This window comes from Phaethon aethereus (assembly GCF_964289735.1).
Source record: "Phaethon aethereus genome assembly, chromosome: 4".
NCBI lineage: Eukaryota > Metazoa > Chordata > Aves > Phaethontiformes > Phaethontidae > Phaethon > Phaethon aethereus.
In genome coordinates this window covers 13,162,178-13,306,356 of record NC_138578.1, presented here as the reverse complement: position 1 = coordinate 13,306,356, position 144,179 = coordinate 13,162,178, and the positions used below count along the sequence as shown (strand labels likewise).

Sequence of the window (144,179 nt, the reverse complement as noted above, 5' to 3'; positions counted from 1 at the left end):
TAGATCTGATAGAGAAGGAAAAGAATAATGTTGGAGGAAAGAAGATGTAATCTTAAATATTTACCGCTCTGTTGTCGATGTCTCTGTACTGATTTAATATAGCATTATAAAAAAAAATAAAAGTAAATTGTGCCAGACACTTTCATTTTATATGAAAAAATAAATTTAGCTACAATCCAGTAAATGTTTAGGAAAGTAACAGATATTGTCTTGTATAAAGAACCTAAGATCAATATCACTAACTTTTTAAAAGGACCTAAAGTTGTGCTTTTATTATATGTTATAAATAATACTGTCCTTAGTATTGTGTCCTCAGGCAAATAGATCAGGAACCCTTTAAGGAGTAGAATTTGAGTTCAGTGTGCTCAGGTTTTTGCTGCCTGTGTCTGTTCCACTTACTTCCATATCCCTATTGTGTTCCATTTTTTTTCCCCTAAAAAAGTTTGCTTCCTGTTTTAGGGGATGGGTGTCTTTTCTAGGGTTACTTTGGCCCTGGTTCAGATAGATATAGCTAAAGAACAAAATATTGCCTTCAGAACGTTCCTTCTAGAGCTAAGCAGGGATACAGTGCAGGGATAGCTACAAAACAGTAATTTTTCAGTAATTTTGCTGGAAGAACAAAGTGTAAAGTAACTCTTGTAATTTTATGTGTGAATTATATTTGTGAGTGAAGGTACTTGGAAGCCAGGCTTTTTCCAGCTAAGCACACAGCTACTGAAATGAATGGGTGGGTTGTAGTTTCCGTACTGCTCATGTACAATTTGAAAGCACGTTTGTGTATCAGCACACTCTGTAGCTCAGTACAGGATTCATATTGAAGTAGAAGTGGGTCCTGAGTGGTTTTATAGCCACCATGACCAGTGTTTTATTTCTGGCCAGCAAGTGGTGAAGAGCTCACAGCTCTTACCACCTCCTTGGACCCGGGATCAGAAATTCCAGGCAAATGGTACCAAACTGCTGCTTAAGAGCGTGGGCAGTTTTTAGGCAGGACAGAAGTGAAGAAGCTGTTATTTGTTCCGACATAAAGCCCGTTTCAGGCATTGAAATGTTTCACCAGTGTCTCATTAGGTGCTTTCTATGCATTATTGTCTGTTGGGTATATTTTCACACTGATGTAAGGATTTGTTTGGGATTTATATGGACACCGTTAGATCCACATTTCCAAACCTTTTTGTTTTTAGTTTGTCAAGTAGAATTAAATATAAAGCACCCTGACTGCCAATTTAGTTAGATTACTGACTATTTTTCTGGCAATACCCTGTCTCTAACTGTCCAGGCTGGCTTCTGAAGGGACATAGAAACATAGCTCCAAGGGCAAGGATTAGCGAGTAAAGACTCTGAATGAAGGGTCTCTGCTGAAGGAGGAGATAGTGGTCAACATAAGCAGAGCAAAGGAGTATGTTTTTCCCTGACTTGTGTTTCCATTTTCTTCTAAGGCAAAATTTACCATGCAAAATTTGCCTAAGCTCTTACACATCTAAAGGTGACCTCCGATGTACATACATGCAAATACAAATTGAAAAAACCCAAACCCTAGTGAAGTGGTTATTTTAAATAGCCCAATAATAACTTAAATAAACTGTAAAGTTATAGTAGAAATGTTACACAAAAATATGCATTTCTAGAAGATGCTTATTGGGCCTCAACTGATGTGTGAATATAGATCAGCAAGCATTAAATTTATTATTTCTAGTTAGTTTTAGAAACCCACTGGAAGACTGAATTATAGCGTAAAAGGACACATGTTGAGGGTTGAGTTTGTGCTTAAAGCAAGGACTCGGCATCTGTGTAGGGCTTAAGTCACCCCACCCCGGTGAATTCTTCCCCAACTCGCTGTCTTTTTTGAAGCCTGGAGCAGATTTGCCAATAGGCACAAGTTGGTCCTTGGGTGGGGAGAGCCAAACCACCGCCCGCCGCTGGGGCTTGCTTCCAGGAGGGACCACCACCATCCTGGTCCTCAGGCATGGCTGGCTGCTCAGCGGGGCTGGCGGCGTTGTTGGCAACGCAGCAGCGAATTAGCATCAGACGGCTAAAGCTGTTACTGCCCGTAGCTGTCTGCTCCACCCCGCCGGTGGTAAACCAACTTTGATGTCAGGTTACCTTAAAACGCCGGGCTGAAAAGTGGGGTGAGTTAGGAGTTGATTCATGAGTGGATCAGACATCCCTGCCTTGGGGGCAGCACCATCTGTTAGGCAGGTGGGGAGGAAGGCAGGGAGTGGTAGCAGCTTCAGCTGTCCAATTTTCATCTGCTGCTGCATGTCTATCAGAGCCCTGCGGTCTCAGGTTGCCCTTGATTAAAATGTCCTTCCCAGGCTGAGAGTTGCTGCTCGTTGTTCTCGATGGGGTTGAGGTTTACAGGATGAAAGGTTCTGGCTTTGTTCAACATACAGCCACAGGCCTACTGCAAAAGGGAACTCTTCCGCATGAGCCTGATGTTACCAGATGTGCGATGCTTTCCCCAGCCCTCAGCACAGGGAGAGGGAGGACTGCAGTCTGAAACTCCAACAGCTGCCTTTCCTGCAGCTTTTTCTGCATCATCTCCACCTTACAGCTAGACTATATAAGGAAGAAATTTTTGACAATGAGGGTGGTGAAACCCTGGCACAGGTTGCCCAGAGAGGTGGTAGATGCCCCATCCCTGGAAACATTCCAGGTCAGGTTGGACGGGGCTCTGAGCAGCCTGGTCTAGTTGAAGATGTCCCTGCTCATTGCAGGAGGGTTGGACTACATGACATTTAAAGGTCTCTTCCAACCCAGAGATCCTATGATTCTATATGTTGGGGTCAGCTATGGTGTATCCAGGTGTCCTCTGCATTGAAGCTAGATTTCAGGAGTAAAAGATTGCTTGGAACACACACAGATGCAGAACTGGAAGAGGGTATGCACTCCTGCCTTGGAGAGGAGAGCATGCCAAGCCTGGTAATAAAGATGTAGCTCAAATCTCTTCTGTTTCTGCTTACGATGATAAAAATAGCATTTCTAAATAGTACTGCCTTTCTTCCTGGCATGAAATTAATTAAAAAGAAGAGATAGACATTTGTTCTTGTCTTTTGTGCTGAAGAAACCAGTTGCATTGGATATGGTGCTGAAAGAAGGAACCACGGTGCAGGATGCTCTGGCAGTACTTATTCAGCAGAATTGAATAAGGAGGGAGAACATCAGAAAGCAGAGGTAAGCAGGACAAACCATTTCATGAGAGGTTTCGTCAGAAACAGAAATGTTTCTCCTTGGTTCTCTCCATAATTTTTAAAAAAAATTGTTTTCCAGCCTTTGCCTCTTATTTATATATATTAGTTAGTGAGAAACACGGGAGTAGTACTGCTTGTGCTCAGCCCCTGCCAAAGTATAAAAGCTAGAGTGGAGCTCCTCTCAACTCCCATTCACACTGAGCAGTGGAAAAATAAAAATGCAGGTGCCTAGAACAGGCAAAAGAAAAAAAATAGTCCCAGTGAAACACATCTTTATATTCTCTGAAATTTTGTTCTGACAAAAGCCCCATGCTTTTCCTATAGCCAGTTCACATCCCGTTATTTTACAGTTACGAGATTTTTCTTCTTCTAAGATGCTGAATCAGATATATACCTCAGAATAGGAAAATAATAGGCCTGATATATATCTTCACTCATTTTTAGTCTGCCAATAATGAGCCAAGATTTACTTGGCTCTGTAGAAGTACAGGGCTCGATTCACCTTAGTTATACACTATATACACTTGCATGACAGTTAGGAAAAATCTGTTCAAAACACCCAAAACGTTGCTAGTTCTCTGAAATAAAACATTCCTCTTCTATATATTTTCATCTGCTCACTTTCTGTTCTTCCTTTTGCAGACCCGCTAAATGAATGAAGGATTGTTTTCAGTTAATTGGAACTGTTGAGATTATTTCATTATCCCAAGTTTATTGAATCACTTCTTCTAGAGTGACTAAGAAAGATTTGATCAGGTAAACATGTATAGCTCAGGAAAGCATTTGTTTAATGTGGGAGTTGGCATGGGTTTGTGCCAACAAAAGGCAAGATGTGAGTAAAGGTCATCAGGTATTTAATCTGTCTCTATCTCTCTGAAGTGAGTGCTAGCGTTGCATTAGTCGGGTGCGGTGTTGTGTGTGTTCTTACTCCTTCCATCGCTTTCCTTACTCCTTTTCCTTCCAAACAGGGCGTTTCTCTCTTGTTCTGCCTCACTTTAATGGATGAAGATAACTCAAAGAAGTGGTGTCTCCTGTGGGCTTCCATACAGTTTAGGGTGGAAGGGGCACCAGAGCCAGGGACAGACCTGCACTAGACCCCTAGCAGACTCCCCCAAACCTCTTTTCCACGGAGACCTTGCTACGCTGCGCGTCCCAGCATGTCTAATTTCGCTGTAACAAGGGATTAAAATCCACAGCTATGACCTGCCTTGGAAGGAGAGCAGGGAAGCGGGAAGGTGTTGCCAGTCCCAAGCCCCGAAGTGCCTAGCATTTCTGACTCGTTCCCTCCTAGCCCGTCTTCCCCCACTCCTGCGTTCATATGTTCAGCTTTATATTTTTTCAGCTTCCACCGTACTGCTACGGAGGGGATGTAAGTGAAGTTGTCAACCAAATGTTTTCGTTATCACCTTTGAAGCTTCGCTATTTCTTACACGCCATTGTTTTTCTCATTCAGATCCGTTATTCTGAGCACGTACCTCAGGGGAGCGTTAGACCAACGTGTTGAATTCTGCAGCTGCCACCTCCCTTCTTTCTCTAACAAGCGCAGAGGTGAGTTTGGGACCCAGGCAGGGTGCATGGAGCCATCACACCGATGGCTGTTGGGCTGGCTTCCCCTCTCTGACTTTTAAGCGTGTCTGCTAGAGCCTGCTGTCGGACTCTGCCTTGATGGCTGCCCGCACACCTCTTCCTCACCTCCAGTCTTGGGTGGCCTTTTCCATCACGTTCTGAGTTTCCTCCCTAATAATTCCTGGTTTCAAACATTTTCTCTACCTCGTGATGCGAAGCCAGCGTTTTCTGTAGTGACTTCATGACATCCCGGTTGTACTACCTCGTTTAGAGCCACAGCTGCGCACGTGTGCAGATTGCAGTTTCCACGTGTACCATGAGGCATTTGCAATGTAGCACTTATCGAGCGACAGGGTTATAATATGTTAACATGCATTTTTTGTTTTCCCCATTCTTGGTAGCCAGCTTACCTGAATTCACCTGAATGATTTGTGTCACGGACAGAGTTTGGCACTTGCTGTCTTCTGTCTTCTCAGGTTATTCGTTTATGCAGATGCTGGGGATGCAGGATGGGGTTTAGCACAGACCCTGCTCGTAGGTTCCCACTGCCGCAAAAACTAGCCCTCTCTTTTCATATCTTAACTGGCTATTAATCCAGAGAGGGATCTTTGCTTCTCTCCTGGGTGCTTTATTTTTTTTTAAAGTTAACTGGAAGTTCAGGTGTAATTGAGGACGGAATGTACACCTTTGGGTTGTTTATACCAGAAATTAATTAAGCAGGAGGAATCTTTTCTTCTTTGCCTTTTCTTCTTCAGGAAAGAAGTTGTGAGTGGGGTATAGCTTTCAAAAATCGTGAAGGAACAAGATGATATCCTGTGCAGGCAGAAAAGCATACCTCCTTCAGATGGTTCAGTCTTTGTTGTGGTGTCCTGGAAATACCATGGGTATTTCTGCTAAGCACTCTGCATCGTTAAATACTGTAAGCTCTTTGCGTTATTAATTGTTCTCACATTCTGTGAAGCAGGAAAACAGCCAAAGGTGCACAGTCTTAATTCCCAGTCCCCTTATATAATTTAACTGGTGTTCAGTGACCTTTAGCTGGAGAATGATTTTTGAAAAGCCTCTTCAAAAAATCTATTTTTTACATGACATCCATACTTCCAGCTATGTCTGAGATTTTGCCAAGCTTAGGGGAAGGTCAGGACATTATATAAAACAGATCATCTTGCTTCTAGCTGCACTCCAATAAAGAAATAAAATGGATTAATAAAGCATGTTGAATCCATTATAATCCAGATTTTGGAAATTCCTGTTAGCAGAGCACTTGCAGGTATTAACAGAAATTATGTTTTCTTTAAGGATAAGTGGCTGCAATAGCTGCTGTCACTCAGGGACTGAGAGCTTTGTCTGCATGCAGGTATCATGCCCAGCTCAAAAATATGTCGTTCAGGTGGCAGTCTTGATACGTGCCTTCTTTTGGTCGGATTGGTAAAATGAGAAGTATGTCAAAACTCTGATCACCCTTCAAACTAAGCTAACCCTTTTTTGGAAGCTTGGAAATTTTTCACCGAGATGTTTGTATCTATGTAGTCCTGATCAGGCAACCACCTTTTTCCCCCTGCTCTGTTAAGATAAAAGGTCAAATTATTTAACCTCTGTTTGCTTGAAGATATCGATGGACAAATAACAGGTACATAAATAACAACAAAATGATCAAATTTGGTAATATGTCATCAGTGACCAAACAGCAGAATTCATTGCTCTTTTTAAATAAAAGCAAACCAAAATCCTTTGTGTATTCCAGAGCAAGGCATTCCCCAGGGAAAAAGAAAATCCGGAAAGTGCTTAATGCTTGACTTGCTGTGGCATATTTCCTACTATAATAATGAAAAATTCCAACTGTCACCTGCTGCATTTTCTAGATATTCACCTTTTATATACATAAATCTTCAAGGGTAAGTTCAGAAAATTAAGATAGAAGCAACAAAAAGTGATCAATATTTTCTATATTTAAAAAAAAGAGTTTTACTTGGTTTGAATGGATCCTGCTGTAAAATGTGGTCCATAATGTTGCACATTTTGAACAACATCCTAGATGATCATCGTGTTTCAAAGAAATGGAGAAGAGCATAGAAATGTGGGCAAGAGTGATTGACTTATTAATTTTTAGGGAGACTATTCTATCATATGCTGTTCATGAAAGAAAGAAAACCCAAGTATGAAACAATTGCAATACAGTAAAATTTCTTAATCTAAACCAACCCCTGATTTTAAATGAGCTTAATTTTTCTATAGAAGATATTTTTCCAAATCCTCTCCTTGTGATGCTCATAGAAATGTAGGCAAAACTGAATCTCTCTTTCCTGAGAATCTTCTGGAAGAGCATGCGAGTCTGTAACTGTGGTCACCCCCAGCTTCTCTGTGAGAGCAAAAGAAACTCAGGAAAATGAAGAAGTCAACCAGCCCCCCTTAAGCACATGGGCCATGGGCAAGAAGTTTAATACATTTTCCTGTTCTCCATTTCATTCCATTATTCTCAGCCTCATTTCTCATTACTTCTTGAAATTTAATCCTTACATATGAGTAATCCTAATGGATGTCCAAAGGGTGAAGCATTATATGCCCATGTGCGGTGTCAGACCTTGAGAGTATAAAATGGGAGTATGATTCTGTCCTTCCTCAGGAGACAACGGGTACATGCAATCCTTTTTTGTGTTGTACTGGGAAGAAAATACATGACACTTATGTTTGAGTTCTAATGCCCAAGGCTAAATTTATAGGACTGACAGTTGCTATAGATGTAGTGCTGTTTGTGGAGTGATCAGACTTCTTCCAGAAACTGCTGACGTGGATCTCTAGCTCAACAGTTTCTGAAGTTAATTTTCTGAGTCAAGTCTCAACATAACTGTTAAAGCCATTAAGTAACTTCCAAAGAGATTTTAACTTGCAATGAATTTGTTACAGTTTGGAGACATTCCTGAAGTAAATGCCATCTAGATTTTACATGATGTCACATCCAAAACATATTCCCTGAAAATGGACACACTCTTAACTAGAGGAAACAGATACAGAGAATGAAATTCTTGTTCACCAATTATTAACAACTTTAACTTCAAAATTCAAGTACTTTTTAAAAAAGAAAAACGCATGCTGCTCCAATAAAGATCCTCGAGTAAGTCCTTCTTAATAACTATTGTTCTACCCCCATTAGCACCTGAAGTGGATAGAAATGAAGCTCATAAGTGCCCGTGAGAGAAGATCAGCAAAACCTTTCCTTGTTGAAGTCACCAGTTACAAAATGTTTCCCTTTTAAAGCACATCCAAGCATAACAGCAGTCCCTTTCTCAATAGGTGAAGTAATTTTTTTCATTTGAAAGACTTTATTTGATTGTGTACTCGTAGAAGGTGATTTACTGTTTTCCAATATTTGTTTACAAGGGCTTTTATTGCAGGAAAGTTTTTAGTCGTTGTTTTTTTGGGTAGGATTTTTATTTTATTTTTTTATCCACTTCCAGAAAACTTTAAATGTAAGGTCTTGTAAACTGACCTGTATTTTCATAAATTGATATGTAGGATTGCAGACCTCTATTTTAGAAGTGAGATATAATGATCTAGAGCTGTGAAATTAAGCTGTCAAGCATTAGGCATTTGAAAAAATGAAACAGTTGTTTACCCATAACTATCCAAAGCTACTGAAATACAGGCTTTGCACCAGTTGGTGCATTAGTGGGTCTCACTTGAAGCTGAATATTATCGGATTGTTTACATCCAATAAATAGGAATAAATACTATTGCCTGATGTAGAGGAGCACTCCTTGTGAAGGCGGCTTTGCAAGCAGAGCTGTCTAGGAAGCAGAACTTACTGTCCCGAGGGCAGCACTCTGCTGCTGCTGGGTCCCAGCCTAATTGTGCTGCGTGGCTGTCCGCCACTGCCTGTCCGTATACCAGCTCGGTCACCAGCGGCTCAGGGTTCTCCACTGAGATCTCCATTGGACGGCGTCAGTTTGCCCTTGGCCTCTTTGGTTGGGATTCATTTGCTTAAATGTAGACTTCTGTGGTGTGTTCTCCATCTGAGGAAACGGCTAGATTGTGTTTGCAATCAATGGAAAAAAGGATGAATGTCTGGGGCATGACTGATCTCATTCTGAAGGTAGATACGCGAAACAGTTCCGATATCCCTGGCCCTAAAAATGCCTTTTTCTCTTTTGTCTATTAACAGAGCCTACGGTGCAATCTACAGCTGAATATTATGAAGCCTACCTTATGTGACCTGTCAAAGCTTAGTCATCTAAACCTAAATGCTGGCATTTAAGTATATGTTTTGGGGAAATTCAGAATGGTCATAAACCCAGGAGAAAACTGTGAATATTAATATTCACCTACTTGAGGTCAAGGCTTGCTTAAAAATGTTGGCCTTTTCTCAGTTTACTGACTTGTAAAGTGTAATAATACTGCTTTTTAATTGCAAATGATTTTGTGCTGTCTGGAAGGTACACCAGGCCTACAGCTGTCATGTAAGACCATCAAAGTATGGCAAGTCTTACTCTCTTTGCACTGGCCATTAAAGATAGGATTAATACATTTTGTATCAAGTTGATTTTTCTTGTGTGTTACTCTCTATACTTACATGACAATAGGATATTAATTACTAAAATAGCTATTTCTGAATGTACCCTTATTCTGTAAAAAGAATATTCGGTACCTGTTTCCCTTCACTTTCTTTGAAAGTGTGTGTATGGAATGGGTCATAAATTGCCCCACCTAAAGAAAAAGGCTGAGGAGTACTCTGTTTCAGGATGTGTCTGTGGAATAAGATTTGAATCTGTGTGGTATCATTTATGTTATAATGCAGCTCTTATGTATTGACCTTTTTGGCTCTGGACAATGTTCAAAATGTTGAATTGCCTCTTAGATGCAAAACAGCAGCAATGTCTCAAATACGAACTAAACTAATGAATGATCAACTGTTCTCTGTTAACAGAAGCAGTCTGTGCCCTTCATCCAATTTAAGTGATACCTGTAATAGAAGTTCTCGGTTTGGCCATTGGAATCTAAATCACGTGGTATGAAAGCACATTAAAATGGTGAACTAAATATGGCTGCTTGGGACTGCGAAAAGGAAAAATTAATAAGAGACCATGGGATCAAGGTTGGCTAGCTGTGATTGAAAATTAGAAGTGTTGAGCACTGTGTGATTTCTGTGCTATAGATGGAATGAATGCAATTTTGAAATTTTAACAAGTCTGTCTCCCTGTTGCTCTTTGTAATTCTAAGCAAGTGTCTTTGCTGGTAATTTCTGCCAGAGTCTCCTGAAACCCCAATAGTTAGGGAGAATAATTCTATTTGTTTTCTGACTGCTAATCTTTCTTTTTTCTTACTCCTTCTGAACATGGGAGTCAGGGTTAATTTTAGACAGCAAATGCAATTTGAATGTTATAAGTAGTGGCATCTAGGTAACTTGCAGAGGAACTCCACAGCGTGCCCTGGAGCCATGGATCTGCTTTTGAGATGCCGGAGGGAATGTGCCACAGCTTCTGGCTAGTCCCAGCGCCTGGATTTCTTTTTTGGAGTTGGGATGCAGTTGGACCACGGGCATGGAAACTTCAGTTTGATTCTTTAAATTATGCCTTGTCCTGAAGCATCTTGCAATGCAATCTGTCCGTTTGGTACACAAATTTGAGAATTAAATATACTTGATCTCAACAGCAGTCTAACTTCTGTCTGCTTAAATGCTGCATGCCTTTTTTGAATATTGTATTATACAAGTTCAAGAAGAGGAAATCTGACCTTTTTCAGTGTTGAATGTTGAGTGTCCCAGTGCCAACGGAGGGTAATGGATGATGCAGCATCGGCAGTAGTACTGCTACGAGGAACGTTTTTACAAGTGTGCAGTTTGCAGGCAGTGGAAGACAGATAAAAGAGAAGTGATTCAGGTACGTAGCTGTACTAGACACTATACCTGCTGATATAACCTCTGTATGGTTGGCAGATATGATACAGGAGCTATGGGATACCTGTGCCCATCTGGAACATCAGCTGAGGCAGGAAGATACCCGAAAGCTTTGCAAGTGGACTAGGCAACAGCGTCTAGGCATGCGAATTCCTCTCAAAGTGGTGAGAACTTAGCAGTGACCCTCCTGGTTCTTCTTCTGCTTTATTAAGCTCCTTAGTGTGACAGGTTTTGATCCCCTCTTCCCGTACTGGCAGAGTAGTACTTTATGTCTGCTGGCACTTGTTTTAAAAAGTCAGCAAGGCCAAATTTAGGGTTACGTTTTGGCTATCACCATTATGAGGGAAGGATAGCTGCGTTGACACATTTTAACTGTAGCATCATTCAGACTGAGAACTCATAATTTCTGTAATAAATAGAAGATTTTCATATTGTATTGGTTTTCAGCTCACAAAGAGGGGCTATACCCTCTTTAAATAGTTCTGTGGCTTTCTTAAGATGACTGTAAGTGAATAAATAGGAAAACATTGCAGTAACATTTACAGAAGTTGTTTAAACAAGTGCCTCATTGGTTGCATGGTGTATCGAATCTGCCTTATAAAATGACAGCTGCTAGAGCTGATAAAAATGGAAAAGCTACGGTACAGAAAAAAGGTCATAAGTTACCTTAGTACCTATACAGTAGTTAATTACTGACCAAGAACTGCTGTCTGCCACAGAGGGGTGTTTTTTTAAGTGCATGGGCAACAAAATAATTTCTGCCTTTGTATAGTCAAAGCAAAAAATTCCATTTTATTTTCAGAGAAAACGTGTAATTTATGCCTATTTTCAAATTAATGAGTTGAAATTGAAATAAAACCAGCAAATCTATTGCTTCCCTAGATACATCATTTTCCCCTAAGGGCACAAAATGAATGTGCAGAATTGAATGGGAGCTGTGAGCTGCTAGTGCATCACTTCATCTCCAGCAGTGCTTTAAATGATAAGGATTTAGTCTTACAAGACTCTGTAAAGCTGGGTGAAATTTTTCAGTGAAAATGGGAGAAAGAGGGGAATCTGCAACACAAATAATTTCTGGTTTTGGACAAACTCTTATTGTAAGGATTCCTGTAAGGCATAATGTGGCCTAAAGTCATCACATAGGGAATTTAGATGTGTGAAGGCCTCATGAAAATAGTTAGAAACTCACTTCCAAACCTAGTAAGGAAAGGCAGAACTACTCAGGTAAGAGACTACTACTAGCAATAATACCTCAATAATTCTGCTTGCTAATTAGGTGTGCATTTATTGGCAATTGTTGTTGTTGTGTTGCTCCCCTCCCCATCTTTCTTGGTACTTCACAGTTTTTCTTTTTAATTAGTTCTCTTCTTTGGTCCTAACATGTAGGAGAATTAAACAGGGCTCTCCAGGCTGCTAGTAAGATCAAAATCTCTAAAATGGAATGGAATATGGAAACAAAACTTTGTTTGAACATTAAACAAAGAAAAATAATTATGATGAAGATCATAATAATATGAGTCCTCAATTACTGCAGCAGTCTGGCCATGGAACTATAAAAAGGAAAAAAAAAATCCACTTAGCATTTCTCATTTTAATTAAACTGTGTATGCGTCATTTTAAAGTGCTGCCATAAATTTTACCAGCAGGTTTATAAATCCTGACTTTGGATCTAAGTCTGATTTCAGATCAGGAGGTGCTATGTCCACACAGGTTTCCATGGATTTACATCAGAATAACTCTGATGTAGGAAAGGGCTTTTGCCTCTTGTGTAGACCAAAACAAATATAATACAAAGAAAGCAGCTGCAGAACAACAGAGTATTGGTGAGCCTGGATTTTAGGTGCCACAATTAAACTTTTTCACTTTGTGTACCTTTCTTTAGCGTGTCTATGCTGATGTTTAGTTGCTAAATAGGAGGGGTGTGTAGATGTGAATAATCTGTGAAGCCCACTGGAATTGGAATGCGCTAAGAGCTCGTAAGCTCTTCTGCCCGGAGCCAGGGAAAGGCTATTTGTAAAATAAGATAGGCAATATTAAGAAAAACATACAGCAAAATTTGATGCAAGTTATCCTATTGGGAATTTTTCTTCTCTTATTGAAAAGTTTTGAATTTAGAAGGAGAAAAGCTGTCCCTAGGACAGTCTAAAGATAATAAAGTGTTCCTTGAAATGTTTATGGTGTCTTCTGAGAGAAAAACCTTATATTGGTGTTCTCATTTTAACTTACTGAGTTTCCGCAGCATATGGAAAGACGGAGCTATACGAAGTTAACTTTGACCACCCCTGAAATGCAATAGTCTCTCAAGGGAGTGTGTGACTGCATTGACAAGTTTCATGGAGGAAACGGAGAAGGTAGGAAGGGAGGGGAGCAGGGGGGCCGCAGGAGCTGCCAGTCATTAAACCACAATTACCTGAGTAGAAATTTAATTAGGGCGCTGTCACTGCCACAGTTGATTTTATAAAGTTGCTACCCGATCTTTATTGGATCGTAACTGGACTCTGAATTTATTGTTCCTTTGAAACACCAACTGTTCTATGTAATGCCTGTGATGTGCTTTTTGGAATACTCTTCAGTATTGCTTTGGGATGGGGGAAGTGCTCCTGAAGCATATGATGGTCTTGGATCATTTTTGTAGACAAGAGACGGCTTCAGTTTTCTATCTTAATAATAAGACACTGTTCCTTCTCTTATTTTCATGGTAAAAAACTGCTTCGGTGATAGTGAAGAGATGTTGGTAACTCTACAACAGGTTGTTGGAATGAAGGAAGGTTATCTCTTGGCTCACCATCCTTCAGGTATGCAGGCAGTATTTTTTCGAAAATTGCTCCTGTGCTGCAATCAGCATCTTCATGACCTTGCAAAATGAAAGAAGGCGTACATACTTGTTCATCTTCAACAGGCTTTCATTTTTGCAGCAAGAACAGAAGTCTTGCTGGGCCCAAATTACCATCTCTGGGCATCATGAAAACTCTAGGGATTCACTTGTTAAATCAACCCTTCAATGAATATACATGGAGGTTGCTTTTTTCCTGCAGGTATGAGACTAGCACATCCATTTAGACCAGCGAGAGACCTTTGTTTTAGGAAAATCCTTATTCTCCACAGGGATTTTGTTATATTTATGTGGTAATTTGTACTCACATAAAGCTAAATTTAGTTTTATCCTTTTTTAAATTTTTGTCTTCTATTATGAGCCTGCTAATAGAAACTTCAGACCTGTACAGCCTCCTCTATTTTTGTGCGTTTGGGAATAATTGGAATTTTTCCATCTTTCTCTGTTGGATTTCAAAAGTGACACCATCTTTCCCTTGCATCAGTGCTGAAAAAGCATGTTATAACTGAGGTGCAACTGCAGAATTGAGTAATGACTTAATACGCATCATCATCTCCTGCTGTATTACCAGAAGGATAATGTAATTGAACTATAACATCATTTTGGAAACTTAGCAGTGGGATTTAAGGGAGACTAGACCTATTTTGGCTATTTTAGTGATATTTCACACATTGCAGAAAGTTATTAACAGGTTATAGAATCTATGGAATGTATTTTAAAGGAAAGCTAACTGTATAATCACTTGGCTTTGATGAAGCTGCTGCTGGTGTCAACTGTCTAGCACTAATGTCAACGCTATATTGAAGTAGAATGTAGATGACTTTACAGTCTTCTGTTGTCCTACAGCTAGAAGTACTGGTGTCAGTTTTGCCTGATATCACTGTAAATGTAAAAAATCACTGCCTGCCATAGTAAAAGTAATAATATCTATTCTGATATTATTTTCCTCCTCTTTTGGCATACTGCTGGGTTTGGGGAGACAATTTTAAGTACCAAAAGATCAAGAGCTGTGAATGTGAATGTGACAATTAAATGTTCTTAAGATTTCCCCCTGCTATGCTGTAAGTTAGCGAAGACATTTCTATGAAAAAGAAAACAATCTTAAAGAACATTAAGTGGATGTAAAACTAAAAAAAAAAAAAAAAAGTTCAGTATTGTTTCATTACCAATAAAGATTATAAATATTTATGTAACATTTTCATTTTTTTTTAAGTATGCTTAGGTGTGTGATGGACAAAGAACTGCTAACAGCAAAGTTGGAACCGGTAGAAATGCTTCCTTGTGGACTTCAAATATTTTTGACCTGACATTCATGACATGCAGCGATATGCAATTTCCAGAAGACCACCCGAGTATGAGGCAGCTGCCAGGGGAGAGTGAAGAATGTAGGCATGCATTGTGTTATGCTCCAACGTTATAAAATGCCTGTTTCCCACACTCATTCATACAGAGAGTTTTCATCAGAGGAGCAGGGCAGAAACTGTGCATTGAATTGTAGACTTTAAATGGAAAATGTTGTCTGCTGGCCTGTTTTATGTGTTGTTGTTAAAGTAGACTTTAAAGACAGGAAGAACCACGTTTTAAGCAGAGGATCTATTCTGCAAAATAATTCTGTAAAAATGTAAGGAATAAGGTGCTAGAGTCCCGGTTTCAGTTAGGTATTGAGAGTCATACATGCTGTCCTTAGGAGAAAATGAAATAGAAGTCCATTTTTAGCAGAAAATCCTGCTAGCCCTGCACAAGTGACACAACTCAGGAAGACGTGCTGTGTTGTATGGTCAAAACGGTCAACAAGTTTGTTTAACTAGGTGCTACTTGCTGTCCACATACCACTGTTGTCTCAGGTGCTATGTATACTCGTGTAAGTCCTCTGAAGTCAGTGATGTTTGCACGCTCCGAGGGCAACGGGCTGGCAAGAGCAGAACTGTTGAAACAAACAGAGCCAAGGACTCTTTGCAAAGCTGGGAGCTGGGCAATGTCTGACTGCATATACGAGATCAAAACATTAGAAGTAAGAGCTCCAAGTCTTCATAAATCTGTGAATGGTAATATAAAGTGTATTTCTGGAGATATTCAGGAAGGATATTCTAAAGCGTGTCATTCAGAGAGTCGTGGTGAATGGAGTTCAATCCAGCTGGTGGCTGATCACAAGTGGTGTTCCTCAGGGCCCAGTTTTGGGCCCGGTCTTGTTCAATATCTTTATTGATGACCTGGATGAGGGGATCGAGTGCTCCCTCAGTGAGTTTGCAGACAACACAGAGTTGGGCGGAAGTGCTGATCTGCTGGAGGGCAGGAAGGCTCTGCAGAGGGATCTGGACAGGCTGGATCAATGGGCTGAGGTCACCTGTATTGAGGCTTAATAAAGCCAAGTGCTGGGTCCTGCACTTGGGTCACAACAACCCCACGCAATGCCACAGGCTTGGGGAGGGGTGGCTGGAGAGCTGCCCGGCGGAAAGGGACCTGGGGGTGCTGGTTGACAGCCGGCTGCACATGAGCCAGCAGTGTGCCTGGATGGCCAAGAAGGCCAACAGCGTCCTGGCCTATATCAGAAATAGTGTGGCCAGCAGGAGTAGGGAAGTGATTGTGCCCCTGTACTCAGCACTGGTGAGGCCGCACCTCGAATCCTGTGTTCAGTTTTGGACCTCTTGCTACAAGAAGGATGTTGAGGTGCTGAAGCGTGTCCAGAGAAGGGCAACGAAGCTGGTGAAGGGTCTGGAGCACAGATCTTATGAGGAGCGGCTGAGGGAACTGGGGTTGTTTAGTCTGGAGAAGAGGAGGCTGAGGGGAGACCTTATCGCTTTCTACAACTACCTGAAAGGGAGTTGCGGTGAGGTGGGTGTTGGTCTCTTCTCCCAACTAACTAGTGGTAGGACGAGAGGAAATGGCCTCAAGTTGCGCCAGGGGAGGTTTAGACTGGATATTAAGAAAAATTTCTTTACAGACATAGTGATCAAACATTGGAACAGGCTGCCCAGGGAGGTGGTGGAGTCACCATCTCTGGAAGTATTTAAAAACCATGTGGACGTGGCACTTCAGGACATGGTTTAGTGGGCATGGTGGTGTTGGGTTGATGGTTGGACTTGATGATCTTAAAGGTCTTTTCCAACCTTAATGATTCTGTGAATGTTATACCTCTGACCTCTTTTATGCATTGAGTAGAAGTCCTCACTATTGCTCTTCCTCAGTAACCGTAATTTTTCTCATTTATTTTGTCCTGAGATGTTGCAGCTGTAGTAGTTTATAAGACATCTCTGCTCATAGGTGGCCTTTGCTTAGACTCAGTTTTGTCTGGCACCTTACTGCCCTATACTTTAGTAATACTTTGACTTTAGAATTTTTTTCTCATAATTCTTACTAGTTCTGTGCCATCAGCAATTTTCCCCTGTTTTACCCCATTTCCCACTTCGCCAATAAAACCAGCAAAAGAACATTGGTGTTATTGTGATTCCATTGAGTATATTGTAACTCAATTATCTTCTGCCTTAAAAGGCACTCTTTTTTGGTTTTTAATCGGTAACAGATCTTTCCTTTTATTTTTCTTAATTACTGAATTTACTTTATTACATTGAATGAGAAAAATCTGTTAAAATATTTTTGGAACTCTGAATCTACCAACTTCTGTTTCTGTTTTAGGAATTTCTTGCAGTTGTCTAGCGGAGGAGGAAAAATCTCTTGCTCAGAAATTTCTAGTGAAAATTCTTGTGTACGCGTTTTCATGCTGTCTACGGCTTAAATGGCTGTCATCCTACTAATCTTAAATAGAGTTTTGTGTTTATATATACATATATAACCTATATAAAGTACCAAGAATCGAATGTTTTGGTAGAATTTTGTGCACATGTTTGGCTTGTACTCTGGAAGGAAAACACAGAAGAGACTAACTGCAACAAATTTATTATCTGAGCATCTACCCACAGGGGGAAAACCCCTGCAGTTTTCTGATACATTACAACGTTTCTCACTGTCACTTCTTGTTTTTCTGAATGCGCCTATGCATTATCGTGAAACTCATTAGAAAGCCGAGCTGTTTTTCAAAGCTAGCTGCTCCCTTTCTTGACTGGGGTGGAGGCATGCAGCAATAAGTTGTTTCTTCTGTGATTCCTTTTGTGCCCAGGACCTGCTAGTCCCAAGCAAATTGTGCCTAGCCATGTTTATATGGGTAATGATATATTTTTTTGCCATCCAAGGGCAACTTCTTGCATTTTTCTGCCTTAAACAAGATTTTCTGCCAAATTTTGTACATCGCTATGTCATAATAATACATAATATTACTTTTGTGTAGCTAGAGAGAAGGTTGCCATAGATTTCATCTAGCATAATAATGTCTTGACATACACTAGAGTACACACAATTACTTCAACTGATAGTTAACATCCATGGGAAAAGCTTTTCCTAGAGAGATGGAGCTTAAAAATAACCAGTGACCTCTGACTCTTCCTCTGGCTGCACTAAGTGTAAAGCTGGGCTGTGTAACGCTAGATAAGCAGAGGAACTACACCACCTTTTGTTGTGAGAGCCTTTTATGGCCCAGAAGGTTTGTACGGATGTGTCTGAGAAGCAGAGTTGCTCAGGGACAGGTCAGAAGGACAAGCACAGGAGGGGGAAATGATGCAATTTTTTTTTTAGTTCCTCTTTTCCCTGTGTGGGTGTGCCCTCAAAACCCTCTTTTCCGCTTTTCCCAGCGTTGTTTCCTCAGTTATCAACATTTTCCCTGCCCGAAGACATGCCCGTGCCAGTATGTTGGGCAGACTACTGGCTTTACTTTAATGCTAGGTGTTGTTGCGTGGATGGGTGATCCTGTTTCTTGCTTTTGTTATGCTGCCATTATCTGACCCTGGAGCGTTGTAAAGAGGCCTCGTAGCAGATATACTCTGCTGTAAGTTTACCTCACTTAGGTGATTCCTTTTACGCTCCTTGAGCATTATGGGGTAGTTCATCTGGTAAAAACCTTATTCTGTCACCTCCTTTTCTGAAGGAGCTTGCAATTTATCCCTCTTGTTGATGCACATACACACACGTCTTAAATGGGCTGGTAGGTAATCATTATCTTGAAGTGGCAGGCGGTAATTGCTGTATTAAAATTCTATGTAGCTTATTTGCCGTACAGGGTTGCAGCAGAATTGTATGTACCTTGCCAGCAAGTTGATTAGAGATGCCTTAGGCATCATCTTTTCCGATTTTTAAAATATTAATCACGCATAGTTTTCATATTAACTTAGAAAATGAGGCAGTTCTTGCAGCACGCTCTGCATGTTCTGTGTCTTTTTTAGCCCAGTCTAATCTCTGCCTGCCTCTGACTCACACCTGAAAGAAAAAAATGAGAGGTATTATAAGGAATCCACCTTCTCCAGGCAGGGTTTCTATCCCCTGTGGAAAAGAAGCAAATGAGAAAAAAAAAAAAAAATAAAAAATATCAGAGTTGCTGAGCATTCATGCTGACCTTGCCAGCACCGGAATGGCTATGGTGACATACGTTAGCATATGTCATGATGTCAACATGGTGAGGGGGGAGACGCTGTCTGGCAGAGGTGCAGAGTATTTGCATAGTACAAAAAAATGCCAAATGACATAACCTAAGCCTGCAAAAGTACTCAGCTGTTAGTGTGCCTGGTTTTGGGATTTTGCTGTCTTTATTTGGGTTGACAAAGTGATTTGTTCTCCTCTTCACTGTCAATGGGTGTAGCTGTAAGGGCAAACCTTGTTGCATAGACAGTGTCCTCTCAAAAGAATAGGAAGTCCCCTTGAAAGTACAGGAATTACAGTAGTCTAAAGAGCTACCTTTGTACATCTAACAATATCTGAGGGAAGAGACAGAGGCTAACATGGGCTTTAGTAGTCACCTGTCTTTATATAGCTGATTGCAACAATTTTGGTGAAGCAGTGATGAACTTGCTCCGCTTACCCTGTTATGAGGAAGTCTTTGGTTCTGGTCCATCAGAGTAGAGCCAGACAAGGAAGTATGTTGTACCATGTGGCTTCATTTTCCATAGCATTGGGTCCGTCTGGGTTTCGAGAACTGACTGTGTCTTGTTGATGTGTTTATACTACAGATGGGAGAGATGCCTGACGTGTCAATGAACCGGTGTGGATGGACAGTGGCACCGGAGTAGCCACAGCAGCGTGAATACCTGGCGGGAGAAGATGCCCGTGTGTGCCTGCCTACAGAGTGGTCTGAGGAATTGCTGTTGTGCGGGTTAGTGTACATTTGTAAATTAAGCACCCAATCCCTGCAAAGCGTTTGCAGCCTAAGTCCTGCTGAAGTACATGGCACTACACAGCAGATGAAAGTTAAGCGTAGGGGTCACCGGGTAGGCAGTGGGGCTTGTGACGTCAGCTGTGAGTACAAGGAAGGGAAGTGGCAGGTGGTGAAAACAGAGGTCCCAGGATCCTCTCCTGGTCCGCAGTCATTTGGAGGCTATATATTGTTTTCCTCATTTTAAAAGCAGAGTGAAAAATTCCCTCTTGTTTGTTACTCACATGGGGGAAGTTTTGAGAAAATTACCAGAATTTTACATTAGAAAACCTGACATGCAGTCTAAAATCAACCCATTTCGCTGTTTATAATTCACTAATCTGTAATGATTTTCACAGCAAACAGTGACGCCATAAGCACAAGATTATGATGAAAGCTATGGAAAAAGCAATAGAAGCAAATTACATATTAATAATGGGTATACTGAACCCAAGAGACAAAGGAGGGTGGACTGCTTTCTATTTAAAACGAAACAAATTGCTTGATAGCTATGTAAATATAAAATGATCAGTACCATCAGCATGTCTGCAATTACATGCTGAGATTAGTCAGTGATTATTTCGTTGGATGAGATTCTGGAATAAGCATAGTTAAACCACATAAGCTCAGCCATCCATTTCTTTCTGCACAGCAGTGCAGAAAGTAAACGTAACAATTGCTTCCCTTTTCCTTGCATGCAGCTTGTGTGGTATGATAAATAAATTTACTGTGTTCCTGATTACTACTGCCAGCTGGTAGAGTTGCTTTTGCAGTGGAGGTGGTTTATATTATAAGGTTCAACATTTTCTTGATGGCTCATGACAGAGGTTGTCGAGCAGCCAATGCACATTTCTTCGAACAACTGGATGCAAGAAGCTGCTTGTGGACGTTCATCCCTGTCTCCTCCCTAGAGAACCTGAAGCTGAATTTTTCTTCTTTCTAATTTGGTTTCTGTTTTTCACATGTAACCTATGTACTGGGAATAACAGTAGAGTTTACCAATTTATATGTACAAACGTTAATTTGCTTCGGAATGTGGATCTGTCAAACTTACTTTGATCCATGAAATCTGTCTGCCTTTTTTAATAATTTGCTATTGGATATATATTGAAAAAGTTCATGGCTGATAATCTGCTGAAGTGCTGCTTTTTATGTCTAGAAAACTCTACCTGAATAAACAGGAGTTTAAACTTTGTGTGAGAATGGAATAGCATTCAAATAGTTAATGCTTTAAACACAGAAAACGGGTATCTCTTGAAGGGTTTTATGTGCTCATTAAGGTCTGAAACACAAATAGAATCCGGTGTAAGGTAATGGAATGAAGAATATATGAATTGAGAAATGAAACCACTATGGTGGAAAAATCCTGCTTATTTTATTCTGACATCCAAATGACCCCATTTTTGGAACCATATCTGAGAGCAGAGTTGACCTGAATCAAGTTCACTCGCAAAAGAACATGAGAGGAAGATATTGCACTAAAGCATTAGTCTGTTGGTTTATAAGCATAGTGAAATCAGTCTCTTGCCGTACTAACGTACCACTTCTTCCTATCGACAGCTCAGATTGGCTCGCCAACTTTGTACTTTGAGAGAGCTTTAATAAAAAAAGTGAAATACTACTTGTTTGTGGTTTTTCTGGGGAAGTTAGTTTGAAATATTTAAGCACTACAAAGATTTCTCCTTATCCCAAGGGTCTCCTTTAGCTTTGGCTTTTTTTCCACCCGGAGAAAACTTAATGTAAGAGATACAATGTGCTATAATCTCTCTCTGAGATCCCATTCAGAAATTTATCGTCCTCATCTTTGGCATTTAAATCTGACCACTACTTCCCGAGGACTTTAAAATGTTGAGGTGTTCATAGTTTAAGTGGGTACAGATGTCAAATCACTTTGTGAATGATATTCAACAATGTTAATGGGGAAAAAAAAAATCTTATGATAGAAATTAGTGAAAATCAAGATTTGTTGCATTTTTTTCTTTCTTTCATGTTTCTTTAAAGTTGTTGAAAAATACATCTTAGAAAACTTCCCTCTAAACTGAAAGCAAGGAATTTAAAGAGCAGCACAGTGTGGGGTTTTTTTACTATGAGTGGATGGTCTGAAAGAAAAGAAAAAGTTTCAAGCAAAAATAAATAAAACATGGGTTTTTTTCCTCCAGAGTTGAAGTATGTCTGAAAAGTGCTTATGCAAATTCATGGTGGAGATGTGTCCTGGCAATTAAAATAGTGCTAATTCAGATGCCACTTTTGTGTCAATAAATATGGGAACTGCAGCTGTAGTCAACTTTTCGTGGCCTGCAGGCAGATGGTGTTTGTTGAGGAACCCAGTTTGCCAGGCCCTGAAGAACTGCTGTGGTGGTGGCGTTGAGCTGGTATACAGCAGTTAATGAAGTAACTGGAAATGATGACTTTGTTGTGAAAAGAAATGTTGCTAGAAGAGAAAGGTGAATAATAGTGGGTCAGTATTAACCACAGACCTCAGGTCTCAGGTTTTTTCACTAGAATAAAAGCCTTTGTATTTTTACTTTCCCTTAACTTTTAGTTGAGAGTGCACCAAGGGAACATATCAGGTCATCATGGAAATGCTTCAACATGAAGAAGTCTACAACTAATTGAATAAACTACCTAAACCTGGAAAAATGGTGACATCTGTTAGTTACAATGTTTGTTTCTCCGATTTTCTTGCCATGCTCATCCAACCTACTGTGTGTGAATAGTAGTTCTATAGCTGGGCCAAACTGTGATGTCATTAATGTTTTGGAGATGTAGATGAAGGTGAAAGCTGGCCAGCTGATGGGACAAGTCCGCACAACGTCCAAAAGCAGTGGTGCTGCATTCTGCCTTGGCGGAGGTGTCACTCTGAAGGCTGCCTTTTAGTGTGAATCGCCCAAAGCATTTCTACTATTTTATTTCTGTTTGCAATGGCTTTGGACGCTAACCCAAAGGTGTTTTTCTGACTGAACAGCTTTTGTTGATCTACACCCTGGGTACAGGAGACAATGCAGAGATAAGCATGCAACAACTGAGTTGTGTAAATGAGCAGTTGTGACCCTGAGTTGTTCCAGTGGTTTTGTGATTTAATACTCTCTGCTTCGAGTGAGATTTACTACGCCGTCTGCGTCCTCAGAGTCTGTAGTACAGAATTTTGTTGTGCTAGATGCGTTTGTTAAATGACTTCCAGCTTCCTTGAGACATTATTCCAAAAGGGGGAAAGTATATAGAATAGGAGGCAAAAAAAGAAAAGGGGGGGGGGGGGGGTTATTGCAGGACAGAGGGAAAGGAGGATTAAAAAAATGGAAAGAAAGAAACCGGTACTTGTTAGTTGGCTGTTCATGCTAATCCTCTTTAACACACACGTGACTTCAGCTGGAAAACCTCTTGCAATTTTCGATCTGTTGTGGAACAGCGAGCTTAGTGACAGTCATAAGAACCTTTAAAAATCTCTAAGCAGTTTCTAGCCTCTCTGTGTCACTCTCTGAGTCTGCAGGCTGGCAAACTGACACTGCTCAGAGACCTATGACCAAATGATAAATACTAACCCTGCTTCTATGTATTTCAAATAGTCTGTTGTACTGTGACTAGTGGTTCAAAATGACAGGTCAGAAATTGATGTGTGGATTTTAATGTCATTTTTGAAAAGAGACTTCAACAGAATTTTTAGTTTCCAAGTGGAATTTAATAATTTGTAGCGTGTGCCGTAAAAAACATACCCTGGAATTCCCCGATTTCTGTTGTCGAGATATGTCAGAGGAGCTCCTACAAGTCCTGAAAGGACAAAGCAGAGCATAATTATGAAGGCTTTCCCTCTTGAATGACGATAGAGGTAATAAATTATAAAAAAAAAATAGTAGTACAATAGATAATTTTGTCTCTTGCTTTGTCAAAGTTGGAGCAGGTTCATACATTGTCATTTGCAGTACTTATCCAGATTAATATTAGATGTCTCAAGGAGCTGGATTTTACTACCATATATGCCCGGAGCTACAGACACAGGGTTATTTCAGTTGTTTTTTCTTTATGGGGAAGTATCTTAAATGGATTATCAGGAAATGTGGGCTGACCGAGAACACTTTCACAAAAAATTATGGCTCTTATGCCTGACAGTATGGACAAACTGTATGACAATGGTTTTAGACTTTAAAATAAAACTTTTACTTTTGACAATTCAGAAGAAAGACCAAAAAGCTAGAAAAGAGAGAAAATGGTCAGGCTTCTTTTCCCACCGTTAATTTTTCTTTATTATCTACGCATAAGAACCGAAAAGAACAGCTGACTGCCTGAAATGCTATTGTATGCTGAGCTTGAGAGGAGTTTATTTTTATCTCCTTGGTGGTATCATACTGTCTTTATTTTGCCTAAATTTTTAACATAGTGATACCGATGAACTTTACTGATGATTCCTTTCATATTGTAAGATATGAGATATGTAAATGTCTGGAAACACCAAATAAGTAATTTAGACCTTCACAGATCGCATCAATCATGAGAGCCTGGATTTTGCTATGTATAAATGCTTCAGTTAAATTGGTTGCCAATAAATACTGTAAACCTATAGAAACTGAACAAAGGGTGAAACATGGAGAATATATCTGAACAGATCTATTTTGCATGATGATCGTGGGATGAGATGTCATGAATGCATATGAGGTTGTATTTTGTCATACCAAGGTATTATCCTTAAATCAAATTTTGATTAATTGATGCTGACAGACTCTTCTTCCTACTTGATTTCTAGGTTCTAGCTAGTATTAATGAGTGCGATGGCAATCTTAATACTGTATTTTATAAATATGTCAGTTAGTTTCATGTACAGCTGCTTTGCTAACTCAAAAGGTCATCTGCAAAATTTGCATGTGCACGTAAATTTAAAAGAAATTTATTTTTTCTTTCTAAAAGGATGTAGTGAGAGTGATTTAAAAGCATCCTGGAAAGTGAGACATCATAAAAGGAGGGAAAGCCCTTTGGGAATGTGACCCTGAGAAGTCCGGGAACCTGGTCCACAAATCCTACTGCCACTAAAATTATGACGGCAGGTAGTAAAACTCAGTGCGAGTGTTGCATTGTTTTTTGTAATGATTTTTTTTTTAAATGAAGTAATAATAAACCAGCGTATGACTGCACTTAGATAAACCTTCTGCCAGGTGATATCTGAAAGATAAAACTTATAAGGGGACAGTATCTGAATGGAAGCAGCCAGGCAGGCTGGGGGAGTAGCCATCAATTTATGCACACAACTGCATTTTCAACATAATTAGTTGTCTAATTGAGCATTATAATTTAACAGACACATTTAAGCGTGTAATTTATTTGAATGCACACTGCTTGTAATCTGTTTATAATGTTTTGCTCTTCAGGATGGTGTCAGACTCTAGAAGATGAAAATATCCTTCTGATGAACAGAAAAAGAACATATTGAGGAGCCCTGAATATAAACAGTATTCTGCTATTGCAAATCAGAAGGGGAGTATGGAAGCAGAAAAGCCATGCAGGTGAAGTTAAGTACTGAGCATAACTGTGAGCAGCATCTTCAGTTTAAATGCCAGAGGTGTTGTACTGCGCTTCGTGGCGTCAGGTTATCGTGCAGAGCTGACTGGTGTAGCTGGCAGCGAGGTGGGAAGGAGATTTTTGGTAACTGAGGAGCTTAAACTTGCACATCTGTCTTGTCTGAAGGAAAGCAGCATCCCTTTCTCGATGGGATAGGTATTACCCGTAGGCGAATGTTTATGCAGGGGTGGACTCCCAACCTGAAGTCCATAGGCTACACCACGCGGTGGTCGCTGGAGTAGAGGGGTTTCACTTCTGCGCTGAGCGTGCTGGAGCAGTGCTGGTGCCTGCCTGCCGCTTTGGCTTCTGTTTCTGTCTCACAGTCCTTATAGCAATGCCTCGGGTACGGCTGGCTCTTTTCATATCTGAACAGGGGCAAGGGCGTGTAATCCCTAGGCTCTGTTAAAATACACACAGGGAGTAGCCTGTCAACCGGTTGCAGAGAGAGGAGCCAAAAGTCCCTTCGTTCACGCTTGCATATTCCCTGGTGTGCTGAAACGTTCACTCTCTGGTTGATAGCTAAGCACCTGGATATTTATCTTCAAGGAAAAAACAAACCGATACATATTTGGGTTTGTTCCCAGTTCTTTTGTGTGTGGTTTTTTTTTTTTTTTTTTTTTACTTTTCAGGCTTTATTTGCTGAACAAAATAGCTGCAGGTTTCTTTTTAACCCGGTAAACTTTTGTACTGTTACACCTCGTTATATATTTTGTGGTGCTGAGTTTTGAATCTGCTGCTTCAATTACAGAAACTACCAACAGACACATGAAAATCCAGAATATAGAAGCTGAAGCATTCCTGCTTTTCAGCTTTGGAATTACTTTTGCATACTCTGACAGTTTCCCCTTATAAACTAAGTCAGTGATAGGTACAGTTACGAAATGCAAGAAAACAAATGCAAAATTTTACTGCCAAAATAAAGGAGAAAACAACTTTTTCAAAGCAGAGGTTGGCTTTTCTCCCCACCTTTCTCTCTACTGTCTGCCCTCCCAAGTCAGCAATTATCAGACCAGGAGAAGAGGTAGTAAATGCAAGGCCATGTGAGAGGAAATAAAACTGTACGGGGCTCTTACCCCGAGGAGTTGCAGCTCGCCTTCTGACAAGACATATGGTGATTTCATGTTATTTGAGTTTATTATGCTCAGCGTAGCATAAGAGGTGATGGAAGTTCTGCCCCTGGTGTACGTGAGGTGAGGAGTTTTAGCTTTGGTCTTTAGCCTAAGTGACCGAAAATCGCATTCGTATTGTTTGTTTAAATCCAAAGAAAATGTACCGACTAAGCAGATGATACGTTGGACTCTTTGGAGTCGGATGATTACTTCATTTTCAGATCGAACAAGATAAATTCACTTTTCAGGAGATCCTGAAGCTCATAGAGGTGGATTTTGTATATCTGGATAGATAATGCTGGGAGTAGGATAAGCTCACCAGATAAAATTAAAACAGAGTGTGCAAAAAGCTCTCCCAAACCTTGGAGAGACTGGTCTGTCACTGGGGCTCCGCTGTGTGGGTGCATAAGTTCCCAAATACGTGGTTGCATGTGCATGCTACGCAGAAGACAAGAGGAAAGGGAACCCTTCCAGGAAAACTGGACTTTGTACTCTTCTTGGGGAGGTTAAGCGAGAGTTAGAAACATGTACAGTGGCTCGGAGCGTGGTTTCTCGTTTCCAGTTCTCTGACAGAGTAATTGTCAGGAGGTTGAATTTCTGTTTTGTCACCCAGTGCATTTGGAATAGCTTTTGTCAGGAGAAGCAGTATTAGAAATATAACATGAAATACATTCTATAAAATAAAATTCTTTACTACTTTGACCTTTCAGTCCTTTTCTCTGTGCTTCATGGTGATACCTTCCATTCTGTGAAGATTAGCAAGGCTGTCCATACGAAGAGGAGAGCCCATCAGAAAACTCTCTACCCTGGCTACAGGATCTGCTGGCAATTTTTGGTATTTTGACTGTTAGTCTCTCTTCTTCCTTGATGATAAAGAAGCAATGAGGCCTTTCCCAGTTGGAAGGGGAGGATCTCTGGAAGGGGAGAATCAGTGGAATTACTCCCAAATTACGTGTAATAGAGTAGTTCCTATTTTAACAATATTGCTCGTTCTTGCTGTGTTGTTTGGAGAAAAACAGAAATTCCTGTCTGTGTACCCTGAGGCCAGTTGACTCTGCGCTGGAGGGATGCAGGTGTGGCGGCCCCAGACTCGCTTAAGAAATGGCACCGATGCCAAAAAGCAATCTGGTAACTGCTGTTTCCTCACTGAGGTTTCTGCTTGGTTGTGCACTAGTGTGGACGCACAAGGCTGGCTTGGCTGGCTGGTCAAGTCCTCCTCCAGCGTGCAAGGCTGGCATAGCTGAAAGGGCAGGCAGGACAGGAAAAACCTCTGGATTAAAATGCTTGGCTTGGTGCAGGCTTATCTGAGCTATCTGGGATAACGATGGGTACCTGGATCAAAGAGTGAATTCTTCATTATTCACAGAGATTCACCGAGACTTGGGCATTAATTGCCCCCTGGAAAGGGGTACGGAAAAATAAAAGGAAATTCTGAATGGTTCCTACTTTAGCTCGGAATTTAGAGAGTATGCTTTAAGTGGGAGAAAGGGTGAGAAATAAAAATGAAAATAAAGCAACAACTAATGGCATGATATCCCTCAAGTAGCAAACTCATTATTGTCATGTCTGAGGAGATGCCTTTAAATCTATGTTGTTTCCAGAAAACTGAATTGGGATATTTTCCCTAGTTTCTCTAAAAGGGTTTAATAAATTGAGGTTAGTTAATTATTAATAAAAAATAGACTTAGAAGGTTAGCATGATCTCTCTGCTTAGACTATAAACATTAATTCCAAAGTTTTGTTTAAATTAAGAACAAGTAAAAGCCTGCATTCTGTAACCTGAATAGAAATTGATGCAGGAGCAGGTCAAGTTTCCCTCGACTTAAAATTCTGTGGTACAATGTGGTACTTTGACCTATTCTTTTATGAGTGTTCACATTAGTTACAGTGCAGCGTCCTTCTGTACTCCCTCTTCGAGCCTTCTGTGTGCAGGAGGAGTACCTTTTACAGGGAGGTATTGTGCTGCTTCAAAATGACCATAGTTAACTTCATGTACTCTTTTTAGTCAAGTATAATTTGTGCTTTGACTCATAAAGCTGATGGGATACCCTGTAATGGAGATATCTATTTACGCAGGATTGTATACTTAAGGAGAAGGTCCCTTCTGTGTGTGGTGGGTTACACAACGGGCAGGGTTTGCTCTTGCTATAGAGACAGCTGACAATGTACACTTTCTACTCTGTATTGGCTCCAAATTGCCGCAGTGTGTGTGTGAGAGGAGTTGAGTCTTTCGTCCCGTTGAACACTTCTCTGCCACCCTCCCTGCAGTGAGGGGCCCGGACCCTCTGGAAAAGTGTGAGCAATACCGATTATACCAATTTATTTTAAGGCAGGAGTCCTCAAAGTGTGCTCTCAGAGTCCTCTCAGCTCTCCTCCTTGAAGTGCAAGCATACTAACAGAGATATACGCAAGATACTAACACAGAATAAAACACTGTAGTTGATGCATGTTTTGTTGTAAAAGAGCCTATTATGAAAGTGGAGCCATTCGGTAGAACTTTCTCTCTTAATCTTTGGACTAGATTAAATGTGGGAGGGGTGGAAAAAGGTGCGTTATACACAGAGGGGGTTGAGCTTTTGGCTGTTTGTAAGCTTATATGTCAAGTATGAATTTGAAACGTACTTAGAAATCCATGTCACTATTTTTTGTTGCCCTGGAGACATCACTTCTGAGGTTCTGGATAACACGTACCTCCTCACAAATGTGGTGATGGGGAAGAGGGCAGTTTTCTGACATGGCAGCTGTTTTGCACAAAATTTTAAAGCCTAGAGTAGACAAGACAGAGATACTCTCAGCATTTCCATGCGCTGCATGTGTCTGCTCTATATTGTCTTGGTAATCTTCTTACTAAACGTCACAAAACATGATAAAATCGCTACGCTTGAATAGACAGTGTCTCCGAAGAACATATTGTGAATGGGGAAAAAGAGGGACTTCACTTTCAAAGAAGAAACAGAGGCTGACCTCATCACTAAGATGCTTCTCTCTATTGAAATGTGGGAATGATATCTAGAGCTGCACTAGCACAAACTGCTGCCGAGCCTTGCTGGCGCTCCGAATGAGCGCCCTTTCTGATAGCTTTTAATGCTTCGAGGAGACGTAGTATGCACGTTTAGATGCCAATAAAATGATTCCCTGTAGGATCCACAGGCTGCATTGCCGTGCTAAATTACAATGACAGTGTGGATGACTGACTACCCATCACCGATGAAGCATTTCTGCACACGCGTGCTTTTGCTTTTCTGCAGTTCAATCCCTTCTTCTGGTAAACTCTGTCACCGCTTCAACCCTTAATTGAGATGCTTCTGTCCGTCTCTCTCGATGCGCATGTGATGCCATCGCTGCTGATGCTCAGGAAGCCCTAACCACCTCGCAGCCTGTCGACTGGAGCCTGACCTTACTGCGTTCGTGACCTGCGAGAGGCCGCAGCCAAGACTTGGTTGGTCTCCAGACAAAAAGCTACATTAAATGAACCAAAAGAGAAATCCATAGATGCAACTATTGCTGCATCTGGCAATTGAGAGAGGAATGAGAAGGGAACTGAAAATCCCATTACAATTATTCTTGGGTAAGAGTGTAGTTTTCTGTTTCAGAAAAATGAAATAACTTTGAATGTGTGCTCCATCTAGGCGAAGTTGTATGCGGCAGGAGGGGAATGAGCTTGCTAAACCTGACAGGAAAGAAGGGTGACCTTCTGTTAAGGGTGGGAATAAGGAACTGGAGTTCAGATTAAGAAAAGTGATCTGAAAGATTTCCCCACAAAGTGGTCAGTAAATTAAAACTTTGCTTAAGTTCTTGAAATTACCCTTTCCAAGATTTCTGGATAGATTATTTTGGTAACAGAGTTCAGTGGCTGAATCTGTCACACCTGTGAACTGGGTGTATCGCTAAGTATCGTTAACCCTTTTAAAACAAGATCTGATTCATAGTGGAAAAACATGACCCACATAAAGTACAGTGCCTGGCCAAATAGAGGAGTGAGGCAAATGCCACAGCATCCCCTTTCTTGTATACAGGATACTGTACAAACGGTATGGAAAAATACAATGAAAGCGAATAGGGAGTATTAAACAGCCAAGCCTAAATTTGATAATCTAGGCAGCTGTTGTATGATTTCTTCACATTATAAGCTTTTTATCTAGTGCGAAGAATTCTCATCAGGAAAATGGAGAAATATGCTAGGAAAGAAAAAGATCTCGGTGCTAATTCTCTCTCTATCTTGATTTCTTGAAAGCCGTAGGGTATCTCAATGTTTGCATCCAAAAGCTGCGGATCAATAGCATAGTGACTCTGAAAGTTGTTGTCTCATTCTGCTGATGAGAAATGCAAACACAGAAATCTCAAGAATAACGTTCATGTAAAGCATTGCTTAGATTATAATTGCATATATCCTGAATATGAAAAATGAGGTGGTATAAAACACAATCATGTTTTCACATACACAGAGCTTCAGTAAGAATTGGCTCTCTCTCATGTGAAGCTTTCTTGTTTGGTACCAGGTGCTGGTGACTCTTGTGTGCTTTAAAAAAAAAAAAAAAAATCATTAAAATGTCAAACGGTTTAGCCAAAATCACCACGCCTTTTGAAATACAGCTTTAGTAGTGGAAAAAAATAAGAGGGATTTCTGAAATACACCCCCCCCCCTTTTTTTTTTTTTCTTCTTTTCTGGCTGAAAACTGACTGGCAGCTATTAGCAAATTGTAGACAGGGAAACTTTCAGAAGTATTTGCCTTCTAAACTGCTATCGTTGTCTGCAGTCTTCTTGGAACCAGATTTCTATTTGCTGACTGCATAGGCATTTTGTTGGAAGCTTTTTACTGAAAATACAAAAAATAACACTTGAATTGCTTTTGGATTTCTTACAGGATTTTGTCTTACTTTTAAAGCCTCTGATCTGGATGTGTATTTCATTCCTTCTCATTTTTTGTTTTTCTTCTAAATACCTTATTTGTATCTGGTGCGAAGTGGAATGCAAAATAATTAAGCAAGTAATTTGTGAGTCTCTGACTGTGAAATAACACTCCCCCCAACATTCCCAGTAATTCCATTTTTAACTAAGGCTTTGACCTGCGGCGGAGACAATAACAACTTGTTTTAGTCTTCTCACCGTTCTAGGCTTGCATTCCAACTTAAAAACCTGTCCCAATCTACTGAGATTTTTGTATATTTCATGATGATAATATTCGATAATATTCTCACTTGATTCCCAATGACACCTCAGCTCTTAAATTGCTTACAGATTATTTCCCCCCTGCAACGCTAGTTAACCTATTTCTCAAGACTACAAAAGGAGCAGAAAATCCCCAGTCAAAACTTTTCAATGCTAGATTATCTACACGAAATGAATACTTTTAGGTATTTTGCCTGCCTTTGACATTTGAAACCAGACTACCGCCTTCCTACAGGGCTGCTTTCCGAGGCTCTCAAACAGCTCGGCATTATGCAGAGAAGACTCGGCTGGTTTTTCTAAACAACTTTTTCATGCCATGCCACCCACACGAGAGAGTTTGGGGCTTTCCTCGCCTCTTCTGTCTTGATATACTTCCTCTTTTATTCCCGGGTCTCCAGTCAGTGCGGCAATGCGCAGCCTGGAGGCTCGGCTTATGGCTCTTCGGATTTGCTCGCTGCAATAGGCTGATATGCAAATGCCTGGAAGGATTGTCAAGGTGTGCTCGCTACACCTAGAAATTAAGGAGTTTTTGTGAGCTTGAGAAGTGGCAACTCAAGTCCAGGCTTGAATTTTAGGTCCTTCAGTTTGCTCTCTGTGTGTTGTAACATTCCCATAACGGGGAATGCTGTGTGCATGTGTTTTGTAGCATTCCCTAGAGGAAATAACAATTCTTTGGAATAATGATTCTTTGGGATTGGAGATACAGCTGCTTCCAGGTATTTGGCACAAGGCTCTACTCGTGTGAAAAACAGGGGTGCCCCCATATCAGGCATGTGAAAAGCTGTAGTGTTGTTATTCCCCATGATGCTTCATTTATTTCATTTACTGGAGTAGCGCAGCGCAGCTGACAGAAAGGTCACGCCGTGTTTTGGTCAAGCATTGGAACAGGCTGCCCAAGGAGGTGGTGGAGTCACCACAGCTGGAAGCGTTCAAAAAACGTGTGGACGTGGTGCTTCAGCACACGGTTTAGGGGCCATGGTGGTGTTGGGTTGATGGTCGGACTTGATGATCTTAAAGGTCTTTTCCAACCTTAATGATTCGGTGAAAGGTCCCAGCAGCACAGCTGGTCGTGGTCGCCAGAGCCCACGGATGGCAGCAGGCAGCCGGCACAGGGAGCCAACTCCTTTGGCGAGTGGTGCGGCTCTTTGCAGGGTGTTGGCGTAGGAGGACTCATGGGCTCGGCTGGTCAGGATTTCTGTTTGAAACGGACAGGGGAGAGGTAGTTCAGGGCTGATGGTGAGATTCGAAAGGAAACCATTTCACGGTGACGATTTTGGTTACCCTTTAAAATGTTTGTTCGGGAGAAAATGTCTATGAATTGGGGAAAAGAAAACACCCAAAGAGAAACAATAAAAGGCTGTGCACAATGCCTGCTGCCATTAGAGGTTGAAGGTTTATTTTCAGAGCATCATTTTTAGAAACATTGCTTCAAATAATTTCATCGGTCTAAAGAAAATTGCGCCTTATACTTTTTGGTTCTGTTTTCAGAATGGATTTTTATGGAAGAACAGGGCTGTTCTGAGTGTTGGAGAGGTTAAACCCTGTGCTTTCAGAAGAGGTCTCTGAAAAGACACTGAGCATTGTGTGTTGCGGTTGCATAGTGATACCACGGTCCTTGCTCTGTGATGAATAATTCAAATGAAAGTGGCTGGTGGGCTGCAAGTGATCAGAACAGATTTTTGTGAGTATACTGTATAATGGGGGGCAGCAGACACTAACGGGCCTTTTCCAGCTTCGTGTCCTCCTCAGGGCTGGGCTCAGGTGATGGAGAATTCTCATGGAATTTCTGGAGTATAACAAGTAATGCCCCAACACCGAAGAAGTATTCCCTAGCTTGTGTGGAGCTGATAGTTGGAAGTAAGGCTTGAACTCAAAGAAGAAAAAGTGCTCCTATTTTTTTGTTTATTTTTAGTGGATAGCATTGAGAAGTGGTGCACACAACACCACTCAGTGGGAAGGCTACAAATAGCACCAGCAAGCTGCCAGTACTTAGGAAAAAGAGTTTTCTGCTCCGAGCCTTCCTTAATTCCCACCTTAGAAATTTCACTGGGAATTTCACAAAGTCCTAAGCTTTGCACGCGTGTTATCGCTACGCCACAGAAGCAGCAAGCACCCTTTTCCCTGCGTGGGAGAGCATTTAATAGCCGTGCCCAAGGGGCAAACATGCATTCTTCTGGCTAGTGGTCACATGAAAGCTGAAAGCCATTATACTGTCCAGCATTTTTACTGAATAGCCAATGCAGACAGCTGGATTGCTGGGAGCTGCCTCGGCATCGTCTGGGAGGTTACTCAGCTTTTGGTTTGATCTTGGAACCATCTTCCAGTGTAAACAAAGGGTAAGCATTAGTTAAGAATGATTACCTTAAAGTATTAGATGTTTGAAGATGTCATGTGTTTCTTCATTAAACAGCCTTTGAAAATTAAAATAAAGGTCACCAGCCCAACCCAGTTCTGTGGTTAATGCTTTTCCCCGGCTTGATTTGATCTGGTTGGTTACTTCAGGCATTTACGATCTTGTTGGGGGGCAGCCCGCGAAACGCGCGTCGGGGAGAAAACAGCTCCGCGTAGCACATCGCCTACCGCCGCGTGGCACGTAACCGGTGCCGTGCGAATCGGCTTGGTTTGGGCTGTGCGGCGGCCGGAGGAGCCCCTTGCCCGCCGCCGGCCTGCGCAGCCGCCCACGGCCCGCGCTGCGGGGGCGACGGCTTCCCCGGCAGGTCGGGCGCGCGGTGCGGCGCCAACGGGAGCGTGAGCTCTACGGAGGAGCGAGGCAGCGCGCGCGGCGGCGGCGGGAGGGAGAGGCAGGCGGCCGGCCAGCATGTAGTCGGAACTACAACCGCTTCGGTTTTTACCTGTGTGCGTTTAAACCAGATGAGCTTTTTTTTTTTTTTATGCCTTCTTTTATCTCGGTGCAAATTATTACGGGTGAGAGAGAACTGAAAATACGAGGCTCTAAAAACACCCAAGTTTTACAGCTGCGGTGTGTTGATGCTCCAGGATCTCCTCTCTCACATAAGCGGGAACGCACGGCAGCGCTCTGAGCCCAGTGCCTGCTTTTCAACTGATAAAATGTTTTAACTCGCTGCCTTCCCCCCCCCACTAGGTCCTAATTAAGCAGTGACTGTAAGAGCAGTAACTGCAGTAATCATTCCTCTCTGCACTGATCTAATCTGAAACCACGAGTGTCTGCGATAGTTACGCTACGGAGGATTTCTCCCCTTTGTCGTACACTGCGCAGGCTGTCCCTCGCCTGGGTTGCAAGTGCTCGAAGGCTATCGATTTCCGCTCTGTCTCGTGAGAACGCGCCTCTTTCTAACAGCTGAATTTCTCTGGTTTGAATTTGAATGATCAGGTGGTAAAACAGAAGTATTTATGCATCCGGTTACCTGTTTATCCGGTCAGAGAAGCTCTACGACAACCCAAAACCCCCCTGTGGGTGCTGGTTCCCGCACTCCGGGGCGCTGGCGGCCGTGGCCCCGGGCGGTACTTCCGAGGAGGGAGCGCGGCTGCGGCGCTGCTTACCAGCCTCCCAGGCGCACGGCGCGGGTGAAAGCTACCGTACCGCGGGACTCGCCCCGGGCTCGCCTTGGGCTGGTTTTGGGTTGCTAGGCAACCCGGGGTAGCAAGGGGATTGTATATATTCTTTAGGTAGGTGCGGGTCCCTATAGAGATTTCCAGGCAAGTAACATAGAAGTGGGAAGGGCTGACCAACTGCGACACCACAAGAAGTTTGAGCCCCGCAAACTTGACTTTCATTAAGAGGAGTTTTTTTCTGAGCAAGAAATTGGATTAGACCCAGGGGTGACGTATCCTGTTTGATTTCTTTTCCCCTCGCGCTCTGACGAGCTTTGTGTTTAGGCAGGCTTTTGTTTCTGGCTCCGAGTCGCTTTAAAAAAAATTTGGGAGCGCGTCTCGGGGTGTCGAGGGTGATGTGCTTAGCTTGATTGGCTCGGTTTGCTTGGGAGTGCTTTGTTCTTCCCACCACCCTCAGGTCGGTTGTGCAACATGCCCCTACTGTTTAAAAAGAAAAAGAAAAAAAAAAAAAAGAAATGCTGAGTAATGCCAGAGGTTTCTCAAATGGCTGATGCAAACCTGGAGAATTTGCATCATCATTCAGCTGGAGTAACTTGGTATGACAAGAGCTTAAATACAAGTCCACGCGGAAGCTGAGCGGGTTTCCAAGGATAGGGCAGTACCCGCTCGCAGCGTGGAAGCGCAGGTGCTCCTGGGCAGCGCTCAGGGCGCAGTAAAGGCTCCCACACGCTTTAGGAGCTTGCGACCTGCGCGGAGGAGCCGCTGGAAAGACAAGAGAGGGCAGAGGAAGCAACTAAGCAGTTGGCTACCCCGAGAAGAAAAAACCTTGAGTTTCTGCTGCAAACTCTTTTTTTTTTTTTTTTTTTTTTTTTTTTTTTTTTTTTTTGCCTGCGCTCGCCGTGGGTGTGCTGGTGTAGCATGTTCAGGAAAGCTCCTGTGACCACCGTCTCTAATGGCAGCTACTCGCAGGGGCAAACGAATGGCAGGTTGCCCTCTGTGGATGGCGGACAGCCAGCCCCGGAGGGAAAAGTTGTGCTGAAGAAGAAAGTGACACTTTTGAGGGGGATATCCATCATAATCGGCACTATCATTGGAGCGGGCATCTTCATCTCTCCCAAAGGCATCCTGAAGAACACGGGCAGCGTGGGCATGTCCTTGACCGTCTGGACAGCGTGTGGTATCCTCTCGCTCTTCGGTAAGTCCCTTCAAAGTTCCTAATTGGTCCAGAGGGGCGGCTGGTGGATTATTACTCTTATTTGTCCGATTTTGCCATTGGATAGCAAGGCACAGCGTGGAGCTTGAGGACCAATAGGGCTTCAGAAGGTTTGTGCTGCGTGATAGGTTGCGTGGAGGGCGCAGAGGTACGCGACCCCTTGCCCCCCCCCCCCCGGCGCCCGGGGGGTCAAGATCGGAAGTGTAAATTATTGTTTCTTATGGTTCCCTAAAGGAACGGGAGAAGTAAATGTCCATTTTATGCCACGCGACGTGCTGCGCACATAATGGTTTTTCTTCTTGCTGTGAGAGGTAGTTTACGGTCTGCTCGCAAGGCTCCTGGCAGCCGGGGATGCGGGTCACTCCGCTCAAACGCCGGTGAAATGTTTAGACAGCTCGACTTAGTTCCCTCGAGGCTAGAGCAAGTTCTGAGAGGAGTAATTCCCACTGGAAGTAATTCCCCTTCGTGTCGGCACGAAGGGGAGCAAAATTAATAACGCTAATAACCTCTCTCCCCAGCCTTGTACTGCCGCTCCTCGCTTTATTCCCCGCTCACGACGCCGCTTTGAAAGATCGCGCCGCGAGGAACAGCGAGACGGAAACAAAACCGTAATGAGAGTTTTATTCCTAGCCTGCCTGTCGTGACAGTTTTTGCTAATTTTGTGTATTTTTTGAAGAGGACTGAATCCTGAAGGGTGCCGGCGTGTGTGTTCTGCACACAAAGCCCCCATTCAGAGTGGAAAACCCCACCCTGGCCTCTGCAGGACAGAGGGACCATTGACCTACTTAACGAGTTAATCTCAAAGAAGCCGGAGAACGAACATGAGTGTTGGCTGTATTTAAAACAGAAACGACTTGTTTTCTGGCAGGAGGTAAAGAGGACAAACATGGGCTAACACGTGTCTGCTGAGTAGGTGGAACACGCGGCTGCCACCCCGCGTAAATTGGCTCTGAGCTGAAAAGAAACACGGGCTGCTTACAGGCGAAGCCCACCCAAGCCAAGCGGCCCGTGCAGGCAAGTTAGGGCCTGTTTTGGCCAAATGTTAAAGGTATCGGTACAGCGTGCAGCATAATCTGTCGTACAAAGGTGGACGTCCTGCCTGTGACCAAAACTCCCCTATACAGACCTCAAATACAATTTTTAGCGCTGTCAGAAGACCTCGGTATTTAGATTTAGTCAAAAACGGATTTGCTTAAGCATTGCATTTTTGGCTTTAACTTTAATGGTAGTAATTTTCAGGCTGTGAAGTAAGGTCAGTACATAAAAAAAAAACCAAACCCAAAACCCCTCTTTTATCAGACAGATTTTCTAGGTCGCTTTCCAGATCTCAAGATGTGAAGAACTGTGTCTTTTGGCGCAGCAAAAGATACTATCTCTTTCTCTGAACGGAGCTGTTAGTTATTGTTTTCATATTTTTTAATGCCATGGGTGTTTCTAATTCCCTGCATGACTTAATGTAAAATCACATGCAAAGACTACTTAAGGTCTTGCTGAGGCTGTGCATACAACATGTATGGAAATACAATTTCATTTCATCCTGAATCTCAACAGGCTGGCAAGAGAAAACCCATCAAAAGCCTTTTTTTTTTTTTTTTTTTTTAACGTGGCTATAAAAATTCCTTTAAGTACCTTTTCAGGTAGGCTGAAGAATTGCAGATAAAAGCTGCCGTGTTTGCGCAAAGCCCCGAACAAAGCAAATGGACAAGGATGGAATTTATCATAACGTGCTACAGCTTTAATGGGCTCGTACACGTTACGCGGTTTTGACAACGGTAGTTTTCATCTTAACGCGCCGCAACATAAAAGCGCGCGGGGAACGGAGCCCAAAGGGGTTCACATATGTCACTGAGCTTAACTGTATGCGGTGCGGCGTTTACGGGCTTCATTGCCGTTTTCCTCTGGCTTCTCAGACCCTCCTAAAGGGCTGCCGACGTTCATTGGACGTGGTCGGCCTCTACTGATGCGGTCCCCCCCGTGGAGCTGAGAACCCCCGGGCTTTGCGACGGGGTGGCGGCTGGTCAAACAGCCGCAGCAGATGGTGCACGGGCGAGGAAGGCTGCGTGCCGGTCCTCATCGACGCGGCCCGCCACTGCCCGCTCCATAGAGCTGCTGCTTGCTGGGAATTGCCGCTAGCGCTCACTCCGGAGGGGCCTGGACCGCTTCTGCGCGAGCCTGGCCCCCCTCATGCGGCAACGGGATGACGATTTGGGGTTTGCTTTAGTCAACGTATAAATGCACCAAAGGATGAAATGAGCCTCCTGCTGTGAACACGTGAAGTTGTATTTAAGGCAACGCAGAAACGAACTGAGCTTCCATTGCATTAGTAGTACACAACAACGCTGCGCCAGTGTTGAAAAGCCAGGGCTAAACCATCCCCCGAATTTTGTATGTAAGATGTTGGGAGTACTGTTGAGGAAAACTCTTAATCTGCGATTCCCGCTTCCGTATTTTGCCTGGTCGGCTGCTTCGCCCGTGGCTGAGGAGGGGGAATACTGTTTTCAAGCTTTCCCTCAGAGGCCGAGGCAGGCATCTCTGAGGCTGAAAAGAGGTGATCGTATTTGATAACGAGCAAATGCGTCAGAAGGCTTTCGCTTGGCCGTGCAGTCAGGCTGGCTGGGGAGCCGGGGCAGCTGGTGCGACACAGCGTTTTGTTGTCCCTCTTCACGAGATAAGGATGAGTAATGAAACGTCTTGACAGCAAATAGTTTGTTCAGTGGCTTACACGTAAATGTAGCTGGGTATATGTACGGTTTGGTTAACCCCAGGTCTAGCTGAATGAATTAAAACTTAGAAAATTGCTTGAAAAAATGATTAAAATATATCAAAAGTAGTCGTGATACCACAGCAGCTCCATTGTGGCGCCTATAAATGTTTTGAAAGGTATCTTTGGATATCTCGTGATGCTACGGTTTGATTCTTACAGGTGCCCTCTGCTATGCTGAACTAGGAACATGCATTAAGAAATCTGGTGGTCACTACACCTATATCCTGGAAGCTTTTGGCCCATTACCTGCTTTTGTGAGAGTCTGGGTCGAATTACTCATCATTCGGTAAGTGCATTGTGGCTTTTCTGTGTGTCTTTTCTGATGGCAATACGCTTTTTAGTCATAAAGAAAAGTCTCCAATTCGTGATTGGCAAAACAAATCAAATATGTCTTGATCAATGAGCTGTGTTCTTTTAGTATGGTCGCTTCAGATAATTTAACAATGTTATTTTGCTCGTAATCGTTGAAACATTCAAGACAACATACGTGCATATACGGGGGGGGGGGGGGAACTCGTTCTGAGAAAACTGCCTGCCACACAAATTCTGCTACTTGCTTTAAAGTTGCTAAGCTTACCGTATCCATTAATGTCACTAATAATGCTAATAGCCATGCCTGTATATAGTATAGTGGAAGAGGGAAGTCACCTTTACGTTTTTCTCAGTCTTGGTACTAGCTTTTGGAGCAGTTGCTGTTGCCTGTGGTTATGGGAATAACTCTTGGGGAAGCCATTGCCCGGTAGTTTTGAGATTTAGGGGCACCATGTATTCTTTATATGTCAATTCAGGTCCCCAATTTTTGTTTTTTTTGGGTGTTGGAGAGCTTAACTCTTGATTACTATGAAAAGTACTAACTGGCCAAATAAAGCAACATTAAGTCCTTACATATTTAAAATGTCCAAAGTATTGTGTTGGTGTGTAAGCCTGTGTGACTTGGGCAGCCCTTGACACTGTATAGGTGAATTACAATATGAAGATGCCGAACCATATCCAATACATTTTCATGCTGTAAATGGATCTTTGTATTAAACTCAAATGTGGCCCTTTGAATTTTTTGTTGTTGTTGTGTTTTTACAGTATTGCTGAGGCTGGAGAGCTTGTTACACGTAGGAGAGGGCAACTCGCTTCCTGCCTCAGGCTGGTTAGCACTTCTTTCCCCTCTCTTCCGCCATCAACAAATTAGTCACAAAAACGCAAGCCTCCTTTCAGATCACAACCATGTTTACCTAATATTGACAAGTTCTAGCACAGACTGTTAAGTTTAAAAGCACTGACAGTGCTGTGTCATTATGAATCCGTAAATCCTTATCTTGTTTCCGGAGGAAATCATTGTGTCTGTCAGATGGTCCCTTACATCCTCCACACCCATACGTAACCTTTGAATTAACTGCATAGTTTCCATCACATGTGATGAAAGAGCAGATGTCTTAACCGTATTAACTTTTTGCCAAAAAGGGAAGGCAGAGAGAGGAAACAGACTTGGGCTTTCGCTGTGAGAAACAGCGTGCTGTAAGCGTAGCTTTATTATTGCACATCACAGCATCAACAAAAGAGAGTAGTGTTAGAAATCCCCTCTTAGACTGCACCTTACTAGGCAGGGGGGCCTTATTAACCTAGGCGCAACTACCCACAAGAAACCAGGCTTCGTAAATTCCTCTCCTCGCAAAATTATTTTTTTTTTTACATGTGACAGTGTCCCAGAAGTGTCATGAAAACACTTAGTCATCGCGATCTGCCCCACACCCAAAAAATAATCATCTTGCATGGGAAGGAACGTCAGTGGGTTCTTTAATCATCAAATCTGAGAGGCAGCAAGGGAGGCATACTTGTTATAACTTGCGATGATCAGAGCAGCGCTGCCGAAACTCCGTGTAGAGTTTTATATCCGACCCCTGCGTCAGTAAACTAATTGGCTGCTGCTATCAAAGAAGTTGTATGTATCTAGTTTTTTTTTTTCAGTAGACGAAGTTGCACGCACGCTTCTCAGCTAAGCTATTTTTTCCTCTGAAAAATTGCAGGATTATCACACCCAAGGGCTGGCAGAGCCGCCGCAACCAAAACAAACATTTCCTGCTCTCGTATATCTTTTCAGCCACTATTTTACAGTCTAGGACACACTTAAACTCTACCCACATACTGATTAAACTACGCCAGCATCACCTGCTGTTTAGACGTACCTCACGCCGCGTTGTTCCTCATCCCGTATAAGTAGGAGCTTTATTTTCTCCCCAAAAGTCAGGTTACATAAAAAAAATTAAAAAAACCAAAAGCTAGTTTTCAAACAAGTGAAGAGGACTGTGAGAATGCTTTGTCTGTGGTGCTTAACTATGGTGGTTGCTAAACACAGGTGGAGTGAGAGTACGCTGCCAAGCGAGTGACTCACGTGTGGGGTGTGCTGGGGCACCTGCTCCTTTCCGGGTGGCCTTTCGTGCTCCTCACCCTTCACTGGAAGCCGCTGATGCGCTTTCTGTCCCCTGTCCCCTCCTGGGCACACCCCCCAGGTTGGGGGGCAGCCAGTCTGCCTCTAGGATCGCAGTCAAAAGGGATTGACCGCCGTCAGTTCCCCATTCCTTCACCTTCCACCTCCGTTGACTGACGACACTGCCAGCAGCATCTCCCCCAAGCGTGGGAACAGGAGAGACACAGCTGTTTGCAGGAGGTATAACTTAGGAGCTGTGTTTTAAAAAAAAATGTATGGTGTGGATAGCGGTGACTGCCTCTTTAAAAAGGCCTTTCTTAAAATGAGAGGGGAAAAATCCAAAACCTAGAAAAAGGAGCCAGGACTGAGGAAAAAAGTTTGGGAAAGCGCCAAAGATCTGATCTTTCATCTGATCTAGGACGCTTCAAACCACTTTTGGCAGGCTTCAGTGTTTAAAAACCGGAAGCCTGGTGATCTTCTTATGTAAATTAGAAATAGTGCACCGAGGGCAAGTCAGTAAAAGTCTGTGGAAATCCAGCGCAGAGGACGTTCAGTCCTTGCGCGAAGGCAAAAGTGGCAAAGCCAACTGCTGGCCAGCGAAAGGAAGAGTCCTCGTGCCGGGGGGACAGACAAGCAGCGGCCCTAGCTTGTCCACGCCGAAACTTCCCGAGGAAGATACTTCTGTCCTTCGCTGCTCTGCAGTTTGGTCCAACGCGACGTGTGACGTTTTGGTTGAGTCATAACGCTGAGAAAGTGGGTTTTGTTTCAAGGGTGAAACTCTCTGGTGGAAAATTCCTGTATCGTTCGGTGGAGGGGAGTAACTTCTCTGCAGAGTTTGTATAATGTTCCGTAGCCTTTTTAGCTTTTTTTAATTCATATATTTTTATTACATATATTTATAAATAGTGTAAAGAATATATATTACTTACAGATTTTTATTAAGATTCTGTAAGGTAAGGCATTATTTTGTTAAATTCTGTAGATTTTTTTTCACAAGAAATTTGCAGGGACTCTTGTTTAACTCAAAAAAATCCTCTGAGGCAGAATCATATGCCCTTTTGTCCTCACTGTGTGTGAGGGTGCAATGAAGCACGGATGCCACCAGTTGCCCTAAGAAGGGTGAAAGTGTCCTCCCAAACCAAATGTGAAGAGACCACTGGAACTGTAATACGCAGACAGTGTCTGATCCGAGGCACAGGGTAATTTTCTGTTAATGTGTGTCAGCGCAAAGGCTTCTGGCAAACATTTAGCTTGTCTCAGAGAAAGAGGCTGTATGAATACTATAAGTATTTCAGATTCGTAAATGCAACAACTGCATGCCTGCCTTTCTTCCCATTTCTCTGTTTCACGCGAGGTGCTTTCTGTACTTTGAGGACTTTTGCTCTCACTTGCAGTGCTAGGATCAAGGAACAAGTTGTTTGCGTTTTTAGGAAATCCCATTTTCATTCATTTTTTGCAGCATCTCAGATTTTAATAACAGTCTTGGGTAGGTTTTGGATACTTAGTAAAGCAGAATTCTCAACTTGATTGAAAGGAATTTGCTTCTCTGAGGGCTGAGGTATACCTGGCCACTAAAATTCAGCCCTCGACAACTTTTACTCAGGGTTTTGCCCATGTAATCGAATTCTGTCCATGTTCGCTTCAAGCGAATGAATGAAGATTTCTATGGATACCTTCCCTTTCCGCTTACGGCTGCTTCACGACATGGAAGGTGTAAGGGCGATCCTGGTGAGAAGTGTTGCTGTCAAGATCAGAACCGCTGGGCAAAGCTAAACTGCTCGTGGTTTCCTGCTGCATTCAGAAATCATGGTACTTGGCAGCATAGTTACAAGCAGGCACCAAAATTAAGTATGGCTCACGGTTCTGTGGTAGTAAAGCTACAGCATGATCCCATAAGAATATTATCTATGTATGTACTGCATATTAATGTTGTGATTTTGTTGTTGTTGCTGTTTTCACTCTAGCCCTGCTGCCACAGCAGTGATATCATTGGCGTTTGGACGTTACATTTTGGAACCTTTCTTTATGCAGTGTGAAATCCCAGAACTTGCGATTAAACTTATCACAGCTGTTGGCATCAGTAAGTATCCAATTTTAGGTTTCAGGGAAGGGTAAAGATGATGTAAATTGGAAAAAAAAAAAAAAAAAAAAGAGGTAATCACACACCGAACAGGTAGTTGTTTGATGTGAATCATTACAAAATGACTGCATCCAATGCCAAGGGCATCAGTGTGACTTTACGCCTGGGTATGTGGATTTGTGAACATATGCAGTAGTAAAAAGAATAGCAGACTTTATTAATGGCAGGGAAAATCTATTGCCAAGGCTGATTCCGTTGCCACTTGAATTAATGGCAGAACTCTCATTACTTTTGTGGAAGCAATTTCAGTCCCTAAGAGATGGTGATCCAGTGCCAGAGATATGGAAGAATGATTACCTGATTTTAAGTGCTTTGCTCTACCTCTGTTTCAGGAGGCAATCGAGTGCCAAGTATGATGCCATGAAGAAATGTAGTTCTCTTGAGCGGAGCACAGGCAACATGAGATCATCGTCCCTAGTCCCACTCTGTCCTCCATAGCAATAAAACTTAGTGAGGCACGTGTGGTTCAGGAAGCAGGAACCCAGCTGATGGCTTCGGGAGCAGGGCGCACAGCGTGGTGAAAATGCACCTCTGTTACCAGCAGCTTGTCCTGCTCTTGCCGACTTCACAGTCGGTGTAAAAGGGACCACTTAAGGCTACGGAGAACCAATAATTGCCGGTGGGAGGAGGGAGGCTGCCCTGAGCCCGGGAGCTTTACAGTGTACCTGGGCTGGTGTGGGAGACTTGGAGCCTGGTGCCAGAACGGGACTCTGGAGCCGTGTGCCTGCAGGGCTAGAGGCTTGTTTCCAGTTCTGTCTCGTCACTGGTGGTGATGCTCCGTGCGCGCACGTTCGCGTTCAGCTGCGCTGGGAGGAGAGGGCAGAGCAGACCTGAGTAATTACTAACAGATTGTTCCTTTCAGTTTGGTCAGTGCATGTATCAGAAACAAAAGGACCGGAAAAAGGACTTAAGACACGCAAAATGATCAAAGGCACATAGGAGACCCCTTCAGTGTTGCACAATAAGAGGTTCAGATGACTTTTTCTTTCTTTGGGATAGGGAGTTCAACTGACATTGAAATTTCCAGTCTCCAGGTTACTGTGGCTTCTTGTAGGAACTCTCTTGGTAAGAGTTCCCTTCTGCCAGGAGTGTTAAAAAAATCAGTATGTGACCGCATTTCTTTCTAACTTAATTATGCACAAACTATAGGTTTCATAGGAATAATTGAATTAAGGGCTTGAATTTTGAGGTCAATGACTTTTTATAGCTACATCTGTCTAAAATATTTCGGTGCAAGATAAGGGTGAAACAGATGTTCAGTAACTTCAAGGTCACTGAGACAGAAGGAATGTTAAGCGAGGACTCCATCAAAGCATTTTTTTAAGTGCATGTGATTCAAGCACAATAAATGAACAATTTGAAATAGGTTTTAATTGCTTTTAATTTAATTGAAAATCCATGTGATAAGCCGGGGCTTCGCAAAGTAATTAAACGAAGAAGTAAGATTGCAAGGGGGCAGGGGATGGAGTTACGCTGAAGTAATTGCAGCCTGAAGGGAGAGAGTTCACAGCAGACCGCTCCTACGGCAAGCGCGGGTCTGTACGGCGCAGGTAAGACGGGCACCTTTTCACCGAAAGAAGGGATTCTTGTCGAAAGCTTGTAATGGTGAACGGGACAATGCTGAGGGACCCAGTGACGTGTCAGGCTGAGACGTTACTCTTTGCAGTGCGCTCTACAGTGGAGTTTCATTTGTAGTAGGTTTTGAACACACGTTACAATCGGGGATCCCCGAGCCGTATGGTAAGAATTAGCTGTTGTGGTGGTAGTTGTGATGGGTGTTGTGTACGGTGCGTGTAGGCAGAGTGATAGGTAACGTGAAGATGGTGTTGTGCTGAACAGACACATCTGAGCCCTGAAGATCTTATAATCAAATTTTACGGTGCCAAAGGTAATTTTGTCTGCCACTAAAAATTTTAAGTTAATCAGAAAGTGCCCTGAGGTGCCTTTTGTCTTCTCATCCACTCCTGGTCCCTTCTCCCTCCTGTGCCTGATGACAGAGCGCTCGCTGCGTATCTGACGCTATTGCGTGAGGGGGAAGGTACTGGGAAGCACCATTAAACGCTGTCCTTGGGTAAGACTTTGTTCCGTAGTTTTACGTTGTTGCTTCCGATCCTACTAGAAAGGGCAGGAAGAGATTTTGAAAACTCGCCAGGTGCTCCCCAGCCCCCAAACACAATCAATGTGTCTAACCAATTTCTGACAGATGTTTGTCTAAACTGGTCTTAAAACCTCCAGTGCGGGAGGTTCTAAAGCCTCGCCTAATACTGTAGCCTACTCCTTTTCTGTCCTTATCACAAGGCAGCTTTTCTCATATTTTTTTCTCACCTAAACTTCCTTTCCTGCAATTTAAGCCTATTATTAAAAGGCTGCCCGAGATGGAGCAACCAGGATTATGATGGGGAGCGGCAAATACTGTTGCTCCTCTACCAGCTGCAAAGAAATACTTCTCGTAGAGGGCCTACAGCCCATCCTGCTCCCCACCGTTCCACCACGGGGCCTCTGCAGTGAGAAAGGAACGATGGTGCTGCAGAGAAGATGCAGATCAGATGAGGGCTCAAACGGAACTACTGGAGATGGTGACCTTTGAAAAAAACCCTCATTCTTGGTTTATTATTTACAGGAAAAACGTATGTGCTGGGCACAAAATTCCCCTCAAAATCACCTCTGCTCTGAGAAATTTGGAACAATCTGTAGAAGCAAATTTTCTGTTCCACAATATGGTGCTTTCTTTTCTTTTTTAAATTTTTTTTTTTTTTAAATAAAAACAATCAGCCAAAAGGTCCAAAGATTTCAGTGGCTCAGTAGAGAGAAGGATGCTTGTGTAGAGGTTCTCTTCAGATACCCCAGCTTTCTGAACCTCTGAAGCAAAGGTTGCCTGTTTTTTTTCAAAATTAGAAATCACTTTAATTCCGTTGGTATTTCTGAAGTCAATCTCCATGAGGAGAAAAACCTAGGCAAATACAGATTTGCATACCTCTGTCTGTCAGTCTGCTGTAAACGTTTTCTAAACTCAGTCAATTTATCTGGATCTGGGAGAAAAGCAGACATCTCAAAGATACCTAATGACTACAATTTTTATGAAAATAAGTGGTCAGGTAGAGGAGAGAAAACCTGAATGTGCCCCAGCATAGGGAAGGACAGCTGAAGGATATGCAAACAGGAGACAAGGCCTTTCAAATGTCAACTTTTCTTGAGTTGGACATAATAGCCCCAGGACACAAAGCAGTAGGGATGCCATCCGCCTTTTGTTCTGATGCTGAAGACTGTCTTTTTCAGAGAAAGGGTTAAAAATCCATTTCTCTCTTTCAGTGAAAACTGGTAGACCCCTCTATATTTATTGCTTCTTCCAATGAGAAACATCCTATCACCATAGGCATGGCGATAGTGACCCCCCCACCCCATATTCATATATCGCTGTATTTGTATCTTTTACATCTTCTCCCAATGGTAAACTTAAATATATCTGTAACAAAAAGGGATAGGTTATATTTTTCAAAGGTATTGAACCGTATTATCAATATGTAACCTGAATAGATACGCAATCTTAACTGAGCCTGTTCTAATCTTTTAACTTGGCCTCCATATCAGAAAGCAGATAAACAGGTTTCAGCTATTAAAAACTGTGAGACTGAAAGCAAGTTACCAACTCACACGTGTTTTTAAGGTTTTTACACTGATTCATGAGTATTTTGGGCATTTTACACCACGATAATATATAATTACCCCCTTTTTCTGCAGGTCTGCCAAAACCCCCTCAAATACCCCAAAAGATGGCTTGTTAGAGGCAGTATTATGCTTGAAAACCAAGGTCAGCTGTACAGATCCATCAGTGTTTGCTGGCAAATACTGCAGCCCAAAGCTTTATTAGCATAAATTTGGTGTGTATGTGAGTCTATAGTTAGTTGCATTTTTTTCCCCCCCCCCCCATAATGGCAGATGCCACAGACGTTGCTCTCTTCCCCCTGACAGTTTTCAGACAAGCAGTTTAAGACATCTCTTGACTTGCAGGAAGAGCAAAAGCTGCTCTGATGGGTGCTTTTGTGCCTTCTGTGACTTCGTTTTAATGCATGCATTAGAACCTGCAAATCGAGGGTATTTTTTCCTTCATGTGCATGCCTTGACCCTAAAAGCCTGACAAGTTAGGGGAGCGCAGTTTCCGTGGTTTCCCACTGAGGCGAGGCTACATACACTCTTGAAAAGCAGGCCAGGATGTAATGCTTACTGCAGCTTCTCCCGCTGGATTTTGTTATCCGTCTATAGCTGTGGCGGAGTGAAGGAAAGAGATTGTGAAAAGCAACATGACCGGTGTTGCCATTGTGTTTGATTGTTCATGAACCCCATTTTGATCTCCCTCCGTACTCCCTTCGGTTAGGATTCGTCTCGCCTTTAGTTAGGTGTTTAGTTTAAGGCAATTGTCCATGCTCCCCGTAGAGTTAGTGGAGAAGGAGACACTTCCTGAAGGCAACTCATCTCATCTGAGATAGGCATCTGAAAGAGATACTATTCATCCTCTGGAGGCAACTGTCTTGTCTCTTCATTGAGGATGTAAGCTGCACTAGATGCCTGACTTCTAGTTAGCAAAGTTAGAGATGAGCCCTCCTTTCGCTGTCCTTTTGTCTGGGGAGTTGCTGCTTCCTTCTGGTCCTTGCTCTGATCCTGTATCAAAGCGTCTGCAATCAGTTCCGTGAAGTATCTCCATCAGGCCCCATTCATAGAAGAGAGGTGTTGAATAATGACTATAGTCCCAACAGATAATTTCATTCCTGAATCCTGGCGCAGTTGTCATGTTCTTTTCCTTCTCTTCGGCAGCTTTCTTCAAGACTCCTCCGTTGCCTTTCACTATCCAGTTGCTAACACAACCAGTACAGTGCCGATACGTGACGGCGGTATAAGCCCCACAGCCCTATATGCGTTTCATGCACATACAACTGCTAAGACTACCTAAAAGAAGATTGTAAATCCTTATAGCCTATTAGGTCCAATAAAATGAAATCCCAGAAAATACCAAATTGGTCTCCAACTTTCTAAGAACTTAAGTCTCAGCCCTGCAACCTGAACCACTATGTTTGTGCAGTCGTCCAGCTCCGCGAGGGACTTGCCCTTATAGAGGACCATCAAAACTAACGGCACGTGCACTGCCCTGACTGCAGGTGTAGCGTCCCTTCAGCTTCCCGATTAAACGAAGGTCCTTGCAGTGTCCGTTTTGCTTTTGCTGTTGGATTAGAAAGCCTCTGATGAAGCAGTTGACTGGCTTGAACCCCCAGCTGGGGCTGGGGAATGTTTTAACGCAGCTTGCTCACGAGCAGGCTGTCTTCATGAAAATACCAGCCTGCATTTTCCTCTCTCAAGCCAGTGTAGCTTTTACAGAGATTTGGGGCTCGTGGCTTGTGTGTGGCTGGGCAGCAAGGGGGGTTATGTGTTTCCGTGTGAGCTGCTGTTAGTGTTCGTAGTAGTTTGTCATCCAGGCACGTTCTCGCGCGTGTATCAGGAAGGTGAACCCAATGCGTTGGACAACCTCGAGGAGGGCTCTCTGCAGGGACGATGCTCATGTTACCTATTCTGACCTGTGTCAGGTAATGGACTGCTGCGGTCAGCTTGAACTCTGAATAAGCTGGATGTCAAATCGCAGATATTTCCTTACTCATAAAACTCTTCCTTGGCATTTTCCTGTGGCCTGATCCCTGCCTGGGTTTCGTCTTCTGGGAAAGCAAAGCACGATATCCTGAACTTTCTAGGAAATCTGAAATAAGCCAGCGTTTGTTTATGGCACTGGATTTTCTTTATAACTTAAACACTGTTGGTCAAATGAATATTTTAAATATATTTTTCTTAACTTACAGTTGTTAACCTTTCTGGTAATCAAGCCCTAGGAAAAGAGGGGGAGCCTCAATCGGTGCTAATGTTCAGCAGCAACCTAAAGGGATCTTTCAACATTTAAAAAGTGACGATAAGTCAGGGTAGTATTGGGACAATAGAGTAATAAATCAGGCCCCTGGGATTTTCTGTTTCCTGGCAAGGATAGGTATACACGGAAGTAGTAAAGCAAAAAAATAAGTATTTGGATCTCAAGGGGTACTTTGCAGAAGTCTGAGTGATTTCCTTGTGACTTAGAAAAGAATGCCTCAGTTCTGAAATGTGGTGAAATGCAAAACTGGAAAAATATTGGGACCTTTAAGATCTTCTTTTGGTGAAAAATTCACAATAGGTGACATTGTGAGTTTATGCTGACTTTGGTAAATTGTTCATTTGAGATTGGGGCCCTATCTTTCCCAAATTAAAATTCCAGGAAATGTTTTTTTTTTTTTCCCCTGGAATTCTTACTTTATTAAAAGTATCTAAGAAATACATTGGAATCCAGATTACTTGGAATTTTGTCCCTTTTCCATTAAACCAAACCTACTTTTGGTTTAAACTGAGAAGAATTCTTTATGATCTATTTTTTGGCCTTGCCTGTGAACAGAATCTGTATAAAAGACTTGGGATAAATCAGTAGGTTTTGCTGCCAGGAAGCTTGTACCGTGCCAGATTTACAACGCTAGCTCATACCGACTAGCTCGCAGACTCTGGCGGGAGACAGCAACTTGCATTTTTATGCATCCCAAGATGTGTGATATGGCTGATGATACGGGCAAACCAGTGCTCTTGAGAGAGTTTGAAGTAGGGGAGGACCATGATGAGGAGCTAATTTGTTGGCTCCATATGACGGCAAGAAAGAGAAGAGGAGTGAGCAGGCTTGTTTGACAATGTTCGCCTTTCCCTGCAGCAGAGGGGGAATGGGACTTTTTATCTAGTGAAATGTCTCACATTTTCTATTCCTTAGATAAATTTTTTTTTATCTACACTCCTATATTGATTCTGTTTTGCCAGGGTAACTGTTTAAATGAGTTATCATTTGAGTGCCAGTTATTCTAAGACCTACTGCCCTCCTGTCAGCCAGTGCTGTAGTAAGACCAGAAGATGCCCTCCCTGACCCAGAAGGAGAAGCGAGCCGAGCAGGCAGCACCTAAAATCCCTTCTCACTTAACTCTCTACGTGTTGGTGAGGTGTGGACCTGGGCTTTGTTTTTGAGAAGTAAAAGGTCTTTATTTCCTAACCAATTCCCAACGAGGATGGGCACCTTACTTGCACCCTGGCCCTCCTGCATCTCTGCTGGTATGGCAGTGAGGGAGGAGAAAGAGTGGAAAAGAGGAGCAGGGGTGAATAAGGCAGCGAGTGACAAATTTATGCGGGGCCTCAATAGGGTTGAGAAAGTTTAATATGATTATTAATTGTCATTGTTTTCTGGAAATGCAAGTCTCTGCTCAAACTGGCACCAAATCTGGAGTGACAAGGATTGGGCAACTGATTTGTTTCATCCAAGGCAGGGTCCTGCCGGCCCATTTTCTACCAACAGCTGCCAACTCTGGGTGAATGAAGCTGGTATTTGGTGCGGAGGGAGCAGGGCAGGGAACGGAGAGACGGGTGAGCCGCGCAGCGGGTCAAACAGAGGGGCTCAGCTCCAGCACTTCCTGCGGCGTCTGGAAGGGCAACGTGGGAAGTGGGTGGGCAACAACTGGGTAAGGTTATCGGGGTGTATTTCCTTTGATGCATCAGGATCTATTTTGTGTGTGGCCTCTCTGCTGGCAAAGAGTTTTGCGGCGGTTTCAGCGGGACGAGTATTTCTTTCTGACTTTTCTTTTTCCCTTTGCAGCGCTGGTGATGGTCCTGAATAGCACAAGTGTCAGCTGGAGTGCCCGCATTCAGATTTTCCTTACCTTTTGCAAGCTTGTAGCAATTCTGATAATTATAGTCCCTGGAGTTATCCAGCTAATTAAAGGTATGAAATGAAAAGTAAATGATTTTAAAGTGCTTTTATCTTTACCCTCCCCAGTCTTTCCTCACCTGCCTCCACCAAATAATGCTTATAGCAGCAAAATCTCTTAATTAGTCTGTGCTTGTTTAACTGGAGCTCTGTACTGTCATGCAGTTGATTAGAAGTGGAACTACACTGGGAAGGACTGGTGTTTCCTTCAGCATGCCAATGAGTCTACCCAGATCAGACTCTGTTTTCAAATGAGCAACGGGATTGCTCTTCTCTGTAATTTGCCTCTGCTGTGGACTCGGTGAAAGGGGCAGGGTGGGTTTTAAGGAACAAGGGGCGTACGCCTCCCCAGAGCACGCGCCTGGTCCGGGCAGAATATGTCTCCTTTAACTGGGCTCGTGCCCAGTCCTGCTTGGTACTGGGTATGTGCTGGCAGAGGCGGCTCGGAACTGGGGAACATATGAAAGAAACGGTATCGTGGATGCTGTTCTACCACTTTGGTGGCGTAAATCGTGAAGTTAAAGGTGCTGTACTGGCAAGAGAAACTGTAGTTAGCGATTGCTTTCACGGGCTTCCCGCCTGCAAGCGTTGGATGCTCACGCTGCACGCATGCTTTCCTTCTTCCAAGTGAAACACTGAAGCATACAGCTACAGGCAACTGCCTGGGGCTAACCCGAGCCCAGGAAAAGAAAGCAGGAGGCTTTGGAGGGCCAGAATTACTCTACAGACTTTACCAATGCTGCTGCGCAAGCAAGGAGCCCGAAAACACCCAGCGCAGCGGTGGCTGTGCGGCCCTGCCTTGGCTCTCTGGCGGTCGTGTGGGTAAAGCCGTGCCGGCAGCGGGACTCCTTTTCACGGACGCGCGCCCAGCGGCCTGCAGGGGCTTTTCCGCCACAGCCCGAGCGGCAGCGGGCGGGAGGCGGCGACAGGCCGCGGCCCCCTCGCCTCGCAGCGGCGCTGGGCGGTGGCCACGCAAAGCGCCAGCAGCCGTTCGGCGCGGAGGGTCGGCACGGGGGAGCGCCTTTTTAATGAATTGGTGGCAGATTTGAACGAACAAAACTCGCCGCGGTCGTTAGCTTCTGTCCCTGGGGATGATCTTTTGTGCCGCTTCACAAAACCTCCCGTCTGAGTCAAGAGCGCAGCACGGGGCTCTGCGGTGAGCTTAGTTTCTCGGGGACAGGCGGCTCTCTGTGGTTAGCAATAGGCTCCGAAATAAAAGTTCGCCTGCGTAGCGCTCTGCTGATTCACTGTTTCTGTTTTCATGTTTTTCGCTTCCTTTCTGGCAGTTGCGATGCCTCTTCCCTCAACTCCTTTCACACGCAAAATTTCTCCCTGCTCCCATCTGCCTCGTTTCTCCTAGACTTTTGGAGCAGGCCAGACCCAGGTTTGGATGGGGTTTGCTGCCCTTAAGTAGCTCAGACAGTGTCCTTGATTCCCCGCTGGACCTTCCTCTGGCCACAGCTCTTCCCTTACCCAAAAAGCCTCTGCTTCAGTGGGAATTTTGAGGGCTCGGTAAAAACTGAGTAAAGGGTAGAGGATTTGACCCGTTGCTAAATTAAGTCTGAACCAGTTCTGCTTCTTCCTGCTCCTTTTCTGTGAAGGATCATTGCTTCTCAGGAAATTTGGGATATGGTCTTACAAACCATAGAGCACCTCGTAAATGAATAAGAGCACAACGCAACTCTTACATGTTTGCATTTATAGGTATGTCGTTCTTACTTAGTGTAATATTAATACCGTACTGAATATAATGTGGTAGGGAGTTACTAAGTTTTTCAGTGGTAGAAACGTTTAAGATATTGTGTTTGTTTACCTTAAAAATGTTGCGAGTGAAATGCTAGCCATGTTCCTTCTGATCAAAACGTTAAGCAAGTGAAATTTTCCGCAGCAAAAACTAACAGAGCTCATTCTGCTCTTTCATGTTGATGTAAGTCACTGCTGGGGATGACAGTGCAGTGAGTGTTATCAAGCTCAGAATGCTTTGAAAAAAAGTAATAGGTCAAATTCTGCTATTGCATGACTAGCGATGCCACGAAGCCTTTTACAATTGCTGGCAGATTACGGCTGCAAGGGTTGGGTCGGAAACTAAGGTCAAGGGCAGAACTTGAAGTCAGTGAACTGTTGGGTGATTAAATGTTACATGGTCTGATATATGTATTTGTTTTAAAGTAGTAGGTGACCAAACAGCTTCTTTTTCAATATTGTTTTTGTTGATGTTGCAGGAGAGACACGGCACTTTAAAAATGCCTTTGCGGGGAACGATGCCAGTGTTATGGGATTACCACTTGCTTTCTATTCAGGAATGTATGCCTATTCAGGCTGGTAAGTTGTTGAAACCTTTATGTATTTGTCCTGAAGACAAACATTAATATGCTCTAACAAAGACATTTTTTTATATGAAGAAATGAGTAGCACGTTCCACATCTTTTGCCAAACTACATCATGTAATAAGAGTAGGTCTTACTGCTGTTCCATGTGCTCAGTTAGTTATTCTGCAAGCAGCTCTAAAAAGGAAAGTTTTTTTTTTTTTTCTCCAGTGTACAATAGGTAAACACGCACTGAACACTAAAAAAAACCCAGGCTTTTATTTCTGTTCTTAAGACTAGAAATAAAGGCAACAAGAAAGGAATGTTCTTAAATTTTTTCATTAGGTATTTGGATAAAAGGATAAAGGGGATAATGAAGCTTTAATTTTTGTTGAAAAGTCAGTGAATCTATGAACTGTTACAAAGCTTTGTGGACCTTACCCTTCGCTTTGTAAAAGCTGTATTTGAAGAATAAGAAGTGAACCACGATAACATCAGTGTAGACCACAAAACAAGGTGAAAAACTAGATTCTTATGCCTCTTGCTCCGAGAGAATTGGACCTCGCTTAACAAGAAGCGCAACTGGCTCCCATAGAAGTCAAGTGCTATTGACTGTGAGCAAAGGTATGAGTATCCTGCTCAGAACTTTCGTTCCAGTTCTCTCCCTCTCCCTCACCAAAGTACACAGCAGCTGGTTTGAAAGGGGCCTCCGCTCTGTGAATCTGCCTTATGATTTATGCGCACTCGGCGAGGGCTCCACGTCGCACAGTGCCAGCGTGCTTTTTCAGCACCAGCGCGCGTGTGTGTGTGGTGTGTGTGTGTGTGGGAAGGCTACGGTGCAGAGAGTGGGCTTATTTTGAGATAGCTTTGTCGGCAGGTTTTCCCTTTCCCTTCCATAGCCTCACGGGCAGCCAAGTTCTTTACCTCGCACAAAAGGCAAAGGCTGAGAGATAAGGGCTTTATTTATTTAATTTGGAGGGACAATGGGCTGAGCGTTTGAGTTCTCTGCCTGTCTGTAACTCCCCAGTTGCAGGAGCATTGTAAACACGCACATTGGAGTACTGAACAGAACTTTTATATTAAAGGGGGTTGGGGGGGAACTCAAGAGAGTCCAAAACCTTTATCTGTGATAGATATATAAGAAAAGAGCCTGGCGTTTTGAAGCCTCAAAGAAATTGAACTCATTATGCGGGTAGTCTCTACCTTCTTCCCTCTCTCTCATATAACTGCCTCCATCTGTCATATCCGTACGTGTGATGATTTCTCACATATTTTTAAAATTTTAACCTAACTGTATGTTTTTGTATGAAGGCAATTTTAAAAGCTCTTCAATATTATTTATCACAGAGTCAGCATTTGTTTATTGTAAAATGCTACATCAAAAATACTGTTATTCTATTGCTTCTTTCCCATTTCTTTCCATTTTCCACCTAACCTTCTAAACCCCTACAATAAAAACGATCTCTGTTTTTCCTTTACACCTTCTGACTTTTGTTTCAAGGTCCTTATTTGCCGCTTATAAAAGAAATTAGCAGGAAAAGACCTAATTTGGCTAGCTGTTCTTCCCAGCTGCCTATTTATCTTTGTCACCAGCTCAAATTGATTGCCTCAGAGCACAGAAGAGCAGACCATTAAGTGGAGTGTCAATACCCTCGCACTATCAGTTTCATGGGGCTAAATCAATCCAATAAGCTGAACGTGAAGGAGTGTTGCAAGTGTTGGTGTTGCATCCCAGGATGCAGGCAGAATTTTATGCATAGCCTATGAGACTATTAACTTTTAATGACGCAACTTTAAAGAACAAAACAAGGCTAGTATCTCTTGTATGTGTGGGTTCATCCTGCGAAGGGCAAGTGTAGACTATTGGGTATATAAAATGCTGGGTGAAAAGGGACAAATAGAGAAAAGGATGCAAGGAAGCATGCCTTTGCATCAATAAAAGGACTGATGCAGGTCTGTCAAATCACTTCTGCCTAGAAGCAGGACTAAGACCAGAAGGAGGTAGCTGGATGTCTTACTTGTCAGAAGCCACCTCTCCTTTGATCTATCCCAAACTCTTCTTTTGTGCTCTGTGCACTGGCAAGTTTAGAAAAAAGTACTGAGGTGGTCATATGAGATGGCAAACCTCCTTTTACAGAATTTCATGCTCGGTCATAAAATCAGATTTTTTTTTTAAACCATAAGCCAGTGCTAACTCGTTCTGCTAACCCAGATCTGGTCCAAGACTTGTGATGGAGGAAAGTTCCCAGACTTTCTGCCAGATCAGGTACCATTTGTTTATTCACTGTAGCACTCTTGGGTCAGATGTCGTTTTTCTTCCTGAATAAAAGTAGAAAGCCAGCATAAGCACTGTATTGCCTGCTCTGTTTAACTAGCCAGCGTGTGACTTTGTGCCCGTATCCGAGCCAGGCACATCTGTGTGATCCAGCGATGCGTGGACCTAGTGCTAATAAATGCAGAACAGAGGGTTCAGCGACCTTGAGGCTTACGGGTGCTTTGTATGCAGGGCTGTGCCCGGTGAGTAGTTCCTACGAACTCCCATACGTAGCTGTCTCTTGCCCGCTGCTGGAATACGACTGGAGTGCAACCTGTACCAGCGCTTGTGCAGGAGCACGCGGGATCAGCAGCCTGGGATTGTGATCGTATACGACACACGAGTGTCAAAAGCCTGGTTTTAGGAGGGCTTTTTTTGAGGCTTCATTTATTTTTATTGTTGGGAAGTCCTTGCTGAGTACCCTGGTGAGAGTTTTTGCCAATATAACCTGAAATTGTAGAAGGCTATGGCCACAAATGGAACATGAGGCTTGAGGGTGTGTGTGTGCATTTGTGTATAGGATTAGGGTAAACCACAATTTGCCTAGTATGCCAGGGGAAAAAAATTAATTTAAGTCCACACCGACATTACATAGTTTTTTGTCGTTTTTCTGCTTTGCCATCTCTTCTGAGAATTACCTTCCTGAGTGTGGGGATGAGGGAAGGTTAAATCTCACTCTGTCCTTAATCCAAACATGCGTCTGCAAAGTCTACTGTAATTAACAGCAGTGCTTAACTAAAAGCATCTTCATTCTTTGGGAAAGAAATAGGGAATCAAAAATCTACCAAGCCCTTATAATACATTTTATAACTCTGTTCTAGGTTTTACCTCAATTTTGTTACTGAAGAAGTGGAAAACCCTGAAAAGTATGTACCTCATGTTTTTCTTGACTTTTGAAAAATGGTTGTAAAATTTAAAATGCTATAAAAGTAGTGATCTTCAGAAATTCTGCATGTTGGTCAAGTCGCTTGCTTTCCAGCAGATCTGGTATCTATTTGAATTGCAACTGCTTGAAGATTTGCTATTTCAGGCCTGTCGTGACCTTGTTATGTATTCTGCTTTTATGTGCACAGAAAGCAGAAAACTAAGTAGATCTCCAGGGCTCTGATTGTCCCCTCAGGATGCAAGTAACTATCAGTGGCTCCTTTCAGTGGAAGTTACTGGTATCCTGTCAGGGAAATCTTGCCCAAGAAACTTATCTGCTGTAATATTTGGCAGTTTTTGCTACGTTATAAATATTAATCAAATACTTAGTTCTACTTGTTTTAGATGTCTCAGAGTTGCAGGATCTTGAATACACATAGCACGGCATCTGATCCAATTAAACTGAACGGGGGATATTGGTGGGAGTTTGTTTCAAACTGGAGACGAATATTCTCGCGGCGCCTGTCTGTAAAATACGTAAAGAAAAGCTGTCCTGTTAGCGAGAGTTTGATTTGGCAGATCTATTTTGGTAGATATGTTTAGGTACATGCAGCCAGTATTAAAACAATATTGACTTTTTCTAAAAATTAAAGAAAATATGCCAAATATGTCAAATCAAATTGGGTTCTTTGAGGAAAATAACAATTCACTTGATTAAAAATTAATGGATAGGTATGATTTTCTTAGGTTTTTAAAATAAGATACCATATTGGCTGGGTACCAAATAACTTACTGGTTAAAAAGACCCCCAGCACTGTGCACTCAGAAAATGTGAAGCTACATATCTGAGATATGTAGAGAGAGAGAAAAAAAACCAACCCAAACCCAAACAGCTGTCGATGGGGAGCCTGCAGAAGGTTTTTAGTTGGTTTCATCAAAGACTGAATCATTCCTGGTGCCGTTCAGTATTTTCTTCAGAAGCCTGAATATAATTGTAGAGAAATTAGTGATAAACCATGAGGATGGCAGAAAGACTGGCAGATTTCTGTTGTCTCAGTGCCTTTGAGGGGTCTTGGGTTTTAACGGGCTCATTAATTGTGATCAGGGTATGTATACTGGGGAATGTATGACTGGAAGCTGAAACCAGAGAAATGCAGGTAGAAAACAGAGCATTAATATTTAACAAGGTGGTTGACGACTCGTTAGCACAGGTACTTACGTGCAGTTGGGTTTGTCATCGGTAGGCTTCGGATTGGGCAGGACACCTTCTCAGAAGCTGTGCTTTAGTAAAACGCAAGTCTTTGGGCTCGGTGGAGAGCAGCTGGCTAATGCTTCCCAGGCCTGGGACAGGCACGAACTCTGGCTAGATGACCCAGTAACAAACCCAGGTTTAACTACCAAGGATCTGTGTGCTTTATAAAGTCAGGGGAGGCAGACATTAAAAAAAAAAAACCCAAACCACACACTCTTTTTTTCTTACTTCTGAAAGATCGTTGTATGGCAGACTGACTTGAAAAGAAACATGAAACTAAATAAAGAAGTGAAGTGATTCTGGTCCAAGACTTCTACTGCTTCAGGAAATTCTAGGGAGATGGATTAGGAGCCAGAGTCTTGGTGATGTGATCAAAAGCATTTGGTAAAAGTTATATAATTTGTAAATTATCATGTGGTTACCATCAACACCGTGTAATGTTTTGAAACATGCACATGCCTACCACCCTTTGGGAGTTTTTATACACTTACGTGTCGGTGCAGTCCTCTTAGCTCTATGGTGATTAACTGGAATTATTGGTAATTTTCATTACATCTATTTTGGTTTATGTTGACTTTTTTCTTGTGGTTTGAGTCAGAGGAGGGCATATTTTTGAACATGTTGCCCTCTGCTGCATAGGACACAAAGGCATAGTTCCTTTTTTTTTTTAACTAAGCAGCTACTGAAGCATGTTGTATCACAGCTAAGAAAAGTGGTGTGGGTCAGATTTGGGGGTTTTCTTCATTGCAGCTGGGATGTGAAGGAGCGAAGGAGAGAGACAGTCTCTTTTCTGCTCCAGTGCGGGAGAGCTGCTCTGTTCTCCAGGCTACCCTTGGATTGCTGCTAGTGGGGGTGCAGGACCAGGGGCAAGCCGCATAGTCTGGCTGGTTCGGTGTATCACAGGATGGCTGTGGAAAGAAAACAGCTCGGTGTTACGTGTGCAATGTTGTCACAAAGCTGTTAAAGCTTCCCTTCATCACTCTTCTCCTTGGGGTTGCACTTTGAGAGGACGAGAAGGGAAGATGCCCAGCAGGGTGCCTTGGGAATCACAGTCTCCATGCGAAGGTGCAAATATACAGCAGAAGAGGTTGGGATTTTAAACGTTGCTAAACAAGTGGCAGGGGATGGCAGGGCAAGGGGATTGCTGCCGGCTGTGAGAGAGACACCTCTGCACCGCCTGTAAATGGGGATTCCAGACTCTGTTAACCCAAAACAAGCCATTAAACGAAACAGCTGGGATGTTTTTCTTACCCACTTGGCACCTGTGACTGGCCCTGTTGGAAAGACGTCCTGCCGAACGGGGGCCTGTGCCACCACCGTGCCCAGCGGCACAGGGCAAGGGAATAGCATGGACTAATCCCAGGGGCACCTGTCTCGGCTCCCACCAAAGGGAGTCCAGGTGCTAGGTCAGCCACTAGTCGTGCTGCTGTTGTAGGCGTTTATTGGAACTCAACTGCTTTTTGTTTGGTTGGTTGGTTGGTTTTTAACCTCAAATGCCGTCTCTCCTTTCATTCGTGCTGCATGCCTCACGTTAAAGGTTGCGTAACAGTGCCGGGGAGGTGTTACGTAGCTGTTTTTAAAAGGGAAGAGGGAAGCGCAGGCCTGACGCAGAGCCTGCAATGGCTCCCAGTGTGCCATTTGTGACGTCTGTCAATGGTCCGGGATGCAAACTCCTCACAGCGGCAGAGGCGAGCGCGCGCCGACGCCTCCCGCGCCGGGGAAAACGTTGGTCCGAGCGCCGGTGGCGGCCGCGCGCTTGCAGGCTCGCGGGGGCTGGCGCCGAGGTGAGCGGGCAGCGCCATTCCCACCTCGCGCCAAGCGCGCAGTCCGAGCGGGGGCAGCGCGGAAACGCTCCGGCAGGGAGAGGGCCCGGGCCCGCCTTTGCGGAGACCGGGCTTTAAGCCCCGTTTTATGTGGTGGGTCCTGGACGCCCTCCCTGCTCTCGTGGTATTACGGGGGGTGGGGGGTCAGGGCCCTCGAATATATCGTGAGCGCACGGGAGGGTGGAAACATCCGCTTCTAGACATTAAAGCGTTCCAGATGGGGATTGCTTTGCTCGCCGGGGCGTGTGCGGCGCCAGGAACGCGTGCGGGAGTACAGCAAGCGCCAGGGCAAGGGCGGGCGCCCAGGAGCTCGCCCAGCTGAAAGCCACCCCCGGGAGTGGCTGTTGGGACGGGCAGAAAGGGCTCCCGAAGGCTGTGGGAGCCGGTGTGGGGGCAGCAGTTTGCCCAGGGGCAAAAAAATTGCAGATTTTGGCCCATAAATAGGGTAAATACTACGGGTCTGAGGCACTGAGATACTTAGGCAATGTGAAGTCCTAGACGGAGCGAGCTGAGGCAGAGATAGCGGAAAAGAGCCAAGTGGAGAGGAAGTGCCCTTTAAATTATAGAAGGGAAAATGGAAAAAGGAAGAAAGGATCTGAAAGCGAATGCCAATTCTTTTTGAACAGATTTCTGGAAGCAGTGCTGAATTCGTACTTTGGAAATGTCACAGTCCCCTCTTTTGTATAAGAAAAAGGGCATTATTATAACCCCAGTTATCGTAAGATGTAAAAGTAGCTGTTTCTGTCTCCTGCTAAACCCCCTTTTGATGTCTCATTTTTAAGCCTGGACTCATTTCTTTATTCCTCTTTGTTAAAGTGCTTGCCTCATGCAGCATTAGTAGGACCTGAAGCAATGTGAAGCTGATGTTTGGTTTACAAGGAGCTGTGGTTGCAGTGTTCAGCTGCTTTAATGTACAATTTTTTTCTTTTTAAAAGAGCTTGAAATAATTTTATTATCAAGACTATGTGGAACAATGTTGAAGTATAATAATAAATTTCTTTCCTTTAGAAAATCACGCTTTGCATATGTGTGCTGGGTCAATAGCGGTCGCTATTTGAAATGAAATATCTGAATAATCCTTGAAGCAGAGCTTCGCTAAAATCACCTCATGCAGCCGCATCACATGCAGCTTTGATCTTTTTGATTTCCTTACATTATAAGGATTGGCCCTGCTCAAACTGAGGTCATATTGTATTGTCTAAATAATAAGTGAATGAAGGAACAGCCGGGTCTCTGAGAGTGAATTTGTCATCTCAAAATTGACAGAAGTCGTGTTGCCTGGAGCAGTAAATTTAGAGGACTGGAAATCAAGCATGTTGAACTTTCAAACTCATTTCTTATACATAGTCTTTGAGCTCATCTGTATTCTTGAGCATCCACTCTGCACTCTCAAGAAACAGACCAAGCTTTTTCAATCAAGACCCCAAAAGCAGCTCATGCCCAAACAGCACTTCCCTCCTCCCTTCCCGGGCAGGGCAGAGTCCAGGATCAGCACTCTAGTTTGTCAGGAATTTTGACGGACTCCAGATGAGAAAATAACACGGGAGTGTTTTTACATTACAGCAATGTCTTCAGAGCCTTGTCAAAGTCAGGGCCAGATTGTGTCAGATGCTGACCAAGGAGAAGCCCGCTTTAAAAAAAATTCTGTTCTATGTCCTCAATATGAGAAGATGATGAGCCCCAAGGCTTCACGTGATAAAGATTAAGCTCTTGTTGGAAAAGAAAGAAAATATGATTTCATTTTAAGGGAAGGGAAACCAAGGCTTGAATTCGTTAATGACTTGGAAGAAGTCTGTGATCAAGTGGGTAACTAGAGGTATTGATTCACAGTCCTTCTTTAACTCAAAGTCATATTATTTCTTTGGCAGTGTAAATTTTTGTTAGTGTTCTTGAACTTGGGAAATATTTTTGGTTTATAGGTCTTCAATTTCAGTTGTAGAAAATGATAGATAGGAGATTTTTAAAGGACGTGGATTCTGAAAATATTTTACAGCAAAAAGTTAGAGTCCTTTGCAGTTGCAGTTAAGTATAGCTGCTATTTGGTATAATTCTTTCTTCTCCCTTCTGCTCCCACCCCTCCCCTTTTTTTTTTCTCCTCCCTTATTGGGCCATTTCATTTGCAAATATTCTGTTTCTGTTTGTAAAATAACTTTGGTCCAGCCCAGACATCTATCATTGTTTAAAAAGTTACACAGTGCAAAGAACATATTATTGAGATGTATAGTGTTTATAATCCTGGTCTTAGATTGATAAATCATGTCTTGTGCTGTTGAAAAGCCAAGAAATGAATTGCTTTGCTATGACCTTGGGGTCTGAGATTAGTCAGTTTGTCTATTAGATTTTTCCAGTGTTCTTCTCACTTCATTTATTCCTTCTTTTCTAAGGAGCCAAGAAGCAGTAGATGTATAGCAAGTCACCAAGGCTTTATGTCTTCAGACATTTTGTAAAATTGGTGTATGAAAATGTTCGATATAATCTGGTTTTATATTGGGTTTAAATAATGTGAGTGTCATGTCTAATTAATCTAATATGAACCACCTATTTGTATTAATTAATGTTTAAAGTCACACTTTGCATCTATGAGGACTGAGTGAGAAAAATGTGGTACTAGGGGGTTTTTTTTCAGGCTGTCTAAGCATCACAGAGATGCAGGTGGATGGGAGGGGAATGGTGGCTGAGACACTAAAACTCCTCCAGCTCCCTAGTTGGTTGTAGCCATCTGAATTTTGGCACTCCACATTAGGATGCACCCCCACTTCCAAAATCAATCAGAAACTTGCATTGCTCACTACCAGTCTAGACCTTGACTAGTTATTCCTAGTAATCATGACAATGAAAAATATTTTCAATGTTAATTGAGAGGACGCAAGCCTTTGCCATTTCTGCCTCTGCTTCTTTGTTCATTTTTATTATTTTATAATTTAATGACAGGACAATGAAGAGGAATATTAATATCGATTTGGATTATCTTAGGCACCAGAAAATAAAGAAAGTCAGAAGTTTATCTCCCTGCAGATACGCTGTCTGTAATTTCAAACACACCTCGTCACTGCTTTTTATTCAGGAAAGACAGATGATGTAGTTGGAGCACTGAACTGGGACTCAAGAGCACAAACTTGCTGTGAAAATGGAGGGTGGGTTACTTCATCTCTTCTCCTGTTTCTCTCCTTCCTCTGCTCCCCATCTTTTCTCTACCCACTTGTTGGAGTGGGAGGTATCACCTCCTGGAGTCATTTCTGAAGTACTTACGTCCTTCCAAGGTTGAGGGTAAGCCATGGGCTATGAGGAACCCAAAAAACTAGCACCTGGGGGTGTTCCCCATGGGGATACCATCTCATCTTTAAATAAACTTTGGACAAGTCTTTCTCACAAAGTAGCTGGGCATAAATACAGTTCCTTCCTTTTAAGTCTGACACTGGATGCAGGTATCCTGCCTAAGTATAAGCAGAATAGCTTCGGTACCCAGAATTTGAAATCTTTCTTGCGTTGTTCTGGTCTACTTACTCGTAAAGACACATTTGGCTCCAATTCCTTCTCTTCACATCAGACTACAGTGCCAAATATTCAGTGCAGAAATTATAGGATTACACTGGGATATTTTATTTGAAGACAATCAAAAGAGACAAATGGTAATCTTTCAAATATTTTGCAAAGCCCATTTGCTCATGTGAATTCATCAGATTACCTTAAAGGGAAAGCTGGGTCAGTTAAGTGAGCATTTGCATTTTTGCTTCAATATATTATTTGTGTCTTATTTTTTCTATTTGAATACTTATTCTCCATCATAGTATGAGGATGTTCCAATTACCCTCCCCCCAGCTATTTTGGTGTGTCACTTCGGTAGAAATCTTACTCTTTCTAACTTTTACTGTATCTAACAGCGTAACAGGCTACCTAAATTCCCTTGGTTTTCTGCTAAGCACCTCAGAAGATGAGGTGTCCGGACACTGGTGAATCCAGCATCACTTTCCACAGTTTAATTGTGCCCTGTGTGAGGGATAAAATGATAGTCACAATCACGTCTTCAGAACTATAAAATCCTTTAATGGGGAGCTGAATCTGCCAAATAAAGAAAACAAATTAATTTACTAGATCAAATGTACTTAAACAAAGCCAAGCATGGGTTTTGCTGTTTGTAAATTGTATAGAAAAGCATTTAATTGAGAATGTAACTCAGTAGTATCTGTGTGTCTCTCTCTCCCTCTCAAACACAATTACTAGCTCATCGGGGAGCTGCCTCACCAGCGTGAAACTGTTCTTGATAAAATGAACTTCCCTTTGCTGTGCTCTCTCGCTAACCTTATTAACTGCTTGCATGCCTCACATCGCCAACTCATTCGTTCCAGTTTTTTTAATAAAGGACTGATAATTCATTTCTGAAACGAAATATTTCAGTCTTAGATGCGTATTTTTTTGATGGGTTCAGGGTTCTGAAACCTCAGTATAGGCACGATTTTTTTTCGCTTCAGGACAAAAAAATTGAAGCATGCTGCTGCTTTTCTTGCTGCAAGCTGGAAATTCTCTTACGAGTGGGATCCAAATGTTCTGAGTTGCTTTGCTCTTATTTATAACCTTTTTTCCACTAAAAATCTTAGTTTGGGAGATTTTAATTGTCCTATAGTTTGGTACACAAGGGGTTCCCAAACTCTGTCATTTGAAGACCGTGGGTACAACATCAGGCGGAGAATTGCTTGACAGAATACTATGTGGGAGGCAGTGTTGTCATTAGCTGTGACGTGATATGCTTCATGAATACAACTTGCTGGTAGGAAGGAGTAATTATTTCTTAATTTTGCACCTGATCTCAGCTAAATTTTGGTGATAGTGTGGGGCAGCTTGGATTCAAAAGCAATTGCAAAGCCGGGGAGGGAAGTATTGAAAATACTCTTTGGCCAACTATGATCTCAGCTTAGACGTAATAGTAGTGCTGTCAGATCTTCTTGCAATGCCTCCTAATTCCTAAGGGGGATGCCAGTAAATCAATGAGGAATAATAACCTTTCCTTAAAAGCCACCAGACTTCCTTCAGGACATACTGCTTTTGCTGCTGCGCTGTCCTGCGCGTCAGAGAGTGGAACTTTGAGAGTCACAAGTAAAAGGATCTTGAAGGAGAAGTCCATGCCGGAGCAGCAGATGCTGTGGCAGGCTCAGCCGGGCTCTGGCTCCAGCTTCTCCTTCTCCCTCCCCTCTCCACCCCAGCACCACGAGACGTGCCGTAAGTGCCCTAGCCTTGACAACGTGTTGGTTCTGCTGAGTATGAATGCAATTAAGCGAGCCATTAAGCGATTAATTTGAGACGTGCAAACGTTTCATAGGGCTGCAACTTGCTTGTAAGCCATACTTGGGGCCTCTCTGTGATGGGGTTTGGTCACTGAATCCACAAAATATTTCCAACTAGCTGGAATGAATAAAGGGAAATGGTGATTTTAACTGTGTTAGTAGCTTGAGTTAAAGCAGGGAAAAGATCAGGACGGAATTGAAATTGGTAACCCAAATTAAAATCCAAGTAGCTGCGTTCTTGTTTGTTTGTTTTTTTTAACTTCAGTTGCATTGAATTGGATTTTTGGATTTGATAATGTGGATTATCCCCTACTCTAGTAGCGCAGACTTTTCTTTGGCCCTGCAATTTTCAAGAGTTCCAGCACACTAGCTACTGTATGTAATATCTCATATTTAACTGAGGATGTGGAGTCAGTCCTTTGGTTCTTCTTTTCCCTGTTCTAGGCGGTTGAACACAAATTCCTCCTGGGTCCCTTGCCCCACAGGTGCAGGGGGTCCTCCTCAAGAGCAGGGCTGTGCCGTAAGAGAGGGGAAGCAGAGGGCACGGCTGGAAACCCTGGCGTGCCATGCAGCTTGGGTGATCCGGATGCCCGCAGAAAGACACTCTGCAAACCTGCATCCCCTGCCTTGTCTTCGACACGTGCACTTTGTGCCTGAGCGGCGCTTTGGGTTCACCGGAGCAACGCACGCAGGCGGCGGAGGGGCTGGGGAGATGACTCGCTGCATGAATTCACCCGTCATCCGGAGCAGGGATCACAGAGAGCAAAGGCTTCAGCAGCAGGGATAACAAAAAAGGCTGCGGATTTCACCGGGGACGACTCCTCTTCCTCACTTCTGCAGGCAGCTGGAGGTAGCTGCCGTGTGTGCGTACTGCTTTCCAGAGGTTGCGTGTTTTCCTTACGCGTTTAGTTAGGGACTGACCCAATGCGTACTATCACCACCTATAATGCTCAGGAGTGTGTACGTGACACACATTCAACATATGTTATTATTTCTTTTTCCTTTTCCTTTGTGCATTTTTTTTCCCCCACGTCTTTTTTTTTTTTTTTTTTTTTTTTTTTCCTTCTTCTTCTTTGGTGCTTATATCGATGCTGAGTCCTGTGGTGCAATTCCACAGCATGAGGGAGGTGATCCTCGGTTGCGGTTTTTGGGCACCGGTATCTTTGCCATTGGCAGCTGCTTTCCAAACACCGATTTAGCATCTGAATTGGTTCAGCCGACTTTGTTTAGTTATTGACTGCAGGGAAGAGCTACCTCTGACAGGGTTTAAACTGATGTGCCAGTCGATACGCGTAAATTAGAAAGGAGACTGATGTAATCTACCTGTAAATGGTTTCAAAGATGTACCTTGATCATTAATTAAGACAATAAGGATGTCTCATAAAATTACAGTTGAGGAGAGTAATAATTCACGAGCGAATGAAGAAAGGCAAGGTCACTTATATAATTACCTGTTCTAACATTTATTTTCCTTGTATAAAATGCTCCTACTTACACAAAAGTTGAGCTGATGGCCATGGAAATATTCAGGCCTGAGAAATGCAGATTTCATACCTAAATTTTTGTGGTATGATTTATTATTTCATATGGTCAAAGTTAACCTACAGCACATGCCTGGCATGGGTGTTTAAGGAAGAGAAGGTGGAAAAATGCAAGAACAAAACCGAATACTATAGATGCAGGGTTAGATCAGTATTGCTGTGCCGGGCTTTAGCTGTGGATATGTGTACTGAAATTAATAGTGCTGTTTCTAGCCTTTTTCCCCTAATTGTCTGATACAGGATCTGATTCCAATCCCTTTTATGGTTCAAGGGTGTAATAAAGGTATCGCAAAGACGTTAGCACAGAAATCGGGGAGTCAGCTACCTGAAAAAAAATCAAAGATATTCACTGAACATAGCTGGAGGATGGAAGGAAAAAGCGGGGGGAAGAGAAAAGTTGCAAATGTGGAGGCCGTAATGCCGCGCTGGTCTCTGCCGGCAGACGGGGCTAGCGGTGGCTCTGCTCCCGTGCCTGCCGGTGGTTGGGAGCGGGGCAAGGCCGGGCGGGAGCGCAATGGGCTCCCCGCCAAGGCGGGGTGTCGGAAGCCATGGCTGCACTGGGTTTGTTGCTCTTTACGCTGACTCCTGTGGCTTAAGATAAAAGGCCCGACCTGAAACGGAAATGACTGAAGGAAGTCTCCCAGAATTCTGGAAACACTCTGGACGGTGTCGCGGGAGGGGAGCGGCTCCTGTGGGCTGCCGGGGGGCACGAGTGGACAAGCAAGTGCGTGGGCTGCCGTGATGCGTGGCCGTATTTTTTTCTGATCCAAGGGTAGTGGAGAAGAGGGTTCTGGGCTAGTCTCCTCGGCAGGGGATGAGGATATTTCAACATTTTGGTTTTTACAAATGACTGCCTTTGTCACTTTAATGCCGGTGATGCAAGGTGTCATGACCGGGTATGGATGAAGTCATTGCCTGGAGCGTACACGGAAGAGGCAACTGCCTATGCGGAAATGGAGACTTAAGAAGCAAACCCTCAACCAGTTTTCTCATCTTCTGCCAAGCCCGTGGCACCTCTTTCGAGGAAGCAAAGTTCGGGGAGCTCGGCCGGTGATGGCGGCGGCGGTGTCTCCCCGGGGTGCTGAGCGCGCCCCGCAGGTCGGTGGGAGCCGGCTGGCTCTCGCGGAGAGTCTTGCAGCGCCCCTGGCTCAGAGTTTCGCGCAGCTTTGGTGGGTCCGAGGCGTGAGGGTGCGATCGGGCTCCATGCCGGCTTCCGTGCGGGGCGGTGGCTGTTTTGTTTGAGTTGTGCAGCATCACGTCGCTACGGAGCAGGTCGCTCCTTTCCAGCCCTTGTGCCTTGGTTTGCTTGCTGATGTCATTAACCTCCTGAGTGCAAGGTGTGTTTGCTTTCCCTTTTTTTTGTTGTTTTTTTTTTACCCCTGCTTGTTTGCTTGAATCATTGTTACTATGAATCAGCCCTAAGGAGGTAAAACAAACATTTATTCACAGCCTCCCTGGGTAGCTGGCAAAATCCTAACATGTTTTACCAGCAGGCTGATGCAATGTAACAACAAAACGAGGTAACCTTCCACGTTTCCATTGCCCTGGGTTTTCCTTTGTTTTTATTGCCTAAAGATACGCGCACGACTATTTGAACATCTATTTCTCTTGCACTGAGGGCCACGGGAGTAGCTGCACAGCAGGGCGACAGTACCCTCTCTGATGGGAACCTCGAGCCGCTCAGCAGAATATTCACCGCAGGAATAAAAACGTCTTGTAAGACAGATGTACTGATAAAGGTCCAGAGCTGTAAAACATGCTGTATTTTACTGCGGAGGTCACGGGTGTCTCGGGTCTAAGCCAGCTCTCCCCTTGGCCACGGTGAAGGTCCCAGGCTCTCGTGAGACGTTTTCATTCTCTTTTTGGTGGTTGGTAAGCAGATGGCCTGACTGAAGTTACTAGAAAAAAGGTGAGACAGCAGTGCATTAGTGGTAGGTAGACAAGTGAGTGAACTCACTAGATCGGTTATAACCGATTGGAGGGGGGGAATTAAAAATTGTGCAAGTAGGGGTCAGCTAAAGCTCTGTCTACACATTTATTCCATCAGCCACGGCACAGAGTCCTTCGTGCCAAACATACCGGGCCAAATCAGCCAGCCCGTTGTCCAAGTAAGAATTACGGGCTTGAGAAAGAGTTTTTCATTTAGCTGGGATGTGTTGCCGCTCCGCGCCTGAAACCCCCAGCTGCACTGGCTGGTGGCCGCGATCGGGCTGCGCTTTGGGCGCTCGGCCGGCTATGGCGACAGAGCCTGCCTCCACGCGAGGGGGTTCGCAGCGCGGTCCCGGCGGCTGCCCCGCGGCCTCCGCTTCGGTCACCTTGGGCCCCGTGGGGGTTATCCTCTCTGGGAAAGAAAGCATGCGCGGTTTGTACGAGTTTTGGTCTTGATACAGCTCTGCAGCCTAGGCAAGCCTATGCCTTCCCCTCTAAAACAGGAGCCCGGTTTCCTCGGACGCCGGTGCTCATAGTTCCTTACTTACCGACGGCGATAGCTGTGGGGGAGGCGACTCCGAGCGCTCGCCTTAATGTTTTGGTCCGAGATTGAAATCTGGCTTTTGAATAGCACTGGTAATGGCGCTGTAAAACCCAGCAGAGTCCGAGAAATTCCTCGCGAGGTCGCGCGGGTGCGGAGCAGCCTTCGCTGGTGGGGACCGCCCGCGTCGGCCGCGTCCTGCGCATAGGAGAAAGGGGTGTCTCGCAGCAGGTCTCCCTGTGTAAAGACGAGCCAGCTCCTGCCGCCTGTGCGTGGTTGCGTATGGCAGGGACTGCCGGCTCGCTCCGCGGCGCCATGTCCTAACCTGCGCCGCGGCCTGTCCTTTCCTGGCTTTGGGAGAGGATGAGCCTCTTTCTGCCCCTTTTGTTTCATTTTCCCCTTAAGGCTGAGCCTCAAAACTGTGACAGCACTAAAGCCAGCGTTAGGCGAGTGCGGTGCCATAGCAGAAGCTGTAAGGGCACCTTGCACGCCATTAACACGTTAACAGTAACCTTGCGTTAGCGCGCTGTCTAAAACCTCTGTAGGCTGATGCTGGCAACTAACTGACAGAGAAAGTGAGATAACTTTTTTTTTTTTTTTACTGGTATAAAATGCAAAATGGGAGAATAAAACACAAATAGAGGAACGGACTACTAAAATTGCAAGGGTAGTGTGTTCTTTATTGTACGCATGTGCGTGAGGATGGAGTTTTATAACTGCACAAACAGTTATTAACATGTGCCATGTCACCAAGAGTACGTATCCTTTAGAAAGCACGGTACAAGCATCAACAGCAATGGTATGATGGTACGCAAGAAAAGGAATATATTCCACTTGGTTCAGCTAGCAGAATAACTTACTCAACTTTGACCCAGTCTTTGTGGATGAGACATTCAGTGGTGTTGCTTATTTGATTATTGAGCTTTAATAAGTAGTGAAATTGCAGACTTGTATTTAAGGGATGTAATAGCTGTATCAAAACAAGATAATTTGTCTCCGTGCATCTTTCCCGTAGATGAGCATATCCCTTTCCGTGCAACGGCAGAGTTTCCCTCGGAGGAGGCTGCAGGGTCTTCTCAGCCAGCGAGGGCTCAGATTCCTGCATACCCCCTCCCTACATGGTAGCGGTTTTGTGTGTGTGCTTAGGGGTTTACTGATGTCCTGGAAGAGGGTTGCCTATGGTGTAGCTTATACCTTGATATTTGGCTGTGAGCGTGTTGGAATTTTAAATACACAGTGACAGTGAGGTTTTCTTTAAGAAAATAGTATTGTTAACTAACAACCCATAAGGGTTTTCAATCATTTAAATTACAGTACAGCCTATATCCATGAACTGTAAACTAAGAGGATTTATATAAGATTATAATGGCTCCACAGGAGCTGTGAAGTGAATAATCTGCATTTTGCAAGTTGCACTGCTGTGGTCTATTATGTCAATCCTCATTCGCTTGTAACACTTGTTGTTGAGCAAGTACTGTTATTTGCATTTTCACCTTGTCATTATATTTTGTTCATTGCAAAAAAAAAAAAAAGGACTATGTAATAACAGTATTTAATTTTTTGAAGTATGATGGAATGAAATGTCCCTTAGAAGAGTAGTTTTGATATTGTAATTTGAAAAGGTCTAACAGCAATGGAGAGACTTCCTCCATAGATCATGAGAATGGATAGAGAGTAGGAGCACTCTAATCTGACAAGATATTTAACTTCTGTGTGGGGTTATTTTAGAGAAAAGAAGAATTAGATTCATCCTACAGTGAAGGAATGACAGGCGCGTCTATTTTTTCATATCTGTTTTTTACAGGAAAAAAACAGCTGCTAAGCAAAACCAGATAAAAGTAAAGATTTATCCACAAAGAGCATAGAAGACCATGAAATTCCTTTTCCTTGGGCAAAACTTCATTAGAGGATGAGCTTCTTGTGGGTCTAAGGATAAAATATTTCTATAGATGTGAAAAATAAGCAGAATCACTTTAGGATTCTTGATTGGTGCTTGCGAAGGCCATGAGAAGAGCCTTTTCCTTAGTTGCAGGCTATCCCAGACCCAAGTAGGTCCCAGCTGTAGGCCACCTGGGCACGGTGTTGGCTGTTGTCTGGGTCAGGGTGCTGTCCTAGAGGAAATGCCCCAGAGTGTAATGAATTACCTATTTTCTCTCCTCCTAAGAAAAGAATTTTCCTAACAGTGGCCCAAATCCCGCTTTGTGCTTATTTTGGTTACTGAAACAAGCCTTGCAAGCACTTTTGCTAAACACACAGAGAAATTTGTCCTGTTGCGCGGAGCTTGTGTTATCTCTAGGCTTACTTTCAGGTGCAGATATCAGGGAGGCTGGTACTGGACAGTGCCAGGATATAGGGTTTTTTTGATGGCACCAGTATATGTTTTTTAATAGGTTGTTTTTGAGTCAGAATAAGAGACAGTGCGGTAAATTCTGTATAAACCATCGTTATCACTTTCATTTTAAGATTTTTAGCATGGAAGGGTACACTGAACAGCCTGCAATTGCAAAGACGAGTCAACCTTAAAATCCAAAGTCTCGTTGGCCATACCGTCCAATATAATTGAAAAAGAATAATAATTCTGGCTATTTCACGTCACTGTCCAAACTGGAAGGAACTTGATTTACAGAAGGGTTTCAGTGCTAACTCTCTAAGGCTTATGTTTAAGTTTTCTCAGCTTGGACACAGAAAAAGGAAAACCCAGCCTTACTGGTGATTTTGAAAATTTTGGCTATTTCTCTTCATGACATCACTTCAAAAAAAAAAAAAAAAAAGGATATGCTCTTCTCCTATGCATGTGATTGTAGTTCAAGTATTATGAAGTTTTAGCGAGAGAGGGTTTCAGGTTACTGACATTTCCTTTCTCAAAGCACTGAAGGTAATAAAACAGAAAAAAGTTGATATTCCCATTTGAACTCCATTCAAGCGCCTCCAGTTACTGCACACTACAAAGGCATATTTCAGCTCTCACTTGGAGTTGTCTGGATTTCCTTTCTGTGTCAGAACTTAGTCATTTCTTGCAGAGCTATTTCAGTGTGCTCTATGGGCTGTCCCACATCTGCAGCCAGGCTGCTAGGCTGTCCTTAGCAAGAGCCTCGTTTCCTTGCTTTCTGCAGAGAAAACTATTTATCTGCCAGACAGCCTCCTTCATGGCAGTGCAGTATTGTTAAGACATCTCCTTTTAATTTCATTTAAATCCTTTTATGTCTTTTAAAATGCTAATGCTTCAAGGCACCCGCAGTTACCATTTTTCTCATTTTGAATTCCTTCAGAAGAGGAGCAGCCTTTCTCGGTAAATGATATTTCAGTTTCCATGGTGCTCCTTATTACAAGTAGCTGCTCTTTTCATCACCGAATGGTGCAATTTTCATTCATGCCGAAATATCAATGGTAACATACAGCAGCAAATTGTTCCTTTATGATCCTTGGCATTGTGGAAACTCTCCTGCTCAAAATTAAATGTCAAGGAATTTGACAAGTATGAAAAACCCGACTCCTTTTATGCACGCACGCGGAGACACACGCTCCTCCCTCCACCCCTCTGTGCACCTAAGCATTTGCCTTGCCTTGTTACCGTAAGCGGTCATTGATATGCTACCAGCGACGCTTCCTAAAATGTTCGGCCGAGGGGCCGGAGCCCGGGCTCCCAGCTTGCGCGGCTCATTTTGGGAGTGGCAGCAGCCTCGCCAGCCCGCTCCTTTGCATTGCCCAATGCGTCGCTTTGCCATTTGCCGTGCCATAGATCAGAAACGTACATCCTTGGTAGAGACGACAGAAATGCATACAGACCAAGGTGGGGCTCCGCTCCTACCCCGCCCCTGCTGCCAGCAAATGCTCCGGTACCGGCGGTGGTGTGGGAAGGGGGCTGCGACAGGCAGCGCCGATTTTGGTGGGGTTCCTTTTGGAACCACCGCCATCCCTTTCCCCGGCCGTGACGTCAGGGTTACGCAGTAGCTGCTGCCTGCTGGCTGGGGTTTCCCAGCTGTGAGGCCTGATCCGTGTGTTTCCCACCTCAGGTTCCCCTTGTTCATGCTGCTAAATATTCCCCCCAGCTACCGCCGGTGCTCGGCTGGCTGCTGTCCTCGTGCGTCGCGGGAAAGTGGCTGTGCCGGACGGCAGCTCTGCCTGCTCCTGAGCCTGCAGGGAACGCCAGGAGACGCCGTCTTTCTCACGGAAAGCAATGCCGCCTGAGGGAAGTAGACCCTGTTCAGAAATCAGGGGTTCAGGTAATTAATAATTTCAAATTCCCAGGAGAGCCTTCTGTAACACGTAAGGCTGCTTTTAACACGCCGTTACGTCGCACCCTTCTTTTAACGTGGCTTTTAAGTCCGGCAGAGACGTACGTGCCTGTGCGGCGCAGTTGAGAGGCGGTTAGACCCGCCATCCCGTGCTGGCTCAGGCAGGGTAGAGGAAGCGTGCCGAACGGCCCCGTGCCCCTTCGCTGCCGAGCTCGCTGCGGGCGGGCGTTTTGTTTTTACAACCCCACGTCAGGTTCGTGGCTGTATCTTCCTTGCCTCCAAGCGAGCGCTGTGATTTACTGCTGCTGCTCACCATAATCTACGCCGCTGGCAGTGCCGTCGGCACATCTAGCAAATGGGCCTCAGAAGAAAACAAAACACTGGAGCTCGTGAAAGAGTTGAGGTGCTCCCTTCATCTCCTGGTTGAATGGGAGCTGGGCAATGGAAGTGGAATCTGAGGTTTTGCGCATCTGGTGGAAGAGGTCACAAACTTCCTAGAGTACATGCAAGTTTGCCACAAATGAAATAAAGGGAGGATGTCAAAAGGCGGTTGTTGCGTAGAAGCACGGAAGTCATTCGTCAAACCCAGGAGCGACAATGTATTTGTATTTGAATCCTCTGAATTTAGACCATGCTGCTTTTTATAAAGGCAGGCTTTTGTGAAGGGGTGTGGCAGACGCTCTTTTAATTACAGTTTCAACCTAAACCACACCTTAACTGCAGTATCCTAGAGAAATGAGCCTCTTCATCCAAGCCTCTTCGTCCAGGCATCTTCACTGTCACCTTAGATTCTGAAACGTTAAATGCACATCCTTTGCTAGACGTCCTGCTCGGCTGCTGCCCACGTTGCCAGGCACCTGACTGTCCCCCAGTTAGGCCTCCCAGGTGCCCTGAGGACAAGCACGCCTGAGCTTCCAGGGCAGGCCCAGCGCCACACAGGGGCGGCGAGGCCTGACCGCTGCGATGGCGAAGGAAAGCCAGCTTGGGTCCTCGGGACCTTCGGGTCCTCGAGAGGGTTGTGACTTGGGGTCAAGTTACAGAGCAGAATAAAAGCCGGGTCTGGTTACTCACGCGTCTCCTGGGAACAGTCATAAACTTCGTACGGTCAGTTTGCACGTGCAGTAACGTGGAAATCTTGGGTACTGGCGTTTGATGGACGCATGGAAGCGGTTTATCTAAGAGTTGACTGAGAAATCCCAGGGGACGTTTTATATCTAACGTTTCAAGTCTGTGTTCCACTTCTTTTTTTCAAAGAGATGTTTTTAAAAATTAAGCCCCCGTTATACGTGCATTTCGTACTCTTTCAGCAGCTCTGCGCGCCGCCTCGTGCTCGCTTTCCGGCTCCTAACAGCGCTCGGGCGCTTGCTGTGCAAGAAGCGCGCACGGCGAAGCAGAGACGGTGTGACTAACGATTAGCGTTGTAACCTCAAAAGCCCTTTGTGGATTTGTCAGCCGTCTTTAATACCGGCTGCCTGGGCTCGGCTTCCTTTGGGAATGCCAGGAACGCTACCCGCTCCGTGCGAAAAGGTTCAGGATCCTGCTTGAATGTGAGAGCTCTCTCTAGCTGGTAGCCCCAGCTTCAGGGGAATCCGTTCTGCTCTTGGAGGAAAGGCGTTTCCTAAGAGGCCCTGGCTTGGCAAGTTGGGGCTTGAATAATTATAATAATTAATAATAATAATAATTATTAGAATAATTCTGCAGTGCGAACAATTGCGGCGCTCCGGTGAGACCCGGTTTGCCAGCCCGAGTCGGTACATGGGGCGAGCGCAGCCAGGTTCCGACCTCCATTACGCTGAAGCCAACCGCCTTGGGACCGTAAGAGCTGCCCTCCGTCTGTCCAGGGCTGCTGACAGACCTGCCTCTGCTCAGGACATCGGCTGGGAGGGTCTGCCTAGAAGGAGATGCTATGGAGAACGGTGCTGCCCTGTGCAATTGGTACCTTTCTAGGCCTTACGATCTAGCCAAGAGAGTATTTATGCCAATTCACTTTTTTTTTTTTTTTGGGGGGGGGGGGGGAGCGGGAGCCTGCTGGAAAGGGTAGTAAAAACATTTGAGAAGTTAATAAAATCTACTGCTCTTCCCAGCACATGTGTAACGCAGTTTGACCCTTTTATGAACCGCAACCAATTATAACCCAAACCAGCGAAGTCAAACGCCAGGAAGAAGGCGAGTGCTTAGGCACAGCACAAGCTCTTTCCTTCTCTTGCTCGGTGGTAGAAAGGAAGAAGGTTTTTAAATGCAGACTGCGGCCTGATTCTTCACTCCGTTACCCCGGTGTCGTGCTGCGGTGCCTCTGCAGACGTCAGAGGTATGGAACCAATGCATCACAGCGGTTGCGTTTCGACGCGCCAGCAGTAGCACCCGTGGAGAGTGTGGTGCTGGAAATGAAGGCGCAGCTTGATAGTTGGTCTTTCCTTTTTTTTTTTTTTTTTTCTTTTCCTCACATTTCTCCTGGAAAATCACAATCAAAAGGAGATGAAGAGAAGCCACGTAACTTAATAGCGGCTGAGCTGCAAGCCCACAAACAGCAGCTCCGGTCTGGGACATAAGGCTGGAACGTGCTGGCAGGCAGTGCAGGTGCAGAAGGGGTGATCTGCTGAGGAGAACCTTTGCTGCAATAATCAAAACGATAATAGCCCGTTGCTCAAGTCGGTCGTTGCTAAGACCCGTATTAGCACTTACAAATAGGTGGATTGGAGAGGTGCTGGGATGATTCCCATCCCTTCTGCCCGCCTATTCCTGGCTTTGATTCTGTCCTGGGAGGTGGCCTCCTTTTAAGTTTTGCGTCCTCCTTTTCTCCTAGCAGATGGGTGAGATTGTAGTTTTTTTGCGTGTTGACATGGTGAGAACCATTTGATCCCTTCAGTGTTAACGGGCTGTCTTGTAGGCTGCTTTTCGCATGGAAAACATGCGCCAGAGATAAGTAAGCTTATATCAAAACATCCTGCTTTGCTGTCCAGGGTTCAGGATTGCTACGTCTCACAGAAGACTACTCGGGAATGGCAGGAGAGATAGGTCAGGCTCTGGAACACAGCACTTACTAAGCCAAGCCTACTCATCTTCTGGTCTCGCACTGAGGTCCTGGGAAGATTAAATTACCAGGGCTCTTTTGCTGCTTTCTGTATTGTATTTGTGGTGTGTTTTTTGTTGTGTGGGGTTTTTTTTTTTTTTTTTTTAATCCAGTGCCAGGTTATTTGGATAAATTTGCACTTGTGACTTCTTCTGCCAAGCTTTGGCCCTATGGACGGTGCAATGGATGATTAGATTTTTTTAAGAGTGCCAAAATCTGGAAAGAGTTCATTTGGAAAATTGCTTAACAGATTGCAAATGGTGAATAAATTATTGCACAAGGGAACTTTCGAAAAGGGTCTTGAAACTCCTGTGGTGGTAAATTTTCAACTAAAGAAATATAGCATATACAGGCTCACGAAAACCAAGCAAATCCTTGCCTGGAAACCATATTAAGGAATTGGGACTTTTCCTCTCTCCTTTTTTCTCTTTTCCGCTCTCCTTTTTTCTCTTTTCCTCTTTCCTTTTTCCTGTTGTTGTTTTAATTTAAATGTAACAGAAAATATCTTTTACAATTTTCATAGAACAGTAAAGACGTGATTTATCTCACCTAACTTCACCGGTAATTAATTGATTTGTTTAGACAGTCTTATTTATGTTTCCCGGATGGGTCCCGCTGGCGCAGCTTTTTCCAGGACAGTCGACTCCGACTGAGCGTTTGTTAAAACCTGGATTTGAAGTAGATGCGAGGAAATAATTTTGGCACTGGCCTCTCAAGAGCGAAAGACGTGGTGACAATGTGTTTCGTACCTGTGAACTCGGCTGACTCGGTGGCCACACTTGCCTGCGTGCTTGTTGTTTCATAGAGAGAACAGCCCGCAGTGGTCACAGCTCTTAGCGCTCACTGTTTGTTGTTATAAAGTTTGTCATTAGGCTGGGATATGAGCTGTAGACTTCTGGGAATGTTCCTTGGCTGATTTATTGACATTGTTCTTCTTATCCCCAGTTCTCGCTCTGGCTTTCTTTTTCTTTTCCCTTTTTTTCCTCCCCCTCCCCTTACTCTGTCTGCTCTGTGTTTTTTCTCTCAAAAATATTTGCAGGAGGTAGTGCGGTAGCAAAGCAGATTATAGGAAGATCTATGTTGCTGCCACGCTAAAGGTCAGACCCAAAACCCAGTGGATACCCTGATTAACTGAACCCTGTGCCCTGGCTGCGGGGCCCTTCACAGGCTCTGTGAGGAGGAAATTTGCTTCCAAGCCAAATACAGCATCGCTTGGCAATGCAATTCAGTCCTCTATAGCCACAGGATGGACTAGCTGTATTGCTAATGCCGATTTTCTCTGTGAGGGTAGACCACTCAGTGACTTTTTTTTTCTGGGAAGCGCGAGGTAGATTTGCTCTTTGCTTAAGCTGTTGCGATTCTTTATTACCATTGCTTTGTACGTAGGGCAGAAGGGGAAGATTGGCTTTGAATAGTACCTGGGGATGGGTAAATCTTAAAACGTGTGGAGATTGGATTCAGTTTTCATCAACATTCAGATGCTTAGAAGCTACCCTAATTGTCTCTCATCTGATTTGATAAAGACTTTTTAGTTATATTGTCAATATTTTCCCAATTCAGGTTTCCTCAGATATTTTTTTTTTTTTCCTTTTGATATTGTTTTTCTTCAAAGTTCTGTGAGAAGAGATGAATATTGCAGAAGACTCTGCTGGCAGCAGCTTCCCCTTCTACCCGAGGAGTTGCCCTGCTTGAATATCGTCTTGGCAGTAACGCACAAGACACTTCCAAATAGTTGCATAGGTTTGGGGCTAACGTCAGCACCTGAAGGTCTTCTACTCAGAAAAGCAAGCTGATTTGAAAACAATTTTTCTTGATTTTGAAATCTGTTGAGATTTCACTCCAAGATGAAATGCAAAAGCAAAGCGCTGCCCTACAGTCGCCAGCAGGCACTTAAATGCAAGTTCAAGTCCTGGGCCTGCTTTGAGTAAATAAAATATTGTATCTGAGCGGACACAATGCTATGGTTTCCAAGCAATTGGCCGTTCTGGATGAGATTTCTATTTTGGTTCTAAGATTTTTTTTTTTTTTCCTAAGAAATGTCATACTGAAATGCTCAAGTTTCCCTTCAAAAATTTTAGCTTCAATGAATCAAAGTCTTAAATTGAAAAATTTTTTTTTTCCTGGAATTTCCTGACTCCCTCTAGTCCAACGCTCTCAGCTACCTGTGTGGCAGCTGTGCATTGCGTTATATCAGAAACAGAGCTTATCGGTGTGCTAACACCCTGCGTTGTGTTTGATTCGTAGGATGCGGAAGTGAAAAGGTGAAATCCACATCCATAGAGGCAATTTAACAGAGAATAGAACTTAGGCGTGCTTTTTCCTGATTTGGAGAGAAGATCTGGAAGTCTAGGAGAATATCTAAAATACAAGAAAATCGGTACAGTGATCCTCCAAGGAAAGGAGGAATTCTTTGGTGCTAATGGCATTACCTTTTTTATTCCAGTGCAGTGACTGCAGTTCATAGCCGAGAGTTTGATAATGGTATCCTCTTGCAAATTGGGAACTGCATCTTAAATGGGATGGGTAGAAAAGACGCGATTAAAGCTCTCAGTGGTTTTCCATATGGTTTGTACCCGTCTGTCTGTGCTTTCAGATGATTCAAGGACCAAGAGTAAATCTGAGCTAGAGGTGACAGTGGGGAGTGAACCGTACTGTACTACTCATTCTTCTCCTGAGGTTTTTTTTGTTGTTGGCGGTACTACTCTCCGGGGAGGTAGCACTCTTCAGCGTAACAAGGCAGGACCTGCTGTGCTAAGCAAATGGTCATGTTTGGAAGCGTGTGTTGTTTTTTTCCTCCCCTCCCCTTTTGAACTGCCATTTTGATTTAGAGGAAATTAGACTGGGATTTAAATTAGAAGTAAATACAGCAAGCAGAGATGTTTGGTAAGGGTTAGAATGGGCAAAGATAGTTTGTTAAGTTTAACAACGTGGTTTCAGTCTTTCAGATGGTTTTTGTGAAAATAGGACAAATTTGCTGTCTTTGGCTGGAAACCTTTTTTTAAGGTTGGAGTAAGTGCTGGTTTATCCAGTAGCTTGGTGGTTGAAGCATTAATCTGTGATGCAGAAGATATAATTAAAAATCTCTGTTCTGAGAGGCTTTGAAACCATGTATCCCTACCTTGGATCAGATGCTAAGTGGACTGAATTCAGTTTACACCTAGGTGAGGTAAGTAGCTTAACCAAACTGGTTGCAGAATACCTGGCAACTGACCTACAAAAACATTGTTCACACAGGCATGTTATCAACACGCAGTTCTGCGGGTGTTTCTTGAGTCAGTAACTTTGTGGCTTTTCCAGCAATACAGCACTTACATTCTGGGCCGTTTGCTCTGGCCCTTGCCGTGGTCTTCACCATCAACAAGCACATCCTACCAGCTGGCTCCCCTCCTTCCAGCTTCTCCACCTGAGACCGTGTGTGTGAGGGAGCAGTGGCTTAACGCAGTATCGTTGTGTCTGCCCGGGTTTGGTGCTGCAACAGGGCACGATCCTCCTGCCCGCCTGCGGGTCTGGGCTAACGTCAGCATTTGACACCAGGGTTTCTAAGGTGGGCAAGATACGTGACAGCCATACTGTCCCGCTTTATTTAGTCTCAGTTTAGAGCTTCTTTTCAGCTCTATACAGGCATAGCGATTTCAAGGATTTCTTTGAGGAATAAGGACTGGTAGTGAAGAGGATCCTTAAATTCTGCCCCAGCTGTGTTTCTTTGAGAAAAAATGTCAGAAAGTGATGAATCTTTGTGTTGATTTTCAAAACACCTTTTTCCTTTGAGGTAATTGCAATAGTAATTTAGGACTGTGCTTGTGGTCTCTTCTGGGACAGCAGAATTCCTCATTCTGTCTCTCTTTTCTCCCACCTGATGGGGTGACCTTCACAACAAAGTTCTCTAAATGTGGCAACCTTTGCATCTCTTCAAAAGCAACCTTCATACAGATGGCTGGAGGGAACCGGCCATAGGGCATGAGCTCTCCGCTCTCCTCAGAGGGAACGCACATACTGCGCCTTTTCAGATGCAACTTTCAGCCTTGGAACTAAAGGACCAAACATTGTTTTCAGATCTGAGTCTTCTCTTGGTGTGATGCAGACATCGAGCGGAGATATCAAGTGGAAAGATATAGAGACTAGAGTGACACTTGAAGCATCTGCTTTTTGTTCCTAACTCGAACGTTTGCCTGCAGTGTGGTTTTGGACACATTTACTGTACCTCTGTTCCTCCTCTTTAAAATAGAAAGAATTCTTTTCTGCTTTGCTGACTGGGAAGACATGCTATATAGAAGTTTGGTGTCATTATTTATTTGTACGTTACTGTTCTGTCTTTTAGCTAAGATGTCAGGGGTTTTGTACTGTTCAGTACTATTTGTGCTGCGCTAACCATACAAATTTGTGCTGTACCTATTTCTGTGTCATATTCTGCCCTGTGTCCCTGAATAGTGAGAGAGGTAACTGGGGTGTGTCAAGGTGCACGAGGGAAGAATTGCACAGAAGAGGAGAGGGCAGGATTTCGCATGCTAGGCACTCTGGCATCCAGGGGAAGATGCCAAACCACCTCCAGGTGGGCAGTCACTGAGTGCCGGCGGGTATGTTGGAGATGCCCTTGTGATTGCTCTCCTGACAGAGAGAGAGCTGGATCGCCTGCATCTGTCATCTGCCTAATTGCTGGTGCAAGCACTGGTACCTGCTGCCTTCCTACTGGGCTCAGCTGGAAAGTCAACATGGGTAGGCAGCTCCGATGTATGGGAAGCGTGGGGACCACAACCTCTTGGCAGCCCCAAGGGACTCCTCCCTCAGATGGTTTCTCACCTCCTCATTATAAACCAATTTGCTTTGTCTAGATGGTTTTGTTTAGATGTGTTATTTTTTACTGGTAGTTTCTAATGATGGTATTTCGGGATCACCAAATGTGCATTCACCATCATTAGTGGCTTCTTCTCATGTTATTTGTTTCATGTTCAGGGAATAGCAACCAGATTGCAAAATAATGAGCTACCTTGTGTGTTTCAGAAACATACCCCTCGCAATATGCATTTCAATGATTATCGTCACAGTTGGCTATGTGTTAACAAACGTGGCTTATTTCACTACAATCAGTGCTGGGGAATTGCTGCTTTCAAAAGCTGTAGCAGTGGTAAGTTACAGAAGAAAAATACAAAACTATATCCCTGCTGCAGTTGTGTTTGTTGCTATATTCTTATTTCCAGGGGAAAAAATCAGGGGACACATCCCATCAGGCTTTTCTATGGCTTCTCTCTCACACTGCATAGTAGCATCCCGGTGAAGTTAGCCTGATTTTTGACTGATGAGTGGGATTGCACGTAAGGCCATTGATAGCGTGTGTAATGTAATAGTAGACCGTGTTTATTGCCCTGATATAATGAGGTCAGTAGGAATTAAATTTTATAGCCAAGTACATGCTTGAAAAATTCTTTGCTAAATTGCAGGCCAAACTCCCGGGAAGCAGGAAACACAGGTATTTGTGGAAGTGGGAGCTCTGAGCTATGTTTTGTAGCACTCTGCGCAACGTGCGTCCCGAGTGCCTGGGAAGGGGGTTGCCGTGAATACTGGAGCTCATCTGGGATGCGGCTGCAAGGCAGCCTGGCTTGGAAATACTGCTTTGACTGTTCTTGCTGAATTGTGGTGATGACACTGATTTTTATATTTACGGTATCTGACTCGCAGTGAGGAAATAAAAATTTCCGTTTACTTTCCAGTAGTGACGCTGCCTGTGAATATTTCAATTGATGTGGCATTTAAAAAAATGACCAAATTCTGTAGCTCATGGGAGATATAGAAACAAAACATTTTTGCAAACTTGAAGAAAATTGTGCATGTCTCCTGCGGTGCCCAAAACTCCAGTTAAGGCTCTTCTGATAACTCAGAACAATGAAGTGTGACTAGATGGACTGTACCACTGGGTAGTATCAGCTAAGTAAAATGAAGGCTTAGAAAAAAAAATTAGGTATGCAGATCAGACCTTGATCTATTCAGACTGGGTCTTTTTTTTTTTTTTTTTTTTTTTTTTGTGAGGCATAATGGTCTAAACTGACATAAATCAGGGCTGGACTCCACCTCCACAGCATTGCCTCCACTGGCCATCTTCCATGTGCAGTCAGGAGTAAGGGGGGGAGACCTCATCTGTAGTAGCCTTGGTGTCACAAAATAAGAGGTAACAAATGCAGAGCAAAATATTCAGTGAGGGATGCAGAAAAGGGGTATCAATAAAACTTACCATACTTATTAATAATTTGTTATTAGAGTAAAATTACTTTCACATTTTATGAAAAATCACTCTAAGTTTCTCTCTCCTCTAACAGACCTTTGCCGAGCGACTAATGGGGAACTTTTCTTTAGCTGTACCGGTATTTGTTGCGCTCTCCTGCTTTGGATCTATGAACGGCGGCATTTTTGCAGTCTCCAGGTGAGCATCGCTAATGTTACTGGGGATGAGGGGCAGGGGATGTACGCTGAAAGTGAGGAAGCGAGGGGGGAAGGTAGAGTAGGATTCATTCCTTCAGCAGGAAATGCAAAATGACTATAGAGTTTACCAGGTGTGGGGCTTTTTCCGTACTTTGTTCCCGTCGAATTTAGCGTCTTATTGTTAAAACTCTTTGGTTTGGAAACAAACCCCTCTGAGCACAGCGCTTAATGGCTGCTCTGTTTCGTGTGAAGGTGGGAAAGTATTAACTAATTCCAAACACCGATCATAGTGTAAAGTGAGGAGGGGACACTTTCAGAGATGACTTTGATTTCTGCGTATGCTCTTCTCCTGCTGGTCATTTCATTCGTTTTAAACAAGCCTAAGAAGTGCCGCTGTGCTCTGTGACTTTCATGAGCCGCTTTGCCTAGTCACAGGAATGAGCACATTTAAAGTCTCTCCACATTTATTTCCCACCAGGATGTTCTTCGTTGCATCCCGCGAGGGTCACCTTCCGGAAATTCTCTCCATGATTCATGTCCGCAAGCACACTCCTCTGCCAGCTGTCATTGTTTTGGTAAATCATACAAACAAATGTGCCTGCACAAGGATTCATATTACAGGCTTGCTCTGGAGGATTCGAACAGAATTTGAGCACTGCTGGAGTCTCATCTATTAACGTGCACGTGGGCTTTGGGCAGGGCGGAGGACAGTAAAGAGAGAAATGAGATTTGGGAGTTGTTCTTATTCTATCATCTCCTTGCTATCCTGTCGGCGGCACTTGACTGCCTGTTGCTGCAGCCTAACTCATGTCTTATTGCCCTTTATTTCTAAGAACCTGCTAGCGATAAGCTAGTTCCCTTTCAGAGAAGCAAATTCCAGTTAAACAAACACACAAACAAAAAAGGGATTTATTTAACTGAAAGCGCAGCTAAACACCAGCATCTGGGAGCACCCTAAAGGCTCATTATACCACCTTATAGTGAAAAATGCAAACAATTATGCACCAAGATAATGGAAGGGGAACCCTCAGCAGTGCAGTGTAGCGGTGATTAAAAAATGAGAGGACGTGTGCCTGGGCAATAGTCTGTGAATTGTCTAAGGAAAGACACCAGTATTACAGTGGAAATTCTATTTCTGACTTCTAAAATAGCGGCAGAGCTAAATGTTGGCCGTGTGTTTGCATTGCAGACTGATTTGTATGGTAAAATATTAGGACAAAATGTCCAAATACCGACCTCAAACCTCAGTTTGCATAGTGCCAGGAAGATTTTCACTTGCAGCCTTCGTAACCATGGGTGTTCAGCCCCTCTTTGGGGACAATGACAGTAATGTATCTGGGCAGACCTCTGCATCTGTGGGGAGTTCTAGCCGCAGCGGAAGACACGTGTGCATCTGTGGGTCTACGCTAGCAAGATCAGATGCTTATACTGAATTTTAAATCTGGTTTTGCTATAGATGCCTATAAGCTCACTGCTGAAGTGTTGAATTTTACATGTGCACATACAACCGCAGGCTTTCAAATTTTGAAAATCGGGCAATGTGATTATGGTGAAAAGTTTTAGTGGAATTCATTTTACCTAAGCATTTACTTTGCATTTTATTTCTTTGGGCTGAAGTAGTTACAGCTTTTGGGTAAATTGCATTGACTGTTTTCTGTGGAATGAAATGCACAAAAAGTATTAATTTTTTTTTTTTCTGAAAGACATTTTCTGCTATTGCATCTGGTCCTGTTACACCAGTGCATTGATTTCCTTTGAAAGTCAGATTCTTACATGAAGATGGCTTTTCCTTCAGAGATTGTGATTTTGTTCCTTGCCTTATTGCAAGCAGAGCAGTTGCATGACATATTCTGCATCAATAGTCTGCATTTTGGCATTTTCCTATTTTATTTCTCCTGCCAAGGTCTACACATTGTAAGAAAGGAAAGAGCTCTTGAGGAGAAACTGAGAAAATGAGCGTGTTCAGTGTTTGAGGCTTGTTAAATAAAAAGTCATTTTTAGGAATTAAGAAATCTGTTTATGTATATATGTCCTGGTATTTGACAGATGTGTGTATAGCAACTCCAAGAAATCCTGCAATCTGATTGTAACCCTATTTTTTTTTTTTTTTTTTTCCTGATAGCTCTCCTTCACTGTCTGTGGCCCTTTTTTGCATTATCATGCTTATAACTGATATTTTAAACTTTTAGGGGCTCGGTCTATATAGAAGAGATCTTGCCTAATATAATTCAGTGGTAAAATTTCCTTTGACCTTTACAGAGAATGAGTTTGCTTAATATCTGTGTGTAAAGAACCAAACACTTTGTAGGTCATTAGAGGTTGGAAAGCAGAGACCCACATTTGAAATATTGATCCTTCTGGTTCAAATCCATGCTGCCTTCACTGCTTTTAAAAAAAAGGTAGTGTTTTTTTTTTTAAAGAGAGTCTGTGAATCTAGATAGTTAATAGAAGTTAGTTTTCCTTACGTAAAGATTTAGCCCAGTGTTTTACTACATCTGCGGTTGATTTCACCTGTGGCCTCGTTACAAACCTAGAGAAGCTGTGGCTGCCAGGATCTTCCCTCCTGCTGAACAACAAGGCTATGGTGAATTGGATTCATTCCTGCACCCCTGAATGCAAGGGCTGTGTCGCTGCCGGCATAGGGTGTCTCCTACGGGATGTGCAGACTACCCTGCAGAGTTGATCCAAGCTACAAATGTCCCGCTTTTGTCCGGACATTACCCTGAAATAGATCCCTGTAGCCTACGCCAATTACCTAGCCCAAGGCACAACACTAGTTTATACACAAGCTGTCGCCTGCCTTGTACCTCAGAATAGCTTTTTCATAAGGAAATGTATTTATTCTAGTGTCCCCTCTCCTCCTTGCTCTTCCGTAGCTGCCTGAGTGACAGCTAAAAGCCGCTCTCTGCTGAGAAATGTTTGCAGTTCTGATGTGCAGTAAGTCCCTACCCTACAAGCCTGGAAGCCAGACTGCAAATACAAGCTGGTGGCAAGCCGGTGTGCCCGGCTGGCATCCCGGGGTGTGTAGCTGCCCCTCGCCATGCCCTCTTTGCCGACTTCCCCTGTTGCAGCCGGGGAGACCACGAGACTTTTTCCTTCCACAAGACACCTAGAAACCTGTGCTGTCATATGATCAGATGTGACCAAAATTGAACCGCTCTTATCATTCGCATCAGTGATGAGTGAGTAAAACTGCAGTGGGCTAATATACTTGCCGGCTCCCGTGAGAACGGTGCCCAGGATGCTCGGGCGTTTTGGTGAGGCAGTGGGCTCTGTGCCTGTGTATTTGTCTGGGTCACAGGGGACAGATGCGTATTGCTCACGTGCGGCCACCCGGGACAGATATATCTTGATCGAACGTGATCGCAGGGGACAGCTAGGTATCGATCACGCCCCTGGTTGCATGACAAAGGCAGGCCCTCAGGCTGTGCCGCTCGTCCCTGTGGAAAAATTTGACATCGCTGCTGAAAAAATAATAGAGACCAAACCGCTAAACCCCTCTTAACGCTTTGAATTTCTTTTGCAGCATCCTCTCACGATGATAATGTTATTCAATGGGGATCTCTACAGCCTCCTGAATTTCCTCAGTTTTGCCAGGTGGCTTTTTATTGGACTAGTAGTTGCTGGGTTGATTTATCTCAGATATAAACGTCCTGATATGCCTCGTCCTTTCAAGGTAACCTCCGCTTGCTACTGTTTTACATGAACCCTTCCTTCCTCCCTCCTAGCTATCCTGTAGTCACAGTAAAGGAGCATTTTCTGATGTAGAAGGCTAACCTGTTTTTTTGAGAAAAACAGAGTTAATAGAAAACAGTCTTTCGCACCGAAGGGTCTCCTCGTGTTTTCCTGCGAGATCCCCAGCGCTACCCCAGCTGCGGTCCCTTCCGAAAGACAAATCTTACCTGTTGCCCTGGTGCTTGGGGGCAGCGACTGAAGCTGCGGTGCCAAAGTGAAGGTGCTTACTCAGTTTTGTGGGTCTGTTGCCTTGAGGCAGCATGTTGCAAGCTGTGTGAAAATACCTCTAGTCCTGTGTTGCCATATAGGGTTCAGACTGCAAATACTGGGGTTACACGTGCCAACCTGATTTTCAGCCAGTTCTCTATTTAACGTCTCCTTTGATAAAGGCCTGAATAATTTTGCCACCAGAATTCATATCTGGCGTAAGCATTGATGTTGGGCATTTACTTCATTGCCTATCCAATATTGAATATGCAAATTTGATGCGCAAGGAAGTTAGTAGTGCTGCTATTATGATATTTGGGACTTGCAATGGATTTGCAGACACAGTTATTGTGAACCCAGAAAGAAAATGCTAATAGTCTGGCCCATTGAACAGTAGCTGTTTTGGCATCAGTTTTGCCACTCTCCTTGCTTACTTTAAGTAACATCTTGCAAAGTAAGTCATCCCATTGTGTACCCCAAAAGACGACATCCATCATGAAAAAGTGGAAGAATCTGTCCCTATTTATATATTGCCAGGAACCCTATTTTGTGAAGAACTAAGAACGTGCGCTGTTGCATTCTTGTAGGTATATCTGTAAATGAGAAGGACAACAGCGCAACCTATTTTGTTTTGATTAAAAAAAAAAAAAATGCTTTGACAGGGCACAAAAGAGGAGCAGTAATGCTTCAAGGGATGAAAGGAAGAGAATAATCTCCAAGGAGTTCTCCAATTCTCCATTACACTGAGCATCTCGCAAGCCATGCCTGTAGGCGTTTCTGTTAGAGAGGTGCTAACATAGTGATTGAGTGGTGTTCTTGGAAATCGAGAGAATTAATTTGATATTGTTATTTTTTGTACTTTCAACAGTGACGCTAATAATGCTATCAGTCATACAGTCAGAAAGTGTTTTTCAGTAGCTATCCATTGCATAATGCTATCAAATATCTTTATCACTAGTCAAATTGTTGTTTAACTTGCTCTCTTCCTGCCAGATTTTGATTTTTACCGTAGGAAGAAAATCAATATGTTCTTAATAGTTTTAAAAGGTGACTTGAGCTCCTGGTTGTGTTTTAAAATGTTTTCTAATAGGTAATTATCAAAGAGGAAATCTTTACTGCAGTTAGTGCTGCTTACTTATATACTGAGGACTGGAGAAAGGACTTTGGCAATGTGACTTATTTACAGCCCTTACGTTTTAAAGGATGTAAAACACTGTAGTGTTTTAGTGTGTAATTAAAAGGTTCTATGGCACTCACTGCGTGGCACTCTGCATAGCTCGGCTTCTGTAGTCACTGACATTTTGTGTGCACGTTCCAGATACCTGTATTTTTCCAGAACTACCCTGTACTGCTGGGTTTTGTCCAATTTATGTTTCATGGAACATTAAATGCCATAGTCATTCAATAATAAGGTCAATGTAAAGTAATGGTTCCCTGTGTGGTTTTGTTTCAGGTGCCTCTATTTATTCCAGCGCTGTTTTCCTTCACTTGCCTCTTTATGGTTGCACTGTCACTTTACTCGGATCCAGTGAATACAGGGATTGGATTTGCAATAACCCTGACTGGAGTTCCTGCCTACTACCTCTTTATTGTATGGGACAAGAAGCCAAAATGGTTCAGAAAGCTCCTAGGTAAGTCCTGGTGGGACTCCTCTCCTTCATGCTGACTCCGGGAGTTTCTCAGGGTTCCCCATGCTGTGGAACCCTTCTGAGCGATCCTCTCGGCTGCTCCGAGCCGGGGATGACAATGCAAGTTTCTTTTTGGCGCACGCTATAGCGTCGCGCTCTTGGTTACCATCAATGTCCGCTAATGAACGAGAGACGTTTACAGCAAGCCTGTTCTTCAGCTGGCGACTGACTTTAAACGACCGGACGTCTCTCCCCCCTGTCCCTGTCTCCCCTCCCTTCCCGACAAACCTCTGATTCCTTTCAAATCGCCCATCTCCCTCCCCTGGCCCTTGGCCTATGCTGAAGGAGACAGTATTGTGCTCCTCGGAGAATCGGTTCGGAAACTTAAACGTCAGAGTCGTGATGACGGGATGGGCTTGGTGCTCCCTGCTGAGATGACGCGTCTGCGGAGCACTGAGGAGTGTTTGGAGTGGGACAGGCTCAGGCCAGCTTGATATGGGGATATTGTCCTCAGCGGTGGCTCCTGACAAAATGATAGCAAAATATACCGTGCCTGGCACGCCTCTCTGGAAATTGTTTCTGTGCTTCATGAATAACGACTTCTGCGTGACTTGGCTGTAGTATTTCACACCTGAAATACACCAAGAATCATTTTTATACCATTTCTTAAAGTTTTTGAAAGCATTTGTGGAAGCGCTGATGTGTTGGAGAAGGGTTATTTGGAGCATTTCAATTAGAAAGAAGCCAGTATCATTTATTACAGTTCCCCATTCTTCACCTTTTTTGTTACTCAGCATAATAGGTTTCCAAAATGGAGGTAATTTTCAAAAAAAGAAACAAGAAAATAGGGAAAATATTTGAGGAATGATGGATAATTTATTAAAGAAAGCTGAAAGAAAATATCTTCTGCTGCAAAAGACTCAACCCATGAAAGTTTTCAACTAAAAATAGTTTATTTGTATAGGTGCTGAATCAAAAGTGCATATTGTTTTCTGTGCTTCAGTCTTAAGGGATGATTTTAAAATGAGCTGCTCACAATAAAAGGATGGGGTTTTAGATGTATTTTGTTATACTAAAACCTTTTTTATATATGTATTTTCTCTACATAAATATAGGTTATATGTTTATATCCTATCTGTTGTAGGATCTATGAATTTCCTTCTCAATTCATGCTGGGAAATCCACAAACAATAAGGCGGAAAGTATTTACAGGAAAAGATGTTAGTTTAAGGCTAGCACACTCTGGTCTTTTTAATTTTATAATCATAAAGTTATATATTACTTCCAATGTCCTGGGAATGGGTAGAAAGGTCCAGTGCAAATGAAAACATTTGTATGCAAGAGGACATTCTATTAAATAGTGGGGGCTTTGTCTGTTTAATAATTTCTCAGCCTTGGCATTTAGGAACTAGGAGATTTTCCCTTATCAAACCCAGGAGATTTTTGGCATTTTCTGTGAAGTCTCAGAGGTTTTGAAATACAGTTACTTGAATCTGTGGCCACAGGATGCCAGTGTTGAACTACATTACGTGGGTGAGAGAAAAAAAAAAATTCTCTTTAAGGTAGACTGGGTAGATGCGAAGCTTTTCCTGCCAGCTGTGACAATGAACGTGAATCTTCCAGCTTTTCAGATGACACAAAATTCTCCCCCCTAGAAAGGGGTGCCTGGGTAATACCGATGGGTGGACACAGAGGGGAAAGCAGCGGGTGCCAGTCAGTGGGTGAAACAGCCTGTTTGCTGTGCAGTTATTATTCCCAAAACAACAACAGTAAGGACTGAAAACGGATACTGACAGTTTTGGGGTGGAGCAGAGTGGAGATTTACTTGTTAAATAAAAAGATTTTTTTTTTTTTTTTCCCTCAGAAGCAGCAATAAATCTTCTGTGTGGAGTCATTAAACTGGCATTATTTTGTGAGCGTTAAGGGAGCTCCATTTTATAGCCTGAGAGCATTTTTCAAAGACATCGAATGAGGATAAATTCACTTAAGGTACCTCTGTGAGATACGGAAAAGTAAAGCCATCGGGCAGCTGCAAGCTGGATAATCTAACCTCGAAACAATATGCTTTAGGTGTACACAGGCACGAAAGAGTAATTCCAGACATGCACTATTTAAGTAAAGGGCAGCACCGCTGCAGAAACGCACGGGTACGGGCCAGCCCCATGTGAGATTAGGCTGCGTGTTCAGGATAGGTTTTGTAAGGATCAGGGGAGAGGCATGCTGTGCAGCCGGAGCGAGCGGTGCGGTAAGAGACCCAGCCTGCAGATGGGGGCATGGATGAAAGGGGTTTCGGGCTGGTTACAGCAGCAGAGCCCTGGACAGGGTTACCCGAGAAATCCTCGCCAAGGCTGAACATCTTTGTCCTGTACGTTTTGACTGTCCTTAATGGCATTTACATTGCCCATTGTCCTTACCAAATTACTGTATTGAACAAAAGGTAACTCCACAGTTTGTGGGGTTAAGAGGGTCTGGGTGATATTTTGCAGTGAGAATAACATTTTGTTCTCTCCTCTTCCGAAGAAATTTTGCTGTAGCGCCAGATGTGCTGGGACAAATAATTTTCAGCTAGTACAGGCTTCATTTGACCTCTGCTTTCTTGCTTTTTGTAGAACTACTGTGAAAATGAAACAAGTCAAGCCTAGCAAATCCTGCGAAGCAGATCAGTGTGTAAAAGGATGCGGCACCAGCACGAGAACGCTTCTGTTTGCACTTCCTCAGTTGAAAACCCAACCTTAGCCTCATATTTAAAACATCTATTTCTTTACAGTGGATTGAATCGCAACGAGCTTAAAAGTTGAATCCTGCTTTCTTCATAGCCTGAGCCCATGCTGGAAAAAAGCTCTGTTTATTTAACAAAATGTCTCTTTCAGGGTTATTTACAATCACCAGAGGCTGACACTTGCTCACTCAGGACAGTGTTATATGCTCAGTTTGCTTCTCTTTGTCGAGTCTGTGATGTTGGGATCCGCAGGAAATCATCTCAGCGTTTTGCTGTTGCAGATTTCAAGTCCAGTCTTACGCGTGCACAGTGAATTACTGCTTTCTGTCCTCGCCCAAGCTTTGTGTGGGGCTTCCGTAGATACCAGGTCTGGGTTTTTTACTAAGGCTGTCTCCCAGGACCTATTCCCAGTGAATTCTCCTCTTGAAAGGGAAAATTAGTGTTTAAAGGGGAGAGGGGGTCGTCTTTACTGTCATGGTATATTAAGTTGTCCTGTTACAAATGTGAAGCTAGTCCTGTAACTCCAGGTACAGCTCAAAGCAGACAAGGGAGAGATACTGACTGGAGACAGATTGGTACTTTCTTGGGGGGGGGGAATACTCCTTTACGCTGTCTTATCCTGGGTATATTGCAAGCAAAAAACCCAGGCAAGCACCCCAGCCCCCGCCCCCATCTTGTCCGATTCTCCTCCGTGGCTTCACCCCGGCACAGAGCAGAAACGGGAGAGGGACAGCCGCCTCCCGCCGCAGCCAGGGCAAGGTCTGGCTGCGGGAGGCTCTGCCCGGTTTGTCAAACGGGAGGTGAAAGCCACAGCCAGCTCTCGGGGTGCCCAGGCTTTCCCTCCGCTGCCGTGCCCTTTTCCAAGAGCTGCTGCGCCATAGCTTCAGAGAAAGTCGGGGTTATTCCTTCTGCCTTTGCTCAGCCTCACACCTGGGAGGGGCGGGACGGGAGGGGCGAAGCTCTGCCGGCTTGTGCTGCCGGTTGTCCCCCGCTGCGCCCCGCCCGGCTCGGGAGTCCCCGCTGCGGGGAGGGCAGGGAGACGCAGACCCCCTTGACTCTCAGCCTCCCCGACCCCGTCGGTTTAGAGTCCAAGGGCGACCCGGCTTTGCACCCAACGGGTGACGTCCGCAGAGGGGAGCGAAAGCTGGCAGGGTCTGCCTTGGCCCCGAGAGCAGGAAAGCGGCTTCGGTTCACACCGTCTGAGAGTCGCGCCGTTCTACCCTCCCTGCTTCGCGCCGTCGTGTCGTGCTAGGCAAGGGAAATCCGAACTTGCTCCCCCAGCAGCCACTGCTTGCTTCAAACGGGTTACTGAAAAAACAGGGGCGAGCAAAAGGAGCGGTAAGAGAACACTCTTTCACTGTTCTATGCGTAAATTAACGGTGCCATTTATGAATCGGTACCCTAAAAAGAAAACCACCAAAAACACCAAAAGGAACTAAATGTCCAGAGAGACAGAAAGACAGCGTGAAGTTGCTTTGGATGCGTGGCATTCTTAGGCATGTGAAGCTTTGTAATCATTGTTTCCTTTTATTTTCATGTTCTTTCTTTTTTTGCTTAGGCAGATCTTGGCGCAGCTGAATTCACTTGTTTGAACTCTTTCAGACTTTTATTCCAACACTGCAACTTTGTTAAAACTAAGCAGTTGTGGTAGTCGTGCTTTAAGATAGCTTTTAATGCATGCAGGCCTTTACTGAAAAAGTTCATACCTCCATACCCTTCCATTATTATTGTATATGCATAGCCTTGGATCAGAGGCAAAGAAAACATAGTTAAAAAGAAAAAAAAAGTGAATCGAACATTAAAATATGCACCTGGTATATGTGACCGCTGTGAACAGTATGTGCAAGTAGGCTGTATAGCAGCTAAGATAATTTTCCTGGCTGCTTCTACCTTCTCCATCCCCACCAAAATTTCCCATGTATGTGCTTTTATCTTTGCAGACAGGGTAACTTTAACACTGCAAATCCTCTTGGAAGTCGTCCCATCAGAGGAAGACCAGAAATCATGATCTTCGTGCACAGCTTTTGGCTTGGTGTTCCATTTCAACCTGGGGAAGAGGGCAGGGAGATTTCTCCCCATACCTAACGTTCTGCAAACTGGAGGAACAAGTCACAGCTGAGATGGATACCGAGCGAGTCAGTTACTGGAACTGTATTTTACAATGTTGAATTTTTTTTTTTTTTTTTAATGTGGTTGGTTTATATGTAGAAAACAAGAACTTGTGCTATGAGGGAGCTCATCTCTTCACTATGTCTTTTGGTACAGTGTCATATTTTAACAAACTGTAGGTTCGTCAAACTAGGATTTTGGTTGCATCGTCACTGAAAATCGGTTTAAGCAACGTGTAAGTAATAGTCAGGTGTACTGTGAAGAATGTAGCCTGCTTGCTGTCCCTGCAGAACCCACCTCTCACCCGAGGAAGGGTCAGATAAAGCTGCTGGGTTTCACTCACTAATGTCCCTCCAGCCACCCCGCTTGGCAGCCCGGCGCGATGCCTTTTGGCTCACCGGGAGCACCAGCACGCTGACGCCGAAGCACGGCAGTTTCCGCACGGCTGTGGTGGCAAGGTCAAGGTTTCTTCGCTCCAGAGCTGTTACACTAAAGCCAATAGGAACACCACCTGAGAACGAATGTTTCTGCCAGTGGGGCAGGAAGATTTTAGCCCGGGGGTAGTAATTTCATACACGTTAAAGTTTCTACCAGTCTGGAAATTATTACTGTTTTTACCAATGTTTCTTTGTGTACATATGTATAGGAAATACAATGGCTGAGTAATCGCCTTCAAATGAGTCAAAACATTTGAATGCCACCTCCGTTGCTGTATGAATATTTTCTATCTGGAAGCATATGGACCTGCAGTTATCAGTCAGGCAAACCTGATTTTAAAGTTTTATATCAATGTCGGTGGGCAGAAATGAATAATAGTCGCTGGTGGGAATACTGTATAGACTTGGCAATAAATGCAATACCTTTTTATGAATAATATATAAGGCAAGCTACAGCAGATTTGTTGATTCGAGGAGGATATGTGCCTAATCTGTGGGCTTTCCATTCAAGCACACTCCAATTAACTGGGCTTTGAAACCCCAAGGAGCAGGTGCTCCGCCAGTGTCGTCTTCCCAGTTTTATCTCAGCAGAAACAGAGAAAGGCCATCAAAACTGATAAAATCAAATGAAATTCGTCTTCAGAATGATGGTTGAGCTGAGATTTGGCTCAAATATGAGCTGAAGTTTTGCTCTTTAAGATAGTTGTAGGTAAAGATATTTTTCAGTGCTTAGAAGTTCAGTTCTATATTGTTAGTCGAAGACTACTCAACCTTAAGATTAAGGTTTGTTATCACTCTGTTAAGAATATAAAGCTTAAATATTGAATGCACTACTTTTTGAGCTGTTTGCTCTCAGCAAGTCAGAGGTTTCATGAAAACTTTTATGGAACTAAGCAACATTAAACTTCCTAAATTGGGAGAAAAGCACAACTAGTAGCCAGACCACTACAGTAAAGGGAGACTGTGTATTGTATATGTGTTGTATATATCCAGAATATATACACCGTTTTAAGGGTGTATGGTGTATGGTGAAATGTCTTAAATTTATACGTGTTTTTCTTTCTTGTGTTTCTATGTTGGAATTTCATAGGAGTAGGGAAATGGGAGTAACTGTGTAGAAGAGCAGTAATTTAAGATGCAGAAAACATTTTGCAAACAATTTTTTTCTTTAAATGTTTTCTGTTTACAGTAACTTAAAGTGTTATTTGAAACTTTTTTAGGCAAGCATTTGGAGAAAGCTTTTTATGTTGCCAGTGCATGTGTTTAATTAGTATTTACATTTGGGTCAGAATTCTGCTTCTGAGGCCATCTCCTGCCATCCCAGTTCACCAGCGTTTGGCCTGCGTCATCGCGGAACGTCTTCAGAGCACACGAACTGCGTTTCTCTCCGACGAAAATAAACCGCCCGACGCCCTCCAGGAGCGAGCCCAAGGCGCTCCCCCGCTGGTGGGTGCCGAGTGCGTGGGATCCCACCGGCGCTGGTCCAAAGCAAAACCTCCTGAACGGTGATAGTGGGGGTGCCAGGTTTTCGGCACCCGCTGTTTCCTTCCGTGTCTTCGCTCCTGTTGTGCCACGTTACTTGAAAGTTTAATTGTAGGCAGTGTTAACTTGTAGAAATAAACGGGCTCTGTAATATAACTGAACGTTGCTTTCTTTTCCCATCGTGGGCTTCTAAATTTCAGAAAGGTTTCTAAGGCCAGCTTCAATGACCACATTTTACTAAGTTTCTTTCATATAATGGGTTAATTTGTCCCGGGGGAAATCCTACAAATCGTTGATTGTGAAGTTGAGTATTTGAGGAAGGAAGAAAAAAAAAATTATCTGTAAAATAAGAAACTAGTTTTTTGAAAATGCACAGGGATTCTTATTTCAGGTTTAGTTTCTTTAGCACATACAATCACAATACTAAATATTGTAACTGAGTTTCCGCTGTGTTATAAAAATCAGTATTAAAGATTTGGATTAAACCTGCAAGTGAAGCATATCCTCACAAATGGAGGAAAACCAGGTTGCAACATTTTTTTAAAGCATCGAGTTATTTTTTAAGACTTGTTAAAAAGTATTGTCTTCAGAGTCATAAAGAAAATTCTTCTAGAATAAAGGATAAAGTTTATATACAATTTTTCTTATTAGGGCCTGAGGTGGTCAGGCCAATGAGACTACTTCTGTGGAGAACTTCAGGGAGCCTTAATTTTTTTGTTTTGTTTTTTGTTTTGTTTTGTTTTTTTCCCTTGTCCTTGGCACCTTTTTATCAGCTGAATTCTGTCAAAACATTCCTTGCTTTTTGTTTAGGTGGGTGCTGCTGTTTATCATCTTTGAATTTGTTGCTCTTCTGGGCTACGGGCCAAAGTGCCACCGAAGGCAACAGAAAGGAACCTTTTGTGAGCAGCAAATACTGACGAGGTTCAGTACCGCAGTGCTTGGAGAAACGCTTCAGCGTCTGAAGCCGCCGCAGATGCTGACCCGCCTTTGCGCCTCCTGCTCTGGACTGCTCTGTCATGGCACGATTTTACCGGAGGGGCACGTTTTGGTTTCTGAAACTTCTCGTAGGCGTCGCGCCCTTTTCGCGTCGTTGCGCACGGAGGCGTTTGGCACGTGATGCGCTACGCCGAGGTCTTTGACGTGCAAAGATTCAGGGGTGGTGTTGCATCGCGACGGCGCAGGGTTCGCAAAGCGGCGGTGCCGATGCGCCGCTGACAGCCGGCACCTTCCTGGGGATGCCGCGGCCGAGGAGCAAAGATGCTTCAGCGCGACGCCCGTCCCCAGCTCCTCGCCCGGTCCGTTGGCTGCAGCCGTTCGCCGCGCGCTGTTCGAAGTCAACCCGCGTTGACTTTGGCTGGCTTTAAAACGCTGGGCGCCATCGACAGCCATGTTTTAGGAGTTGGCTCTGGAGCCTCCCCACAGCGGGGAGAGGTAGATAGCACAGAGCCCGCGGCTTCAGCGGCTACGCCTCTAGTGTCTTGTAGGAGCGTGTGTACGTATGCAGTTGTATATATTGCTGTAACATGTGTTCAAGTTATGTTTTCATGGGAAAACTTCTAAGAGCTTTTGGAAACGCCATTGGAAATGAAGCGACCGCCATAACTTTTGTGCGGCATTTAAAAATCTTTGCTGCATTTTTCCCTTTATACCGAAATCGTTGCTGATTTTTTACTCTCACTTGTGCATTTCAAAAGTTGTCTTTTAATGCTCGTGTCCAGTGACAAAGGCATTTGATCCGGTGTAAATGTGCATCTGATTAGACATCATAGACTACGGGCCAAGCTGGCTTAGAGGAAGGCAAGCCTGAGAAAACTGAGGTGCCCCAGGGTGTGATGCAGCCCATGCTCAGGCAGGTATTTAAGGCAGGTGAGATGAACCGACCTCTGGAATTGCTCACAGCTATTTCTTGAAGGAGGAGACAGGATGACTGGTTTAAGCATGCTTAATGTGTTAGATAGCTGAGTGGGAGTGAAATGAACCCTAAGTTACTGCAGCTGGTATAATAAAATTAGTAAAAGCCCTTATGTTCTGAACTGATTGATACTGAGGATGACAATGACCCCCTAAGAATTACCTATTCTCAATTCAAATTGCAACAGAGGTTTCTTTTGACTAGAACACACTACATTTTCCAGATTTTCCAATTTGAATTAAAACTCAACCAAAAATCTTTGCTTGCAAGACGTTCATTCGCCTTTGACTATGTAGATGTAAATATAACTCTTTGGCTGAATGGGTAAGCTCATGCTTTCTGATTTGCAGAGGAAAACGAGCCTTTAATTTAAGAATATTTTTCAAGCATTTATTCTACAGAAAAAGATAGGAGTTACATGTACCCACAAGGAAGGCAGCTAATTGTGTTGACGCAACAAGATGAAAATGGCTTTCCATAACGTTCAGTAGCTCCAGAATTTTTGGTTCAAGCGTTAGACTCGTATCAGGATGCAGACAGGTTTTAATCAGTATAGGTCTTGGAAAAATGGGTGTTGATCTTTCTTCAGGAGGAAGTAGTAATCTCATTTGTCCAACACGCCTATCAAATGTCGGGTTTAACGACCAGCAGAGCACAGGTGGCTCGAGCAGCGGAGCCTGTAGCAGGGAACACACTGAAATCCAGTGTAAAAAATGTATTTATATCTGGGAAGGATGCGAATGGCAAAGACCGGTGCTTTGAGCCCAGGAAGGAGCAGTCAGGGGGATGTGCAGGACAATGCGTGGTAACCCTCTTGGCTTGTAGGGCCGCTTCCCAAACTGGAGCCTTTTCTGCAGCGGCCGCGGTGTCCGTACGGCCACTGGCGCAGGTAAGGCCAGTAGCAAACGCCGGTTCAAGGAACGTCGCTGGACCTTCAGGCATCTGACCCAGCTCGCGCTCTTAAGCTTACTCACACTGTGTATATAGCCTGTAAAGGTGCTTTTTGTGCAAGCCTCATAACAGCGGTGGGGACAACCGTCCCAAGAAAGTGTGCTTGTGCCCACGCCCGCTTGTATCCTGCCCGAGATGCTGTGGACTCGCCCTCAGCCCGGCTCTCGCCCCCGGCAGGATCAGTGCCCAGGGAGATGCCCGAGGGAGGTGGCCCTGTGCCCGGATAGGAGCTCTTGGCTGCAGGAGATGGCAGTTGTGATTTTTTAATTTTTTTTTTTCTTTTTTTTCCCCTCGGACATTCCTCCCTGCACTCTTTTATCCAGTTCTCTGTGGCGATGAGACTGGAGTAACTCAGGAAGGTCTCCTTGCCTTAAACACCTACTGGTGACTCGTTGAGACTTGGCAAACTGATGTTGAATTTCCTGCTTGCCTTCAGAAGCCTGCATGTGTTCCCTGCATGTTAGTCCACATTTAATTTGACTTCTGTCACTGTCTTTTTGCCAAGGAACTGCTGGGGAGCATGTCTACAATTGACACACCAATTCTGTTTACGTTTGCTTTCTTGTTTCCTTTTGAGTCAAAGAAACTTTTGAAATAATTTTTTCCTTGAAGTGCAAAGACCCAAATGGATAAAACACCTTTTCCAACAAAGGCTTGACTTTATCAAGAGAGAGTTTGGATTCTCTTTACATTCCCTGCCACAGGGATGTCTACGGTGTGATCTAAACCAAAGCTTTGGTATTTTCTAAACATCACATCGATGATGATCCAACACGGTTACAAAAGCGCTGTGGCTACGCTCAGTTTTATGCTTCTGCGGCTCATCCTCCTCTCACAACGCAAGCTACAAAACTTTCACACTGCTAAGCTTTTCTGCAGGCCGCCTTCTGCTCCCAGGAATTCAGCTGGAGCTCCTTTGAAAGGGAAATACCACCCCTTCCTCCGGGGCACACCTCGCCATCCGGAGTCAGTGCTTTGGACGTTGGCAAGCGACCGCAGGCACCTTGCTGAGCCCGGAGCTTTTTCTGCTCGAGGGGAGCTGCAGTCCTGGGTTTTATAACGCAGCTGGCTTTTGCGATCGCCGCTCGTACTTTACAATGTTTTATAAAACGGTTACCTACGAATTTTGGTGGGTTTTTCCCTGCTCCCATTTAGTCATGAGAAGTTTAAATGTTATGGGCCAGTTTTCTAATTTTACCCCGTACCGTTGGCTCTGCCTCAAGAAAGCCATTTGATGCCCTTTTAGCTGCCAGTATCTCTTTGCCATTCGGTCATTACAGTAATCAAAGCCGAAGTACGTGTATAATTTGCTGCTAGCAATCCTGGCTTGTCTTAATTACGACGTCCAGCTGATTTCTAAGGATACTAATCATTGAATATGCATAGCATAGTAGACCGACTCGTACAGATGAATGCGTAAGTCTCCGCGAGAACCTGAGCCTTCGCGGTACCTACGTATCAAGCTGCTTGGAAGCACCAGGGCGGATGGGGGCCTTCAAATGGGCTTGCGGCACAGCCCAGGTACGCGGCATCTGCAAAGCCTGCGGGGTTTTGGCCTGCGTATACACGTGCGTTCTGCAGCACTTGGCAACGTTTCTGGCAGAAAATGAGGAGAATCTTAGAGGTATAAACATGAACCCCTCGGCAGATGATGATTCTTACGGTTTCCCCAGTGCTTTCTCCTACGTGCACCCCGACTGAAGGTTACAAATAACTTTTCTCTGAAAGCATTCCCTTTCAGTGTCTCCTCTGCAAGCCGGGTTTTTGAGACATCTGTATTTAATTTTAAGCTGGGTGCTATTCTTGCCCATCTACTTTCGATTTTTTTTTAAGCCTCATATTTTTCCTCATCTGAAAAGTGTCATGTCACAGAAAAACAGTTTTCCAGGCTGTAACAGCACTTTTAAAAAGTAACATGATCACAAGTTATGGTCATCTAAGGGTCTAAAGCCTTTCCAAGCAGCTCCTCCCTCACTGGCTCGTATAGTTTTGTTTGCAGATTGCAACCGGAGGATCTTAAAGCTTATCACGTCAAACACTCAGCTCCTCTAGGGTATCTCAGATGCGCTGCGGTGTTTTAATAGAATCCTTGCACTTGCACTCCAACACCCCATTAGAGGTCCTGACATGGCCAACTTGCGTTAGAAAATTTGGATACATGACAAACCCTGCTAGAGGTTATGAAAACTCTGCGGAGATATCGGTAGATTTGGACAAACTGAAAGACTATGTGCACAGCAGTGAATTTTAGGATTAGCCAGCTATGTATACTTAATTACTTGCATATTTTCAATTACCAACAGCTTCATTAAAAAATATGTTATCTAGTTCTAGGGGGACATTTCAGTTTTCCTGGGTTTATTTTCTTTCTTTTTTTTTTTTTTATTTTTTTTTTATTTGGAGATTTGGAGCATTACACATTACATTCAGCGCAGCGCTCTCGGGTGTTTTGGTTACCAGAAAGCTGGGACAGGCAAAGAAGCTTTTAAGGGAGTTCTTGCTGCATTTTTACTTGACATACTGCACAGTGCAATTCATAAATTACTTTTGGCTGCTGTTAGTATTTCACAGCTCTGTTTGCTAATTCATGTGCCAGATATGTTTAAAATGGATCATTAGACGCCGGGAGATCTGAAGCTTGTTCCACGTGCAACAGCCCACTGTTGAGCAAAACTCCAGCACTTTGTACTGGTGCTAAACCCCAGCTACCTTTGATTTTTATAATAAATATGTGAGTCAGAGGCAGGATAAATCATATCCCGTACTGTCAGCTCAGCAGAGACGATTGATCGCACCTTTCTGGCAGCACTGCGTTTGACTGCAAGTCTCGTGCAGCCCTGCTTTAGATCATACGGAGGCAGCGGGATGGCGGAAAGCGCGCCGGCTGCGAAGGTAGCGTGCGGTGCCGTGCCAGCGTCACGTTCATCCAGCGGCACGTGTGCTCTAAAATGCTTCAAGCTGTAGCTTATGCTAATAATTATCTCTTGTGTTGAATCCACCTTGACCCGTTTTTATTCCCTTACCCGCATTTTAAGCAAAAATTGTTTTCGACGTCCTTTCCAAAAGGGAAATGTAAAGCCTTTATCGAAAGCAGACACATGTGGGTAATAAAACACCTAGTCTCTGTGCTCACTCAAAGTTGCTACTTTTAGAAATGAAATCATTATATGTTAGTCCAAAGGTTAGGTAGTCACCCAAACGCTCCCCTAATTCCTGCTTTAGAAAAAAATCTGTCTTAATCGGTATCGGAAACAGCCTAGTCCTACAGATTAGGGCTCGATCTGTCGCTGTTTGGCTCACCACGATGGATGTCTGCACCAAAACTCTGCGCTTGAAATATGGGCCGAAACCAAACAGCTTCCCTGGGCAGAGGGGCCGAGGGGAAGCAGCACGTGGCCGTCTCCCCTTCCTGGGCTTGTTGGCGAGCGGTTTGCGTAGCCACGGCCGCAGCCGGGCTGGCTCGGAAGCTCTGCTCATGGAAAAACGGTGCTTCGTTCTTGCTACGAGCGTGCCCGCACGCGAAACGCAGGCTGGTGCAGCGGGATGGGTCTTTTTCTCCCCTCACAGTTTTTCAAGATGTCATTTGAGATGTATTTCTGTGCAGCGTGTATGGCTTTCATCTGCTTTTGTCTTATAGCATACCCGTGGTTTTCTGTATATGCATAAACGTGTACGTATGTATGGTTTAGCGCTAGCGGTGCAGAGGTGCATTCCTGTGTTGCAAGTTTGAGAAAATCAATAAAGTATTATTTAATGCATGTCAACTTCATTTTTAATACTATTTCTAAAGTAAATTGCAGAAAGCATATAACCATCCGCCACGGAATAATAAATTGATATAGAATGTGTGGGGAAAAGGCAATAAGCCAGAATCATTAGAAAGCTCAGCGCACCACTCCAGCAACACAAAGCAGTCGTAAACCCGAGGCTGGAATTGCACAACAGCAAATGGTGTACACCAGTAAATCTGGCCTTAGTAATTTTATTGCAAATGACATACAAGCCAGAAGAACATTTAGATAATTGAAATTAACACTTTTAACAATGATCTATAAAGCAGTGAATAATAATTAGGAGGTTCTTTCAAGCTCTCCGTAATACTTACAGTACTTCAGAATCTATTTTTCCCCACTATAAATGAGACAAAATAAGATGGACCCTCTTTTCCTTATGCATAGTTAATGGGAACACCTTTATGGGTAAGGTGTCGTACCAGCCCCCGGTTTGCCAAACGCTACAACTGTGCAGGAACTGAAGGCTTGTTATTTTGAACTTGGAACACAGCTAGATGGAAATGGAAAAGATAATAAAAGGGAGCTACTGGAAAAACATCACACAGATTTTTTTTTTTTTTTTTTTTTAATTGATGCAAATCTGCACCTGTGTTTACTCATCTCAAAGTGGCTGCGCGTATCGGGTCGTGTGAACGTAGCTCTTGGATAGACACAAATGCTGTTGTGAACTTTGAAGTCCTTTGGAGGATGTAACCATTAGCGTAAGGTTGTGGCTAGTCTTTTCTGATAGTCTAAGAAAGAGTGTGTTTTCTGTTTCGTATTTCATCCATACCGTATTTTTCAACATTGCTCTTAAAATACAACCATTTCCTTTCTTTCTGGCTGAACTGATGAAAGAGAAGATTGACTCTGTCAGGTAATAAATCAGCTTTTTGATGTTGGATTGGTGGTTTGAATCACTGTTTGACCACGTTATTGGTCACTGTCTGTCATTACGCTGCTTCCCAGGGGCACCACGTGCGGAGCCTGCTGCCCGACAGAGCCCACCCCGGGCGCCGAGCCTTTCCAGTGAGCCTGGGAAGAAGCCTGGCTGGCAGCGGGAACAGCACCCTGCGTGACGCCGCGCACAGGGGTGAAGCGTTTCTCCGCGGATTAGAACCAAACCCCTGGCTGAACCCCTTCCAAAACCGAGCCGCTGCAAGCAGTCATTGCAGCGGGCCTGAAATCAGTTTTGCTACCCGGGTTCTGCGTGGGAATCTGGCCACCGCTTTACAAGCTATCAGTCCGAGCTCTTTCATGAATACCGAATTAATTTTAAAAAAATTGGATTCAATAAAACAATTTCTGTAGGGGAAGCAGCAGTGTCGGGAGAGCGACTGAAATATGGTTTTGCATTAAATTCCCTCTTTTGCCAGATGATAGGGATGCTTCAGAAGTGCTACTGCAAATGTTTTAAAAATAAAACCCCATCCTCCAGACTTATATAAAAACCTTTCACTCTAATAAAAGCGGATCGGGGCGTGCGTGTTGGAGCGGGAGTAAAGCGTCACGGGTGGGAGCAGCGCCTAAGGGCCATGTTCTGCGTGTGCTAGCGCTGAGCCGCCGGCCGCCGGGAGGGAGCGACGTGCCTGGGCCAGCCCCCGGCTCCGGCGGCGACCTACCCCGCGACCTACCCCCGGGGCTCTCCGGCAGCGTGTGCGTATTTCTGTGCTCCTGTCTCAGCAGGGGAAAATTAATTCAACTCCCTGGAGAGGCAAGGACAGCTCGAAAGAAAAAAAAACACCAACCAAAACCCAGCCTCATTTCCTGCGGGTAGTTGCAGAACTGGCTTATTTTAGCAGGCTGGAGAAAAGAAGAAAGTTAACAGCAGGGAGACAGAGCAAACTGAGGTCAGGGCAATCCACTGGCAGGGTCACTGCCCGTAAGAAAGAGTGGGCAGAGTTTTGTCCCCACGAATTTCAGGTCATGGTGACTTGAAGAGGCAACTACGGGCTTAAAGTCCTCCTAAAGGACAATGCCAGAGAGACAGAGCTCGCTCTCCTTGCCAGAGAAAACCGGTGGCGGAGGGATGAAACCTGAGGGTAGGTAAGAGATGCCTGGGACAAGTTACATTGACTAGGACCGAGCTGAAAAGAACTCCAAGCTGTTGTGGCATCCATTTGTATGAACATTCATATAAACCTTTCAAGTTGTCTGGTTTGCCTTCTATATTTTTCTCCTCTTTGTGTTCAGGCAACAAATGTATTTGAGTTTAGGTGACTGCCGCTACAAGGCCTGGTTCAGCTGTGTGTGTGTGTCCCAAGAGCCTCCAGCCACCAGACAGGACCAAAACAAGCAAGAAATTGAGACCCAGGAGTTGCAATTTATAATTTTTTTCTTTTTTTAATGATGTAAATGGCCAATACAGGTCTATGAATACTAAAGCTGCTGAACTGGCTGAGAGCAAAGGTCCATGTAATCTAGCGTGCTTTCCCTGCCAGTGGCTTTTCTTCTGAGAACAAAAAAGTATCAGAGGGCATCTTGCCCGGCTTACCTCCCAGCGCCTGGGAGAAAGGACTCCCTGAGCCAGCGACTGCACCTGGACTGGGGCCTTTAACAGCTGAAAGGAGCATGGCCTCCAGAAGGGTGCTCGCCCTCCCTTTTCGAACCTGCCTAGGAAGAAAGCTAGATAGTCCTTTCTATTTGTGCTGTCACCGTGTAGTTTAAAGAATAGCGGTTTGGGGTTGTTTGGTTTCTGCGTTTTGGTTTTTTTTTTCCTGTTTTGGTTTCTTTAATTTTCTTCCAGGTCGGAACTAATCAATAGGACAAACCACGTATTTCCAAATGTCGTGAGGGGCAGCAATGCTTTTTAGCGGGCTGCATAACAGAGGCTGTTTTGGCCCTGGCTGAGGGAGAGACACCTAAGAGACCGCCGTGCCACGTTGCAAGGCGCTTCAAAGCAATAACCGAGCGTTAACGAGCTCACGCTGAACTGTTCCCACCACAATGTTCCTCTTCGGACTCCGAAATGGCTGAGCCGAACTTTGCGAAACGCCCGCCCGCAGCAGGTCCCTCCGCCCGTGGCCGTGACCGCCGGCTGGCCTGCCGCGGCCGCTTCAGGACGCGAAAGGTTCAAGCGAGAGGCGCAGGAAGAACCGGAGCGCTGGGAGGCGGGCCCCAAAAGGCGATGCGCGGGCCCCAAAAGGCGACGCGCAGGCCGCGGCGGCTTGGTCGCTGCCCCGGGCAGCCCGCCGAGCTCCTCTCCTCTGCCGGCGCTTCCGAGGCGGCGGGCGGATCGCCACTGCCTCCCCCAGCGGGGGCTGGCCTCCCCGCCCAGCCGCCTTCCTTCGCCATGAGAGCGCGGCCTGGAGGGGTCAGTGGTTCCCCGCGTGCCCCGAGGGGCGCCGCCTCGCGCCAAGGCGACGGGGCTTGCTACGAACGCGTTTTTTTAACGGTTGTTTTGACAAGTTGCGTCTCCTTTTGACTGCTAATATGGCGTCATTTAACAACGCGTGGTTCCCTGAGAGTCCTCTGATATTCGAGCGTGTTCACAAAATACCGTTTCGAATTCTTTAGTCTGCAGTTGAGGAATTATATCCATAAAATGATTGTGGTTGGTTGAGACAGGCACGTAATACCGTTTCTGTTTTGCTAGGACTCCTATTCCAGACGTTTCCGTTCGAGTGACAATGGAAAGGCCATGCACAAAACGCTTCAGTTACAATTATGCCTTTGAAGTAATAAGAAGAATATATTAAAAGACGGCAACAGATTTGGGTTGTCTGTTTTGGAGCAGCTAATTTGATATACTTTTGAGCTTAATTTTCAGACTTAAGAGGAACTTCCAGAGCCTTAATTTAGAAGTTGTGGACTCTATTTGGAGCAGTAATTTATTTATTTTTTTTTTCTGAACAGTGTGCGTATCGCTCATTAGGTTCCAAAAGTGCTTCTAAATTTTGCCTGCAAGGCCTGCAATTCAAGTCCATTACTAAAAGATTTTGTTCTTTTAAAAAAAAAAAAAAAGGCTTTGTTTTTATTGTCTGCACTCTGGATGCAGTTTATATTCCTGCATTCTTGGCAATGCTAGGAGCAGACCAGGAGCTATCATTCCAGAGACAGCTATCTGAAGTCTAGGCACAGTTATGGATTTTACATTAACAGTCTATTTTGCAGAAATCCTTTACTCCTCATTAACAAAACAGAGGCCCGATGAGTATCATGATACTGCCTTTTATTTATGTTTCTGTTATTTCAAAAATTGATTGTAACTCCACTTTAGTTGGTTTTCCCATCTATTATAATATGCCATATTCAACGTGCTTCTTTCAGACAACAATTCATGTTCAGAAGTTCTGTCCCGGGAAATCTTATCTTTCTTCAGTTCTGTCTGGTTTTCCTTAAGTTTATTTGCAGTAATTGGTAATGCCGAGAGTCCTGCATTTGGTCGCCAGTTGTCTTACTGTCAGATGTCTTCGGTATCGTTCTGCTTTCCTTGGTAGACAGTGTTCATTCCTGTACACTGCTCCAAGGTTTCCTTACAAAGAGATTATTACCTTGGTAGAATACTTTTATACATGTATTTATCTATGAATTCAATTTGCTTAATGATACAGAGCTGGCTCTACAGCTTAAAAGCGCAAATGATCCTGTTAAATATCACTTTATTAAAAAAAACCCCAACAAAACAGAAAGTACTCTTTATTATGCTGGGTTAAAATTTCATCCCTATTTTTGCTGTAAATTGTTCTAAATACGATACCTCAGGATATAAATATTCAGTCATCTTCCCTCTGGTGTTGAAAGTCTTCTGGACCCTCTAATCCCAGAGCATACCAAACTCCTTACTGAATGTCTCTGTATCAAAATGATTGGTATCGCTTCATAGAGAGCACGCTAGCTTCGGAATGGGTCACAACAAAACTCTATCCTGTGCGCAATAGGTCAGAAATTGCTGGTACAAAAAGTACCTCTTAACGTTACTAAAACTTTACATAGTCAAAACTCAGGTTTGTTTTTTCATCTACACACTTCATTGCGTCTTTTTTTTTTTTTTCTTTTCCCCACGTCCTACAGCACAAGAAGATTTCTCTTGGCAATTCCTTTCATTGTCTCTCTTTATATTTTAGAAGTCAGACAGAGAAAGGTAAAGCCATGCCAGGGCTGCATCCTTTATGAATACGTTTATTTACATGTATATAAATAAAAATGGGAGGGGGAGTGCTTACTCCTGCCCCTCATATTTTTCTCCTTTGAATGGGTCAACCTGCAGCAAATAAACTATATCCCAGCTGCATAAACAGCCTTTGCTCAGATTAAGAGTTAACGTCAGAGCTGTGGATGCTGGATCTTCAAAGCTGTATTCGTTTCACTTGCCTGTTAACCATCTGAAAACAGCATTTAGTCGGCGCAAGTGTCGAAGACCTCTGTAGTCACTGGAGAGAAAGTGGTCCTTCCAGGAGGTGAAGGGAGCTGCTCCGGTGTACGCGGGACGGGTCTCTATCCTGCCTTCTGCTTTTGGCGGAGCTTTACTTCCGTGTCTCTCCAGTACTGTTGGTCTTCGCTGCCTTTCACGCCGATACTCTTTGACGCATCTCAGCTCACAGCCATTTGAGGCCGGTGGGTTTTCTCATCACGCCCACTGGGGGAGTCTGGCTTTCCCCATTGACCATGGAGAACGGCCTCGGGCTACAGAAGAACATGAGCCACACATCGGACTTTAGGGCAGCTGAAAACAGATGGGGTAAATACCACTCTTTGAAGCAGTAGCGATAAACCCAAGGAGATTAGCCATCCAACTAGCAGTACCTGTGCCTGGGCAAGAAGCCAGGATAATGTACTGAGGGAGAAAAGCATCTTGCCAGCCCGGGGGGAAGGCAGAGAAGGGAGTGCATCAGCCCCACTCCAAAAGGTGGCTTGGTGCCTGTCACTGGGGCAGAGGGAGTAACCTGCCTTCTGCAGACTTCATAGCAGAGGAGTTAGGTAAAAAGTAAAAAGTAGGTTTTTTTCTTTCCTGCAGACAACCTCAAAACCAAAAGGTTAAAGGAGATGCTGCTAAATATCCAGCGATCAGCACCAGTGATGGGAGCCTCCAGTTCAGCTCTTCCCTCTTCTGCAGTGCTGCTGGGGACTCTCTCCGTCCCTTCTCCTGAGGCTGCTCCTCTTCATCCAGCCCCCTTACGTGGTCACTGCAGGCAGGGGTAGCAACGAGGGCTCCGAGAGGAATGCTTCTGCCGTCATGGCCATGAGTAATTTTTACTCCCATACTCTTTCGCTCAGGTACTGTTCAGTGCAAAATGGTGCAGACAACGACCCGATGGTTTGTTTTCTGAAGCAAACAGGTACTTCAGAGAGAAATCTACTGTTTTGTGCAGAAGAAAGGCAGAATTAAAAACATGCAATCATTAAGGGGAAGAGGAAAATCTACTGTTTGCATAGAAAAAGAATGCTTTACAGCCCTAATCTGTTACTAAAGGTTCCCATTCATCCTTGGCAATGAGATCAATTTGTGCTGAATATTTAGTCCTATATATGTGAATTGGAAGTGATCTTATTAGTGTTTTACTACATCAGGTCTGATAAACTCCCCTATCTATTTCAGTTAAGCTTCTATTGATCCACTTAGGACATCAATTTGGTTTTCATTATTTGGGGGGGGAGGGTGCGATTTAATTTGTCTCAGTCTGAAGTTATGAAAGAAGTGTAATTTAGCAATTGGAGTGTGTGTGCGTGTGCGCACGCCGTCTCTCACGTGCACACACGGGCACACGCACACCTACATATTTATGTAGCGGAGCTGCCTGTATGATGCTTTGCATTTGCCCTCTTGGTTCTTCAGTTCCTGACACTGTAGTTGGATCAGACTTGGGTAGCTGAACGGCAATATAGCTGTGGGAAGAAAAAGTTAATGGGTAACAGAGAACTTTTCCAAGTTCAGCTGCAGTCAAAGCTCCATCTGCAAGTCAGAAAGGGCAGTACAAGTGAAAGGTTTCCTGTTTCCAAGAGAGAGTGGAGGGTGGCTGGAGAAGGTAACAGATAGGTGTGATATCTAAACCCTGGATAAATGTCAACTGCAAACAAAGCCATGGCTGTCAGGAAGGAGAATGCTTTCTTCTTTTCTGTACAAAAATGCTCAGAGGGCTGGAACACCTCTCCTATGAGGACAGGCTGAGAGAGTTGGGGTTGTTCAGCCTGGAGAAGAGAAGGCTCTGGGGAGACGTTAGTGCAGCCTTCCAGTACTTAAAGGGGGCTTAGAAGAAAGATGGGGACAGACTTTTTAGCAGGGCCTGTTGCGATAGGACAAGAGGTAATGGTTTTAAACTAAAAGAGGACAGATTCAAACTAGATGCAAGGAAGAAAAATATTTCAACGAGGGTGGCGAAACCCTGGCACAGGTTGCCCAGAGAGGTGGTAGATGCCCCATCCCTGGAAACATTCCAGGTCAGGTTGGATGGGGCTCTGAGCAACCTGATCTAGTTGAAGATGTCCCTGCTCATTTCAGGGGGGTTGGAATAGATGACCTTTAAAGGTCTCTTCCAACCCAAATTATTCTATGATACTGTGATTCTATGATTTTTGTCAGGTATGTTAGGCAATGCTCAAAAGTTGGAGGGGAACAGAGAGGGAAGGCCTGTGAGAAAAGCTTCTTTCTCCAAAGTATTTGTCAGTGATTTTCGGTCTGCCTCACACCAGTGGAAACAGAAATGGCTCCTGGAGGTGTAGAATAGCGACAAGATCTTGGCCCACGTGAGGGTTCACGTCTTGCACTCACACGGGGTAAATACTCTCCATTTCCCACTGGCACGGCGTGAATCAGGACCATGCCCCTCCTGGCCACCAATACCAGGAGAAAAAAAATTGTACAGGCAAGAGACTACACTCATGGTGAATTTGAAACAGGTTTTAGTACTGCCATGGCAACTAGGCATCGCTGCATTTCTCTGAAGTGCATGAAGTTGAAGTCATTGAATAATCACAGAGAGAGGTGTGAGAAAGGCCGTAAGAAGTACCCCTGCTGTGTTATTTTTCTCTATAGAGAAATGTCATAGACTAGTTCCGTTTATTTACAGCTATATTAGCATAAATTCAACTTCAATTTCGGAAGATATTTTGGTATAAGACTGCTCTGTGTCTTTACCATTGTTGTTCGCGCTCCATGGTCAATGAAGCTATTAGCAGAAGGCCTATAAATTCAAGTCATTAAACTGAGTATCTCCCGTTCAACTGAAAGTAACCCAGAGTAATAAACTGAAAGCATAAAAAACCCCTCCAAACTGAGAGATAGTCCCCTTGACCAGAGATGTAAAGACTCCAAGTCACCTAGAAAAGACAACTGGCACCCCCCATGTTCTGTCTTGCTTTGTGAAGTACAAACTGTGAACGCGTTCGTCACGGTTTCCATCGAGGCAAAAGAAGACTGGTGGGAATGGTGGATCTGACGTGATGTGCAGGGCTCTCAAACGTTTCTAAGTGACTCGCGAGGTCAGTGCGCTGCCTGTGGTCAGCTCCCAACATTTCCATGGATGCAAGTACCCTGTCTGTGTGATACGGCTGAGCTAATATCACCGTCCTATTTCTAAGAGGCAGCAGATGTTACAGTCTTGCAAGCTGTCTTCTCATCAGAGGGAAGTTGGGGATATAAAGGCCAGAGTTTCCTTGTAAAACAAACTTGTTTATTGCTACAATCTCTGCTGCAAAGCTTGTAAAACAGCATACAGAAACCTCCCTTTTCAGGAGAGCCTGACACTGACGCAGACGCTAAATTCTTTGGAAGCTACTTATTCACTCCAACAGCCATCAATAGATAAAGAGTCTAAAGCAGAGTGTAAAATACCTTGCTTTTCCAACACCTTCATTCTACTTGGAGAGACCCTCAGTAGCAGACCTGAGCGCAGTCAGTACTGCTGCAAGGATGGGTCACGGATTCACAGGGAGCAGGAGACCTCCTGGCACGGGACCTGGCAGTGCCACCTCGTGACACCCTGCAAAGTCATGCTTGGATGAGCCTGAACTGTTGAAAGGATCAGAACTCTAATAAAAATGCGGCATTAAGCCTGCCTTCCTTCTTGAAATGTTGCCCTTTGTACTGCAAACTTTTGTGAAACTCCTAATCTCAGAAAAAAAAAACCTTTCACACCAAAACACTGGGGTACATTATAACTGGTTTACTTATCATTTCCATTGATTAAAATAGTGATTATCATTACCACTCTGTGTATTTCCTTTCTGGTGGTATGGACATTTCTAGGCCATATGCGTACTATTCAGTACTATTCAATTGGAAAATGCAGTCCCCAGGTGAATAGCCCACTCCTAGATAGCAAACAACTTCTGCCGCCTATTAATAGGTGTGTGCTTAAGTGCTTTCCCAGGTGTGACTTAGACACGCAATATCGGGCAGCGTGTGGGCTTAGCAGAAAGCGAAACATTTTAACATGCTGTACGGTGAGCCACCATTTATCCCTCTTGCGTGTAACTTTTTTCTGAGGGCACAATTTTTGTTTAACATAAGTGACAAACCATGTTAATAACAAGCAAAAGAATAATGTTTCCGTCTTGCGCTGCTGCTACGTTTAAACTTTGCAAAATTGGCTTTTTTGTTTTAAAAAAAAAAAGCACAGATGAGAAAAAGGAAAGGGAAGAAAGAACCATTGTAGGACTATGCAAAGATAAGTCACACAGCTGCTATGAGAGAAGAGCTCTCTTGCTGGAATGTCAAATAAAAAAGAAAAAAAAAAAAAGAAAATCAATGGAATCAATTCTAAAAGCCATCTGGTCCCTATATGGGAGGAATTAGAGTATAAATGCAACTATCTCCCTCAACCTTTCATCTCTGGGAAAGGTGAAATTTTAAGCCATGATATCCTCCATTACTCATCTCATTAGTCATCTTACTATTATAATTGGTATTGCTAGGCTAGATGCCTGCATTCCAGCTTTTAACCTACCCCCGGTGAACAGGGAGTGGAATTAATCAGCTCTCTCAGGGCTGGCTCTCCCTCTGCAAAATATCATCAAAAATCCGAGCACATTTAGTGAGAGGGGGAAGGATGTTGTTCTGGAAAACTTCTTTCAATGTCAATGCATTTATAAATGGGCCTCAGGAACTGGACGTTTTCCTAGTTATGTTTATGAAATAATTTACCATCTCAAATGTCAGAGGAATTCAGCTCAGGATTAAAATTGCCCTGGCTTCCTCCCTTTCTTTATACCTCCGCCCGTTGATGCGCACGTTGCTCTGTTTCTTTGTCAGACTTGTAGATTTGCAGACCAGAATCACAGAAAAATTTGGGTTGGAAGAGACCTCTACAGATTGTTTGGTTCAGCCTCCTTATCTAGGCTGGGCAACTTGCATGGCGGACGAGGTTGCTCAGGGCCATGCCCCGTGGAGTTTTGAATTCCTCTAAGGATGGAGGTGGCGCAGCCTTTCTGGGCAGCCTGCTCCCGTGTTTGACCACGCTCGTGGTGAAGTTCTGCTTCTTGGCTCAACTGGTGCCTTTTGCCTCTTGCCCTTTCACTGTTCCTCCTCCAGGAAGCATCTGGCTTTCTTCTCCGTAAAATCACCCGCTGGACAGCTGAGGACTTCTTGCCTTCTCTACACTGAGTGGCTCCCTTTGCCGCTCCTCACAGACCCCCAACTGTCTTTGTTGCCCTTTGCTGGACTTGCTCCAGTATGTCCATGTCCTGCTGGAATTGGGGAGCCCAAAACTGGGCACACTACTGCAGATGTGGTCTCAGAAATGCTAAAAAGAGGAAAACAATCGCTTCCTTGAGTTGCTGCCTCCAGTCTTACCAGTACAGCACAGTTTGTGGTCAACTTTCATCACAACAGGAGCATACTGATAACTCTCGTTGGAAGAAAAGAAGTGAATAGTTTAGAGGTAAATTAAATTGGATCTACCAGAGGGGAAGCAGCATAATGCTGATCAAAGGAACGGGTTCCAGTACAACATCCTAATTTCAGTTGTCTGCAATTGTTTGAAGCTTCTACTTTAGGTGAAACCTTGGAATAATCATAAAGATTAACTTTGGACACGAGCAACAGACTTCAGCGGCCGGGTTCAGAACAAGCAAGCAACCCCACCTGCAGGGCTTGAGATACGATATAGAGGGGCATTTGCAACCTTTGAGCTGAATCAGTGCCTTTGGACTTGGTCCCTGATTATATTTACAAATATAATTTGTATAGGCAAAATACAATTTTTTAATAAGGCAAAACAAAGATAACCTCTCCCCAGTAAGTTAAGCGTAAGAGTCAACATACCCATCCACACCTTCAGATCTTTTATGTGAAACTGGGTATGTATTTTCTTCAAAACCTGTGTTTTGATTCTCATTCTTTCCTCCAAGGCACCACAGTGTTTCCTCCAAGGTGTTACAGTCCTTTCCTCCGCCAGGGTAGATAGTCAGGAGCAAAGGTAAATTTAGCCTTAAATCAGATATTTTCAGATATTTTTCTAACTCTACAAATGAAATTTTAAGAGGGAAAACAAAGGGAAGGAAGGAGCGGGATGCATTTAACATTTGCTCAAATATATTAGAAATGTAGGAATCATCTGATCGCTATCACAGACAACCGTACTATTGATGTCTGGGTTAGAAGGGTCTACAAAACACCTATTCCACTTGCCACCAGCCTCCACAGGTCGCAAATCACTCTGATACCCGATAATCAACATATGACTTGCGGTAAGTGAATGAAAGGCAAAACTAATAATGAACCACAGCAAGCGGCACAGGAGGGAAACCAGAGACAAAAACGAAGACTGAGATTAGGTCCTATGTATGTGTATATGTACGTGTACATACACGCCAGTGTCCTAGGACCCTATGGCACAGCATTTAGCCAGGTAAAACACCCATCTGAGCCTGGGGATCATCATTTTGTACTCCGCACAACAGAGAGCTAAAACCCCCATCTTTTTGTCCTTGCCAAGCCAACAGGATAGAAAACCTGTCTAGACATGACATCTGGTTTACAGGCTGATACTGAGCGTGTGAGTAGGACAGGGAACGGAGGACATTAGAAATAATTACTGCTAACGGTCTGTGAACCTTTAGACTGTGTTTGCAGCACTCCACGGGAAAGCAAACCTCTCCCTCTGCGTGGCACGACACCACAAACGCCAGGCAAATGTGGCCAGCAAATAAGAGGACAAAAATGGCAGAAATAGCAACCCAGGCCTTGCTTTTAGCATTTGGCATGTATAAGTGATCATCTAAAAGAAAGCAGGTGCTACTGCTAATGGAATAGTTAAGGCAAGTTTGAGTCTTAAAACCGAAAAAGAACGTAGTTTTCTTTATAAATATGGCTCTCAGCACCACCTCCCCCGCACCAAAATATAAGGCAAATTTTCACATCTCTTGAATTTTTGGCCTAAGAGCTTTTTTCCAACACAGACACATGCATGTTTATATATAAAAATGGTGAATTGTTTTTATGGAAAAGTATTGGTCGGGAACAATCAATTACTTCTACCCCCAGGCACCACTGTAGTGACCAAACCCAGCTCCAGGGTTAGAGAAATGCAGACTTTAAACTTCTGGTGCTCCTAAGCAAGAAAAAGTATATATTTCATCACCAGTTGTTGAAATTTATGGCATTGAAATAAAGAGCTAGCTAAAGGCTGACTCAGCAAAATGTCCTTGCGACATGGACAGAAGAATGCCTAAGTTATTTTTGAAGGGGAGAGCATGTCATCTAAATTAATATAGACGAATTGCCTCATAAGTCATCTCTACAGTTGCACTGCACTACACTAGTGAGAAGACCAGAGTTCAATGCTACACTCATTTTGCAGATGTAGTACCGATTCATCTGTTCTGGATCTTCGTGTCGCTTCACACAGGCGAGTTGTAATGGCACTCAGATTAAGAAGAGAAGCACACTAGCTAGACCATTAAACCCACCATTGAATCCAAGCTAACTCTTCAAGGAGCCCAATTCCTGCACTATGAGGCTGTACAGTGTTGCTGACGACTCCAGTGAAAAATTTGAAATATAGTGTATTCCACCAAAAGAGAAAGAAATAGAAGAAACAGGTAAGAGCGGGCAACACTGCACCGTTCTTAGTGTGTTTTTCCTCTACCTGTAGGGAAACCAAAGCAATTATGTTTTAAAGCATATGCTCACCCCGAGTGCTGCATTGTGTAGACCTGCAATTCAAACTTACTATGAGATCTCTGAAGAAGTTGATGCTGGAGAACAGAGCTAGTGGAAAACAGAGATTTCTTTCCACAGTTCTAAGGTGTTCAGAAGCCTGGGAGCTTTGGACATTTATTTCTTTAACTTATTTTTAGGGAAAAAAATAAGTATGTGTGTGAAACTTCCAATGAAAAAAAAATAGGGAAAACTAGGGAAAAAAACTCCATGGGAAATTCATGGAGCCCCTTACCTGTGGCAGCCCGCAAGTGGGATCTGCTCCTTGGCTATGAATCGTGGAATAACTGTTGGGCTCTTGGCAGTACAGATGCTTCCAGGACAGACCCTGGGTTCCAGGGGTTGTCCTACCTGGCTGGAAATCAGTCGTACTTCTCAGGGCCCCTCTCGCCGAAATCGGCGTGTTTCTATTTAGTGCTTTGTGTTTGAGGAACCTGATGCATTCCGATGAAAACTTATTTTGCTGGAAATTTTCTGGCTCGCTCTGTTTGGGGTTTTCTCTCGGACAAGCTTTGGCATTTATTAAGACACCTCTCTGGTCTGGCTTTGCTCCAGCAAGGCATGGCCCCGTTCCAGCCCGCTGCTAACGATGGTGCAGGAGTGACACGTACCCGTCTGCTCGCTATCGCGCAGAAGAAACAAACCCCACAGAATAGTCTCCTTAACAATGGGGAAAACGTAAACTTGACAGGGTTTGGAAGCGGACTAAATATAGTCAGGCACCGGCAACTGTTTAAGAAGCATAATGTAATCACACGTTCGTGCTTTTATTGAGCACAAAATTCATTTGAGAAAGAAAAGTGGAGGATGCTTCACTCGTGAAGTGGTATTGCTTCTAAGGAGATGGCTGATTTCTCCAGAGGATTGCTTGATGAGGGATTGATATTTTGTTCCCTCAGTTTTACTTTATTCTTTCAGAATAGAAACTCTTGCTGTTACAAATTATAACCTTCCTTCCCTAAGCAGATGTTTCATTCTTTCCGATAGGTATTCAAGGTTTTAGCACTTTGTGGCAACGCTTTGAAAACTAAGAAAATGCCCTTTAGCTCCCAGCACATCTCTTTTGAAATGCATCGCTTGCACTGCTTGTATGCTGACTGTAACGCTACCAGAGCAGAATCGAGATGCTGATGGCATGCTTGAGCAAAAGGAAATCGTATAACTCAAGATACTCAGTACAGCCCTGAAAATGACTGAAGTGCACCAGAGACAGCGACAAGCTCTAGCTCTCTTTTAGAAATGGCTTGCTTTTGAGGCTCCTCTTCTCAAAGGACTGAGCTGCCGGAAGGCCAGGAAGAGCACTGTTATGAGTGAAAGAAAAGAAAACAGCTCTACAACATCTCAAAAAATTGGACTAATTCCTGTGTGCTGTTTTGCTGGCTAGCCTCAAAACAGAAGTTTGAAGATGACACTTAAATACTGGAAGAGGTGCAGAGAAGGGCAAAAAGCGTACTGTGGGGGATTAAATGAATGTGTTATGTATGAGAGGGGGTTTGGAGAGTACAATATCCCCAGGCCTAGAAAGAAGGTGACAGAAGGGGATCTAATTGCATTCTGTAGTCCCTAAGGAGATTCATGTAATAATGTATGACAGAATGTGTTCACACTTGAAGGGAACAGATAAATAATCCATAGACCTTGTTTGAAAGGGAGGAATGAAAAGTTCAGACTATCCGTGAAATCCCTAGTATTTCTCCCAGAAGGCTCTTGACAGCATAAAAACAGACTATCAAATGAGCTAATTATACAAGGAAATACATACATATATATATATATACACACACACACATACAGAATCATAGAATCATAGGACGGTTTGGGTTGGAAGGGACCTTTAGAGGTCATCTAGTCCAACCCCGCTGCAGTGAGCAGGGACATCTCCAACTAGATCAGGTTGCTCAGAGCCCCATCCAGCCTGACCTGGAATGTTTCCAGGGATGGGGCATCTACCACCTCTCTGGGCAACCTGGGCCAGGGTTTCACCACCCTTGTTGTGAAAAATTTCTTCCTTCTATCTAGTCTAAATCTACCCTCTTTTAGTTTAAAACCATTACCCCTTTTCCTATTTCTACAGGGCCGACTGAAAAGTAGGTATATTTAAGGGATAGGATGTATTAGATGACCAGAGATGAAAAGTGTTTGTTGATCTATCATAAATAGTGCACAAGTATAGGTGCACAAGTAGGTATATCTGCCTACTTTTTAATCTACATTTTCTTCTTTTGTGCACGTGTATGTCTTTACTTCTTTCCCTTCTTTAATTTTCTTAAGCAAGGAAAAGGGCACAGGAGATCGCCCTTTTGACGTGACATGAGGTTCTGTGACCTGATAGTACCTAAGCCCCTTTTCTCATCCGATGCCTCAGAAATGCTGCAGGACTGCGAGAGAGAGGTGGCCCTTTCTGCCTCTGGGGAGAGAAGCCATGTACCGTGGCCCCAGAAAGTCTCAAGAGGGTGGTCACTATTGCCTGGAGCGGGGAGGGAAACCTCCTGGTCAATGGTGATGGTTTTCTTCACCAGTAAGCGTACCCGTGCTGTTTGCCCAGCGTCCTCAGGTGAAGGCCAGTGCCCAGGGCTAGCCTGGACAGGGAAGTCTACGGGGAGAAACCAGACCTGCCCTTTTGGGGCTGCTCCCTCTGAGCCGGGGCAGACATCAGCGGCCCATTAAAGGCATATTTGCCGGAGTAAAGACTAAGGGCCTCAGGACTGGTGGAGGTTCCGTTACGTGCTTTTTTTTTTGTTTATTCTGCCCAAGATAAAAAAAAAGCCCCAACTATGTGGCAAAGATGCTGTATGGAGGAGAACAACGGAGCCAAGGCTGCCCATGACAGTGGGGTCACACCATTGCAAACTACACCTTTTTTTTCAAAGTGTAGACAAATTCCTGCTGTAATTATGTTCAGCTGCGACGACGACAGCCACGCTTACAGAAGAGATAACCACGATTGCCGCAGGCAGAGTAGTAACACAGCTGGGATTTTTCCACCGTGAGGTTAGCCTGACTTTGCACATACCGCTGCATCCCCCAAAGCCCAGCTGAGCCCAGCTGAGCCGCCGGCTCGGCGTGTTTCACGCAAACCGGTCCCTGCAGCCGGCGGCACACGTGGGGGTGCCCGCGCTTGGCGTGGCGTTTGCCTGCATTCGCCTCCCATCTTAACTCACCTTTTAAGCATAAACCGGGGGAACCTGCTCGCTGCAGCGGGGTCGCCTGCCCCTCCGTCAGGCACAGCAAAGCTCCTCAGCGGGCCCCGGCTGCCCGGGCTGCGCCCCGCGGCCGCGCTCGCCCGGCTGCTCTGGTGGCTCAAACCCCTTGCTGCTCGCGCGCCGCAGCAACGCGTCCCACGGAGAATCTCGAAACGCTGGGCTGGTGTGAGTAAGACGGTAGTCGTCAGCCTTCTCTGAGGGCTTGTCGGTACAGGAAAGGGTGGCGGGTTGGCCCTGGCTGGGCGGGGGGGAGAAGGTGTGACGGAAGGCTGGTGGCTCGAGGTGCGGACAGGGAGAGATCACTCAGCGATTACCCTCACCGGCAAAACAGACTCGACTTGGGGAGAATTTACTTAATTTATTACCAATCAAAGGAGTAGCATAATGAGAAATAAGACCCAAATCTTAAAAACACCTTCTCCCCCACCCCTCCCTTCTTCCCAGGCTCAACTTCACTCCCGATTTTCTCTCCCTTCTCCCCCCTGAGCGGCGCAGGGGGACGGGGAATGGGGGCTGTGGTCAGTTCATCACACAGTCTCTCCTGCTCCTTCCTCCTCGGGGAGGCTCCTCACACTCTGCCCTGCTCCAGCCTGGGGTCCCTCCTCCTGGGTTGCCATTCTTCACAAGCTGCTCCAGCCCGGACCTGCCACGGGTGCCATCCTTCAGGAACAGGCTGCTCCAGCCTGGGTCCCCCACGGGTGCCAGGTCCTGCCAGCAACCCTGCTCCAGCCTGGGCTCCTCTCTCTCCCCACGGGGCCACAGGCCCTGCCAGGAGCCGGCCCCAGCGCAGGCTGCCCACGGGGTCACGGCCTCCTTCGGGCATCCCCCTGCTCCGGCGTGGGGCCCTCCCCGGGTGCGGGTGCAGATCTGCTCCCCCGTGGAGCTCCATGGCCGCAGGGGCACAGCCGGCCTCCCCGTAGGCTTCCCCAGGGGCTGCCGGGGAACCTCTGCTCCGGTGCCTGGAGCCCTCCTGCCCCTCCTGCTCTGACTGAGGGGCTGCAGGGCTGTTCTCCCCCGTGTTCTCACTCCTCTCTCTGGCTGCAGTTGCTGTTGTGCTGTTTTTTCCCCCCTTCTTAAATCTTGTCCCAGAGGCGCTGCCACAGTTGCTGTGTGTTAGATGGGTCGCTGCCAGGTTATGGGTTTGTTTAGTAAAACTGGAAGCATTCTGGGGGACTTGTAATACTTTTGGGTGTTAAATCTGAGCTGATGTACTGATTGATGGTGGTTGGCAGTGAGGTGATTGCTTTAACAAAAAGGAGGGACCAGTTCTCAGTCTGAATTCCCACATGCATAAGGTGTGCTTCATCCCTGATCACATGCTCCTGGAGGTGAAAACCATCCCTGTTTAAAGGCTGAAATCTTCAGATACTGCCTTTTTGAGAAAGCATGAGGTAACTGAAGTGTCTGAGCACATGCAGAGTAGAAGCACAACAAAAACAAGGTTGTTTTTTATAGTTTTTTGGGAGGAGGTGTATTCCTGGCATCAGTTTTTGCCTTTATGTTTGTTCTCTGCACAGTAGAGATCTACACCGTCATGAGCCGAAACTTGGTATGGGAAAGGTCAACAAGATGCCTAGAAATGACCTGATAGGAGTGCCTGCTCATCATGGCAAGACCCAAGTCCCTGCACGGACCCGCTCTGACAGGACCTTCTCCACCCCGGTGCCCCTGGCTGCGTTGAGAGCACCCAAAGTGGAGGATAACTTCCAATGGTTCTGGTGGATGCAGTAACCACTGGAGGGGACTTGTATGGTGTGTCCGACAGCTAAGGTCACTCCCAGTGTGTTAGCAGCCTGTCTGTCTTCAGTACTGGGATGTTCTTGGGATCTATGATGGCCATAAAAATAAGCAGAGAGAAGCCCTGGAAGAACATAGCCCAATATGTCATAGCCTCCATCCTACAGGCAGCTATGACCTCCTGCCTGCCCTCTGCCCTTAATTCCCTCTTGGGTCCCTGAGAGAGAACGCACTAACTCCCTCATACATTTTTATATGACAACGTAGCTGAAAAACACACTGGAGTGTGTGTTTGAAACCCAGATAACACCAAGCTAGATTGTGGTGGGCAAAAGTCCAATTCAATATATTTTAAGGAGCGTCACACTGCTGTAAGATTCCATCACTCAGGGTCACGTGATACAAAAAAATGTACAGAATATTTAATTTTACTTTAGAAGAAGTAATTTTGATTTGATGTAGGCTGCATACTGTCTACCGAAAAAATAATTTATAGACTTTAATTGTAAAAAAGAGAGAAGCCTTTTGCTTCAAAGAGCTCATCAGCAAGCTGTCTTTCCTGTTTTATCAGTAAGCAAAGCCGAGAGAAAATAACAGATGGGTACGTCCCTTAGCGCCAGCAATGAATGTTCATGAAATATAGCACAATCTCCCTCCAGTGTGTTCTGTTTTTTAACAGTAGTGGTAGGTGTGGGGCAGGATGAATAACTAGCTCAGATCAAAGATCCTTTTTTTCCTACTGAGAAAATGGCAGCGACTGGCACTTGGGCAACGACTGCATTATTTTGGTGTCATTGTCGAAGCAGAGACAAAGAGCTTCAGCAGACACGGGGGATGGATTTTAGGGGTGACAGGAGTATGAAGAAGGTTTTTAGGTCTGGATTCAGAAAGGAAGCGAAGGGTTGAGGTGCCTTACTCAGAAAGGAGGGGGGGAAGGTCTTTGTGTACGTTCAGGTTCACGGCTGTGAAGGCTGGCTGGGAGGTAGGGGCAAAGGCTGGTCAATGCCTCCACCCTCCAGACAAGCAAAGGAGCAGAGAAGTCAAGTCAACATTGGAGAGGCCACCGGTGTCACTCCAAGCGCTCTGAGAGCTTGAGAGGATTTTCGTTTCTACCACTACCGTGAGAGAGAGAGATGCTAATTCCCTGAGCATGGGGCCGGGATTGATTTAATATTGATTTAATACTTAATCGACTTTTGCAAGTGGAGCCACTTGAGCAGGAGAAATTCAGCATGTCCCGAGGTGGTGAGGGAAATGCCTGCTGGTGAATGCTCCAGGGGATTTGCTATGGCACAGATGTTGGGGAGGTCTGTGTGTGTCCAGCCTGAAATAGTTCTGTGTATTACCAACAGGCAGATCATAGCTCAGTATTTTCAGCGTCTAAATTTCAGGTGAAGGCACTTTTGGTGCCAGACGGAGAGCTAAGTCTCATCTGGAAAATCTTTTTCTTGCTTTCCAATTACAAAATGTACAACTGTTTTGCATACGTTCACTATCTGTTAGTTTATGCTTAGCTACTGGGCTGTTATTCTAGGTATTTGATAGGAAATGTCAGAGGGCCAGATGGCTAAACGGCGTAAATTAACCAATTCCACTGACATCAACTGTTTTTCACAAGCAGGGATTCTGGGCCCTTCAAGTTAAGACGTCCGTATTCACACACCTGGGCTGGTTTAAGAGAAAAGCAATATGTGGTCTACAGGCAAACAAACGGAAACGTGCAAACTGCAGTGGTGCTTCAGTTGTGACGGTTCGGGCTTGGACTGCGAAATAAGTTTCAGAGGCATGGGACTTATTCTGGTCTGCTATTCAAGTTATCGTACGGCTTACAGGTATAAGTGAAGTTGTGCTTGTTTCACCGTTATAAGAGCTTCCCAAACAGTTCAGATGACTGCGCACTGATGTTAGGTTGGATGTGAGTTGAGTTTCACTTAGTTTAAAATTTGGACTACTGTATCTGGAAGAAAAAAGGAATTTGGATAGAGGTTGAATGTGAATTCAGATTAAACTCAAGCTCAGATAGAATTTCACTAGGGTGAGATGCCTTCTGTGCTTGGGAACAGAAAAATTCAAGGGTATCGCAGTCATTCAGATTAGAAGGAACATTTTACATAAAACCCCTTTTAACCAAAACAAATCTCTGTAAAACCAAAACCACAGGCTTTTTAGCACGCCTACAATGGAAAAATGAAGAATATTCTGTGGAGCTCATGCACTCATAAATATGTAAACAAGATGATGTATTTCTAAAAGTGGCGTTGTGGGGTTGTCAGCCGGCAACCAAGCCCCCCGCAGCCGCTCGCTCCCCACTCGGTGGGATGGGGGAGAGAATCGGAAGGGTAAAAGTGAGAAAACTCGTGGATTGAGATGAAGACAGTTTAATCACAGAATCACTAGGTTGGAAAGAACCTTCAAGATCATCAAGTCCAACCATTAATCCAGCGCCACCATGTCCCCTAAACCATGTCCTGAAGCGCCACATCCACACGTTTTTTAAACACTTCCAGAGATGGCGACTTCACCACCGCCCTGGGCAGCCCGTTCCAATGCCTGACCACCCTCTCAGTAAAGAAATTTTTCCTAATATCCAATCTAAACCTCCCCTGTCGCAACTTGAGGCCATTTCCTCTTGTCCTATCACTAGTTACTTGGGAGAAGTTAATAGGCGAAGCAAAAGCTGCATGCATAAGCAAAGCAAAACAAGGAATCCATTCACCACTCCCCATGGGCAGGCAGGTGTTCAGCCATCTCCAGGAGAGCAGGGCTCCACCACGTGTAGCGGTTACTTGGGAAGACAAACACCATCACTCCGAACGTCCCCCCCTTCCTTCTTCTTCCCTCCAGCTTTCTATACCGAGCACGACATTGTGTGGTATGGGATATCCCTGTGGCCAGCCTGGGTCAGCTGTCCTGGCCGTGTCCCCTCCCAGCTCCCCGGGCACCCCCAGCAGGAGAAGCTGAACCATCCTTGACTGCTCAGCAACAACCCAAAACATCAGTATGTTACTGACATTGTTTTCATCCCAAATCCAAAACACAGCCCCATACTAGCTTCTGTGAAGAAAATTGACTCTGTTCCTGCTGAAACCAGGACAGGCACATTTTGAAGCGTAATGCTGTAAAGAAGCCATTGTGGAAGTAACAAAATAAAAACCAAAACCCCCAAACCAAAGCAAGAATCAGTATCAAAAGATCTAAATGTAAGATGCACGCATTATTCTGGACTGAAAATACTGCTCTGGGAAATAAATGTGAGATGCTTGCGTGACAATAACCCAATACAGAAACAAGAACAAAAAAGCCAGCCAGAAACAGATGAAGCAACAGCACAAAAGATGCAAAAAGATTTGGGGAATCTGATAAGCAGATATACACAAAAAAATTCTTTGGCCTTTGTTTTTGTGGTGGTTTTTACACTTACATTGTTGAATGTATATCAGAACAGCTGTAAAATTCCTGTACATATGTAGAACTGGGTTCCTTGGAATATATATCATCCTGTCAGGGGGAAATACTTCCAAATTGGTTTTAGTAGCTATTTGGTTTACTTTAACTTTTTTGTTCATTCAAAAGAATATTAACTTCTCATGCATGTGTGCCAAAGAGCAACCTGGATTAAAAAACAGTTCCCCTGAAGAAGAAATAAAATCTAAGTATTCAGGTTACCGGTACTACATAACTGAATACTACACCACTACCTATAAGAGTTATTTGTATCCATTACATACAAAGAACCAACTGAGGAAAAACTGGTGATAAAACACTATGTAGGCATTATGGGGTTCTGATAGTGAAAAGAGAAAAGCGTGAGTGGTTTATGATATCTTCAGACTCCCAAGACACTTATATACCTGTATCATATTTTCCCAGTTTCAACACTTTCATTATCCTATACCACTGTGAGGAGCAACATAACTTTCCTGCATTTATGGCTTGTAGTGGCCAGTTTAGACACAGATTTCCAAGCAAGAAGGTCCCCACCAGTGCAATATTTTGCATATTTTGCCCGTAAAAACGTCTTCTCCCTGCGCGCTAAATCCTGGAGTTGTGAGGGACTGGGGAGCCTGAAGATATTTCTTCCAGAACAGCAACCCCCCTGCTGCTTAACAGAACTTCAGGGGGAAAAATGGAGAAACACTCTTTTTATTTATTTATATTTAAAAAATAAATTCATTCAGATTTGATGCCGATAAGGTGAGTCTACACTGTTTTCATTTGCAACTGTGGTGACACTCTTTCGGAATTTTAGTGGTAGCTTCAATCCTAAGAAATACTGGGTTTTCCGTTTGCAGACCTGAGGCTGTTTCTCACAGGCCAAAGGCACGGAGCATGGATTGTCCTTTGCTCAGCGGATGACGGAGTACCGGCTGCTTTTAACGAGTCCTGACTCGCTTGTTGCTCAAAGAAAACATTTTCCAACATGTCTTACCGCTGGGTTGGAGACCTCCCTGAGAAGGAGCAAACACCAGGAGACTTCTAATCTGCAGCCCGTTTTTTTACCCTTCTCACTGTGGTGTCAGTCAAATCGCAGGCTTGTCAGAGAGTCGCGATGAGCTGCTGATGAGCTGGACTCAGCCGAGCTGCTTTTTCTCTCCTACGTGGGTTTCGTTCTCCCAGCGACACCCACTAGATGGTAGCATCAACCCAGCTGCAAATTCAAGCTCCTCTGGGCACTCCTGGGTGTGCCTTCCAAATGTCGCTGCGGTGGTGATTTGCTTATTTTATTTTATTTTATTTTATTTTATTTTATTTTATTTTATTTTATTTTATTTTATTTTATTTTATTTTATTTTATTTTATTTTGGAAGGAATTGGTGTTCTTTCTGTTCTGCCGTGCTTCATGCTCCTCCTGGGCTGGGGTCCCACCATGCAAGATCAGACTAGTTTTTATTCGGGGGTGATCTGACTCTCAGGACTAGGGATGCACCCACGCTGACCTCACGCAGGTCAGGCTGAAGGCTGTTGAGGGAAGTAAAGGAGATGAGAATCGTCCCTCTAACAGATTTTTATTTTACCCTTTCTTTTACCCTTACCGATTCATTACCTTCTATCTTCTGCGTCCCCTAACTGTGTATTGCAATATTTAAGATAGATCACAGCTAAGAGGAAGGTCCTTAATAATGGCTAAGAATGAGCTATATATTAGCAGGGAACAGTTTGCAACATGCAATCCTTACTGGTGTTTAAATTTACTGTTCGCTTAGATGCATTATTTGGGACAGAAAACCTGGCCCTTGTTCTGCATTGGTTTTACATTTTTATCACCATAACTACTTAAAATCAGTAGTCTTTCAGAAAGTACGGTTTTAAAATGGAGCCAGGAGCGCAAGCCCCTGCTTTTCTTCTTGGGATTTAGAGAATACCTAGAACGATAGAAAAATGGACTTCAGTTTCCCATGTTACCTGTTGTGTTTTAAAAGGCAATTTTCTTTAAAAAATCCTTTCCATTTTTGCTGTCCTCCTGACCTTTTTAGGTCATTTAGAGCGGCAAGTATAGCAGAACAGTACGATGCAAAGGGTTTTGAAGATGCCCAGTAATTTGAGAAGCAACTGTTAAATGTTCAGAGGGGAAGGCAGGTTTTTTTTGTCCATGAATAAATGAGGAAAGGCAACAGTTTACTGAAGATCAGTGAGGAATAAGGAAGGATTCTTGTGTGTGGCACAGAGCACAGTGAATGAGAGATGGGTCAATGTGCGTTTTTCCAGTCATGTCTTGCTGAAGTGTTTCAAATTATGGGATCTTCTTGTTTTCAGTCATACACTTCTTAAGATAGCTAGGAAATTACATAAAGACTAGCAGTGAGAGTATGTTGAAAACCCAGATATTTTGCTCAGAAAGCAGGTAGTGACAAAATTAAAGCTTTATCTCAGCCATACTAATGAGATGGAATTGCATTGCAGTCTTTAATTACATGATCACTTGGACCAGATCTTCAATGCATATAAATTGCTGTAGCTTTATTAAAGCCAAAGTGACTCCCTTTCTTGAGCAGAGCAGTTTTCTGGAGAAGTACATTCATCTGCTTGAATTAAAAGAAGTACTATGCATAAAGTATTTTAATGGCTACTTACCCACTACTGGTGCAGGGGCTTGCACAGACTTACCGAGAGCAGTGCACCGGGAAATGTGGTCTTACTATATTTCACCATTAAAGACCGATCATACACTTAAAGACTGCAGCATCACCCACACGCACAAGGGGCAGAGCCCTGGAACCCATTTTTGGCTGGCAGCTGCCTAACTGTGCCGCTTCCCCATTCCCTTAATGTGTGATTTTATAGGGCTGCCCTGGAGCCCTCTTTGAATATTATGGCAGCATTTCTTTCATATACCTCTAACATGCCAGGATGCAAATACAGCGCTACTAATGTCTCAGCCTATTTTTGTTTCGCATCAGCAGTTAAGGGGCAAGAAGCTAAATCTAATATTTCCAGCCCTCCCCATGCAATTACCTTGGTTACAAATACGTAATGGGTTTGGATTCCCTGTGCTAATTTGACGCAGGTTCCCTGTGGGCGTTAAAGGCTGCTATTAAATGCTGACCAGTTTTCAATAGCTCGGTAGGCAGAAGCCTGGCACAAAGCTACCGGCTCGCTCGGATCTCTCTGGCAGTGATGCTGCAGGGCTGGGTTCAAGTGCAGACACCGCAGAGAGGACCTGGGTAAACCCTGTGCTGGCTTCCATATGCACGCTCCTCCTGCGTGTCTTGATTTTTCATGAAAACTTTTGGGTTTTTTAAACTTCCTGGAGCTTAATTAATAAACATGACAACTAAGTGAGAGTTGGCACAAAGCCCCTTTCCCATCCGGCACATGGGCACAGTCGGGTAATTGTAGTTATTTACATTTGGCATCCAGCTGACTGAACTAACTGCACACTATCTTTTTTTTTGTTTGTTTCTTTTTTGTCTTGGAGTAGAGAGGCTATTAAATTAAACAGGTTAATGTGGCTGCAGCATTTCACCCCCTGCTGTCCCCGCAGCCACAGTAAATCTGCCACCTGTTTATTTCCATAAAAATTCAATTACAGCACCGCCAGAGTTTATTCTTCTTACGTGAGCTGTTAACTTCAGGCAGTTTCGGGCCCAGAGAAGCGTGTGGCCGGCTCCTTTCCAAAGCTGTTCTTTCTGAGGTTAAGTATCCCAGCCCCGCACTGCTTGGAAATGAGAGAACAGATTTCCACGGGGCGGGAGCAGAGGAGCAGGCGAGCTGCCCGCGGGAGCGCGGCAGCGGCAGTCTGCGGGGGTCAGCAAAACAGGCTCACGGCTGCCGCGGTAACCCGGCCACCTTCTAAAATCATGCTTCTACCGTCCCCCGCCCTTCCTCTTTCCCGCCTTTCTCCTCTGAGAGATACCAACCCCTCCGCCTGCCACAAGGAGGGCGCTGACTGAGAAAGTCCCTCTCCGAACGCGGCCCGTGACAGGTAAAAGGCGACCTTCAGGCGGCCGCCCGTGAGACTCTGGCCGTTGATAGATGCAGTCAGGAAGTGACAGGGCTGGCGTGAGGCGTCACCTAGAGCCGCGTGTTTCCCTCGCAGAAGGCGTCCCTCCCGCTGGGGCGAGCCTGGGCAGCGGGGAGGGCACCTCGCAGGGGTGAGGGACACGGGCTGGCTCCGTGCTCTTTGGAGGGGCTCACCTGGCTGCCACGCGGACTGGAGGTGGGCGGCAGGATGAGGAGGGGACTTCAACCTACCGGACATCTGCTGGAAGTATAACACGGCAGAGAGGAAACAATCTGGGAGGTTCCTGGAGTGTGTGGAGGATAACTTCCTCACACAGCTCGTGAGTGAGCCCACCAGGGGAGGTGCCTTGCTGGACCTGCTCTTTACAAGCAGAGAAGGACTGGTGAGAGATGTGGTGGTCAGAGGCCGTCTTGGGCTTAGCGACCATGACATGATAGAATTCTCAGTTGTGAGCGAAGTAAGGAGAGGGGTCAGCAAAACTGCTACCATGGACTTCCGGAGGGCAGACTTTGGCCTGTTCAGGTGACTGGTTGAGAGAGTCCCTTGGGAGACAGTCCTGAAGGACAAAGTGGTCCAGGAAGGCTGGACAGCCTTCAAGAAGGAAATCTTAAAGGCGCAGGAGCAGGCGGTCCCCATGTGCCATAAGAAGAGCTGGCGGGGAAGGCGACCGGCCTGGCTGAACAGGGACATTTTGCTGGGACTCAGGGGAAAGAGGAGAGTTTATCTCCTCTGGAAGAAGGGGCAGGCAACTCACGAAGAGTACAAGGATCTCGTTAGGTCAAGCAGGGACAAAATTAGAGAGGCAAAAGCCCAGCTAGAGCTCAGTCTGGCTACAGTCGTAAAGGATAACAAAAAATGTCTTTACAAATATATTAACAACAAGAAGCGAGGCAAGGAGAATCTCCATTCCCTACTGGATATGGCGGGGAACATTGTCTCCAAGGACGAGGACAAGGCTGAGGTACTTAACGCCTTCTTTGCCTCAGTCTTTAATAGCCAGTCCAGGTATCCACAGGGTATTCAGCCCCCTGAGCTGGAAGATGGGGATGGAGAGCACAATATACTCCTCATAACCCAGGAGGAAGCAGTTAAGGACATGCTAAACCACCTGGACACTCACAAGTCTATGGGGCCTGATGGGATCCACCTGAGAGTACTGAGAGCTGGCGGAGGAGCTTGCCAAGCCACTCTCCATCATTTATCAGCAGTCCTGGTTAACAGGGGAGGTCCCAGAAGACTGGAGGTTTGCCAGTGTGACGCCCATCTACAAGAAAGGCCGGAAGGAGGATCCTGGGAACTACAGGCCTGTCAGCCTGACCTCTGTACCGGGGAAGATTATGGAGCGGTTGGTCTTGAGAGTGCTCACAAGGCATCTGCAGGACAACCAAGGGATCAGGCCCAGCCACCATGGGTTCATGAAAGGCAGGTCCTGCTTGACCAACCTGATCTCCTTCTATGACCAGGTGACCCGCCTAGTGGATGAGGGAAAGGCTGTGGATGGTGTCTACCTGGACTTTAGTAAAGCCTTTGACAGCGTCTCCCACAGCATTCTCCTGGTGGCTCGTGGCTTAGACAGGTTTACTCTTCTCTGGGTGAGGAACTGGCTGGATGGCCGAGCCCAGAGAGTTGTGGTGAATGGCGTTAAATCTGGCTGGTGGCCAGTCACAAGTGGTGTTCCCCAGGGCTCAGTTCTGGGGCCGGCCTTGTTCAATATCTTTATAGATGATCTGGATGAGGGAATCGAGTGCTCCCTAAGTAAGTTTGCAGATGACACCAAGTTGGATGGGAGTGTTGATCTGCTGGAGGGTAGGAGGGCTCTGCAGAGGGATCTGGACAGGCTGGATCGATGGGCAGAGGTCAACTGTATGAGGTTTAATAAGTCCAAGTGCAGGGTCCTGCACTTCGGCCACAACAACCCCATGCAACGCTACAGGCTTGGGGAGGAGTGGCTGGAGAGCTGCCCGGCGGAAAGGGACCTGGGGGTGCTGGTTGACAGCCGGCTGCACATGAGCCGGCAGTGTGCCCAGGTGGCCAAGAAGGCCAACAGCGTCCTGGCCTGTATCAGAACTAGTGTGGCCAGCAGGAGTAGGGAAGTGATCGTGCCCCTGTACTCGGCACTGGTGAGGCCGCACCTTGAATCCTGTGTTCAGTTTTGGGCCCCTCGCTACAAGAAGGATGCTGAGGTGCTGGAGCATGTCCAGAGAAGGGCAATGAAGCTGGTGAGGGGTCTGGAGCACGTGTCTTATGAGGAGCGGCTGAGGGAACTGGGGTTGTTTAGTCTGGAGAAGCGGAGGCTGAGGGGAGACCTTATTGCTCTCTACAACTACCTGAAAGGGGGTTGTGGCGACGAGGGTGTTGGCCTCTTCTCCCAACTAACTAGTGATAGGACAAGAGGAAATGGCCTCAAGTTGCGCCAGGGGACATTTAGATTGGATATTAGGAAAAATTTCTTCACCTAGAGGGTGGTCAGGCATTGGAACGGGCTGCCCAGGGAGGTGGTGGAGTCGCCATCTCTGGAAGTGTTTAAAAAACGTGTGGATGTGGCACTTCAGGACATGGTTTAGGGGACATGGTGGCGCTGGATTAATGGTTGGACTTGATGATCTTGAAGGTCCTTTCCAACCTAGTGATTCTGTGATTCTGAGAAGGCATAAAGTCACCTGGCAGACTTGTTTCGTTGTATCACTTTGTCCCCTCAGTATCCCCAGTGGAATGATAACATTTCTCCATTTTATACGGAATAGAGAGCATTGGATGAAGTATGAGTACTACTGTTTTCTTTTCTTTTTTTTTTTTAACCACAAATCCCGCCATTCCTGCAGCTTACAATTTCAAAAGCTACCGTGACCTTTCTCTCTCTTATTTCTAGTGGGAAAAATAACTTGGAAATGTTATTCTTCCAACAGTCCAGATTCTGGGCAGATGCCTGATTTTTTCCATTTCATCACGGTTCCCTCCCCCTTCCCCCTCCTCCTTATTTTGTGGTCAAGAGCTTTTGCTTCTGCCAAAAGCAACAGTTTTAATGGGGAGCTTGAAGGTCAAAACTCCGAGAAAGCAACACAGTGTGACTCAGAAACGAAGTACGGATGGTGTCATCCTTGGTTCTGGTATTGCTGCCAGTACGGGCGTTGTGGACATCAAGGACCCTTTGGCATTCGCAGTTTGCTGGCGGAGCGTTTCAGGCATTACGGGGGTGAGAAGCAGGGTGCTCTGACTGCAGGGAAAGGAAAACCACTGGGTTAGGTCTCAAGGCCATGGGATAGTTTCGTTGTAAGAACCGCGGCGGTTGGAAGTGCCTCTTTTGGGACTTAATCAGAGACTCGGGGGCTGAATTTGTCCTGCCTCATGTCTTGCTGTGCCCTGGGACGCTGGAAGTCATCACCATGCCTGCGATTTCTCTGTTACGTCTCCCGTGGCAGCGTTTGGCAAGGTGTGGGCTATCCTGCGCTGAGCAAGGCACGGAAGACTTGGGCTGGTGGAGCTCTTGAGAGAGACTAGATTTATTAACCATGCCAATGCGGCAGAAAGGCAAGTGTTTTCCTAAAAAAACCAATCATGCTACCAAAACAACATTGGCTTATAAAGACATTGACTACTATCATTGCCTGGTGTATTATTCTTTTTTATTTTTACAAATATAGACCCACCCACCTTGCAAATGTTTTCAGACTGGCTCCTTCAGCCTGCGATGCGTCAGGAGAACGTGCTCCAAGGCTGCCTTCTCGTCCTGCAGTGGCCTGAGGGCTGCCGTGATGGGGGTGCCTCTCCATCGCAGCTGGCTAAAGGGAGGATGCACTTTCTTCATCCTATTTTCCATGAAAATACCAGTTAAAAATCAACCGAGCTACATCTGTAAGGGAAACCTGGAGCACAGGGAAATTCTGCTAATACCAAATTACATGGTCTTTAGCTCGTGTGTTTGAGACAAAGACTGTGTCTACTTTCATGTACTTTTTCTGAGTTTTGCATAATTATTTATTATGTATGACCAACGCACTGCTCAGGTTGTGTTACTTACACTAACAGTCTTTGGAAATCTCCATCATTTTTTATTTTACTGTTTTCCCCTCCAGGGTTATGTCTTTAGGACAAGAGTTATGTTGTAGAACTTTGTGAAACTATTTAGCTTTGGAATTACTATGATATTTTCAAAGGACAGTTAAGAGATGCGGAATGGGTTTCATATCTATATTATGGTACTTTGCCAGAATCAGCGGCAGGTGCATTGCCTTTGGATACCAAATTAGTCATCTTAAACACAGTTAAATGGTATTTTTTTTTTCTTCTGGCTGGTTAGATTCTTCCAAATAAAATTCTAATTAATTTCTTCAGTCCTGACTATCAACTTAAGCAAAATTCAACAAGCAATTTATGCCTCTGCTTGCATTTAAGAATGGTAATTGACTTGAGTGGGGTTTCTTTACAAGCCAGAGTTCGAGTTTGCTTGCTGGTTCAAGGATTTGCATAGCCACATTTAAGTCAGAGTAAATGTTTGTGCAGGAAGGAGCTCTTGGCAGGAGTCAGAGCATCAGAATCTAGTCTTTCTGAAAAATACGGGATAGCGAAGTTTCAGCTGTTTTTGTTGTTGAACAAGGCTTATTTAAAAAAGAAAAATGTGATGATATGTTTGCTCTTGCTGCAGGTGATCTGACGTGGCATGGACTGTTACGAATCTAGAGTCCTAAGGCTTTGTTATGTGTATTAACTTACCACAAGCTATATTTGAAAGATTGTTGAGGAAATTATTGAAAAAAAAACAAAGAACACTGGACAGTTTCCAAACCTTTCCCATTTGGGGGATTTTAGCATTTAATTGGCAGCTTTAACATCAATCCTTCATAAGAATGAATAACTTACTTGTTATTTTACCATCATATAGCAATGGTCATCGTGGTGGAGGGGCTGTTTCCCGCACGATCCCTGAGCAAAGAAAGTGTATCTTTCCTTATATAGGTTCCTTATATCTTTTATGAGGAACAAATGACCAGGGAGCCTTGAGAAGCTTTACAAACTGAAAATCAGTTGCAAGCGATACACAAGTACTATTCATCCCTGTTGAAGTGTGGCCTTCTGCAGCATAAAACATGACAACTCTTCAATACAAAAGTAAATGACCATCTAGTGAACGTAGATTCTAGGGACTATAGTGAGGCAGTATGTAATTACCCACACTAATACACGGGCAAAGAAGCCAGAGTCCCATTTCATTCTAGAGAAACTATTTGTCATTATGAAGAGTGATACCACTTTGGGTTGATTTTTCTTTTTATTTATTTATTGTATTTTGGCTTGGTTGGTTCCTTTTTTGCTATAGAACACCTTCATTTTAGGGTCTTTTTATGTTCTTTCGTATACATTACATTTCTCAGCCATCATCCTTTCATGTGACCTGATCACCTAAAGAAAGTATTAATGCATTTAGTAAAAGTCCAGACTTAAGTATTGTTTTTATCTTAATTCAAACAGGAACTGTGTGACAAAGGACACTGGATTCAGATGACCTGAGTTTTACTGATTCCTCTCAAGAGTTTTCTAGAAAGGGGGAATGTTAATTTATCATTCCTAACTTCCTGGGGGAGTATTAATAGATGTTACAGAATGGAAATATGTTACTATTTATCGACACTAACATTTCTCAGGCTGCCTGTAGGAAAACTTCCTTCCCATTATCTTCCACTCAAATTTATTTATTTTCAGCCTACCAGATACATTTATTATTTGCTGTCTGCAGCTTCTTCACAAGCAAAATTTTACTTTAACCTTTATTTGGACATATTTGCTCTTAACTAATGCATACTGAGTGCTTTTTGTCACCATACAGTCTAGATTTATTTATATATAATTTATTCTCCTACTTTTGTGGGTAAACAAAGTTCAATGCCAGCTGAGCATCCTAAGCGCTTCCGTCCAGAATGGAACAAATAGGACATATAGAAGAAAGAACACCACAACACCCTCAACAGAAATTCCATGGGGAAAAAAAAGTCCCAAATGATTTGAGATTGCTTCTTATTATTAAACAAATTCTTTGGGAAAGAGAAAGGTCTTCTTTCCCCTCACCATGTCTACGAAACAAAGATAGATTTTCCCAGATTAGGTAAAGAGAGTGCAATCAATGGCTTATCAATGTTCCAAAAATTAAAGAAGTCTTGAAATTACTGCATTCAACAGTCAAGAGCAAGACACTTACTTACCAAGGATTCACTGATGACACTTAACTATCCTTATATAAGTAACCTGAATTTTAACTATATAAGAAATCTATGTTAGTGGAAAAGTTGAAGCTTGAAGGATGTGGTACAAATATTTTAAAAACATGAAGCATATAAACGGGGAAGGGCGGAACTTGTACATTTTTTCCTTGTCTTATTCTTTTTTCTCAATTTTAGTTACTTTAGGTGGCATAGGTTACAACAGGCAAACTGTTTCCATAGGAATATGCTTCCTAATTTGACTATCCATGTAATTATGAAATCCATGAACTTTAAAGCAGTGAAAGAAAGAATGGAGAAAAGGTAGAATTTCCAAACTGGTGTTGCACCCTCCATTTCAGGAGTTATTTTTGTTCCCGTTACCTTTAAACTGTCTTTTAAAACGATTTGTTTTAGCAATTGGTGAAGGAAAAAATTGCTGAGTATTTACAACATTGCCCAATCTACCCTTTCTTTCTGTGAGGAGCAGATGCCACTGTTCTTTAAGGAGTAATTGTGAACGTACTGGTGAAAGGTTACTTAGAAAAGCATCCAGAATACCCCATCCAAACAACGGCAGGATGACTGCCAGCTCTAAGAAATAACCACGGACAGCCAGAACCTGGGGTGTTTGTGGGCCACCTCAAGGTGTCAACAGCCTGACAGAGCTTGTCTGTCACTCCAGAAGGAGCAAATACATTCTGAAACTCCTGAGCTTTAAGGAGTAATGACAATAAATACAGTCTAGAGGTCAGTTCCTCTGTGTGTCCCTTCCCGGGACGAGCCAGGCTTAACACTGGTTTCCTGCAAGTTTTTGACCAGAACTTTATGGAGGTGTGAGGATGAACAGTGACACGGAGGAGTGGGATTAGTGATTTTCTGTTTTAACACTTTGGTTGAATTTTGCTATTTGAACAGCAGGAACACAGATGAACTTCAGACGTTCACATAGAACATGGAAATTTCTCTTTTTTCCTTTTTTTTAACTTTCAGGAGAAGTTTTCCGTCAGTAGTAAGATTCCTAACATAATTAAACTAAATAAATGATTCCTGTGTGCTCTCTAGCAGCGCTGATGCACTCTGCTGATCAGCTGTAGGCTAATTATCCTCTCCCATCCGTGGCTGAAATGAGGGCTTAAATCCACCAGCCTAGTGCACCTGTACAGCTTTCAGCAATTAAAAGTGTATAAAAGTTTATATGTTCTCTGCTTTTTAATTGGCTAGGTGAAATGATTAGTAAACTGGGCTGCTGGTTCCCAGCTCTTGATGTAAATGAAGGCATTCATAAAGCTTCAGAGGAAGCCTCTCCCCTTAGGTGGTGTGTCCCCCTTCCTGACAGAAGGAATAACGTCAGAGAGCTGTGGCTTCTCGTTTCCAGGCCCTGTGGCAAGATGATGGGGAGAGGTGAGTAGCGTTATGGGGTGAATTTCACCAGTGTTGCAAGCAGGAGGGGGAGTGGAAGATCACTGGGTTGTTTATTTGGTTTGTTGTAACATTTGCTCAGTTCAGGAATAAGTTTAGGGAGAGAGTTCCCAAGTTCTTGGAAGGTCACCAGGTAAGGTGTTAAATTGGGTCGGTGTAAGATATAGCCACTGGTCTCCAGAGAGATTACAGCTGAAACACCTGTATTTGCTACCATCTAGAAATGCAGCCACTGGTGATGCCTTAAGGCTGGACTTTTTATCAAGCTTGGGCAGGTCTCCTCATTGATTTCAATGGCTTTAATATATTGTGTAACTTAGCATTTATCTATTTCTTTTAACTTGTGTGAAGTTGGGATGTGAATATGACCTTCATTTGATCTAGTCAACTTATCGTACAGTGTCCAGAGTCAAAGCTGATTATGGGCTGCAGGCTTTGAAGTTTATGGTATTCAGCATGGGGCAGAATTGTCTGATCTGAGGGACTTTTAAGACCTGTCAGTGCAAAGACCTCTAAGTATTTCTTGGCTTTTTTAGCTCAAGTCTTTTGCATGGTGCTGCTTGCGCTTCACGGACGTACTCTGTATTAAGATGGTGTGACTGCTGTCCCTTGTGGGACAGTTCAGAAAACTATGGAAGGTGTTTCTCGCTAATGAGTTTATCTCGAGGAGTAGCATGTTGTATAAATACATGTTGTAGGAATACGCTGTAGTTTTTTAAGTTGGAATGACAACTGGTCCTCTTGAAGTGGTAATTGGTCCAATGGCTATTTAGGTGGAAATCTTTACAGTATGTGTAAGCATTGCTGATTTTTAAACCCTCAACTCTAGTTTCTTAACAGAAAGATTTTATGCCCTGTTCTTATTTTGGTGTTGGTGGCAAATCTGTCCTAACTTTTCTCATCGTCCCTTTGTTCTAACTTGGTAAAATGTATTGCAAAAATATCTTGCAGGCTTAGAGATTTTTCATTAGATACCTGTTACTGGGATCTGATTCTTCATCCTGGTACTCCTCTAGCTATGAAAACTAGCTGTAAAATGCTATTAAACTAGGCCCTTGATCATGGGGAGTGTGTCAGTGGGCATTGCCCCTCAGTAACACCCATGAGACAAACATGAAGACAACAGAAGTGATGCCTCCGTCACACGCGCTGCAGAGCAGAGTCAGGTGGCCTGGGCAGTTGTGTTGGGCTGGAGAAGCTCTTGGGGGAAAAATCACCTTTCCATCCTGGCAATAAGAGCCATCGCGTTACGTGTGATGGCAATACATGCATCCTACTGGCAATATGAACCCATCGGCTAAAGATCCGGCGTGTACCTAAGCCATACTGACAGACATTAAGGACCACCAGTGAACACAGTCAGGCGTGCTGGAAGGTGGGATGAACGTGCTTTACAAACAGTAGGTGACAAGGACTGAGACGATAAACCAAATTCTGCCAAAGCATAAATATTTGATTTCATGTGGTCATCTTCCTGGCAGGGGTAGCAAAGGGTGGAGAAAGCTTACCTCTAAAGTTACCACAGGGGATCTGAAGACTAGAAGGAGCTAACATGACACCAACAGACATTCAACAAGCTTTATACCAAGAGGAATTTTAATTTGCCTTCCTGTGGAGGGCCAGAGAAAGACAATGCCTTTTTTGCCTTAGCTTGTATATTACTTATAGTTATCTAGGCTGTCTTTTGGGCAATACTTGGGCCTACATGTGTGATGTATAGAATTTAATCGGAATATTTTTCTTCTGGTCTTAAAATATCACAAGTAAAATTATTTTTATGATGAAAAGTTTTCACTCGTATAGCTCTTAAATAGAAGAGATTCTTTAAAACGCGGCTATGATGTCCAAGCCGAAAGCATATTTACCCTGAGGGAGAAGCGCGTAAGTATAGTACAGGTGACACCATGACAAACATGTTTTCAGACGACAAAAGTGTGTTTGCACTAAAAATGGGCTTCCAGACCACAGGTCCTGTGGGGCACTGCTGCACTGCAAAAATGTGGAAAGTAGCAAAATAGGGTTTTCTGTGGCAATTCACATAGAAAAGCATGCCTTTTGACAGTGAAAATTAAGATGCCTGTCTAGATTGAAATACCAAAACCATTTTTCTCTGATTTCATGATTTTTAGGTTATATTGTTTCACATTAAAAAAAAAACCCAACAAACAATCCCCCTCCAGCATTTAAATATTCCTTCAGTACAGTTAGACTGTTGCTTTACTGTGCCAGAAGCATTTCTTTAAGCTCATTGGAACACAGTGGCTCATTCTTTCCCTTCTTAATACTTCAGTAGGATAAGTAGGTAGCTATACAATAACTTGCTGTTGGTTTGGTTGGTTTTTTTTTAAACAATCATCAAAACAAATAGCATAGAAGACATTTATAAACACGGTTTTGATTCTCAATAAGCTGTTAGTGTCCTTTTTAAGGAGAATCTTTGAGGGAAATTAACTTTCATTTGGAGTTATACGTGTATTATCGGAAACTTCTAACACATTTAACCTGAAGTATTTGTGTAAGCATTTTAATCCATAATTTTCCAGAGGAAAGAAGCATCTGCCCCTCTGCTCTGGCCTGAAGAGAACTGACTATACAGCACACTGTCTGTGCTTTCCCAAGCAGGAGCTTGGATTGTGCTGATGGGAAGCTTTTGCTGCCCGAGCTGTACCTACTTTTTGGTTCCAGAGAGCTCTAGTCTCAATGTCTGTCCAGTTAAATTTTACACAAGGATTCAGTCACTTAGCAGCTATGAAGTTCTGTTAAAGCCGTTGTTTTTTCTTTAAGCATACCAGGTGTTATTCTTTCTCCTTTGTAATTGCTTTAGACAGAAGCCTCTTCCCAGATGTACTACAATTATTCTTTTTACACCGTGTACAAGAAAATAACTTTAAAATGTGTGTATTATAGTTAATAATTGGAAAAGAGTCCTAAAAATGCAAGTACCTTCGCAAAATACCTACTTCTAACTACTTTTAAAACAACTTGTGTGCACTTTGTGCTAGGTATTATTCTTATCTCTTGTTATATATCAGCCTGTCATTTTTACTTTAAATAGCATAGAACACAATGTGCTTATGATAATTTAAAAACAAATTTTCCATTCTCTGAAATGGCTTAAATAATTCTATAAAATTTCTATTCTATATAAATATTTTTAAAGCTGCCTGAAGGTAAGAGTTATCTGCATTTTACTGATCAGATGGTTAAAAGAGTGCTCGCTTATGGTCTTGGAAAGTGCGAGAAAGTCTGAGGTTCTGATTTAAATTTGAATTCTACTTTCTTCAGTTACTGAACATGATCTGTTTCCCCAACAAGTCTTTTTTGATCTGAAATTTTCCTTTCTCATCTTGGATGTGATTGGGGCTGGGGTGAGGCACAGGGCAAAAGTGGGTAACCGCATAAAAATTGGTTTAAGCAAATTAAGTTAGGTTGGTCTGGAAAAATAGCTGTTTAGCTCCTCCCTCTTAATAAGTCACCCAGACTGATCTCAATGTTTGTGTGGAAATTACTTGGAGGTTACTAATGGAAGAGTATTTTGTAAGTATGTACAAATTTGATCTTATTTTTAAGAATGTCAGCTGCAGAGAAACCTTATGAAGTCCTAATCAGGAGTGCTTGAAGATATAAGAATTTCACACGTGCTGCAGTTTGCACTTGCAACACAGTGTGATAAATAGTAGTCTATTTCTAGTTGATAAAATAGGATAAAACTGTGTTTTCGGGGTTTTCAGTCTTAAACTGTGACTGATATTCTCAGTCACAGTTTACCTGTTGAAGTTTTGGTCTTGAGCATCAGATTAAGGTCCCTAATTTGTTGCATGATTTAGTTTTACTGTTTGTCATTGGTTTTAATAAAAATTATTTGAACAGCACACCATATTCTGTATTACCAGGGTTAGCTACCCTTTGTCATGTAGATTCATGCCATCAGTTCTAAACTATCTTCTGCTATGTTTTATGGACTACATAAAAAAAAAACAACACAGCTGTAGTCTGGGGAGGGGTTTGAGGGTAGCCTGCAACTCTTTTATTGATGCAATTAATCGAGTGAAGAGCTGTGGAAAGGCTATTCTAGATAAGGGCTGCCAAAGGCCATGAACGCAGATTTTCAGAGAGGGATGGGGTGGGGATTAAGTACAGAAGCTGGTGGCCTTCCAAACAAGTCTATGCAGGCTTTACAACCTGCCAGCAAACGCATCTTGACAAATGAGAGGGCAGTGGAGCTGGCTGGAAGTGGGAGCCGAGGTAGCCCTTCAGCCCATGTGTTTCTGGAGCCTGAGCAGCACGCTGGAACAGAGAAGGCAAGAGAGGAGGGTATTTCACCGCTCTGGGAAAGAGGAAGTTAAAGCATCCATGTGAGTGTTTCTGCAGAAACGAAGTTATTGGCAGAGGTTTGTTCGTACGGGTAATGTGATGACAGAACGCATGAAGCTTCTAAATGGAAAATGGGTCCTTTCATTTTAGGCAGAACAGATGTTTTAGTGCTTTTCATGTGATGTGAATTAAGTCTAGTGTTGTGTATTGACTTCTGTTGTTCTGTGAGTTGCAGGAATAATATGCCAACAAGCAACTTCTTTCCCGATTTGGGCATTGGAAACTTTGGGTACAAAATATTCATTTTTCTGGCTGATGATAGATGTTCACTACTCTCTCCTCAATATTTTGAGGTCAATAGTACTGATAGCATCCTAGTTTTGTCAAAAACTATCTATAAAAAGAAGCTTAAATATTCTAAAAAAATCTTCTGCTTATGAAAACTGGATAACTTCCTAAATTTGGAAAAAAAAAAAAAATTGAGATGCTTTCCCAAATAAGGAACAAAAATAAAACGTGGTTTTGATCAAAGTTATCACTCTCTCAGATACTCTTTTTTTTTCTACTTGCTATTATTTATCCCAATACATTATTTTTGTGGTCAAAAGATGCATTTTCTACCTCTGTATGTACTTTATTGTATCATCACTTCATTCTTTGAATATGTTTGGACAGGAGAAAGGAAGAAGTGTGAAGGTGCCAGGAAGAGAAACAATTACAAGTAAGGCAGTGGGGTTTCGTTACCAGCCTATAGGCAGTTAAAATGTTGTTTGTTCTGCTGTGAAACAATTAATGGCCAAGACTGCAGGAAATATTTAATTGAGTATTGATTTAAAATAAAAATGGTGCTCACTTAAGTAGAGGCATTCGGTTGAACTGCCCTTATCTTTGGCTTAATATAGACTTTCAGACAATGGTGTTAATTAATCTGTATATGATGTTTGCCTTTTTTAGCCTCTTGGAGCATCAAGATAGGGATCTTCTGGAGGATCAAAACTGGCAGTGTTTGGAAGATGCTAGTTATAAGGTTATAGGTGTGAATTATGATAATTCTGATTAATTATGTAATGACAATGCTGTTTCATCTTAAGCAGAACACTGGCATCTGTGTTAGCTTCAGACTTCAGCTGAAGGTCCTTGGTAGTGTTTAAGTATTTAAATGTTAAGACGCATAGAGATGTTCTTAAGTATGTGCTCAATGTCCAGATGACTTGGGACATTGCCTAGGAACAGGGAGTGATGACACTACTAAAACACACGATTGCATTTCTTTAAGTTCTGCTTCTCTCAGCTCTTGTTTGAGGGCTCTCACATGTGGATGTGACGGCCATTCTTGTAGGGCAAACAGCAGAATGAGAGGCACCGGCGTATTCCATAGCAACGTCCTTGTTTTCTGAATCGGGAGAAACCTATGATTCTCTGACTCGTTGTGTGTGTAATACCTATTCTCAGACCTTCAGGTGAAGGCGAGGAAGCTTCATTCAGGCAGAACAGTTTAAAGCAGCACTGCCAAATAGAGTACTGAAAACTCCACGCCTTCTGTTCGGTGAGCAAGGAATGAATCATCCTGATGTGACTCGCAAGGACACCCCCAGCTAGGTGTCCTCTGTTTTCTTATCTCTTACCAGACTTTGACTTTTTTTTTCCCCTGGCTAAGATACTGAGGTGTAAGGGAAAGGGAACCTGAAATGGGAGTCCCAGTGGAGAAGTTTCACTGGAGAGGTTTCCCACATATCCAGTCCTAGGGAAGTACCTGCCTGAGAATGAGGGACTTCTATTTGCTTCTTGGACACAGAGACTGGTTTCCTGACAAACCTCTCCTTTTTTCCTGGGAGAGAAGGAACTGGTTCTGTCTCTCCACTCCCTTTTTTTGTGTGATGTGTTTGTCTCCTTTAGTTTTTCGTTTGCCTTTGTCCAGTTATCCTCTTTGCACACCCTTACCTCGTACAACTTAGCTTCTACTTTCAGCTAAGAAATCAAATACGTAGTTTTAGTCATAAACCTTAAAATACTGATGACAAACATGATCTAATTAACATCAAATATAGTATGCACATGACTCTCAAACTGTTTCTGAAGTAAAATAGTACCTTTGGAAAAATATTGCCCAGTGGCATTTGTAAATGTCAAACAGATTGATAGGCTTTCTGTCTGTCTCTACCTTTTCAATATCCAGCTAGATTTTAACAAGCTCATTGCGTCTTTCCTTTTGCTGCTATTTCTCAGAATTTCATCCTCTTCGGGAACAGCGTCGGCACAGATGAAAATGAAAAGCATGCTGCCAGGGAGCTCTCGGTTTTAACTTTCTACCATGTACATTAGGCTAGCCCAGAAGACACTGCCTATCCTAAACTACAGAAAGCTAGATTAGTAAATTTATTGTTATAATATATGAATTGCAATCTCATAATACTGCCTACTTATAGAAGTATTTCTTCTTATAGAAGAAATTCTTCTTATAGAAGAAATTCCCTTATTGCATGCACATGACCGGTTACTACCCTAACCAAATGTCTAATGATATTTAATGACACTTACTATGTGAATGATGTGAAACTCGAGCAGAGCGGCCCAAAATTATGCAGAAATATCTCAGCTTAGTGTTGCATCCTCTTCCGCTGAACAGTTTAAAAAGGGAGGTGGAAAAGAAATAATTGACCCATGTGTTTCTGTAATGAGGTGTCACAGAACTGAAGGGGGAACAGCGAAATTCTGTCTTGGATTTCTGCTGTACCCATTTTAATCTTTCTTGTTACAGCAAGATGAATAATAGACTGACTCCTCCTGTTATTTGTAATTCAACAGGCACTCCAATAGGATGAGTGTTGTTAATTACAGTGAGTCAATCATATCTAAACTGGCAAGTCAAAAGACAAATTATCTTCCAGATAGAGAGGAAAAAGCAGTTTAGCAAAAGTAAAAAGCCCAGACTTTTCCTGATATCCCATCCAGTTTCTCAAGTATATTTATTAAGTTCTTTTGCCTCCAACAACCCCAGGAAACTAAACCTGACCTAGACTGAATTCACTTGAAGTTGAATGTACGTTTCTGTGTTCAACAGCTAGATATCTCCCTGCCTGGAGCAGCGGTCAGGCTTGGTATTTCTATGCTGAGGGGGGCTGAATAATGACTTAACTAGATGAAGAGAATTAATACAGCTATTTTGTGATCCTGAATATTCTGTAATACCCTAAATCTTTTACAAATGCAGCTTAAGAGTAGAAAAACTTCCTTTGCTTTAGAGTATATCTTAAGTTTCAGGGAAAAGGACTGGTGTTTCATTCTTACTCGTGTATTTTTGTAGTACTTTGAGTCTTCTGATTTTTGGGGAAAAACGCATTGGTGGTGCCTGCTCTGAAAGACCATTTCTGTTACAAAAGCAAGAAACTCAGGATATATTGTACCTTTCCAGGAAGACAGTACCTGTGCTTCTGCCCACGCATCCATGTGTTCTTTCTACTTAACTTTTGAAAACAGCTGTACTGTCGCATACTGAGTGACAGGGAATGGCAAAGTCATGGAGGAGAGCATGTGTGGTGTCTTCAGATCATCCAGGATTATCTTGCAAGTTAATGTGGAAGCACATGAGAACAGTGACCTGATGCTTCAGAAGTGGCAATTCATAATTTATGCTAGATAATATATGGATGCCAACAAGCTTCAATAATGCAAAGATCACTTTGCTTTTAATAGTCTGATCTATTCTAGGGTTCTTCTCCAACTACCCACCTGACATGGGTAAGCACGGATACATGTCCACACAAACCCAAATAAAATTGGCTTCCCACTGGAATGCAGGATCCAGTGGGAAGTTAGCCCAGAGCTTTTTTGAAAATGCGTGAGAGGAATGATTTTTTTTTTTTTTACCCTTAATGTGCTTTGTCTGTAGAAGGGCAGAACAGGTTTTTGATTGATTATTCATGAGACAAAGACTCTCTACACTGCACTGGTGCCAGTGGCCCTTCATGAAAGAAAAAGAGCCAGCAATATTTAGTGTTAATAATTGAACAGAAAGTGACGCAAATGTGCACCTTAGTGCTGCCCGAGGGTAAATGAAAATCCTGGGCACAGGTCACCTTGGTGTTTCATGCATCCATGAGGGATTGACTGTAATAACTACTCGTTGTGGGAAGCGTTGGGGTCCTTTTCGCTCTGGGCAAGCAGATTCCACTTTAAAAGGGAACGAACTACTTAGAACAAGGTTTTGGTCTGAAGCTAGAAATTTCACAGGAAATTTCATTTCCCCCAATGAAAATGCTTGACCACGGGACTGAACAGCAGCGCTGTGCTAAGCCCGGTTTCTCTGGTCATCGCTGCTCTCCCCAGGCCAACTGTAAAGCTGGAGTGGAAGAGCTTGCTGTGGTACCTTGTGCCCCTCTGTGTTTGGTAACTGGGGTCTTGTGCTTTCAATACTGCTGTAAAGCCCAGCCTGCCTTTAGTATATGGAGCTGGGCGAGCGACAGTGCTTTGGAAACCACCAACTTGTCATAGCAAAAAATTGTTCTTGAGACTCAAAGCAGACTTAAAAAATGGACATTCAGAAATGCGTAGGAAGGTTAGGTGAGCAGGACAATGCAACGATGGTGAACAAAACTCATTATTCTGTGCATGCCAACTCACTGACACTGGACATATCAGACTTAAATGTAATTTTGTACTGTAAATATATGAAAAGGTTTTTCTGGAGTGCTCATAAAGTGCAGTGAAAGAAAACTATGTATATATGTGCCAGCTGAATTGTAATACGCGAGCTACCATGTGTGTAATAAAAATATGCAACTCATGTTTGATTCCAAAGCAGTTCTGTTATAACTTTATAGGTGCAATTTGGCT

General features: G+C 43.9%; 1 protein-coding gene across 1 annotated transcript; it reads left to right on the top strand.

The window, feature by feature from the left end:
* Nucleotides 1-35,346: 35,346 nt before the first annotated feature.
* SLC7A11 (solute carrier family 7 member 11) lies at nt 35,347-93,991 on the top strand. The gene is made up of 12 exons (XM_081998793.1): nt 35,347-36,261; nt 39,203-39,329; nt 43,427-43,542; nt 51,293-51,418; nt 53,626-53,725; nt 56,845-56,889; nt 81,556-81,679; nt 82,866-82,969; nt 83,447-83,543; nt 86,495-86,644; nt 88,364-88,541; nt 93,198-93,991. Exons 1-12 carry the CDS (start codon nt 35,985-35,987, stop codon nt 93,263-93,265), a joined length of 1,512 nt encoding a protein of 503 aa, XP_081854919.1. The 5' UTR covers nt 35,347-35,984; the 3' UTR covers nt 93,266-93,991.
* The last annotated feature ends 50,188 nt before the right edge of the window (nt 93,992-144,179 follow it).

Coding starts and splice junctions, on each gene's coding strand:
- SLC7A11 (XM_081998793.1), top strand. CDS start 35,985: ATGTTCAGGAAAGCTCCTGTGACCACCGTCTCTAATGGCAGCTACTCG. Junction 43,543..51,292: donor TATCACAGCTGTTGGCATCA/GTAAGTATCCAA, acceptor TTCCCTTTGCAG/CGCTGGTGATGGTCCTGAAT. Junction 82,970..83,446: donor GGCATTTTTGCAGTCTCCAG/GTGAGCATCGCT, acceptor ATTTCCCACCAG/GATGTTCTTCGTTGCATCCC.